Below are 143,761 nucleotides of genomic sequence, written 5' to 3'. Positions count from 1 at the left end.
GCGTGCGTATGTCAGAAGTGTCGGCAGTGTCCGCCGGCGCCGGTCCAGTGTCCACCGTTGTCTGAAAACTGCACTTTTCTGACCTCTGACCTCACTGGACGGTCCGCCACACTTTTCTTTACACCTCTCGGGCTTATCCGAGAGTCTGGCGTTGTAGGGGAGGTGTCCCCGCACGCGTGCGTATGTCAGAAGTGTCGGCAGTGTCCGCCGGCGCCGGTCCAGTGTCCACCGTTGTCTGAAAACTGCACTTTTCTGACCTCTGACCTCACTGGACGGTCCGCCACACTTTTTTTTACATCTCTCGGGCTTATCCGAGAGTGTGGCGTTGTAGGGGAGGTGTCCCCGCACGCGTGCGTATGTCAGAAGTGTCGGCAGTGTCCGCCGGCGCCGGTCCAGTGTCCACCGTTGTCTGAAAACTGCACTTTTCTGACCTCTGACCTCACTGGACGGTCCGCCACACTTTTTTTTACATCTCTCGGGCTTATCCGAGAGTGTGGCGTTGTAGGGGAGGTGTCCCCGCACGCGTGCGTATGTCAGAAGTGTCGGCAGTGTCCGCCGGCGCCGGTCCAGTGTCCACCGTTGTCTGAAAACTGCACTTTTCTGACCTCTGACCTCACTGGACGGTCCGCCACATTTTTTTTTACATCTCTCGGGCTTATCCGAGAGTGTGGCGTTGTAGGGGAGGTGTCCCCGCACGCGTGCGTATGTCAGAAGTGTCGGCAGTGTCCGCCGGCGCCGGTCCAGTGTCCACCGTTGTCTGAAAACTGCACTTTTCTGACCTCTGACCTCACTGGACGGTCCGCCACACTTTTCTTTACACCTCTCGGGCTTATCCGAGAGTCTGGCGTTGTAGGGGAGGTGTTCCCGCACGCGTGCGTATGTCAGAAGTGTCGGCAGTGTCCGCCGGCGCCGGTCCAGTGTCCACCGTTGTCTGAAAACTGCACTTTTCTGACCTCTGACCTCACTGGACGGTCCGCCACACTTTTTTTTTACATCTCTCGGGCTGATCCGAGAGTGTGGCGTTGTAGGGGAGGTGTCCCCGCACGCGTGCGTATGTCAGAAGTGTCGGCAGTGTCCGCCGGCGCCGGTCCAGTGTCCACCGTTGTCTGAAAACTGCACTTTTCTGACCTCTGACCTCACTGGACGGTCCGCCACACTTTTCTTTACACCTCTCGGGCTTATCCGAGAGTGTGGCGTTGTAGGGGAGGTGTCCCCGCACGCGTGCGTATGTCAGAAGTGTCGGCAGTGTCCGCCGGCGCCGGTCCAGTGTCCACCGTTGTCTGAAAACTGCACTTTTCTGACCTCTGACCTCACTGGACGGTCCGCCACACTTTTCTTTACACCTCTCGGGCTTATCCGAGAGTGTGGCGTTGTAGGGGAGGTGTCCCCGCACGCGTGCGTATGTCAGAAGTGTCGGCAGTGTCCACCGGTGCCTGTCCAGTGTCCACTGTTGTCTGAAAACGGCACTTTTCTGACCTCTGACCTCACTGGACGGTCCGCCACACTTTTTTTTACATCTCTCGGGCTTATCCGAGAGTGTGGCGTTGTAGGGGAGGTGTCCCCGCACGCGTGCGTATGTCAGAAGTGTCGGCAGTGTCCGCCGGCGCCGGTCCAGTGTCCACCGTTGTCTGAAAACTGCACTTTTCTGACCTCTGACCTCACTGGACGGTCCGCCACATTTTTTTTTACATCTCTCGGGCTTATCCGAGAGTGTGGCGTTGTAGGGGAGGTGTCCCCGCACGCGTGCGTATGTCAGAAGTGTCGGCAGTGTCCGCCGGCGCCGGTCCAGTGTCCACCGTTGTCTGAAAACTGCACTTTTCTGACCTCTGACCTCACTGGACGGTCCGCCACACTTTTCTTTACACCTCTCGGGCTTATCCGAGAGTCTGGCGTTGTAGGGGAGGTGTTCCCGCACGCGTGCGTATGTCAGAAGTGTCGGCAGTGTCCGCCGGCGCCGGTCCAGTGTCCACCGTTGTCTGAAAACTGCACTTTTCTGACCTCTGACCTCACTGGACGGTCCGCCACACTTTTTTTTTACATCTCTCGGGCTGATCCGAGAGTGTGGCGTTGTAGGGGAGGTGTCCCCGCACGCGTGCGTATGTCAGAAGTGTCGGCAGTGTCCGCCGGCGCCGGTCCAGTGTCCACCGTTGTCTGAAAACTGCACTTTTCTGACCTCTGACCTCACTGGACGGTCCGCCACACTTTTCTTTACACCTCTCGGGCTTATCCGAGAGTGTGGCGTTGTAGGGGAGGTGTCCCCGCACGCGTGCGTATGTCAGAAGTGTCGGCAGTGTCCGCCGGCGCCGGTCCAGTGTCCACCGTTGTCTGAAAACTGCACTTTTCTGACCTCTGACCTCACTGGACGGTCCGCCACACTTTTCTTTACACCTCTCGGGCTTATCCGAGAGTGTGGCGTTGTAGGGGAGGTGTCCCCGCACGCGTGCGTATGTCAGAAGTGTCGGCAGTGTCCACCGGTGCCTGTCCAGTGTCCACTGTTGTCTGAAAACTGCACTTTTCTGACCTCTGACCTCACTGGACGGTCCGCCACACTTTTCTTTACACCTCTCGGGCTTATCCGAGAGTGTGGCGTTGTAGGGGAGGTGTCCCCGCACGCGTGCGTATGTCAGAAGTGTCGGCAGTGTCCGCCGGCGCCGGTCCAGTGTCCACCGTTGTCTGAAAACTGCACTTTTCTGACCTCTGACCTCACTGGATGGTCCGCCACACTTTTTTTTACATCTCTCGGGCTTATCCGAGAGTGTGGCGTTGTAGGGGAGGTGTCCCCGCACGCGTGCGTATGTCAGAAGTGTCGGCAGTGTCCGCCGGCGCCGGTCCAGTGTCCACCGTTGTCTGAAAACTGCACTTTTCTGACCTCTGACCTCACTGGACGGTCCGCCACACTTTTTTTTACATCTCTCGGGCTTATCCGAGAGTGTGGCGTTGTAGGGGAGGTGTCCCCGCACGCGTGCGTATGTCAGAAGTGTCGGCAGTGTCCGCCGGCGCCGGTCCAGTGTCCACCGTTGTCTGAAAACTGCACTTTTCTGACCTCTGACCTCACTGGACGGTCCGCCACACTTTGTTTTACATCTCTCGGGCTTATCCGAGAGTGTGGCGTTGTAGGGGAGGTGTCCCCGCACGCGTGCGTATGTCAGAAGTGTCGGCAGTGTCCGCCGGCGCCGGTCCAGTGTCCACCGTTGTCTGAAAACTGCACTTTTCTGACCTCTGACCTCACTGGACGGTCCGCCACACTTTGTTTTACATCTCTCGGGCTTATCCGAGAGTGTGGCATTGTAGGGGAGGTGTCCCCGCACGCGTGCGTATGTCAGAAGTGTCGGCAGTGTCCGCCGGCGCCGGTCCAGTGTCCACCGTTGTCTGAAAACTGCACTTTTCTGACCTCTGACCTCACTGGACGGTCCGCCACACTTTTTTTTACATCTCTCGGGCTTATCCGAGAGTGTGGCGTTGTAGGGGAGGTGTCCCCGCACGCGTGCGTATGTCAGAAGTGTCGGCAGTGTCCGCCGGCGCCGGTCCAGTGTCCACCGTTGTCTGAAAACTGCACTTTTCTGACCTCTGACCTCACTGGACGGTCCGCCACACTTTTCTTTACACCTCTCGGGCTTATCCGAGAGTGTGGCGTTGTAGGGGAGGTGTCCCCGCACGCGTGCGTATGTCAGAAGTGTCGGCAGTGTCCACCGGTGCCTGTCCAGTGTCCACTGTTGTCTGAAAACTGCACTTTTCTGACCTCTGACCTCACTGGACGGTCCGCCACACTTTTCTTTACACCTCTCGGGCTTATCCGAGAGTGTGGCGTTGTAGGGGAGGTGTCCCCGCACGCGTGCGTATGTCAGAAGTGTCGGCAGTGTCCGCCGGCGCCGGTCCAGTGTCCACCGTTGTCTGAAAACTGCACTTTTCTGACCTCTGACCTCACTGGATGGTCCGCCACACTTTTTTTTACATCTCTCGGGCTTATCCGAGAGTGTGGCGTTGTAGGGGAGGTGTCCCCGCACGCGTGCGTATGTCAGAAGTGTCGGCAGTGTCCGCCGGCGCCGGTCCAGTGTCCACCGTTGTCTGAAAACTGCACTTTTCTGACCTCTGACCTCACTGGACGGTCCGCCACACTTTTTTTTACATCTCTCGGGCTTATCCGAGAGTGTGGCGTTGTAGGGGAGGTGTCCCCGCACGCGTGCGTATGTCAGAAGTGTCGGCAGTGTCCGCCGGCGCCGGTCCAGTGTCCACCGTTGTCTGAAAACTGCACTTTTCTGACCTCTGACCTCACTGGACGGTCCGCCACACTTTGTTTTACATCTCTCGGGCTTATCCGAGAGTGTGGCGTTGTAGGGGAGGTGTCCCCGCACGCGTGCGTATGTCAGAAGTGTCGGCAGTGTCCGCCGGCGCCGGTCCAGTGTCCACCGTTGTCTGAAAACTGCACTTTTCTGACCTCTGACCTCACTGGACGGTCCGCCACACTTTGTTTTACATCTCTCGGGCTTATCCGAGAGTGTGGCATTGTAGGGGAGGTGTCCCCGCACGCGTGCGTATGTCAGAAGTGTCGGCAGTGTCCGCCGGCGCCGGTCCAGTGTCCACCGTTGTCTGAAAACTGCACTTTTCTGACCTCTGACCTCACTGGACGGTCCGCCACACTTTTTTTTACATCTCTCGGGCTTATCCGAGAGTGTGGCGTTGTAGGGGAGGTGTCCCCGCACGCGTGCGTATGTCAGAAGTGTCGGCAGTGTCCGCCGGCGCCGGTCCAGTGTCCACCGTTGTCTGAAAACGGCACTTTTCTGACCTCTGACCTCACTGGACGGTCCGCCACACTTTTCTTTACACCTCTCCGGCTTATCCGAGAGTGTGGCGTTGTAGGGGAGGTGTCCCCGCACGCGTGCGTATGTCAGAAGTGTCGGCAGTGTCCGCCGGCGCCGGTCCAGTGTCCACCGTTGTCTGAAAACTGCACTTTTCTGACCTCTAACCTCACTGGACGGTCCGCCACACTTTTTTTTACATCTCTCAGGCTTATCCGAGAGTGTGGCGTTGTAGGGGAGGTGTCCCCGCACGCGTGCGTATGTCAGAAGTGTCGGCAGTGTCCGCCGGCGCCGGTCCAGTGTCCACCGTTGTCTGAAAACGGCACTTTTCTGACCTCTGACCTCACTGGACGGTCCGCCACACTTTTTTTTACACCTCTCGGGCTTATCCGAGAGTCTGGCGTTGTAGGGGAGGTGTACCCGCACGCGTGCGTATGTCAGAAGTGTCGGCAGTGTCCACCGGCGCCGGTCCAGTGTCCACCGTTGTCTGAAAACTGCACTTTTCTGACCTCTGACCTCACTGGACGGTCCGCCACACTTTGTTTTACATCTCTCGGGCTTATCCGAGAGTGTGGCGTTGTAGGGGAGGTGTCCCCGAACGCGTGCGTATGTCAGAAGTGTCGGCAGTGTCCGCCGGCGCCGGTCCAGTGTCCACCGTTGTCTGAAAACTGCACTTTTCTGACCTCTGACCTCACTGGACGGTCCGCCACACTTTTCTTTACACCTCTCGGGCTTATCCGAGAGTCTGGCGTTGTAGGGGAGGTGTCCCCGCACGCGTGCGTATGTCAGAAGTGTCGGCAGTGTCCGCCGGCGCCGGTCCAGTGTCCACCGTTGTCTGAAAACGGCACTTTTCTGACCTCTGACCTCACTGGACGGTCCGCCACACTTTTCTTTACACCTCTCCGGCTTATCCGAGAGTGTGGCGTTGTAGGGGAGGTGTCCCCGCACGCGTGCGTATGTCAGAAGTGTCGGCAGTGTCCGCCGGCGCCGGTCCAGTGTCCACCGTTGTCTGAAAACTGCACTTTTCTGACCTCTAACCTCACTGGACGGTCCGCCACACTTTTTTTTACATCTCTCAGGCTTATCCGAGAGTTAGGCGTTGTAGGGGAGGTGTCCCCGCACGCGTGCGTATGTCAGAAGTGTCGGCAGTGTCCGCCGGCGCCGGTCCAGTGTCCACCGTTGTCTGAAAACGGCACTTTTCTGACCTCTGACCTCACTGGACGGTCCGCCACACTTTTTTTTACACCTCTCGGGCTTATCCGAGAGTCTGGCGTTGTAGGGGAGGTGTACCCGCACGCGTGCGTATGTCAGAAGTGTCGGCAGTGTCCACCGGCGCCGGTCCAGTGTCCACCGTTGTCTGAAAACTGCACTTTTCTGACCTCTGACCTCACTGGACGGTCCGCCACACTTTGTTTTACATCTCTCGGGCTTATCCGAGAGTGTGGCGTTGTAGGGGAGGTGTCCCCGAACGCGTGCGTATGTCAGAAGTGTCGGCAGTGTCCGCCGGCGCCGGTCCAGTGTCCACCGTTGTCTGAAAACTGCACTTTTCTGACCTCTGACCTCACTGGACGGTCCGCCACACTTTTCTTTACACCTCTCGGGCTTATCCGAGAGTCTGGCGTTGTAGGGGAGGTGTCCCCGCACGCGTGCGTATGTCAGAAGTGTCGGCAGTGTCCGCCGGCGCCGGTCCAGTGTCCACCGTTGTCTGAAAACTGCACTTTTCTGACCTCTGACCTCACTGGACGGTCCGCCACACTTTTCTTTACACCTCTCGGGCTTATCCGAGAGTGTGGCGTTGTAGGGGAGGTGTCCCCGCACGCGTGCGTATGTCAGAAGTGTCGGCAGTGTCCGCCGGCGCCGGTCCAGTGTCCACCGTTGTCTGAAAACGGCACTTTTCTGACCTCTGACCTCACTGGACGGTCCGCCACACTTTTCTTTACACCTCTCGGGCTTATCCGAGAGTCTGGCGTTGTAGGGGAGGTGTCCCCGCACGCGTGCGTATGTCAGAAGTGTCGGCAGTGTCCGCCGGCGCCGGTCCAGTGTCCACCGTTGTCTGAAAACTGCACTTTTCTGACCTCTGACCTCACTGGACGGTCCGCCACACTTTTCTTTACACCTCTCGGGCTTATCCGAGAGTCTGGCGTTGTAGGGGAGGTGTCCCCGCACGCGTGCGTATGTCAGAAGTGTCGGCAGTGTCCGCCGGCACCGGTCCAGTGTCCACCGTTGTCTGAAAACTGCACTTTTCTGACCTCTGACCTCACTGGACGGTCCGCCACACTTTTTTTTACATCTCTCGGGCTTATCCGAGAGTGTGGCGTTGTAGGGGAGGTGTCCCCGCACGCGTGCGTATGTCAGAAGTGTCGGCAGTGTCCGCCGGCGCCGGTCCAGTGTCCACCGTTGTCTGAAAACTGCACTTTTCTGACCTCTGACCTCACTGGACGGTCCGCCACAATTTTTTTTACATCTCTCGGGCTTATCCGAGAGTGTGGCGTTGTAGGGGAGGTGTCCCCGCACGCGTGCGTATGTCAGAAGTGTCGGCAGTGTCCGCCGGCGCCGGTCCAGTGTCCACCGTTGTCTGAAAACTGCACTTTTCTGACCTCTGACCTCACTGGACGGTCCGCCACACTTTTCTTTACACCTCTCGGGCTTATCCGAGAGTCTGGCGTTGTAGGGGAGGTGTCCCCGCACGCGTGCGTATGTCAGAAGTGTCGGCAGTGTCCACCGGTGCCTGTCCAGTGTCCACTGTTGTCTGAAAACTGCACTTTTCTGACCTCTGACCTCACTGGACGGTCCGCCACACTTTTTTTTACATCTCTCGGGCTTATCCGAGAGTGTGGCGTTGTAGGGGAGGTTTCCCCGCACACGTGCGTATGTCAGAAGTGTCGGCAGTGTCCGCCGGCGCCGGTCCAGTGTCCACCGTTGTCTGAAAACTGCACTTTTCTGACCTCTGACCTCACTGGACGGTCCGCCACACTTTTCTTTACACCTCTCGGGCTTATCCGAGAGTCTGGCGTTGTAGGGGAGGTGTCCCCGCACGCGTGCGTATGTCAGAAGTGTCGGCAGTGTCCGCCGGCGCCGGTCCAGTGTCCACCGTTGTCTGCAAACTGCACTTTTCTGACCTCTGACCTCACTGGACGGTCCGCCACACTTTTCTTTACACCTCTCGGGCTTATCCGAGAGTGTGGCGTTGTAGGGGAGGTGTCCCCGCACGCGTGCGTATGTCAGAAGTGTCGGCAGTGTCCACCGGTGCCTGTCCAGTGTCCACTGTTGTCTGAAAACTGCACTTTTCTGACCTCTGACCTCACTGGACGGTCCGCCACACTTTTTTTTACATCTCTCGGGCTTATCCGAGAGTGTGGCGTTGTAGGGGAGGTGTCCAGTGTCCACCGTTGTCTGAAAACTGCACTTTTCTGACCTCTGACCTCACTGGACGGTCCGCCATACTTTTTTTTACATCTCTCGGGCTTATCCGAGAGTGTGGCGTTGTAGGGGAGGTGTCCCCGCACGTGTCCTCCGCACGCGTGCGTACGTCAGAAGTGTCGGCAGTGTCCGCCGGCGCCGGTCCAGTGTCCACCGTTGTCTGAAAACTGCACTTTTCTGACCTCTGACCTCACTGGACGGTCCGCCACACTTTTCTTTACACCTCTCGGGCTTATCCGAGAGTCTGGCGTTGTAGGGGAGGTGTCCCCGCACGCGTGCGTAAGTCAGAAGTGTCGGCAGTGTCCGCCGGCGCCGGTCCAGTGTCCACCGTTGTCTGAAAACTGCACTTTTCTGACCTCTGACCTCACTGGACGGTCCGCCACACTTTTCTTTACACCTCTCGGGCTTATCCGAGAGTCTGGCGTTGTAGGGGAGGTGTCCCCGCACGCGTGCGTATGTCAGAAGTGTCGGCAGTGTCCGCCGGCGCCGGTCCAGTGTCCACCGTTGTCTGAAAACTGCACTTTTCTGACCTCTGTCCTCACTGGACGGTCCGCCACACTTTTCTTTACACCTCTCGGGCTTATCCGAGAGTGTGGCGTTGTAGGGGAGGTGTCCCCGCACGCATGCGTATGTCAGAAGTGTCGGCAGTGTCCACCGGTGCCTGTCCAGTGTCCACTGTTGTCTGAAAACGGCACTTTTCTGACCTCTGACCTCACTGGACGGTCCGCCACACTTTTTTTTACACCTCTCGGGCTTATCCGAGAGTGTGGCGTTGTAGGGGAGGTGTCCCCGCACGCGTGCGTATGTCAGAAGTGTCGGCAGTGTCCGCCGGCGCCGGTCCAGTGTCCACCGTTGTCTGAAAACTGCACTTTTCTGACCTCTGACCTCACTGGACGGTCCGCCACACTTTTCTTTACACCTCTCGGGCTTATCCGAGAGTCTGGCGTTGTAGGGGAGGTGTCCCCGCACGCGTGCGTATGTCAGAAGTGTCGGCAGTGTCCGCCGGCGCCGGTCCAGTGTCCACCGTTGTCTGAAAACTGCACTTTTCTGACCTCTGACCTCACTGGACGGTCCGCCACACTTTTCTTTACATCTCTCGGGCTTATCCGAGAGTGTGGCGTTGTAGGGGAGGTGTCCCCGCACGCGTGCGTATGTCAGAAGTGTCGGCAGTGTCCGCCGGCGCCGGTCCAGTGTCCACCGTTGTCTGAAAACTGCACTTTTCTGACCTCTGACCTCACTGGACGGTCCGCCACACTTTTCTTTACACCTCTCGGGCTTATCCGAGAGTGTGGCGTTGTAGGGGAGGTGTCCCCGCACGCGTGCGTATGTCAGAAGTGTCGGCAGTGTCCACCGGTGCCTGTCCAGTGTCCACTGTTGTCTGAAAACGGCACTTTTCTGACCTCTGACCTCACTGGACGGTCCGCCACACTTTTTTTTACACCTCTCGGGCTTATCCGAGAGTGTGGCGTTGTAGGGGAGGTGTCCCCGCACGCGTGCGTATGTCAGAAGTGCCGGCAGTGTCCGCCGGCGCCGGTCCAGTGTCCACCGTTGTCTGAAAACTGCACTTTTCTGACCTCTGACCTCACTGGACGGTCCGCCACACTTTTTTTTACATCTCTCGGGCTTATCCGAGAGTGTGGCGTTGTAGGGGAGGTGTCCCCGCACGCGTGCGTATGTCAGAAGTGTCGGCAGTGTCCGCCGGCGCCGGTCCAGTGTCCACCGTTGTCTGAAAACTGCACTTTTCTGACCTCTGACCTCACTGGACGGTCCGCCACACTTTTTTTTACATCTCTCGGGCTTATCCGAGAGTGTGGCGTTGTAGGGGAGGTGTCCCCGCACGCGTGCGTATGTCAGAAGTGTCGGCAGTGTCCGCCGGCGCCGGTCCAGTGTCCACCGTTGTCTGAAAACTGCACTTTTCTGACCTCTGACCTCACTGGACGGTCCGCCACACTTTTCTTTACACCTCTCGGGCTTATCCGAGAGTCTGGCGTTGTAGGGGAGGTGTTCCCGCACGAGTGCGTATGTCAGAAGTGTCGGCAGTGTCCGCCGGCGCCGGTCCAGTGTCCACCGTTGTCTGAAAACTGCACTTTTCTGACCTCTGACCTCACTGGACGGTCCGCCACACTTTTTTTTACATCTCTCGGGCTTATCCGAGAGTGTGGCGTTGTAGGGGAGGTGTCCCCGCACGCGTGCGTATGTCAGAAGTGTCGGCAGTGTCCGCCGGCGCCGGTCCAGTGTCCACCGTTGTCTGAAAACTGCACTTTTCTGACCTCTGACCTCACTGGACGGTCCGCCACACTTTTCTTTACACCTCTCGGGCTTATCCGAGAGTCTGGCGTTGTAGGGGAGGTGTCCCCGCACGCGTGCGTATGTCAGAAGTGTCGGCAGTGTCCGCCGGCGCCGGTCCAGTGTCCACCGTTGTCTGAAAACTGCACTTTTCTGACCTCTGACCTCACTGGACGGTCCGCCACACTTTTTTTTACATCTCTCGGGCTTATCCGAGAGTGTGGCGTTGTAGGGGAGGTGTCCCCGCACGCGTGCGTATGTCAGAAGTGTCGGCAGTGTCCGCCGGCGCCGGTCCAGTGTCCACCGTTGTCTGAAAACTGCACTTTTCTGACCTCTGACCTCACTGGACGGTCCGCCACACTTTTTTTTACATCTCTCGGGCTTATCCGAGAGTGTGGCGTTGTAGGGGAGGTGTCCCCGCACGCGTGCGTATGTCAGAAGTGTCGGCAGTGTCCGCCGGCGCCGGTCCAGTGTCCACCGTTGTCTGAAAACTGCACTTTTCTGACCTCTGACCTCACTGGACGGTCCGCCACATTTTTTTTTACATCTCTCGGGCTTATCCGAGAGTGTGGCGTTGTAGGGGAGGTGTCCCCGCACGCGTGCGTATGTCAGAAGTGTCGGCAGTGTCCGCCGGCGCCGGTCCAGTGTCCACCGTTGTCTGAAAACTGCACTTTTCTGACCTCTGACCTCACTGGACGGTCCGCCACACTTTTCTTTACACCTCTCGGGCTTATCCGAGAGTCTGGCGTTGTAGGGGAGGTGTTCCCGCACGCGTGCGTATGTCAGAAGTGTCGGCAGTGTCCGCCGGCGCCGGTCCAGTGTCCACCGTTGTCTGAAAACTGCACTTTTCTGACCTCTGACCTCACTGGACGGTCCGCCACACTTTTTTTTTACATCTCTCGGGCTGATCCGAGAGTGTGGCGTTGTAGGGGAGGTGTCCCCGCACGCGTGCGTATGTCAGAAGTGTCGGCAGTGTCCGCCGGCGCCGGTCCAGTGTCCACCGTTGTCTGAAAACTGCACTTTTCTGACCTCTGACCTCACTGGACGGTCCGCCACACTTTTCTTTACACCTCTCGGGCTTATCCGAGAGTGTGGCGTTGTAGGGGAGGTGTCCCCGCACGCGTGCGTATGTCAGAAGTGTCGGCAGTGTCCGCCGGCGCCGGTCCAGTGTCCACCGTTGTCTGAAAACTGCACTTTTCTGACCTCTGACCTCACTGGACGGTCCGCCACACTTTTCTTTACACCTCTCGGGCTTATCCGAGAGTGTGGCGTTGTAGGGGAGGTGTCCCCGCACGCGTGCGTATGTCAGAAGTGTCGGCAGTGTCCACCGGTGCCTGTCCAGTGTCCACTGTTGTCTGAAAACGGCACTTTTCTGACCTCTGACCTCACTGGACGGTCCGCCACACTTTTTTTTACATCTCTCGGGCTTATCCGAGAGTGTGGCGTTGTAGGGGAGGTGTCCCCGCACGCGTGCGTATGTCAGAAGTGTCGGCAGTGTCCGCCGGCGCCGGTCCAGTGTCCACCGTTGTCTGAAAACTGCACTTTTCTGACCTCTGACCTCACTGGACGGTCCGCCACACTTTTTTTTACATCTCTCGGGCTTATCCGAGAGTGTGGCGTTGTAGGGGAGGTGTCCCCGCACGCGTGCGTATGTCAGAAGTGTCGGCAGTGTCCGCCGGCGCCGGTCCAGTGTCCACCGTTGTCTGAAAACTGCACTTTTCTGACCTCTGACCTCACTGGACGGTCCGCCACACTTTTCTTTACACCTCTCGGGCTTATCCGAGAGTCTGGCGTTGTAGGGGAGGTGTTCCCGCACGCGTGCGTATGTCAGAAGTGTCGGCAGTGTCCGCCGGCGCCGGTCCAGTGTCCACCGTTGTCTGAAAACTGCACTTTTCTGACCTCTGACCTCACTGGACGGTCCGCCACACTTTTTTTTACATCTCTCGGGCTTATCCGAGAGTGTGGCGTTGTAGGGGAGGTGTCCCCGCACGCGTGCGTATGTCAGAAGTGTCGGCAGTGTCCGCCGGCGCCGGTCCAGTGTCCACCGTTGTCTGAAAACTGCACTTTTCTGACCTCTGACCTCACTGGACGGTCCGCCACACTTTTCTTTACACCTCTCGGGCTTATCCGAGAGTCTGGCGTTGTAGGGGAGGTGTCCCCGCACGCGTGCGTATGTCAGAAGTGTCGGCAGTGTCCGCCGGCGCCGGTCCAGTGTCCACCGTTGTCTGAAAACTGCACTTTTCTGACCTCTGACCTCACTGGATGGTCCGCCACACTTTTTTTTACATCTCTCGGGCTTATCCGAGAGTGTGGCGTTGTAGGGGAGGTGTCCCCGCACGCGTGCGTATGTCAGAAGTGTCGGCAGTGTCCGCCGGCGCCGGTCCAGTGTCCACCGTTGTCTGAAAACTGCACTTTTCTGACCTCTGACCTCACTGGACGGTCCGCCACACTTTTTTTTACATCTCTCGGGCTTATCCGAGAGTGTGGCGTTGTAGGGGAGGTGTCCCCGCACGCGTGCGTATGTCAGAAGTGTCGGCAGTGTCCGCCGGCGCCGGTCCAGTGTCCACCGTTGTCTGAAAACTGCACTTTTCTGACCTCTGACCTCACTGGACGGTCCGCCACACTTTTTTTTACATCTCTCGGGCTTATCCGAGAGTGTGGCGTTGTAGGGGAGGTGTCCCCGCACGCGTGCGTATGTCAGAAGTGTCGGCAGTGTCCGCCGGCGCCGGTCCAGTGTCCACCGTTGTCTGAAAACTGCACTTTTCTGACCTCTGACCTCACTGGACGGTCCGCCAAACTTTTCTTTACACCTCTCGGGCTTATCCGAGAGTCTGGCGTTGTAGGGGAGGTGTTCCCGCACGCGTGCGTATGTCAGAAGTGTCGGCAGTGTCCGCCGGCGCCGGTCCAGTGTCCACCGTTGTCTGAAAACTGCACTTTTCTGACCTCTGACCTCACTGGACGGTCCGCCACACTTTTTTTTTACATCTCTCGGGCTTATCCGAGAGTGTGGCGTTGTAGGGGAGGTGTCCCCGCACGCGTGCGTATGTCAGAAGTGTCGGCAGTGTCCGCCGGCGCCGGTCCAGTGTCCACCGTTGTCTGAAAACTGCACTTTTCTGACCTCTGACCTCACTGGACGGTCCGCCACACTTTTCTTTACACCTCTCGGGCTTATCCGAGAGTCTGGCGTTGTAGGGGAGGTGTCCCCGCACGCGTGCGTATGTCAGAAGTGTCGGCAGTGTCCGCCGGCGCCGGTCCAGTGTCCACCGTTGTCTGAAAACTGCACTTTTCTGACCTCTGACCTCACTGGACGGTCCGCCACACTTTTTTTTACATCTCTCGGGCTTATCCGAGAGTCTGGCGTTGTAGGGGAGGTGTCCCCGCACGCGTGCGTATGTCAGAAGTGTCGGCAGTGTCCGCCGGCGCCGGTCCAGTGTCCACCGTTGTCTGAAAACTGCACTTTTCTGACCTCTGACCTCACTGGACGGTCCGCCACACTTTTTTTTACATCTCTCGGGCTTATCCGAGAGTGTGGCGTTGTAGGGGAGGTGTCCCCGCACGCGTGCGTATGTCAAAAGTGTCGGCAGTGTCCGCCGGCGCCGGTCAAGTGTCCACCGTTGTCTGAAAACTGCACTTTTCTGACCTCTGACCTCACTGGACGGTCCGCCACACTTTTCTTTACACCTCTCGGGCTTATCCGAGAGTGTGGCGTTGTAGGGGAGGTGTCCCCGCACGCGTGCGTATGTCAGAAGTGTCGGCAGTGTCCGCCGGCGCCGGTCCAGTGTCCACCGTTGTCTGAAAACTGCACTTTTCTGACCTCTGACCTCACTGGACGGTCCGCCACACTTTTTTTTACATCTCTCGGGCTTATCCGAGAGTGTGGCGTTGTAGGGGAGGTGTCCCCGCACGCGTGCGTATGTCAGAAGTGTCGGCAGTGTCCGCCGGCGCCGGTCCAGTGTCCACCGTTGTCTGAAAACTGCACTTTTCTGACCTCTGACCTCACTGGACGGTCCGCCACACTTTTTTTTACATCTCTCGGGCTTATCCGAGAGTGTGGCGTTGTAGGGGAGGTGTCCCCGCACGCGTGCGTATGTCAGAAGTGTCGGCAGTGTCCGCCGGCGCCGGTCCAGTGTCCACCGTTGTCTGAAAACTGCACTTTTCTGACCTCTGACCTCACTGGACGGTCCGCCAAACTTTTCTTTACACCTCTCGGGCTTATCCGAGAGTCTGGCGTTGTAGGGGAGGTGTTCCCGCACGCGTGCGTATGTCAGAAGTGTCGGCAGTGTCCGCCGGCGCCGGTCCAGTGTCCACCGTTGTCTGAAAACTGCACTTTTCTGACCTCTGACCTCACTGGACGGTCCGCCACACTTTTTTTTTACATCTCTCGGGCTTATCCGAGAGTGTGGCGTTGTAGGGGAGGTGTCCCCGCACGCGTGCGTATGTCAGAAGTGTCGGCAGTGTCCGCCGGCGCCGGTCCAGTGTCCACCGTTGTCTGAAAACTGCACTTTTCTGACCTCTGACCTCACTGGACGGTCCGCCACACTTTTCTTTACACCTCTCGGGCTTATCCGAGAGTCTGGCGTTGTAGGGGAGGTGTCCCCGCACGCGTGCGTATGTCAGAAGTGTCGGCAGTGTCCGCCGGCGCCGGTCCAGTGTCCACCGTTGTCTGAAAACTGCACTTTTCTGACCTCTGACCTCACTGGACGGTCCGCCACACTTTTTTTTACATCTCTCGGGCTTATCCGAGAGTCTGGCGTTGTAGGGGAGGTGTCCCCGCACGCGTGCGTATGTCAGAAGTGTCGGCAGTGTCCGCCGGCGCCGGTCCAGTGTCCACCGTTGTCTGAAAACTGCACTTTTCTGACCTCTGACCTCACTGGACGGTCCGCCACACTTTTTTTTACATCTCTCGGGCTTATCCGAGAGTGTGGCGTTGTAGGGGAGGTGTCCCCGCACGCGTGCGTATGTCAAAAGTGTCGGCAGTGTCCGCCGGCGCCGGTCAAGTGTCCACCGTTGTCTGAAAACTGCACTTTTCTGACCTCTGACCTCACTGGACGGTCCGCCACACTTTTCTTTACACCTCTCGGGCTTATCCGAGAGTCTGGCGTTGTAGGGGAGGTGTCCCCGCACGCGTGCGTATGTGAGAAGTGTCGGCAGTGTCCGCCGGCGCCTGTCCAGTGTTCACTGTTGTCTGAAAACGGCACTTTTCTGACCTCTGACCTCACTGGACGGTCCGCCACACTTTTTTTTACACCTCTCGGGCTTATCCGAGAGTGTGGCGTTGTAGGGGAGGTGTCCCCGCACGCGTGCGTATGTCAGAAGTGTCGGCAGTGTCCACCGGTGCCTGTCCAGTGTCCACTGTTGTCTGAAAACTGCACTTTTCTGACCTCTGACCTCACTGGACGGTCCGCCACACTTTTTTTTACATCTCTCGGGCTAATCCGAGAGTGTGGCGTTGTAGGGGAGGTGTCCCCGCACGCGTGCGTATGTCAGAAGTGTCGGCAGTGTCCGCCGGGGCCGGTCCAGTGTCCACCGTTGTCTGAAAACTGCACTTTTCTGACCTCTGACCTCACTGGACGGTCCGCCACACTTTTCTTTACACCTCTCGGGCTTATCCGAGAGTCTGGCGTTGTAGGGGAGGTGTCCCCGCACGCGTGCGTATGTCAGAAGTGTCGGCAGTGTCCGCCGGCACCGGTCCAGTGTCCACCGTTGTCTGAAAACTGCACTTTTCTGACCTCTGACCTCACTGGACGGTCCGCCACACTTTTTTTTACATCTCTCGGGCTTATCCGAGAGTGTGGCGTTGTAGGGGAGGTGTCCCCGCACGCGTGCGTATGTCAGAAGTGTCGGCAGTGTCCGCCGGCGCCGGTCCAGTGTCCACCGTTGTCTGAAAACTGCACTTTTCTGACCTCTGACCTCACTGGACGGTCCGCCACAATTTTTTTTACATCTCTCGGGCTTATCCGAGAGTGTGGCGTTGTAGGGGAGGTGTCCCCGCACGCGTGCGTATGTCAGAAGTGTCGGCAGTGTCCGCCGGCGCCGGTCCAGTGTCCACCGTTGTCTGAAAACTGCACTTTTCTGACCTCTGACCTCACTGGACGGTCCGCCACACTTTTCTTTACACCTCTCGGGCTTATCCGAGAGTCTGGCGTTGTAGGGGAGGTGTCCCCGCACGCGTGCGTATGTCAGAAGTGTCGGCAGTGTCCACCGGTGCCTGTCCAGTGTCCACTGTTGTCTGAAAACTGCACTTTTCTGACCTCTGACCTCACTGGACGGTCCGCCACACTTTTTTTTACATCTCTCGGGCTTATCCGAGAGTGTGGCGTTGTAGGGGAGGTTTCCCCGCACACGTGCGTATGTCAGAAGTGTCGGCAGTGTCCGCCGGCGCCGGTCCAGTGTCCACCGTTGTCTGAAAACTGCACTTTTCTGACCTCTGACCTCACTGGACGGTCCGCCACACTTTTCTTTACACCTCTCGGGCTTATCCGAGAGTCTGGCGTTGTAGGGGAGGTGTCCCCGCACGCGTGCGTATGTCAGAAGTGTCGGCAGTGTCCGCCGGCGCCGGTCCAGTGTCCACCGTTGTCTGCAAACTGCACTTTTCTGACCTCTGACCTCACTGGACGGTCCGCCACACTTTTCTTTACACCTCTCGGGCTTATCCGAGAGTGTGGCGTTGTAGGGGAGGTGTCCCCGCACGCGTGCGTATGTCAGAAGTGTCGGCAGTGTCCACCGGTGCCTGTCCAGTGTCCACTGTTGTCTGAAAACTGCACTTTTCTGACCTCTGACCTCACTGGACGGTCCGCCACACTTTTTTTTACATCTCTCGGGCTTATCCGAGAGTGTGGCGTTGTAGGGGAGGTGTCCAGTGTCCACCGTTGTCTGAAAACTGCACTTTTCTGACCTCTGACCTCACTGGACGGTCCGCCATACTTTTTTTTACATCTCTCGGGCTTATCCGAGAGTGTGGCGTTGTAGGGGAGGTGTCCCCGCACGTGTCCTCCGCACGCGTGCGTACGTCAGAAGTGTCGGCAGTGTCCGCCGGCGCCGGTCCAGTGTCCACCGTTGTCTGAAAACTGCACTTTTCTGACCTCTGACCTCACTGGACGGTCCGCCACACTTTTCTTTACACCTCTCGGGCTTATCCGAGAGTCTGGCGTTGTAGGGGAGGTGTCCCCGCACGCGTGCGTAAGTCAGAAGTGTCGGCAGTGTCCGCCGGCGCCGGTCCAGTGTCCACCGTTGTCTGAAAACTGCACTTTTCTGACCTCTGACCTCACTGGACGGTCCGCCACACTTTTCTTTACACCTCTCGGGCTTATCCGAGAGTCTGGCGTTGTAGGGGAGGTGTCCCCGCACGCGTGCGTATGTCAGAAGTGTCGGCAGTGTCCGCCGGCGCCGGTCCAGTGTCCACCGTTGTCTGAAAACTGCACTTTTCTGACCTCTGTCCTCACTGGACGGTCCGCCACACTTTTCTTTACACCTCTCGGGCTTATCCGAGAGTGTGGCGTTGTAGGGGAGGTGTCCCCGCACGCATGCGTATGTCAGAAGTGTCGGCAGTGTCCACCGGTGCCTGTCCAGTGTCCACTGTTGTCTGAAAACGGCACTTTTCTGACCTCTGACCTCACTGGACGGTCCGCCACACTTTTTTTTACACCTCTCGGGCTTATCCGAGAGTGTGGCGTTGTAGGGGAGGTGTCCCCGCACGCGTGCGTATGTCAGAAGTGTCGGCAGTGTCCGCCGGCGCCGGTCCAGTGTCCACCGTTGTCTGAAAACTGCACTTTTCTGACCTCTATACTCACTGGACGGTCCGCCACACTTTTCTTTACACCTCTCGGGCTTATCCGAGAGTCTGGCGTTGTAGGGGAGGTGTCCCCGCACGCGTGCGTATGTCAGAAGTGTCGGCAGTGTCCGCCGGCGCCGGTCCAGTGTCCACCGTTGTCTGAAAACTGCACTTTTCTGACCTCTGACCTCACTGGACGGTCCGCCACACTTTTCTTTACATCTCTCGGGCTTATCCGAGAGTGTGGCGTTGTAGGGGAGGTGTCCCCGCACGCGTGCGTATGTCAGAAGTGTCGGCAGTGTCCGCCGGCGCCGGTCCATTGTCCACCGTTGTCTGAAAACTGCACTTTTCTGACCTCTGACCTCACTGGACGGTCCGCCACACTTTTCTTTACACCTCTCGGGCTTATCCGAGAGTGTGGCGTTGTAGGGGAGGTGTCCCCGCACGCGTGCGTATGTCAGAAGTGTCGGCAGTGTCCACCGGTGCCTGTCCAGTGTCCACTGTTGTCTGAAAACGGCACTTTTCTGACCTCTGACCTCACTGGACGGTCCGCCACACTTTTTTTTACACCTCTCGGGCTTATCCGAGAGTGTGGCGTTGTAGGGGAGGTGTCCCCGCACGCGTGCGTATGTCAGAAGTGCCGGCAGTGTCCGCCGGCGCCGGTCCAGTGTCCACCGTTGTCTGAAAACTGCACTTTTCTGACCACTGACCTCACTGGACGGTCCGCCACACTTTTTTTTACATCTCTCGGGCTTATCCGAGAGTGTGGCGTTGTAGGGGAGGTGTCCCCGCACGCGTGCGTATGTCAGAAGTGTCGGCAGTGTCCGCCGGCGCCGGTCCAGTGTCCACCGTTGTCTGAAAACTGCACTTTTCTGACCTCTGACCTCACTGGACGGTCCGCCACACTTTTTTTTACATCTCTCGGGCTTATCCGAGAGTGTGGCGTTGTAGGGGAGGTGTCCCCGCACGCGTGCGTATGTCAGAAGTGTCGGCAGTGTCCGCCGGCGCCGGTCCAGTGTCCACCGTTGTCTGAAAACTGCACTTTTCTGACCTCTGACCTCACTGGACGGTCCGCCACACTTTTCTTTACACCTCTCGGGCTTATCCGAGAGTCTGGCGTTGTAGGGGAGGTGTTCCCGCACGAGTGCGTATGTCAGAAGTGTCGGCAGTGTCCGCCGGCGCCGGTCCAGTGTCCACCGTTGTCTGAAAACTGCACTTTTCTGACCTCTGACCTCACTGGACGGTCCGCCACACTTTTTTTTACATCTCTCGGGCTTATCCGAGAGTGTGGCGTTGTAGGGGAGGTGTCCCCGCACGCGTGCGTATGTCAGAAGTGTCGGCAGTGTCCGCCGGCGCCGGTCCAGTGTCCACCGTTGTCTGAAAACTGCACTTTTCTGACCTCTGACCTCACTGGACGGTCCGCCACACTTTTCTTTACACCTCTCGGGCTTATCCGAGAGTCTGGCGTTGTAGGGGAGGTGTCCCCGCACGCGTGCGTATGTCAGAAGTGTCGGCAGTGTCCGCCGGCGCCGGTCCAGTGTCCACCGTTGTCTGAAAACTGCACTTTTCTGACCTCTGACCTCACTGGACGGTCCGCCACACTTTTTTTTACATCTCTCGGGCTTATCCGAGAGTGTGGCGTTGTAGGGGAGGTGTCCCCGCACGCGTGCGTATGTCAGAAGTGTCGGCAGTGTCCGCCGGCGCCGGTCCAGTGTCCACCGTTGTCTGAAAACTGCACTTTTCTGACCTCTGACCTCACTGGACGGTCCGCCACACTTTTTTTTACATCTCTCGGGCTTATCCGAGAGTGTGGCGTTGTAGGGGAGGTGTCCCCGCACGCGTGCGTATGTCAGAAGTGTCGGCAGTGTCCGCCGGCGCCGGTCCAGTGTCCACCGTTGTCTGAAAACTGCACTTTTCTGACCTCTGACCTCACTGGACGGTCCGCCACATTTTTTTTTACATCTCTCGGGCTTATCCGAGAGTGTGGCGTTGTAGGGGAGGTGTCCCCGCACGCGTGCGTATGTCAGAAGTGTCGGCAGTGTCCGCCGGCGCCGGTCCAGTGTCCACCGTTGTCTGAAAACTGCACTTTTCTGACCTCTGACCTCACTGGACGGTCCGCCACACTTTTCTTTACACCTCTCGGGCTTATCCGAGAGTCTGGCGTTGTAGGGGAGGTGTTCCCGCACGCGTGCGTATGTCAGAAGTGTCGGCAGTGTCCGCCGGCGCCGGTCCAGTGTCCACCGTTGTCTGAAAACTGCACTTTTCTGACCTCTGACCTCACTGGACGGTCTGCCACACTTTTTTTTTACATCTCTCGGGCTGATCCGAGAGTGTGGCGTTGTAGGGGAGGTGTCCCCGCACGCGTGCGTATGTCAGAAGTGTCGGCAGTGTCCGCCGGCGCCGGTCCAGTGTCCACCGTTGTCTGAAAACTGCACTTTTCTGACCTCTGACCTCACTGGACGGTCCGCCACACTTTTCTTTACACCTCTCGGGCTTATCCGAGAGTGTGGCGTTGTAGGGGAGGTGTCCCCGCACGCGTGCGTATGTCAGAAGTGTCGGCAGTGTCCGCCGGCGCCGGTCCAGTGTCCACCGTTGTCTGAAAACTGCACTTTTCTGACCTCTGACCTCACTGGACGGTCCGCCACACTTTTCTTTACACCTCTCGGGCTTATCCGAGAGTGTGGCGTTGTAGGGGAGGTGTCCCCGCACGCGTGCGTATGTCAGAAGTGTCGGCAGTGTCCACCGGTGCCTGTCCAGTGTCCACTGTTGTCTGAAAACGGCACTTTTCTGACCTCTGACCTCACTGGACGGTCCGCCACACTTTTTTTTACATCTCTCGGGCTTATCCGAGAGTGTGGCGTTGTAGGGGAGGTGTCCCCGCACGCGTGCGTATGTCAGAAGTGTCGGCAGTGTCCGCCGGCGCCGGTCCAGTGTCCACCGTTGTCTGAAAACTGCACTTTTCTGACCTCTGACCTCACTGGACGGTCCGCCACACTTTTTTTTACATCTCTCGGGCTTATCCGAGAGTGTGGCGTTGTAGGGGAGGTGTCCCCGCACGCGTGCGTATGTCAGAAGTGTCGGCAGTGTCCGCCGGCGCCGGTCCAGTGTCCACCGTTGTCTGAAAACTGCACTTTTCTGACCTCTGACCTCACTGGACGGTCCGCCACACTTTTCTTTACACCTCTCGGGCTTATCCGAGAGTCTGGCGTTGTAGGGGAGGTGTTCCCGCACGCGTGCGTATGTCAGAAGTGTCGGCAGTGTCCGCCGGCGCCGGTCCAGTGTCCACCGTTGTCTGAAAACTGCACTTTTCTGACCTCTGACCTCACTGGACGGTCCGCCACACTTTTTTTTACATCTCTCGGGCTTATCCGAGAGTGTGGCGTTGTAGGGGAGGTGTCCCCACACGCGTGCGTATGTCAGAAGTGTCGGCAGTGTCCGCCGGCGCCGGTCCAGTGTCCACCGTTGTCTGAAAACTGCACTTTTCTGACCTCTGACCTCACTGGACGGTCCGCCACACTTTTCTTTACACCTCTCGGGCTTATCCGAGAGTCTGGCGTTGTAGGGGAGGTGTCCCCGCACGCGTGCGTATGTCAGAAGTGTCGGCAGTGTCCGCCGGCGCCGGTCCAGTGTCCACCGTTGTCTGAAAACTGCACTTTTCTGACCTCTGACCTCACTGGATGGTCCGCCACACTTTTTTTTACATCTCTCGGGCTTATCCGAGAGTGTGGCGTTGTAGGGGAGGTGTCCCCGCACGTGTGCGTATGTCAGAAGTGTCGGCAGTGTCCGCCGGCGCCGGTCCAGTGTCCACCGTTGTCTGAAAACTGCACTTTTCTGACCTCTGACCTCACTGGACGGTCCGCCACACTTTTTTTTACATCTCTCGGGCTTATCCGAGAGTGTGGCGTTGTAGGGGAGGTGTCCCCGCACACGTGCGTATGTCAGAAGTGTCGGCAGTGTCCGCCGGCGCCGGTCCAGTGTCCACCGTTGTCTGAAAACTGCACTTTTCTGACCTCTGACCTCACTGGACGGTCCGCCACACTTTTTTTTACATCTCTCGGGCTTATCCGAGAGTGTGGCGTTGTAGGGGAGGTGTCCCCGCACGCGTGCGTATGTCAGAAGTGTCGGCAGTGTCCGCCGGCGCCGGTCCAGTGTCCACCGTTGTCTGAAAACTGCACTTTTCTGACCTCTGACCTCACTGGACGGTCCGCCAAACTTTTCTTTACACCTCTCGGGCTTATCCGAGAGTCTGGCGTTGTAGGGGAGGTGTTCCCGCACGCGTGCGTATGTCAGAAGTGTCGGCAGTGTCCGCCGGCGCCGGTCCAGTGTCCACCGTTGTCTGAAAACTGCACTTTTCTGACCTCTGACCTCACTGGACGGTCCGCCACACTTTTTTTTTACATCTCTCGGGCTTATCCGAGAGTGTGGCGTTGTAGGGGAGGTGTCCCCGCACGCGTGCGTATGTCAGAAGTGTCGGCAGTGTCCGCCGGCGCCGGTCCAGTGTCCACCGTTGTCTGAAAACTGCACTTTTCTGACCTCTGACCTCACTGGACGGTCCGCCACACTTTTCTTTACACCTCTCGGGCTTATCCGAGAGTCTGGCGTTGTAGGGGAGGTGTCCCCGCACGCGTGCGTATGTCAGAAGTGTCGGCAGTGTCCGCCGGTGCCGGTCCAGTGTCCACCGTTGTCTGAAAACTGCACTTTTCTGACCTCTGACCTCACTGGACGGTCCGCCACACTTTTTTTTACATCTCTCGGGCTTATCCGAGAGTGTGGCGTTGTAGGGGAGGTGTCCCCGCACGCGTGCGTATGTCAGAAGTGTCGGCAGTGTCCGCCGGCGCCGGTCCAGTGTCCACCGTTGTCTGAAAACTGCACTTTTCTGACCTCTGACCTCACTGGACGGTCCGCCACACTTTTTTTTACATCTCTCGGGCTTATCCGAGAGTGTGGCGTTGTAGGGGAGGTGTCCCCGCACGCGTGCGTATGTCAGAAGTGTCGGCAGTGTCCGCCGGCGCCGGTCCAGTGTCCACCGCTGTCTGAAAACTGCACTTTTCTGACCTCTGACCTCACTGGACGGTCCGCCACATTTTTTTTTACATCTCTCGGGCTTATCCGAGAGTGTGGCGTTGTAGGGGAGGTGTCCCCGCACGCGTGCGTATGTCAGAAGTGTCGGCAGTGTCCGCCGGCGCCGGTCCAGTGTCCACCGTTGTCTGAAAACTGCACTTTTCTGACCTCTGACCTCACTGGACGGTCCGCCACACTTTTCTTTACACCTCTCGGGCTTATCCGAGAGTCTGGCGTTGTAGGGGAGGTGTTCCCGCACGCGTGCGTATGTCAGAAGTGTCGGCAGTGTCCGCCGGCGCCGGTCCAGTGTCCACCGTTGTCTGAAAACTGCACTTTTCTGACCTCTGACCTCACTGGACGGTCCGCCACACTTTTTTTTTACATCTCTCGGGCTGATCCGAGAGTGTGGCGTTGTAGGGGAGGTGTCCCCGCACGCGTGCGTATGTCAGAAGTGTCGGCAGTGTCCGCCGGCGCCGGTCCAGTGTCCACCGTTGTCTGAAAACTGCACTTTTCTGACCTCTGACCTCACTGGACGGTCCGCCACACTTTTCTTTACACCTCTCGGGCTTATCCGAGAGTGTGGCGTTGTAGGGGAGGTGTCCCCGCACGCGTGCGTATGTCAGAAGTGTCGGCAGTGTCCGCCGGCGCCGGTCCAGTGTCCACCGTTGTCTGAAAACTGCACTTTTCTGACCTCTGACCTCACTGGACGGTCCGCCACACTTTTCTTTACACCTCTCGGGCTTATCCGAGAGTGTGGCGTTGTAGGGGAGGTGTCCCCGCACGCGTGCGTATGTCAGAAGTGTCGGCAGTGTCCACCGGTGCCTGTCCAGTGTCCACTGTTGTCTGAAAACGGCACTTTTCTGACCTCTGACCTCACTGGACGGTCCGCCACACTTTTTTTTACATCTCTCGGGCTTATCCGAGAGTGTGGCGTTGTAGGGGAGGTGTCCCCGCACGCGTGCGTATGTCAGAAGTGTCGGCAGTGTCCGCCGGCGCCGGTCCAGTGTCCACCGTTGTCTGAAAACTGCACTTTTCTGACCTCTGACCTCACTGGACGGTCCGCCACACTTTTTTTTACATCTCTCGGGCTTATCCGAGAGTGTGGCGTTGTAGGGGAGGTGTCCCCGCACGCGTGCGTATGTCAGAAGTGTCGGCAGTGTCCGCCGGCGCCGGTCCAGTGTCCACCGTTGTCTGAAAACTGCACTTTTCTGACCTCTGACCTCACTGGACGGTCCGCCACACTTTTCTTTACACCTCTCGGGCTTATCCGAGAGTCTGGCGTTGTAGGGGAGGTGTTCCCGCACGCGTGCGTATGTCAGAAGTGTCGGCAGTGTCCGCCGGCGCCGGTCCAGTGTCCACCGTTGTCTGAAAACTGCACTTTTCTGACCTCTGACCTCACTGGACGGTCCGCCACACTTTTTTTTACATCTCTCGGGCTTATCCGAGAGTGTGGCGTTGTAGGGGAGGTGTCCCCGCACGCGTGCGTATGTCAGAAGTGTCGGCAGTGTCCGCCGGCGCCGGTCCAGTGTCCACCGTTGTCTGAAAACTGCACTTTTCTGACCTCTGACCTCACTGGACGGTCCGCCACACTTTTCTTTACACCTCTCGGGCTTATCCGAGAGTCTGGCGTTGTAGGGGAGGTGTCCCCGCACGCGTGCGTATGTCAGAAGTGTCGGCAGTGTCCGCCGGCGCCGGTCCAGTGTCCACCGTTGTCTGAAAACTGCACTTTTCTGACCTCTGACCTCACTGGACGGTCCGCCACACTTTTTTTTACATCTCTCGGGCTTATCCGAGAGTGTGGCGTTGTAGGGGAGGTGTCCCCGCACGCGTGCGTATGTCAGAAGTGTCGGCAGTGTCCGCCGGCGCCGGTCCAGTGTCCACCGTTGTCTGAAAACTGCACTTTTCTGACCTCTGACCTCACTGGACGGTCCGCCACACTTTTTTTTACATCTCTCGGGCTTATCCGAGAGTGTGGCGTTGTAGGGGAGGTGTCCCCGCACGCGTGCGTATGTCAGAAGTGTCGGCAGTGTCCGCCGGCGCCGGTCCAGTGTCCACCGTTGTCTGAAAACTGCACTTTTCTGACCTCTGACCTCACTGGACGGTCCGCCACACTTTTTTTTACATCTCTCGGGCTTATTCGAGAGTGTGGCGTTGTAGGGGAGGTGTCCCCGCACGCGTGCGTATGTCAGAAGTGTCGGCAGTGTCCGCCGGCGCCGGTCCAGTGTCCACCGTTGTCTGAAAACTGCACTTTTCTGACCTCTGACCTCACTGGACGGTCCGCCACACTTTTCTTTACACCTCTCGGGCTTATCCGAGAGTCTGGCGTTGTAGGGGAGGTGTTCCCGCACGCGTGCGTATGTCAGAAGTGTCGGCAGTGTCCGCCGGCGCCGGTCCAGTGTCCACCGTTGTCTGAAAACTGCACTTTTCTGACCTCTGACCTCACTGGACGGTCCGCCACACTTTTTTTTTACATCTCTCGGGCTTATCCGAGAGTGTGGCGTTGTAGGGGAGGTGTCCCCGCACGCGTGCGTATGTCAGAAGTGTCGGCAGTGTCCGCCGGCGCCGGTCCAGTGTCCACCGTTGTCTGAAAACTGCACTTTTCTGACCTCTGATCTCACTGGACGGTCCGCCACACTTTTCTTTACACCTCTCGGGCTTATCCGAGAGTCTGGCGTTGTAGGGGAGGTGTCCCCGCACGCGTGCGTATGTCAGAAGTGTCGGCAGTGTCCGCCGGCGCCGGTCCAGTGTCCACCGTTGTCTGAAAACTGCACTTTTCTGACCTCTGACCTCACTGGACGGTCCGCCACACTTTTTTTTACATCTCTCGGGCTTATCCGAGAGTGTGGCGTTGTAGGGGAGGTGTCCCCGCACGCGTGCGTATGTCAGAAGTGTCGGCAGTGTCCGCCGGCGCCGGTCCAGTGTCCACCGTTGTCTGAAAACTGCACTTTTCTGACCTCTGACCTCACTGGACGGTCCGCCACACTTTTCTTTACACCTCTCGGGCTTATCCGAGAGTGTGGCGTTGTAGGGGAGGTGTCCCCGCACGCGTGCGTATGTCAGAAGTGTCGGCAGTGTCCACCGGTGCCTGTCCAGTGTCCACTGTTGTCTGAAAACGGCACTTTTCTGACCTCTGACCTCACTGGACGGTCCGCCACACTTTTTTTTACACCTCTCGGGCTTATCCGAGAGTGTGGCGTTGTAGGGGAGGTGTCCCCGCACGCGTGCGTATGTCAGAAGTGTCGGCAGTGTCCGCCGGCGCCGGTCCAGTGTCCACCGTTGTCTGAAAACTGCACTTTTCTGACCTCTGACCTCACTGGACGGTCCGCCACACTTTTTTTTACATCTCTCGGGCTTATCCGAGAGTGTGGCGTTGTAGGGGAGGTGTCCCCGCACGCGTGCGTATGTCAGAAGTGTCGGCAGTGTCCGCCGGCGCCGGTCCAGTGTCCACCGTTGTCTGAAAACTGCACTTTTCTGACCTCTGACCTCACTGGACGGTCCGCCACACTTTTCTTTACACCTCTCGGGCTTATCCGAGAGTCTGGCGTTGTAGGGGAGGTGTTCCCGCACGCGTGCGTATGTCAGAAGTGTCGGCAGTGTCCGCCGGCGCCGGTCCAGTGTCCACCGTTGTCTGAAAACTGCACTTTTCTGACCTCTGACCTCACTGGACGGTCCGCCACACTTTTTTTTACATCTCTCGGGCTTATCCGAGAGTGTGGCGTTGTAGGGGAGGTGTCCCCGCACGCGTGCGTATGTCAGAAGTGTCGGCAGTGTCCGCCGGCGCCGGTCCAGTGTCCACCGTTGTCTGAAAACTGCACTTTTCTGACCTCTGACCTCACTGGACGGTCCGCCACACTTTTCTTTACACCTCTCGGGCTTATCCGAGAGTCTGGCGTTGTAGGGGAGGTGTCCCCGCACGCGTGCGTATGTCAGAAGTGTCGGCAGTGTCCGCCGGCGCCGGTCCAGTGTCCACCGTTGTCTGAAAACTGCACTTTTCTGACCTCTGACCTCACTGGACGGTCCGCCACACTTTTTTTTACATCTCTCGGGCTTATCCGAGAGTGTGGCGTTGTAGGGGAGGTGTCCCCGCACGCGTGCGTATGTCAGAAGTGTCGGCAGTGTCCGCCGGCGCCGGTCCAGTGTCCACCGTTGTCTGAAAACTGCACTTTTCTGACCTCTGACCTCACTGGACGGTCCGCCACACTTTTCTTTACACCTCTCGGGCTTATCCGAGAGTCTGGCGTTGTAGGGGAGGTGTCCCCGCACGCGTGCGTATGTCAGAAGTGTCGGCAGTGTCCGCCGGCGCCGGTCCAGTGTCCACCGTTGTCTGAAAACTGCACTTTTCTGACCTCTGACCTCACTGGACGGTCCGCCACACTTTTCTTTACACCTCTCGGGCTTATCCGAGAGTCTGGCGTTGTAGGGGAGGTGTCCCCGCACGCGTGCGTATGTCAGAAGTGTCGGCAGTGTCCGCCGGCACCGGTCCAGTGTCCACCGTTGTCTGAAAACTGCACTTTTCTGACCTCTGACCTCACTGGACGGTCCGCCACACTTTTTTTTACATCTCTCGGGCTTATCCGAGAGTGTGGCGTTGTAGGGGAGGTGTCCCCGCACGCGTGCGTATGTCAGAAGTGTCGGCAGTGTCCGCCGGCGCCGGTCCAGTGTCCACCGTTGTCTGAAAACTGCACTTTTCTGACCTCTGACCTCACTGGACGGTCCGCCACAATTTTTTTTACATCTCTCGGGCTTATCCGAGAGTGTGGCGTTGTAGGGGAGGTGTCCCCGCACGCGTGCGTATGTCAGAAGTGTCGGCAGTGTCCGCCGGCGCCGGTCCAGTGTCCACCGTTGTCTGAAAACTGCACTTTTCTGACCTCTGACCTCACTGGACGGTCCGCCACACTTTTCTTTACACCTCTCGGGCTTATCCGAGAGTCTGGCGTTGTAGGGGAGGTGTCCCCGCACGCGTGCGTATGTCAGAAGTGTCGGCAGTGTCCACCGGTGCCTGTCCAGTGTCCACTGTTGTCTGAAAACTGCACTTTTCTGACCTCTGACCTCACTGGACGGTCCGCCACACTTTTTTTTACATCTCTCGGGCTTATCCGAGAGTGTGGCGTTGTAGGGGAGGTTTCCCCGCACACGTGCGTATGTCAGAAGTGTCGGCAGTGTCCGCCGGCGCCGGTCCAGTGTCCACCGTTGTCTGAAAACTGCACTTTTCTGACCTCTGACCTCACTGGACGGTCCGCCACACTTTTCTTTACACCTCTCGGGCTTATCCGAGAGTCTGGCGTTGTAGGGGAGGTGTCCCCGCACGCGTGCGTATGTCAGAAGTGTCGGCAGTGTCCGCCGGCGCCGGTCCAGTGTCCACCGTTGTCTGCAAACTGCACTTTTCTGACCTCTGACCTCACTGGACGGTCCGCCACACTTTTCTTTACACCTCTCGGGCTTATCCGAGAGTGTGGCGTTGTAGGGGAGGTGTCCCCGCACGCGTGCGTATGTCAGAAGTGTCGGCAGTGTCCACCGGTGCCTGTCCAGTGTCCACTGTTGTCTGAAAACTGCACTTTTCTGACCTCTGACCTCACTGGACGGTCCGCCACACTTTTTTTTACATCTCTCGGGCTTATCCGAGAGTGTGGCGTTGTAGGGGAGGTGTCCAGTGTCCACCGTTGTCTGAAAACTGCACTTTTCTGACCTCTGACCTCACTGGACGGTCCGCCATACTTTTTTTTACATCTCTCGGGCTTATCCGAGAGTGTGGCGTTGTAGGGGAGGTGTCCCCGCACGTGTCCTCCGCACGCGTGCGTACGTCAGAAGTGTCGGCAGTGTCCGCCGGCGCCGGTCCAGTGTCCACCGTTGTCTGAAAACTGCACTTTTCTGACCTCTGACCTCACTGGACGGTCCGCCACACTTTTCTTTACACCTCTCGGGCTTATCCGAGAGTCTGGCGTTGTAGGGGAGGTGTCCCCGCACGCGTGCGTAAGTCAGAAGTGTCGGCAGTGTCCGCCGGCGCCGGTCCAGTGTCCACCGTTGTCTGAAAACTGCACTTTTCTGACCTCTGACCTCACTGGACGGTCCGCCACACTTTTCTTTACACCTCTCGGGCTTATCCGAGAGTCTGGCGTTGTAGGGGAGGTGTCCCCGCACGCGTGCGTATGTCAGAAGTGTCGGCAGTGTCCGCCGGCGCCGGTCCAGTGTCCACCGTTGTCTGAAAACTGCACTTTTCTGACCTCTGTCCTCACTGGACGGTCCGCCACACTTTTCTTTACACCTCTCGGGCTTATCCGAGAGTGTGGCGTTGTAGGGGAGGTGTCCCCGCACGCATGCGTATGTCAGAAGTGTCGGCAGTGTCCACCGGTGCCTGTCCAGTGTCCACTGTTGTCTGAAAACGGCACTTTTCTGACCTCTGACCTCACTGGACGGTCCGCCACACTTTTTTTTACACCTCTCGGGCTTATCCGAGAGTGTGGCGTTGTAGGGGAGGTGTCCCCGCACGCGTGCGTATGTCAGAAGTGTCGGCAGTGTCCGCCGGCGCCGGTCCAGTGTCCACCGTTGTCTGAAAACTGCACTTTTCTGACCTCTGACCTCACTGGACGGTCCGCCACACTTTTCTTTACACCTCTCGGGCTTATCCGAGAGTCTGGCGTTGTAGGGGAGGTGTCCCCGCACGCGTGCGTATGTCAGAAGTGTCGGCAGTGTCCGCCGGCGCCGGTCCAGTGTCCACCGTTGTCTGAAAACTGCACTTTTCTGACCTCTGACCTCACTGGACGGTCCGCCACACTTTTCTTTACATCTCTCGGGCTTATCCGAGAGTGTGGCGTTGTAGGGGAGGTGTCCCCGCACGCGTGCGTATGTCAGAAGTGTCGGCAGTGTCCGCCGGCGCCGGTCCAGTGTCCACCGTTGTCTGAAAACTGCACTTTTCTGACCTCTGACCTCACTGGACGGTCCGCCACACTTTTCTTTACACCTCTCGGGCTTATCCGAGAGTGTGGCGTTGTAGGGGAGGTGTCCCCGCACGCGTGCGTATGTCAGAAGTGTCGGCAGTGTCCACCGGTGCCTGTCCAGTGTCCACTGTTGTCTGAAAACGGCACTTTTCTGACCTCTGACCTCACTGGACGGTCCGCCACACTTTTTTTTACACCTCTCGGGCTTATCCGAGAGTGTGGCGTTGTAGGGGAGGTGTCCCCGCACGCGTGCGTATGTCAGAAGTGCCGGCAGTGTCCGCCGGCGCCGGTCCAGTGTCCACCGTTGTCTGAAAACTGCACTTTTCTGACCTCTGACCTCACTGGACGGTCCGCCACACTTTTTTTTACATCTCTCGGGCTTATCCGAGAGTGTGGCGTTGTAGGGGAGGTGTCCCCGCACGCGTGCGTATGTCAGAAGTGTCGGCAGTGTCCGCCGGCGCCGGTCCAGTGTCCACCGTTGTCTGAAAACTGCACTTTTCTGACCTCTGACCTCACTGGACGGTCCGCCACACTTTTTTTTACATCTCTCGGGCTTATCCGAGAGTGTGGCGTTGTAGGGGAGGTGTCCCCGCACGCGTGCGTATGTCAGAAGTGTCGGCAGTGTCCGCCGGCGCCGGTCCAGTGTCCACCGTTGTCTGAAAACTGCACTTTTCTGACCTCTGACCTCACTGGACGGTCCGCCACACTTTTCTTTACACCTCTCGGGCTTATCCGAGAGTCTGGCGTTGTAGGGGAGGTGTTCCCGCACGAGTGCGTATGTCAGAAGTGTCGGCAGTGTCCGCCGGCGCCGGTCCAGTGTCCACCGTTGTCTGAAAACTGCACTTTTCTGACCTCTGACCTCACTGGACGGTCCGCCACACTTTTTTTTACATCTCTCGGGCTTATCCGAGAGTGTGGCGTTGTAGGGGAGGTGTCCCCGCACGCGTGCGTATGTCAGAAGTGTCGGCAGTGTCCGCCGGCGCCGGTCCAGTGTCCACCGTTGTCTGAAAACTGCACTTTTCTGACCTCTGACCTCACTGGACGGTCCGCCACACTTTTCTTTACACCTCTCGGGCTTATCCGAGAGTCTGGCGTTGTAGGGGAGGTGTCCCCGCACGCGTGCGTATGTCAGAAGTGTCGGCAGTGTCCGCCGGCGCCGGTCCAGTGTCCACCGTTGTCTGAAAACTGCACTTTTCTGACCTCTGACCTCACTGGACGGTCCGCCACACTTTTTTTTACATCTCTCGGGCTTATCCGAGAGTGTGGCGTTGTAGGGGAGGTGTCCCCGCACGCGTGCGTATGTCAGAAGTGTCGGCAGTGTCCGCCGGCGCCGGTCCAGTGTCCACCGTTGTCTGAAAACTGCACTTTTCTGACCTCTGACCTCACTGGACGGTCCGCCACACTTTTTTTTACATCTCTCGGGCTTATCCGAGAGTGTGGCGTTGTAGGGGAGGTGTCCCCGCACGCGTGCGTATGTCAGAAGTGTCGGCAGTGTCCGCCGGCGCCGGTCCAGTGTCCACCGTTGTCTGAAAACTGCACTTTTCTGACCTCTGACCTCACTGGACGGTCCGCCACATTTTTTTTTACATCTCTCGGGCTTATCCGAGAGTGTGGCGTTGTAGGGGAGGTGTCCCCGCACGCGTGCGTATGTCAGAAGTGTCGGCAGTGTCCGCCGGCGCCGGTCCAGTGTCCACCGTTGTCTGAAAACTGCACTTTTCTGACCTCTGACCTCACTGGACGGTCCGCCACACTTTTCTTTACACCTCTCGGGCTTATCCGAGAGTCTGGCGTTGTAGGGGAGGTGTTCCCGCACGCGTGCGTATGTCAGAAGTGTCGGCAGTGTCCGCCGGCGCCGGTCCAGTGTCCACCGTTGTCTGAAAACTGCACTTTTCTGACCTCTGACCTCACTGGACGGTCCGCCACACTTTTTTTTTACATCTCTCGGGCTGATCCGAGAGTGTGGCGTTGTAGGGGAGGTGTCCCCGCACGCGTGCGTATGTCAGAAGTGTCGGCAGTGTCCGCCGGCGCCGGTCCAGTGTCCACCGTTGTCTGAAAACTGCACTTTTCTGACCTCTGACCTCACTGGACGGTCCGCCACACTTTTCTTTACACCTCTCGGGCTTATCCGAGAGTGTGGCGTTGTAGGGGAGGTGTCCCCGCACGCGTGCGTATGTCAGAAGTGTCGGCAGTGTCCGCCGGCGCCGGTCCAGTGTCCACCGTTGTCTGAAAACTGCACTTTTCTGACCTCTGACCTCACTGGACGGTCCGCCACACTTTTCTTTACACCTCTCGGGCTTATCCGAGAGTGTGGCGTTGTAGGGGAGGTGTCCCCGCACGCGTGCGTATGTCAGAAGTGTCGGCAGTGTCCACCGGTGCCTGTCCAGTGTCCACTGTTGTCTGAAAACGGCACTTTTCTGACCTCTGACCTCACTGGACGGTCCGCCACACTTTTTTTTACATCTCTCGGGCTTATCCGAGAGTGTGGCGTTGTAGGGGAGGTGTCCCCGCACGCGTGCGTATGTCAGAAGTGTCGGCAGTGTCCGCCGGCGCCGGTCCAGTGTCCACCGTTGTCTGAAAACTGCACTTTTCTGACCTCTGACCTCACTGGACGGTCCGCCACACTTTTTTTTACATCTCTCGGGCTTATCCGAGAGTGTGGCGTTGTAGGGGAGGTGTCCCCGCACGCGTGCGTATGTCAGAAGTGTCGGCAGTGTCCGCCGGCGCCGGTCCAGTGTCCACCGTTGTCTGAAAACTGCACTTTTCTGACCTCTGACCTCACTGGACGGTCCGCCACACTTTTCTTTACACCTCTCGGGCTTATCCGAGAGTCTGGCGTTGTAGGGGAGGTGTCCCCGCACGCGTGCGTATGTCAGAAGTGTCGGCAGTGTCCGCCGGCGCCGGTCCAGTGTCCACCGTTGTCTGAAAACTGCACTTTTCTGACCTCTGACCTCACTGGATGGTCCGCCACACTTTTTTTTACATCTCTCGGGCTTATCCGAGAGTGTGGCGTTGTAGGGGAGGTGTCCCCGCACGCGTGCGTATGTCAGAAGTGTCGGCAGTGTCCGCCGGCGCCGGTCCAGTGTCCACCGTTGTCTGAAAACTGCACTTTTCTGACCTCTGACCTCACTGGACGGTCCGCCACACTTTTTTTTACATCTCTCGGGCTTATCCGAGAGTGTGGCGTTGTAGGGGAGGTGTCCCCGCACGCGTGCGTATGTCAGAAGTGTCGGCAGTGTCCGCCGGCGCCGGTCCAGTGTCCACCGTTGTCTGAAAACTGCACTTTTCTGACCTCTGACCTCACTGGACGGTCCGCCACACTTTTTTTTACATCTCTCGGGCTTATCCGAGAGTGTGGCGTTGTAGGGGAGGTGTCCCCGCACGCGTGCGTATGTCAGAAGTGTCGGCAGTGTCCGCCGGCGCCGGTCCAGTGTCCACCGTTGTCTGAAAACTGCACTTTTCTGACCTCTGACCTCACTGGACGGTCCGCCAAACTTTTCTTTACACCTCTCGGGCTTATCCGAGAGTCTGGCGTTGTAGGGGAGGTGTTCCCGCACGCGTGCGTATGTCAGAAGTGTCGGCAGTGTCCGCCGGCGCCGGTCCAGTGTCCACCGTTGTCTGAAAACTGCACTTTTCTGACCTCTGACCTCACTGGACGGTCCGCCACACTTTTTTTTTACATCTCTCGGGCTTATCCGAGAGTGTGGCGTTGTAGGGGAGGTGTCCCCGCACGCGTGCGTATGTCAGAAGTGTCGGCAGTGTCCGCCGGCGCCGGTCCAGTGTCCACCGTTGTCTGAAAACTGCACTTTTCTGACCTCTGACCTCACTGGACGGTCCGCCACACTTTTCTTTACACCTCTCGGGCTTATCCGAGAGTCTGGCGTTGTAGGGGAGGTGTCCCCGCACGCGTGCGTATGTCAGAAGTGTCGGCAGTGTCCGCCGGCGCCGGTCCAGTGTCCACCGTTGTCTGAAAACTGCACTTTTCTGACCTCTGACCTCACTGGACGGTCCGCCACACTTTTTTTTACATCTCTCGGGCTTATCCGAGAGTCTGGCGTTGTAGGGGAGGTGTCCCCGCACGCGTGCGTATGTCAGAAGTGTCGGCAGTGTCCGCCGGCGCCGGTCCAGTGTCCACCGTTGTCTGAAAACTGCACTTTTCTGACCTCTGACCTCACTGGACGGTCCGCCACACTTTTTTTTACATCTCTCGGGCTTATCCGAGAGTGTGGCGTTGTAGGGGAGGTGTCCCCGCACGCGTGCGTATGTCAAAAGTGTCGGCAGTGTCCGCCGGCGCCGGTCAAGTGTCCACCGTTGTCTGAAAACTGCACTTTTCTGACCTCTGACCTCACTGGACGGTCCGCCACACTTTTCTTTACACCTCTCGGGCTTATCCGAGAGTGTGGCGTTGTAGGGGAGGTGTCCCCGCACGCGTGCGTATGTCAGAAGTGTCGGCAGTGTCCGCCGGCGCCGGTCCAGTGTCCACCGTTGTCTGAAAACTGCACTTTTCTGACCTCTGACCTCACTGGACGGTCCGCCACACTTTTTTTTACATCTCTCGGGCTTATCCGAGAGTGTGGCGTTGTAGGGGAGGTGTCCCCGCACGCGTGCGTATGTCAGAAGTGTCGGCAGTGTCCGCCGGCGCCGGTCCAGTGTCCACCGTTGTCTGAAAACTGCACTTTTCTGACCTCTGACCTCACTGGACGGTCCGCCACACTTTTTTTTACATCTCTCGGGCTTATCCGAGAGTGTGGCGTTGTAGGGGAGGTGTCCCCGCACGTGTGCGTATGTCAGAAGTGTCGGCAGTGTCCGCCGGCGCCGGTCCAGTGTCCACCGTTGTCTGAAAACTGCACTTTTCTGACCTCTGACCTCACTGGACGGTCCGCCAAACTTTTCTTTACACCTCTCGGGCTTATCCGAGAGTCTGGCGTTGTAGGGGAGGTGTTCCCGCACGCGTGCGTATGTCAGAAGTGTCGGCAGTGTCCGCCGGCGCCGGTCCAGTGTCCACCGTTGTCTGAAAACTGCACTTTTCTGACCTCTGACCTCACTGGACGGTCCGCCACACTTTTTTTTTACATCTCTCGGGCTTATCCGAGAGTGTGGCGTTGTAGGGGAGGTGTCCCCGCACGCGTGCGTATGTCAGAAGTGTCGGCAGTGTCCGCCGGCGCCGGTCCAGTGTCCACCGTTGTCTGAAAACTGCACTTTTCTGACCTCTGACCTCACTGGACGGTCCGCCACACTTTTCTTTACACCTCTCGGGCTTATCCGAGAGTCTGGCGTTGTAGGGGAGGTGTCCCCGCACGCGTGCGTATGTCAGAAGTGTCGGCAGTGTCCGCCGGCGCCGGTCCAGTGTCCACCGTTGTCTGAAAACTGCACTTTTCTGACCTCTGACCTCACTGGACGGTCCGCCACACTTTTTTTTACATCTCTCGGGCTTATCCGAGAGTCTGGCGTTGTAGGGGAGGTGTCCCCGCACGCGTGCGTATGTCAGAAGTGTCGGCAGTGTCCGCCGGCGCCGGTCCAGTGTCCACCGTTGTCTGAAAACTGCACTTTTCTGACCTCTGACCTCACTGGACGGTCCGCCACACTTTTTTTTACATCTCTCGGGCTTATCCGAGAGTGTGGCGTTGTAGGGGAGGTGTCCCCGCACGCGTGCGTATGTCAAAAGTGTCGGCAGTGTCCGCCGGCGCCGGTCAAGTGTCCACCGTTGTCTGAAAACTGCACTTTTCTGACCTCTGACCTCACTGGACGGTCCGCCACACTTTTCTTTACACCTCTCGGGCTTATCCGAGAGTCTGGCGTTGTAGGGGAGGTGTCCCCGCACGCGTGCGTATGTGAGAAGTGTCGGCAGTGTCCGCCGGCGCCTGTCCAGTGTTCACTGTTGTCTGAAAACGGCACTTTTCTGACCTCTGACCTCACTGGACGGTCCGCCACACTTTTTTTTACACCTCTCGGGCTTATCCGAGAGTGTGGCGTTGTAGGGGAGGTGTCCCCGCACGCGTGCGTATGTCAGAAGTGTCGGCAGTGTCCACCGGTGCCTGTCCAGTGTCCACTGTTGTCTGAAAACTGCACTTTTCTGACCTCTGACCTCACTGGACGGTCCGCCACACTTTTTTTTACATCTCTCGGGCTAATCCGAGAGTGTGGCGTTGTAGGGGAGGTGTCCCCGCACGCGTGCGTATGTCAGAAGTGTCGGCAGTGTCCGCCGGGGCCGGTCCAGTGTCCACCGTTGTCTGAAAACTGCACTTTTCTGACCTCTGACCTCACTGGACGGTCCGCCACACTTTTCTTTACACCTCTCGGGCTTATCCGAGAGTCTGGCGTTGTAGGGGAGGTGTCCCCGCACGCGTGCGTATGTCAGAAGTGTCGGCAGTGTCCGCCGGCACCGGTCCAGTGTCCACCGTTGTCTGAAAACTGCACTTTTCTGACCTCTGACCTCACTGGACGGTCCGCCACACTTTTTTTTACATCTCTCGGGCTTATCCGAGAGTGTGGCGTTGTAGGGGAGGTGTCCCCGCACGCGTGCGTATGTCAGAAGTGTCGGCAGTGTCCGCCGGCGCCGGTCCAGTGTCCACCGTTGTCTGAAAACTGCACTTTTCTGACCTCTGACCTCACTGGACGGTCCGCCACAATTTTTTTTACATCTCTCGGGCTTATCCGAGAGTGTGGCGTTGTAGGGGAGGTGTCCCCGCACGCGTGCGTATGTCAGAAGTGTCGGCAGTGTCCGCCGGCGCCGGTCCAGTGTCCACCGTTGTCTGAAAACTGCACTTTTCTGACCTCTGACCTCACTGGACGGTCCGCCACACTTTTCTTTACACCTCTCGGGCTTATCCGAGAGTCTGGCGTTGTAGGGGAGGTGTCCCCGCACGCGTGCGTATGTCAGAAGTGTCGGCAGTGTCCACCGGTGCCTGTCCAGTGTCCACTGTTGTCTGAAAACTGCACTTTTCTGACCTCTGACCTCACTGGACGGTCCGCCACACTTTTTTTTACATCTCTCGGGCTTATCCGAGAGTGTGGCGTTGTAGGGGAGGTTTCCCCGCACACGTGCGTATGTCAGAAGTGTCGGCAGTGTCCGCCGGCGCCGGTCCAGTGTCCACCGTTGTCTGAAAACTGCACTTTTCTGACCTCTGACCTCACTGGACGGTCCGCCACACTTTTCTTTACACCTCTCGGGCTTATCCGAGAGTCTGGCGTTGTAGGGGAGGTGTCCCCGCACGCGTGCGTATGTCAGAAGTGTCGGCAGTGTCCGCCGGCGCCGGTCCAGTGTCCACCGTTGTCTGCAAACTGCACTTTTCTGACCTCTGACCTCACTGGACGGTCCGCCACACTTTTCTTTACACCTCTCGGGCTTATCCGAGAGTGTGGCGTTGTAGGGGAGGTGTCCCCGCACGCGTGCGTATGTCAGAAGTGTCGGCAGTGTCCACCGGTGCCTGTCCAGTGTCCACTGTTGTCTGAAAACTGCACTTTTCTGACCTCTGACCTCACTGGACGGTCCGCCACACTTTTTTTTACATCTCTCGGGCTTATCCGAGAGTGTGGCGTTGTAGGGGAGGTGTCCAGTGTCCACCGTTGTCTGAAAACTGCACTTTTCTGACCTCTGACCTCACTGGACGGTCCGCCATACTTTTTTTTACATCTCTCGGGCTTATCCGAGAGTGTGGCGTTGTAGGGGAGGTGTCCCCGCACGTGTCCTCCGCACGCGTGCGTACGTCAGAAGTGTCGGCAGTGTCCGCCGGCGCCGGTCCAGTGTCCACCGTTGTCTGAAAACTGCACTTTTCTGACCTCTGACCTCACTGGACGGTCCGCCACACTTTTCTTTACACCTCTCGGGCTTATCCGAGAGTCTGGCGTTGTAGGGGAGGTGTCCCCGCACGCGTGCGTAAGTCAGAAGTGTCGGCAGTGTCCGCCGGCGCCGGTCCAGTGTCCACCGTTGTCTGAAAACTGCACTTTTCTGACCTCTGACCTCACTGGACGGTCCGCCACACTTTTCTTTACACCTCTCGGGCTTATCCGAGAGTCTGGCGTTGTAGGGGAGGTGTCCCCGCACGCGTGCGTATGTCAGAAGTGTCGGCAGTGTCCGCCGGCGCCGGTCCAGTGTCCACCGTTGTCTGAAAACTGCACTTTTCTGACCTCTGTCCTCACTGGACGGTCCGCCACACTTTTCTTTACACCTCTCGGGCTTATCCGAGAGTGTGGCGTTGTAGGGGAGGTGTCCCCGCACGCATGCGTATGTCAGAAGTGTCGGCAGTGTCCACCGGTGCCTGTCCAGTGTCCACTGTTGTCTGAAAACGGCACTTTTCTGACCTCTGACCTCACTGGACGGTCCGCCACACTTTTTTTTACACCTCTCGGGCTTATCCGAGAGTGTGGCGTTGTAGGGGAGGTGTCCCCGCACGCGTGCGTATGTCAGAAGTGTCGGCAGTGTCCGCCGGCGCCGGTCCAGTGTCCACCGTTGTCTGAAAACTGCACTTTTCTGACCTCTATACTCACTGGACGGTCCGCCACACTTTTCTTTACACCTCTCGGGCTTATCCGAGAGTCTGGCGTTGTAGGGGAGGTGTCCCCGCACGCGTGCGTATGTCAGAAGTGTCGGCAGTGTCCGCCGGCGCCGGTCCAGTGTCCACCGTTGTCTGAAAACTGCACTTTTCTGACCTCTGACCTCACTGGACGGTCCGCCACACTTTTCTTTACATCTCTCGGGCTTATCCGAGAGTGTGGCGTTGTAGGGGAGGTGTCCCCGCACGCGTGCGTATGTCAGAAGTGTCGGCAGTGTCCGCCGGCGCCGGTCCAGTGTCCACCGTTGTCTGAAAACTGCACTTTTCTGACCTCTGACCTCACTGGACGGTCCGCCACACTTTTCTTTACACCTCTCGGGCTTATCCGAGAGTGTGGCGTTGTAGGGGAGGTGTCCCCGCACGCGTGCGTATGTCAGAAGTGTCGGCAGTGTCCACCGGTGCCTGTCCAGTGTCCACTGTTGTCTGAAAACGGCACTTTTCTGACCTCTGACCTCACTGGACGGTCCGCCACACTTTTTTTTACACCTCTCGGGCTTATCCGAGAGTGTGGCGTTGTAGGGGAGGTGTCCCCGCACGCGTGCGTATGTCAGAAGTGCCGGCAGTGTCCGCCGGCGCCGGTCCAGTGTCCACCGTTGTCTGAAAACTGCACTTTTCTGACCACTGACCTCACTGGACGGTCCGCCACACTTTTTTTTACATCTCTCGGGCTTATCCGAGAGTGTGGCGTTGTAGGGGAGGTGTCCCCGCACGCGTGCGTATGTCAGAAGTGTCGGCAGTGTCCGCCGGCGCCGGTCCAGTGTCCACCGTTGTCTGAAAACTGCACTTTTCTGACCTCTGACCTCACTGGACGGTCCGCCACACTTTTTTTTACATCTCTCGGGCTTATCCGAGAGTGTGGCGTTGTAGGGGAGGTGTCCCCGCACGCGTGCGTATGTCAGAAGTGTCGGCAGTGTCCGCCGGCGCCGGTCCAGTGTCCACCGTTGTCTGAAAACTGCACTTTTCTGACCTCTGACCTCACTGGACGGTCCGCCACACTTTTTTTTTACATCTCTCGGGCTGATCCGAGAGTGTGGCGTTGTAGGGGAGGTGTCCCCGCACGCGTGCGTATGTCAGAAGTGTCGGCAGTGTCCGCCGGCGCCGGTCCAGTGTCCACCGTTGTCTGAAAACTGCACTTTTCTGACCTCTGACCTCACTGGACGGTCCGCCACACTTTTCTTTACACCTCTCGGGCTTATCCGAGAGTGTGGCGTTGTAGGGGAGGTGTCCCCGCACGCGTGCGTATGTCAGAAGTGTCGGCAGTGTCCGCCGGCGCCGGTCCAGTGTCCACCGTTGTCTGAAAACTGCACTTTTCTGACCTCTGACCTCACTGGACGGTCCGCCACACTTTTCTTTACACCTCTCGGGCTTATCCGAGAGTGTGGCGTTGTAGGGGAGGTGTCCCCGCACGCGTGCGTATGTCAGAAGTGTCGGCAGTGTCCACCGGTGCCTGTCCAGTGTCCACTGTTGTCTGAAAACGGCACTTTTCTGACCTCTGACCTCACTGGACGGTCCGCCACACTTTTTTTTACATCTCTCGGGCTTATCCGAGAGTGTGGCGTTGTAGGGGAGGTGTCCCCGCACGCGTGCGTATGTCAGAAGTGTCGGCAGTGTCCGCCGGCGCCGGTCCAGTGTCCACCGTTGTCTGAAAACTGCACTTTTCTGACCTCTGACCTCACTGGACGGTCCGCCACACTTTTTTTTACATCTCTCGGGCTTATCCGAGAGTGTGGCGTTGTAGGGGAGGTGTCCCCGCACGCGTGCGTATGTCAGAAGTGTCGGCAGTGTCCGCCGGCGCCGGTCCAGTGTCCACCGTTGTCTGAAAACTGCACTTTTCTGACCTCTGACCTCACTGGACGGTCCGCCACACTTTTCTTTACACCTCTCGGGCTTATCCGAGAGTCTGGCGTTGTAGGGGAGGTGTTCCCGCACGCGTGCGTATGTCAGAAGTGTCGGCAGTGTCCGCCGGCGCCGGTCCAGTGTCCACCGTTGTCTGAAAACTGCACTTTTCTGACCTCTGACCTCACTGGACGGTCCGCCACACTTTTTTTTACATCTCTCGGGCTTATCCGAGAGTGTGGCGTTGTAGGGGAGGTGTCCCCGCACGCGTGCGTATGTCAGAAGTGTCGGCAGTGTCCGCCGGCGCCGGTCCAGTGTCCACCGTTGTCTGAAAACTGCACTTTTCTGACCTCTGACCTCACTGGACGGTCCGCCACACTTTTCTTTACACCTCTCGGGCTTATCCGAGAGTCTGGCGTTGTAGGGGAGGTGTCCCCGCACGCGTGCGTATGTCAGAAGTGTCGGCAGTGTCCGCCGGCGCCGGTCCAGTGTCCACCGTTGTCTGAAAACTGCACTTTTCTGACCTCTGACCTCACTGGATGGTCCGCCACACTTTTTTTTACATCTCTCGGGCTTATCCGAGAGTGTGGCGTTGTAGGGGAGGTGTCCCCGCACGTGTGCGTATGTCAGAAGTGTCGGCAGTGTCCGCCGGCGCCGGTCCAGTGTCCACCGTTGTCTGAAAACTGCACTTTTCTGACCTCTGACCTCACTGGACGGTCCGCCACACTTTTTTTTACATCTCTCGGGCTTATCCGAGAGTGTGGCGTTGTAGGGGAGGTGTCCCCGCACACGTGCGTATGTCAGAAGTGTCGGCAGTGTCCGCCGGCGCCGGTCCAGTGTCCACCGTTGTCTGAAAACTGCACTTTTCTGACCTCTGACCTCACTGGACGGTCCGCCACACTTTTTTTTACATCTCTCGGGCTTATCCGAGAGTGTGGCGTTGTAGGGGAGGTGTCCCCGCACGCGTGCGTATGTCAGAAGTGTCGGCAGTGTCCGCCGGCGCCGGTCCAGTGTCCACCGTTGTCTGAAAACTGCACTTTTCTGACCTCTGACCTCACTGGACGGTCCGCCAAACTTTTCTTTACACCTCTCGGGCTTATCCGAGAGTCTGGCGTTGTAGGGGAGGTGTTCCCGCACGCGTGCGTATGTCAGAAGTGTCGGCAGTGTCCGCCGGCGCCGGTCCAGTGTCCACCGTTGTCTGAAAACTGCACTTTTCTGACCTCTGACCTCACTGGACGGTCCGCCACACTTTTTTTTTACATCTCTCGGGCTTATCCGAGAGTGTGGCGTTGTAGGGGAGGTGTCCCCGCACGCGTGCGTATGTCAGAAGTGTCGGCAGTGTCCGCCGGCGCCGGTCCAGTGTCCACCGTTGTCTGAAAACTGCACTTTCCTGACCTCTGACCTCACTGGACGGTCCGCCACACTTTTCTTTACACCTCTCGGGCTTATCCGAGAGTCTGGCGTTGTAGGGGAGGTGTCCCCGCACGCGTGCGTATGTCAGAAGTGTCGGCAGTGTCCGCCGGTGCCGGTCCAGTGTCCACCGTTGTCTGAAAACTGCACTTTTCTGACCTCTGACCTCACTGGACGGTCCGCCACACTTTTTTTTACATCTCTCGGGCTTATCCGAGAGTGTGGCGTTGTAGGGGAGGTGTCCCCGCACGCGTGCGTATGTCAGAAGTGTCGGCAGTGTCCGCCGGCGCCGGTCCAGTGTCCACCGTTGTCTGAAAACTGCACTTTTCTGACCTCTGACCTCACTGGACGGTCCGCCACACTTTTTTTTACATCTCTCGGGCTTATCCGAGAGTGTGGCGTTGTAGGGGAGGTGTCCCCGCACGCGTGCGTATGTCAGAAGTGTCGGCAGTGTCCGCCGGCGCCGGTCCAGTGTCCACCGCTGTCTGAAAACTGCACTTTTCTGACCTCTGACCTCACTGGACGGTCCGCCACATTTTTTTTTACATCTCTCGGGCTTATCCGAGAGTGTGGCGTTGTAGGGGAGGTGTCCCCGCACGCGTGCGTATGTCAGAAGTGTCGGCAGTGTCCGCCGGCGCCGGTCCAGTGTCCACCGTTGTCTGAAAACTGCACTTTTCTGACCTCTGACCTCACTGGACGGTCCGCCACACTTTTCTTTACACCTCTCGGGCTTATCCGAGAGTCTGGCGTTGTAGGGGAGGTGTTCCCGCACGCGTGCGTATGTCAGAAGTGTCGGCAGTGTCCGCCGGCGCCGGTCCAGTGTCCACCGTTGTCTGAAAACTGCACTTTTCTGACCTCTGACCTCACTGGACGGTCCGCCACACTTTTTTTTTACATCTCTCGGGCTGATCCGAGAGTGTGGCGTTGTAGGGGAGGTGTCCCCGCACGCGTGCGTATGTCAGAAGTGTCGGCAGTGTCCGCCGGCGCCGGTCCAGTGTCCACCGTTGTCTGAAAACTGCACTTTTCTGACCTCTGACCTCACTGGACGGTCCGCCACACTTTTCTTTACACCTCTCGGGCTTATCCGAGAGTGTGGCGTTGTAGGGGAGGTGTCCCCGCACGCGTGCGTATGTCAGAAGTGTCGGCAGTGTCCGCCGGCGCCGGTCCAGTGTCCACCGTTGTCTGAAAACTGCACTTTTCTGACCTCTGACCTCACTGGACGGTCCGCCACACTTTTCTTTACACCTCTCGGGCTTATCCGAGAGTGTGGCGTTGTAGGGGAGGTGTCCCCGCACGCGTGCGTATGTCAGAAGTGTCGGCAGTGTCCACCGGTGCCTGTCCAGTGTCCACTGTTGTCTGAAAACGGCACTTTTCTGACCTCTGACCTCACTGGACGGTCCGCCACACTTTTTTTTACATCTCTCGGGCTTATCCGAGAGTGTGGCGTTGTAGGGGAGGTGTCCCCGCACGCGTGCGTATGTCAGAAGTGTCGGCAGTGTCCGCCGGCGCCGGTCCAGTGTCCACCGTTGTCTGAAAACTGCACTTTTCTGACCTCTGACCTCACTGGACGGTCCGCCACACTTTTTTTTACATCTCTCGGGCTTATCCGAGAGTGTGGCGTTGTAGGGGAGGTGTCCCCGCACGCGTGCGTATGTCAGAAGTGTCGGCAGTGTCCGCCGGCGCCGGTCCAGTGTCCACCGTTGTCTGAAAACTGCACTTTTCTGACCTCTGACCTCACTGGACGGTCCGCCACACTTTTCTTTACACCTCTCGGGCTTATCCGAGAGTCTGGCGTTGTAGGGGAGGTGTTCCCGCACGCGTGCGTATGTCAGAAGTGTCGGCAGTGTCCGCCGGCGCCGGTCCAGTGTCCACCGTTGTCTGAAAACTGCACTTTTCTGACCTCTGACCTCACTGGACGGTCCGCCACACTTTTTTTTACATCTCTCGGGCTTATCCGAGAGTGTGGCGTTGTAGGGGAGGTGTCCCCGCACGCGTGCGTATGTCAGAAGTGTCGGCAGTGTCCGCCGGCGCCGGTCCAGTGTCCACCGTTGTCTGAAAACTGCACTTTTCTGACCTCTGACCTCACTGGACGGTCCGCCACACTTTTCTTTACACCTCTCGGGCTTATCCGAGAGTCTGGCGTTGTAGGGGAGGTGTCCCCGCACGCGTGCGTATGTCAGAAGTGTCGGCAGTGTCCGCCGGCGCCGGTCCAGTGTCCACCGTTGTCTGAAAACTGCACTTTTCTGACCTCTGACCTCACTGGACGGTCCGCCACACTTTTTTTTACATCTCTCGGGCTTATCCGAGAGTGTGGCGTTGTAGGGGAGGTGTCCCCGCACGCGTGCGTATGTCAGAAGTGTCGGCAGTGTCCGCCGGCGCCGGTCCAGTGTCCACCGTTGTCTGAAAACTGCACTTTTCTGACCTCTGACCTCACTGGACGGTCCGCCACACTTTTTTTTACATCTCTCGGGCTTATCCGAGAGTGTGGCGTTGTAGGGGAGGTGTCCCCGCACGCGTGCGTATGTCAGAAGTGTCGGCAGTGTCCGCCGGCGCCGGTCCAGTGTCCACCGTTGTCTGAAAACTGCACTTTTCTGACCTCTGACCTCACTGGACGGTCCGCCACACTTTTTTTTACATCTCTCGGGCTTATTCGAGAGTGTGGCGTTGTAGGGGAGGTGTCCCCGCACGCGTGCGTATGTCAGAAGTGTCGGCAGTGTCCGCCGGCGCCGGTCCAGTGTCCACCGTTGTCTGAAAACTGCACTTTTCTGACCTCTGACCTCACTGGACGGTCCGCCACACTTTTCTTTACACCTCTCGGGCTTATCCGAGAGTCTGGCGTTGTAGGGGAGGTGTTCCCGCACGCGTGCGTATGTCAGAAGTGTCGGCAGTGTCCGCCGGCGCCGGTCCAGTGTCCACCGTTGTCTGAAAACTGCACTTTTCTGACCTCTGACCTCACTGGACGGTCCGCCACACTTTTTTTTTACATCTCTCGGGCTTATCCGAGAGTGTGGCGTTGTAGGGGAGGTGTCCCCGCACGCGTGCGTATGTCAGAAGTGTCGGCAGTGTCCGCCGGCGCCGGTCCAGTGTCCACCGTTGTCTGAAAACTGCACTTTTCTGACCTCTGATCTCACTGGACGGTCCGCCACACTTTTCTTTACACCTCTCGGGCTTATCCGAGAGTCTGGCGTTGTAGGGGAGGTGTCCCCGCACGCGTGCGTATGTCAGAAGTGTCGGCAGTGTCCGCCGGCGCCGGTCCAGTGTCCACCGTTGTCTGAAAACTGCACTTTTCTGACCTCTGACCTCACTGGACGGTCCGCCACACTTTTTTTTACATCTCTCGGGCTTATCCGAGAGTGTGGCGTTGTAGGGGAGGTGTCCCCGCACGCGTGCGTATGTCAGAAGTGTCGGCAGTGTCCGCCGGCGCCGGTCCAGTGTCCACCGTTGTCTGAAAACTGCACTTTTCTGACCTCTGACCTCACTGGACGGTCCGCCACACTTTTCTTTACACCTCTCGGGCTTATCCGAGAGTGTGGCGTTGTAGGGGAGGTGTCCCCGCACGCGTGCGTATGTCAGAAGTGTCGGCAGTGTCCACCGGTGCCTGTCCAGTGTCCACTGTTGTCTGAAAACGGCACTTTTCTGACCTCTGACCTCACTGGACGGTCCGCCACACTTTTTTTTACACCTCTCGGGCTTATCCGAGAGTGTGGCGTTGTAGGGGAGGTGTCCCCGCACGCGTGCGTATGTCAGAAGTGTCGGCAGTGTCCGCCGGCGCCGGTCCAGTGTCCACCGTTGTCTGAAAACTGCACTTTTCTGACCTCTGACCTCACTGGACGGTCCGCCACACTTTTTTTTACATCTCTCGGGCTTATCCGAGAGTGTGGCGTTGTAGGGGAGGTGTCCCCGCACGCGTGCGTATGTCAGAAGTGTCGGCAGTGTCCGCCGGCGCCGGTCCAGTGTCCACCGTTGTCTGAAAACTGCACTTTTCTGACCTCTGACCTCACTGGACGGTCCGCCACACTTTTCTTTACACCTCTCGGGCTTATCCGAGAGTCTGGCGTTGTAGGGGAGGTGTTCCCGCACGCGTGCGTATGTCAGAAGTGTCGGCAGTGTCCGCCGGCGCCGGTCCAGTGTCCACCGTTGTCTGAAAACTGCACTTTTCTGACCTCTGACCTCACTGGACGGTCCGCCACACTTTTTTTTACATCTCTCGGGCTTATCCGAGAGTGTGGCGTTGTAGGGGAGGTGTCCCCGCACGCGTGCGTATGTCAGAAGTGTCGGCAGTGTCCGCCGGCGCCGGTCCAGTGTCCACCGTTGTCTGAAAACTGCACTTTTCTGACCTCTGACCTCACTGGACGGTCCGCCACACTTTTCTTTACACCTCTCGGGCTTATCCGAGAGTCTGGCGTTGTAGGGGAGGTGTCCCCGCACGCGTGCGTATGTCAGAAGTGTCGGCAGTGTCCGCCGGCGCCGGTCCAGTGTCCACCGTTGTCTGAAAACTGCACTTTTCTGACCTCTGACCTCACTGGACGGTCCGCCACACTTTTTTTTACATCTCTCGGGCTTATCCGAGAGTGTGGCGTTGTAGGGGAGGTGTCCCCGCACGCGTGCGTATGTCAGAAGTGTCGGCAGTGTCCGCCGGCGCCGGTCCAGTGTCCACCGTTGTCTGAAAACTGCACTTTTCTGACCTCTGACCTCACTGGACGGTCCGCCACACTTTTCTTTACACCTCTCGGGCTTATCCGAGAGTCTGGCGTTGTAGGGGAGGTGTCCCCGCACGCGTGCGTATGTCAGAAGTGTCGGCAGTGTCCGCCGGCGCCGGTCCAGTGTCCACCGTTGTCTGAAAACTGCACTTTTCTGACCTCTGACCTCACTGGACGGTCCGCCACACTTTTTTTTACATCTCTCGGGCTTATCCGAGAGTGTGGCGTTGTAGGGGAGGTGTCCCCGCACGCGTGCGTATGTCAGAAGTGTCGGCAGTGTCCGCCGGCGCCGGTCCAGTGTCCACCGTTGTCTGAAAACTGCACTTTTCTGACCTCTGACCTCACTGGACGGTCCGCCACACTTTTTTTTACATCTCTCGGGCTTATCCGAGAGTGTGGCGTTGTAGGGGAGGTGTCCCCGCACGCGTGCGTATGTCAGAAGTGTCGGCAGTGTCCGCCGGCGCCGGTCCAGTGTCCACCGTTGTCTGAAAACTGCACTTTTCTGACCTCTGACCTCACTGGACGGTCCGCCACACTTTTCTTTACACCTCTCGGGCTTATCCGAGAGTCTGGCGTTGTAGGGGAGGTGTTCCCGCACGCGTGCGTATGTCAGAAGTGTCGGCAGTGTCCGCCGGCGCCGGTCCAGTGTCCACCGTTGTCTGAAAACTGCACTTTTCTGACCTCTGACCTCACTGGACGGTCCGCCACACTTTTTTTTTACATCTCTCGGGCTTATCCGAGAGTGTGGCGTTGTAGGGGAGGTGTCCCCGCACGCGTGCGTATGTCAGAAGTGTCGGCAGTGTCCGCCGGCGCCGGTCCAGTGTCCACCGTTGTCTGAAAACTGCACTTTTCTGACCTCTGACCTCACTGGACGGTCCGCCACACTTTTCTTTACACCTCTCGGGCTTATCCGAGAGTCTGGCGTTGTAGGGGAGGTGTCCCCGCACGCGTGCGTATGTCAGAAGTGTCGGCAGTGTCCGCCGGCGCCGGTCCAGTGTCCACCGTTGTCTGAAAACTGCACTTTTCTGACCTCTGACCTCACTGGACGGTCCGCCACACTTTTTTTTACATCTCTCGGGCTTATCCGAGAGTGTGGCGTTGTAGGGGAGGTGTCCCCGCACGCGTGCGTATGTCAGAAGTGTCGGCAGTGTCCGCCGGCGCCGGTCCAGTGTCCACCGTTGTCTGAAAACTGCACTTTTCTGACCTCTGACCTCACTGGACGGTCCGCCACACTTTTCTTTACACCTCTCGGGCTTATCCGAGAGTGTGGCGTGTTAGGGGAGGTGTCCCCGCACGCGTGCGTATGTCAGAAGTGTCGGCAGTGTCCACCGGTGCCTGTCCAGTGTCCACTGTTGTCTGAAAACGGCACTTTTCTGACCTCTGACCTCACTGGACGGTCCGCCACACTTTTTTTTACACCTCTCGGGCTTATCCGAGAGTGTGGCGTTGTAGGGGAGGTGTCCCCGCACGCGTGCGTATGTCAGAAGTGTCGGCAGTGTCCGCCGGCGCCGGTCCAGTGTCCACCGTTGTCTGAAAACTGCACTTTTCTGACCTCTGACCTCACTGGACGGTCCGCCACACTTTTTTTTACATCTCTCGGGCTTATCCGAGAGTGTGGCGTTGTAGGGGAGGTGTCCCCGCACGCGTGCGTATGTCAGAAGTGTCGGCAGTGTCCGCCGGCGCCGGTCCAGTGTCCACCGTTGTCTGAAAACTGCACTTTTCTGACCTCTGACCTCACTGGACGGTCCGCCACACTTTTCTTTACACCTCTCGGGCTTATCCGAGAGTCTGGCGTTGTAGGGGAGGTGTCCCCGCACGCGTGCGTATGTCAGAAGTGTCGGCAGTGTCCGCCGGCGCCGGTCCAGTGTCCACCGTTGTCTGAAAACTGCACTTTTCTGACCTCTGACCTCACTGGACGGTCCGCCACACTTTTTTTTACATCTCTCGGGCTTATCCGAGAGTGTGGCGTTGTAGGGGAGGTGTCCCCGCACGCGTGCGTATGTCAGAAGTGTCGGCAGTGTCCGCCGGCGCCGGTCCAGTGTCCACCGTTGTCTGAAAACTGCACTTTTCTGACCTCTGACCTCACTGGACGGTCCGCCACACTTTTTTTTACATCTCTCGGGCTTATCCGAGAGTGTGGCGTTGTAGGGGAGGTGTCCCCGCACGCGTGCGTATGTCAGAAGTGTCGGCAGTGTCCGCCGGCGCCGGTCCAGTGTCCACTGTTGTCTGAAAACTGCACTTTTCTGACCTCTGACCTCACTGGACGGTCCGCCACACTTTTCTTTACACCTCTCGGGCTTATCCGAGAGTGTGGCGTTGTAGGGGAGGTGTCCCCGCACGCGTGCGTATGTCAGAAGTGTCGGCAGTGTCCGCCGGCGCCGGTCCAGTGTCCACCGTTGTCTGAAAACTGCACTTTTCTGACCTCTGACCTCACTGGACGGTCCGCCACACTTTTCTTTACACCTCTCGGGCTTATCCGAGAGTCTGGCGTTGTAGGGGAGGTGTCCCCGCACGCGTGCGTATGTCAGAAGTGTCGGCAGTGTCCGCCGGCGCCGGTCCAGTGTCCACCGTTGTCTGAAAACTGCACTTTTCTGACCTCTGACCTCACTGGACGGTCCGCCACACTTTTTTTTACATCTCTCGGGCTTATCCGAGAGTGTGGCGTTGTAGGGGAGGTGTCCCCGCACGCGTGCGTATGTCAGAAGTGTCGGCAGTGTCCGCCGGCGCCGGTCCAGTGTCCACCGTTGTCTGAAAACTGCACTTTTCTGACCTCTGACCTCACTGGACGGTCCGCCACACTTTTTTTTACATCTCTCGGGCTTATCCGAGAGTGTGGCGTTGTAGGGGAGGTGTCCCCGCACGCGTGCGTATGTCAGAAGTGTCGGCAGTGTCCGCCGGCGCCGGTCCAGTGTCCACCGTTGTCTGAAAACTGCACTTTTCTGACCTCTGACCTCACTGGACGGTCCGCCACACTTTTCTTTACACCTCTCGGGCTTATCCGAGAGTCTGGCGTTGTAGGGGAGGTGTTCCCGCACGCGTGCGTATGTCAGAAGTGTCGGCAGTGTCCGCCGGCGCCGGTCCAGTGTCCACCGTTGTCTGAAAACTGCACTTTTCTGACCTCTGACCTCACTGGACGGTCCGCCACACTTTTTTTTTACATCTCTCGGGCTTATCCGAGAGTGTGGCGTTGTAGGGGAGGTGTCCCCGCACGCGTGCGTATGTCAGAAGTGTCGGCAGTGTCCGCCGGCGCCGGTCCAGTGTCCACCGTTGTCTGAAAACGGCACTTTTCTGACCTCTGACCTCACTGGACGGTCCGCCACACTTTTTTTTACATCTCTCGGGCTTATCCGAGAGTGTGGCGTTGTAGGGGAGGTGTCCCCGCACGCGTGCGTATGTCAGAAGTGTCGGCAGTGTCCGCCGGCGCCGGTCCAGTGTCCACCGTTGTCTGAAAACTGCACTTTTCTGACCTCTGACCTCACTGGACGGTCCGCCACACTTTTTTTTACATCTCTCGGGCTTATCCGAGAGTGTGGCGTTGTAGGGGAGGTGTCCCCGCACGCGTGCGTATGTCAGAAGTGTCGGCAGTGTCCGCCGGCGCCGGTCCAGTGTCCACCGTTGTCTGAAAACTGCACTTTTCTGACCTCTGACCTCACTGGACGGTCCGCCACACTTTTTTTTACATCTCTCGGGCTTATCCGAGAGTGTGGCGTTGTAGGGGAGGTGTCCCCGCACGCGTGCGTATGTCAGAAGTGTCGGCAGTGTCCGCCGGCGCCGGTCCAGTGTCCACCGTTGTCTGAAAACTGCACTTTTCTGACCTCTGACCTCACTGGACGGTCCGCCACACTTTTCTTTACACCTCTCGGGCTTATCCGAGAGTCTGGCGTTGTAGGGGAGGTGTTCCCGCACGCGTGCGTATGTCAGAAGTGTCGGCAGTGTCCGCCGGCGCCGGTCCAGTGTCCACCGTTGTCTGAAAACTGCACTTTTCTGACCTCTGACCTCACTGGACGGTCCGCCACACTTTTTTTTTACATCTCTCGGGCTTATCCGAGAGTGTGGCGTTGTAGGGGAGGTGTCCCCGCACGCGTGCGTATGTCAGAAGTGTCGGCAGTGTCCGCCGGCGCCGGTCCAGTGTCCACCGTTGTCTGAAAACTGCACTTTTCTGACCTCTGACCTCACTGGACGGTCCGCCACACTTTTCTTTACACCTCTCGGGCTTATCCGAGAGTCTGGCGTTGTAGGGGAGGTGTCCCCGCACGCGTGCGTATGTCAGAAGTGTCGGCAGTGTCCGCCGGCGCCGGTCCAGTGTCCACCGTTGTCTGAAAACTGCACTTTTCTGACCTCTGACCTCACTGGACGGTCCGCCACACTTTTTTTTACATCTCTCGGGCTTATCCGAGAGTGTGGCGTTGTAGGGGAGGTGTCCCCGCACGCGTGCGTATGTCAGAAGTGTCGGCAGTGTCCGCCGGCGCCGGTCCAGTGTCCACCGTTGTCTGAAAACTGCACTTTTCTGACCTCTGACCTCACTGGACGGTCCGCCACACTTTTCTTTACACCTCTCGGGCTTATCCGAGAGTGTGGCGTGTTAGGGGAGGTGTCCCCGCACGCGTGCGTATGTCAGAAGTGTCGGCAGTGTCCACCGGTGCCTGTCCAGTGTCCACTGTTGTCTGAAAACGGCACTTTTCTGACCTCTGACCTCACTGGACGGTCCGCCACACTTTTTTTTACACCTCTCGGGCTTATCCGAGAGTGTGGCGTTGTAGGGGAGGTGTCCCCGCACGCGTGCGTATGTCAGAAGTGTCGGCAGTGTCCGCCGGCGCCGGTCCAGTGTCCACCGTTGTCTGAAAACTGCACTTTTCTGACCTCTGACCTCACTGGACGGTCCGCCACACTTTTTTTTACATCTCTCGGGCTTATCCGAGAGTGTGGCGTTGTAGGGGAGGTGTCCCCGCACGCGTGCGTATGTCAGAAGTGTCGGCAGTGTCCGCCGGCGCCGGTCCAGTGTCCACCGTTGTCTGAAAACTGCACTTTTCTGACCTCTGACCTCACTGGACGGTCCGCCACACTTTTCTTTACACCTCTCGGGCTTATCCGAGAGTCTGGCGTTGTAGGGGAGGTGTCCCCGCACGCGTGCGTATGTCAGAAGTGTCGGCAGTGTCCGCCGGCGCCGGTCCAGTGTCCACCGTTGTCTGAAAACTGCACTTTTCTGACCTCTGACCTCACTGGACGGTCCGCCACACTTTTTTTTACATCTCTCGGGCTTATCCGAGAGTGTGGCGTTGTAGGGGAGGTGTCCCCGCACGCGTGCGTATGTCAGAAGTGTCGGCAGTGTCCGCCGGCGCCGGTCCAGTGTCCACCGTTGTCTGAAAACTGCACTTTTCTGACCTCTGACCTCACTGGACGGTCCGCCACACTTTTTTTTACATCTCTCGGGCTTATCCGAGAGTGTGGCGTTGTAGGGGAGGTGTCCCCGCACGCGTGCGTATGTCAGAAGTGTCGGCAGTGTCCGCCGGCGCCGGTCCAGTGTCCACCGTTGTCTGAAAACTGCACTTTTCTGACCTCTGACCTCACTGGACGGTCCGCCACACTTTTCTTTACACCTCTCGGGCTTATCCGAGAGTGTGGCGTTGTAGGGGAGGTGTCCCCGCACGCGTGCGTATGTCAGAAGTGTCGGCAGTGTCCACCGGTGCCTGTCCAGTGTCCACTGTTGTCTGAAAACGGCACTTTTCTGACCTCTGACCTCACTGGACGGTCCGCCACACTTTTTTTTACATCTCTCGGGGTTATCCGAGAGTGTGGCGTTGTAGGGGAGGTGTCCCCGCACGCGTGCGTATGTCAGAAGTGTCGGCAGTGTCCGCCGGCGCCGGTCCAGTGTCCACCGTTGTCTGAAAACTGCACTTTTCTGACCTCTGACCTCACTGGACGGTCCGCCACACTTTTTTTTACATCTCTCGGGCTTATCCGAGAGTGTGGCGTTGTAGGGGAGGTGTCCCCGCACGCGTGCGTATGTCAGAAGTGTCGGCAGTGTCCGCCGGCGCCGGTCCAGTGTCCACCGTTGTCTGAAAACTGCACTTTTCTGACCTCTGACCTCACTGGACGGTCCGCCACACTTTTTTTTACATCTCTCGGGCTTATCCGAGAGTGTGGCGTTGTAGGGGAGGTGTCCCCGCACGCGTGCGTATGTCAGAAGTGTCGGCAGTGTCCGCCGGCGCCGGTCCAGTGTCCACCGTTGTCTGAAAACTGCACTTTTCTGACCTCTGACCTCACTGGACGGTCCGCCACACTTTTCTTTACACCTCTCGGGCTTATCCGAGAGTCTGGCGTTGTAGGGGAGGTGTTCCCGCACGCGTGCGTATGTCAGAAGTGTCGGCAGTGTCCGCCGGCGCCGGTCCAGTGTCCACCGTTGTCTGAAAACTGCACTTTTCTGACCTCTGACCTCACTGGACGGTCCGCCACACTTTTTTTTTACATCTCTCGGGCTTATCCGAGAGTGTGGCGTTGTAGGGGAGGTGTCCCCGCACGCGTGCGTATGTCAGAAGTGTCGGCAGTGTCCGCCGGCGCCGGTCCAGTGTCCACCGTTGTCTGAAAACTGCACTTTTCTGACCTCTGACCTCACTGGACGGTCCGCCACACTTTTCTTTACACCTCTCGGGCTTATCCGAGAGTCTGGCGTTGTAGGGGAGGTGTCCCCGCACGCGTGCGTATGTCAGAAGTGTCGGCAGTGTCCGCCGGCGCCGGTCCAGTGTCCACCGTTGTCTGAAAACTGCACTTTTCTGACCTCTGACCTCACTGGACGGTCCGCCACACTTTTTTTTACATCTCTCGGGCTTATCCGAGAGTGTGGCGTTGTAGGGGAGGTGTCCCCGCACGCGTGCGTATGTCAGAAGTGTCGGCAGTGTCCGCCGGCGCCGGTCCAGTGTCCACCGTTGTCTGAAAACTGCACTTTTCTGACCTCTGACCTCACTGGACGGTCCGCCACACTTTTCTTTACACCTCTCGGGCTTATCCGAGAGTGTGGCGTGTTAGGGGAGGTGTCCCCGCACGCGTGCGTATGTCAGAAGTGTCGGCAGTGTCCACCGGTGCCTGTCCAGTGTCCACTGTTGTCTGAAAACGGCACTTTTCTGACCTCTGACCTCACTGGACGGTCCGCCACACTTTTTTTTACACCTCTCGGGCTTATCCGAGAGTGTGGCGTTGTAGGGGAGGTGTCCCCGCACGCGTGCGTATGTCAGAAGTGTCGGCAGTGTCCGCCGGCGCCGGTCCAGTGTCCACCGTTGTCTGAAAACTGCACTTTTCTGACCTCTGACCTCACTGGACGGTCCGCCACACTTTTTTTTACATCTCTCGGGCTTATCCGAGAGTGTGGCGTTGTAGGGGAGGTGTCCCCGCACGCGTGCGTATGTCAGAAGTGTCGGCAGTGTCCGCCGGCGCCGGTCCAGTGTCCACCGTTGTCTGAAAACTGCACTTTTCTGACCTCTGACCTCACTGGACGGTCCGCCACACTTTTCTTTACACCTCTCGGGCTTATCCGAGAGTCTGGCGTTGTAGGGGAGGTGTCCCCGCACGCGTGCGTATGTCAGAAGTGTCGGCAGTGTCCGCCGGCGCCGGTCCAGTGTCCACCGTTGTCTGAAAACTGCACTTTTCTGACCTCTGACCTCACTGGACGGTCCGCCACACTTTTTTTTACATCTCTCGGGCTTATCCGAGAGTGTGGCGTTGTAGGGGAGGTGTCCCCGCACGCGTGCGTATGTCAGAAGTGTCGGCAGTGTCCACCGGTGCCTGTCCAGTGTCCACTGTTGTCTGAAAACGGCACTTTTCTGACCTCTGACCTCACTGGACGGTCCGCCACACTTTTTTTTACACCTCTCGGGCTTATCCGAGAGTGTGGCGTTGTAGGGGAGGTGTCCCCGCACGCGTGCGTATGTCAGAAGTGTCGGCAGTGTCCGCCGGCGCCGGTCCAGTGTCCACCGTTGTCTGAAAACTGCACTTTTCTGACCTCTGACCTCACTGGACGGTCCGCCACACTTTTTTTTACATCTCTCGGGCTTATCCGAGAGTGTGGCGTTGTAGGGGAGGTGTCCCCGCACGTGTGCGTATGTCAGAAGTGTCGGCAGTGTCCGCCGGCGCCGGTCCAGTGTCCACCGTTGTCTGAAAACTGCACTTTTCTGACCTCTGACCTCACTGGACGGTCCGCCACACTTTTTTTTACATCTCTCGGGCTTATCCGAGAGTGTGGCGTTGTAGGGGAGGTGTCCCCGCACGCGTGCGTATGTCAGAAGTGTTGGCAGTGTCCGCCGGCGCCGGTCCAGTGTCCACCGTTGTCTGAAAACTGCACTTTTCTGACCTCTGACCTCACTGGACGGTCCGCCACACTTTTTTTTACATCTCTCGGGCTTATCCGAGAGTGTGGCGTTGTAGGGGAGGTGTCCCCGCACGCGTGCGTATGTCAGAAGTGTCGGCAGTGTCCGCCGGCGCCGGTCCAGTGTCCACCGTTGTCTGAAAACTGCACTTTTCTGACCTCTGACCTCACTGGACGGTCCGCCACACTTTTTTTTACATCTCTCGGGTTTATCCGAGAGTGTGGCGTTGTAGGGGAGGTGTCCCCGCACGCGTGCGTATGTCAGAAGTGTCGGCAGTGTCCGCCGGCGCCGGTCCAGTGTCCACCGTTGTCTGAAAACTGCACTTTTCTGACCTCTGACCTCACTGGACGGTCCGCCACACTTTTTTTTACATCTCTCGGGCTTATCCGAGAGTGTGGCGTTGTAGGGGAGGTGTCCCCGCACGCGTGCGTATGTCAGAAGTGTCGGCAGTGTCCGCCGGCGCCAGTCCAGTGTCCACCGTTGTCTGAAAACTGCACTTTTCTGACCTCTGACCTCACTGGACGGTCCGCCACACTTTTCTTTACACCTCTCGGGCTTATCCGAGAGTCTGGCGTTGTAGGGGAGGTGTTCCCGCACGCGTGCGTATGTCAGAAGTGTCGGCAGTGTCCGCCGGCGCCGGTCCAGTGTCCACCGTTGTCTGAAAACTGCACTTTTCTGACCTCTGACCTCACTGGACGGTCCGCCACACTTTTTTTTACATCTCTCGGGCTTATCCGAGAGTGTGGCGTTGTAGGGGAGGTGTCCCCGCACGCGTGCGTATGTCAGAAGTGTCGGCAGTGTCCGCCGGCGCCGGTCCAGTGTCCACCGTTGTCTGAAAACTGCACTTTTCTGACCTCTGACCTCACTGGACGGTCCGCCACACTTTTTTTTACATCTCTCGGGCTTATCCGAGAGTGTGGCGTTGTAGGGGAGGTGTCCCCGCACGCGTGCGTATGTCAGAAGTGTCGGCAGTGTCCGCCGGCGCCGGTCCAGTGTCCACCGTTGTCTGAAAACTGCACTTTTCTGACCTCTGACCTCACTGGACGGTCCGCCACACTTTTTTTTACATCTCTCGGGCTTATCCGAGAGTGTGGCGTTGTAGGGGAGGTGTCCCCGCACGCGTGCGTATGTCAGAAGTGTCGGCAGTGTCCGCCGGCGCCGGTCCAGTGTCCACCGTTGTCTGAAAACTGCACTTTTCTGACCTCTGACCTCACTGGACGGTCCGCCACACTTTTCTTTACACCTCTCGGGCTTATCCGAGAGTCTGGCGTTGTAGGGGAGGTGTCCCCGCACGCGTGCGTATGTCAGAAGTGTCGGCAGTGTCCGCCGGCGCCGGTCCAGTGTCCACCGTTGTCTGAAAACTGCACTTTTCTGACCTCTGACCTCACTGGACGGTCCGCCACACTTTTTTTTACATCTCTCGGGCTTATCCGAGAGTGTGGCGTTGTAGGGGAGGTGTCCCCGCACGCGTGCGTATGTCAGAAGTGTCGGCAGTGTCCGCCGGCGCCGGTCCAGTGTCCACCGTTGTCTGAAAACTGCACTTTTCTGACCTCTGACCTCACTGGACGGTCCGCCACACTTTTCTTTACACCTCTCGGGCTTATCCGAGAGTGTGGCGTTGTAGGGGAGGTGTCCCCGCACGCGTGCGTATGTCAGAAGTGTCGGCAGTGTCCACCGGTGCCTGTCCAATGTCCACTGTTGTCTGAAAACGGCACTTTTCTGACCTCTGACCTCACTGGACGGTCCGCCACACTTTTTTTTACACCTCTCGGGCTTATCCGAGAGTGTGGCGTTGTAGGGGAGGTGTCCCCGCACGCGTGCGTATGTCAGAAGTGTCGGCAGTGTCCGCCGGCGCCGGTCCAGTGTCCACCGTTGTCTGAAAACTGCACTTTTCTGACCTCTGACCTCACTGGACGGTCCGCCACACTTTTTTTTACATCTCTCGGGCTTATCCGAGAGTGTGGCGTTGTAGGGGAGGTGTCCCCGCACGCGTGCGTATGTCAGAAGTGTCGGCAGTGTCCGCCGGCGCCGGTCCAGTGTCCACCGTTGTCTGAAAACTGCACTTTTCTGACCTCTGACCTCACTGGACGGTCCGCCACACTTTTCTTTACACCTCTCGGGCTTATCCGAGAGTCTGGCGTTGTAGGGGAGGTGTCCCCGCACGCGTGCGTATGTCAGAAGTGTCGGCAGTGTCCGCCGGCGCCGGTCCAGTGTCCACCGTTGTCTGAAAACTGCACTTTTCTGACCTCTGACCTCACTGGACGGTCCGCCACACTTTTTTTTACATCTCTCGGGCTTATCCGAGAGTGTGGCGTTGTAGGGGAGGTGTCCACGCACGCGTGCGTATGTCAGAAGTGTCGGCAGTGTCCGCCGGCGCCGGTCCAGTGTCCACCGTTGTCTGAAAACTGCACTTTTCTGACCTCTGACCTCACTGGACGGTCCGCCACACTTTTTTTTACATCTCTCGGGCTTATCCGAGAGTGTGGCGTTGTAGGGGAGGTGTCCCCGCACGCGTGCGTATGTCAGAAGTGTCGGCAGTGTCCGCCGGCGCCGGTCCAGTGTCCACCGTTGTCTGAAAACTGCACTTTTCTGACCTCTGACCTCACTGGACGGTCCGCCACACTTTTTTTTACATCTCTCGGGCTTATCCGAGAGTGTGGCGTTGTAGGGGAGGTGTCCCCGCACGCGTGCGTATGTCAGAAGTGTCGGCAGTGTCCGCCGGCGCCGGTCCAGTGTCCACCGTTGTCTGAAAACTGCACTTTTCTGACCTCTGACCTCACTGGACGGTCCGCCACACTTTTCTTTACACCTCTCGGGCTTATCCGAGAGTCTGGCGTTGTAGGGGAGGTGTTCCCGCACGCGTGCGTATGTCAGAAGTGTCGGCAGTGTCCGCCGGCGCCGGTCCAGTGTCCACCGTTGTCTGAAAACTGCACTTTTCTGACCTCTGACCTCACTGGACGGTCCGCCACACTTTTTTTTACATCTCTCGGGCTTATCCGAGAGTGTGGCGTTGTAGGGGAGGTGTCCCCGCACGCGTGCGTATGTCAGAAGTGTCGGCAGTGTCCGCCGGCGCCGGTCCAGTGTCCACCGTTGTCTGAAAACTGCACTTTTCTGACCTCTGACCTCACTGGACGGTCCGCCACACTTTTTTTTACATCTCTCGGGCTTATCCGAGAGTGTGGCGTTGTAGGGGAGGTGTCCCCGCACGCGTGCGTATGTCAGAAGTGTCGGCAGTGTCCGCCGGCGCCGGTCCAGTGTCCACCGTTGTCTGAAAACTGCACTTTTCTGACCTCTGACCTCACTGGACGGTCCGCCACACTTTTTTTTACATCTCTCGGGCTTATCCGAGAGTGTGGCGTTGTAGGGGAGGTGTCCCCGCACGCGTGCGTATGTCAGAAGTGTCGGCAGTGTCCGCCGGCGCCGGTCCAGTGTCCACCGTTGTCTGAAAACTGCACTTTTCTGACCTCTGACCTCACTGGACGGTCCGCCACACTTTTTTTTACATCTCTCGGGCTTATCCGAGAGTGTGGCGTTGTAGGGGAGGTGTCCCCGCACGCGTGCGTATGTCAGAAGTGTCGGCAGTGTCCGCCGGCGCCGGTCCAGTGTCCACCGTTGTCTGAAAACTGCACTTTTCTGACCTCTGACCTCACTGGACGGTCCGCCACACTTTTCTTTACACCTCTCGGGCTTATCCGAGAGTGTAGCGTTGTAGGGGAGGTGTCCCCGCACGCGTGCGTATGTCAGAAGTGTCGGCAGTGTCCGCCGGCGCCGGTCCAGTGTCCACCGTTGTCTGAAAACTGCACTTTTCTGACCTCTGACCTCACTGGACGGTCCGCCACACTTTTCTATACACCTCTCGGGCTTATCCGAGAGTCTGGCGTTGTAGGGGAGGTGTCCCCGCACGCGTGCGTATGTCAGAAGTGTCGGCAGTGTCCGCCGGCGCCGGTCCAGTGTCCACCGTTGTCTGAAAACTGCACTTTTCTGACCTCTGACCTCACTGGACGGTCCGCCACACTTTTTTTTACATCTCTCGGGCTTATCCGAGAGTGTGGCGTTGTAGGGGAGGTGTCCCCGCACGCGTGCGTATGTCAGAAGTGTCGGCAGTGTCCGCCGGCGCCGGTCCAGTGTCCACCGTTGTCTGAAAACTGCACTTTTCTGACCTCTGACCTCACTGGACGGTCCGCCACACTTTTCTTTACACCTCTCGGGCTTATCCGAGAGTCTGTCGTTGTAGGGGAGGTGTCCCCGCATGCGTGCGTATGTCAGAAGTGTCGGCAGTGTCCGCCGGCGCCGGTCCAGTGTCCACCGTTGTCTGAAAACTGCACTTTTCTGACCTCTGACCTCACTGGACGGTCCGCCACACTTTTTTTTACATCTCTCGGGCTTATCCGAGAGTGTGGCGTTGTAGGGGAGGTGTCCCCGCACGCGTGCGTATGTCAGAAGTGTCGGCAGTGTCCGCCGGCGCCGGTCCAGTGTCCACCGTTGTCTGAAAACTGCACTTTTCTGACCTCTGACCTCACTGGACGGTCCGCCACACTTTTCTTTACACCTCTCGGGCTTATCCGAGAGTGTGGCGTTGTAGGGGAGGTGTCCCCGCACGCGTGCGTATGTCAGAAGTGTCGGCAGTGTCCGCCGGCGCCGGTCCAGTGTCCACCGTTGTCTGAAAACTGCACTTTTCTGACCTCTGACCTCACTGGACGGTCCGCCACACTTTTCTATACACCTCTCGGGCTTATCCGAGAGTCTGGCGTTGTAGGGGAGGTGTCCCCGCACGCGTGCGTATGTCAGAAGTGTCGGCAGTGTCCGCCGGCGCCGGTCCAGTGTCCACCGTTGTCTGAAAACTGCACTTTTCTGACCTCTGACCTCACTGGACGGTCCGCCACACTTTTTTTTACATCTCTCGGGCTTATCCGAGAGTGTGGCGTTGTAGGGGAGGTGTCCCCGCACGCGTGCGTATGTCAAAAGTGTCGGCAGTGTCCGCCGGCGCCGGTCCAGTGTCCACCGTTGTCTGAAAACTGCACTTTTCTGACCTCTGACCTCACTGGACGGTCCGCCACACTTTTCTTTACACCTCTCGGGCTTATCCGAGAGTCTGGCGTTGTAGGGGAGGTGTCCCCGCACGCGTGCGTATGTCAGAAGTGTCGGCAGTGTCCGCCGGCGCCGGTCCAGTGTCCACCGTTGTCTGAAAACTGCACTTTTCTGACCTCTGACCTCACTGGACGGTCCGCCACACTTTTTTTTACATCTCTCGGGCTTATCCGAGAGTGTGGCGTTGTAGGGGAGGTGTCCCCGCACGCGTGCGTATGTCAGAAGTGTCGGCAGTGTCCGCCGGCGCCGGTCCAGTGTCCACCGTTGTCTGAAAACTGCACTTTTCTGACCTCTGACCTCACTGGACGGTCCGCCACACTTTTTTTTACATCTCTCGGGCTTATCCGAGAGTGTGGCGTTGTAGGGGAGGTGTCCCCGCACGCGTGCGTATGTCAGAAGTGTCGGCAGTGTCCGCCGGCGCCGGTCCAGTGTCCACCGTTGTCTGAAAACTGCACTTTTCTGACCTCTGACCTCACTGGACGGTCCGCCACACTTTTTTTTACATCTCTCGGGCTTATCCGAGAGTGTGGCGTTGTAGGGGAGGTGTCCCCGCACGCGTGCGTATGTCAGAAGTGTCGGCAGTGTCCGCCGGCGCCGGTCCAGTGTCCACCGTTGTCTGAAAACTGCACTTTTCTGACCTCTGACCTCACTGGACGGTCCGCCACACTTTTCTTTACACCTCTCGGGCTTATCCGAGAGTCTGGCGTTGTAGGGGAGGTGTTCCCGCACGCGTGCGTATGTCAGAAGTGTCGGCAGTGTCCGCCGGCGCCGGTCCAGTGTCCACCGTTGTCTGAAAACTGCACTTTTCTGACCTCTGACCTCACTGGACGGTCCGCCACACTTTTCTATACACCTCTCGGGCTTATCCGAGAGTCTGGCGTTGTAGGGGAGGTGTCCCCGCACGCGTGCGTATGTCAGAAGTGTCGGCAGTGTCCGCCGGCGCCGGTCCAGTGTCCACCGTTGTCTGAAAACTGCACTTTTCTGACCTCTGACCTCACTGGACGGTCCGCCACACTTTTTTTTACATCTCTCGGGCTTATCCGAGAGTGTGGCGTTGTAGGGGAGGTGTCCCCGCACGCGTGCGTATGTCAGAAGTGTCGGCAGTGTCCGCCGGCGCCGGTCCAGTGTCCACCGTTGTCTGAAAACTGCACTTTTCTGACCTCTGACCTCACTGGACGGTCCGCCACACTTTTTTTTACATCTCTCGGGCTTATCCGAGGGTGTGGCGTTGTAGGGGAGGTGTCCCCGCACGCGTGCGTATGTCAGAAGTGTCGGCAGTGTCCGCCGGCGCCGGTCCAGTGTCCACCGTTGTCTGAAAACTGCACTTTTCTGACCTCTGACCTCACTGGACGGTCCGCCACACTTTTTTTTACATCTCTCGGGCTTATCCGAGAGTGTGGCGTTGTAGGGGAGGTGTCCCCGCACGCGTGCGTATGTCAGAAGTGTCGGCAGTGTCCGCCGGCGCCGGTCCAGTGTCCACCGTTGTCTGAAAACTGCACTTTTCTGACCTCTGACCTCACTGGACGGTCCGCCACACTTTTTTTTACATCTCTCGGGCTTATCCGAGAGTGTGGCGTTGTAGGGGAGGTGTCCCCGCACGCGTGCGTATGTCAGAAGTGTCGGCAGTGTCCGCCGGCGCCGGTCCAGTGTCCACCGTTGTCTGAAAACTGCACTTTTCTGACCTCTGACCTCACTGGACGGTCCGCCACACTTTTCTTTACACCTCTCGGGCTTATCCGAGAGTCTGGCGTTGTAGGGGAGGTGTTCCCGCACGCGTGCGTATGTCAGAAGTGTCGGCAGTGTCCGCCGGCGCCGGTCCAGTGTCCACCGTTGTCTGAAAACTGCACTTTTCTGACCTCTGACCTCACTGGACGGTCCGCCACACTTTTCTATACACCTCTCGGGCTTATCCGAGAGTCTGGCGTTGTAGGGGAGGTGTCCCCGCACGCGTGCGTATGTCAGAAGTGTCGGCAGTGTCCGCCGGCGCCGGTCCAGTGTCCACCGTTGTCTGAAAACTGCACTTTTCTGACCTCTGACCTCACTGGACGGTCCGCCACACTTTTTTTTACATCTCTCGGGCTTATCCGAGAGTGTGGCGTTGTAGGGGAGGTGTCCCCGCACGCGTGCGTATGTCAGAAGTGTCGGCAGTGTCCGCCGGCGCCGGTCCAGTGTCCACCGTTGTCTGAAAACTGCACTTTTCTGACCTCTGACCTCACTGGACGGTCCGCCACACTTTTTTTTACATCTCTCGGGCTTATCCGAGAGTGTGGCGTTGTAGGGGAGGTGTCCCCGCACGCGTGCGTATGTCAGAAGTGTCGGCAGTGTCCGCCGGCGCCGGTCCAGTGTCCACCGTTGTCTGAAAACTGCACTTTTCTGACCTCTGACCTCACTGGACGGTCCGCCACACTTTTTTTTACATCTCTCGGGCTTATCCGAGAGTGTGGCGTTGTAGGGGAGGTGTCCCCGCACGCGTGCGTATGTCAGAAGTGTCGGCAGTGTCCGCCGGCGCCGGTCCAGTGTCCACCGTTGTCTGAAAACTGCACTTTTCTGACCTCTGACCTCACTGGACGGTCCGCCACACTTTTCTTTACACCTCTCGGGCTTATCCGAGAGTCTGGCGTTGTAGGGGAGGTGTTCCCGCACGCGTGCGTATGTCAGAAGTGTCGGCAGTGTCCGCCGGCGCCGGTCCAGTGTCCACCGTTGTCTGAAAACTGCACTTTTCTGACCTCTGACCTCACTGGACGGTCCGCCACACTTTTTTTTACATCTCTCGGGCTTATCCGAGAGTGTGGCGTTGTAGGGGAGGTGTCCCCGCACGCGTGCGTATGTCAGAAGTGTCGGCAGTGTCCGCCGGCGCCGGTCCAGTGTCCACCGTTGTCTGAAAACTGCACTTTTCTGACCTCTGACCTCACTGGACGGTCCGCCACACTTTTCTTTACACCTCTCGGGCTTATCCGAGAGTCTGGCGTTGTAGGGGAGGTGTTCCCGCACGCGTGCGTATGTCAGAAGTGTCGGCAGTGTCCGCCGGCGCCGGTCCAGTGTCCACCGTTGTCTGAAAACTGCACTTTTCTGACCTCTGACCTCACTGGACGGTCCGCCACACGTTTCTATACACCTCTCGGGCTTATCCGAGAGTCTGGCGTTGTAGGGGAGGTGTCCCCGCACGCGTGCGTATGTCAGAAGTGTCGGCAGTGTCCGCCGGCGCCGGTCCAGTGTCCACCGTTGTCTGAAAACTGCACTTTTCTGACCTCTGACCTCACTGGACGGTCCGCCACACTTTTTTTTACATCTCTCGGGCTTATCCGAGAGTGTGGCGTTGTAGGGGAGGTGTCCCCGCACGCGTGCGTATGTCAGAAGTGTCGGCAGTGTCCGCCGGCGCCGGTCCAGTGTCCACCGTTGTCTGAAAACTGCACTTTTCTGACCTCTGACCTCACTGGACGGTCCGCCACACTTTTTTTTACATCTCTCGGGCTTATCCGAGAGTGTGGCGTTGTAGGGGAGGTGTCCCCGCACGCGTGCGTATGTCAGAAGTGTCGGCAGTGTCCGCCGGCGCCGGTCCAGTGTCCACCGTTGTCTGAAAACTGCACTTTTCTGACCTCTGACCTCACTGGACGGTCCGCCACACTTTTTTTTACATCTCTCGGGCTTATCCGAGAGTGTGGCGTTGTAGGGGAGGTGTCCCCGCACGCGTGCGTATGTCAGAAGTGTCGGCAGTGTCCGCCGGCGCCGGTCCAGTGTCCACCGTTGTCTGAAAACTGCACTTTTCTGACCTCTGACCTCACTGGACGGTCCGCCACACTTTTCTTTACACCTCTCGGGCTTATCCGAGAGTCTGGCGTTGTAGGGGAGGTGTTCCCGCACGCGTGCGTATGTCAGAAGTGTCGGCAGTGTCCGCCGGCGCCGGTCCAGTGTCCACCGTTGTCTGAAAACTGCACTTTTCTGACCTCTGACCTCACTGGACGGTCCGCCACACTTTTTTTTACATCTCTCGGGCTTATCCGAGAGTGTGGCGTTGTAGGGGAGGTGTCCCCGCACGCGTGCGTATGTCAGAAGTGTCGGCAGTGTCCGCCGGCGCCGGTCCAGTGTCCACCGTTGTCTGAAAACTGCACTTTTCTGACCTCTGACCTCACTGGACGGTCCGCCACACTTTTTTTTACATCTCTCGGGCTTATCCGAGAGTGTGGCGTTGTAGGGGAGGTGTCCCCGCACGCGTGCGTATGTCAGAAGTGTCGGCAGTGTCCGCCGGCGCCGGTCCAGTGTCCACCGTTGTCTGAAAACTGCACTTTTCTGACCTCTGACCTCACTGGACGGTCCGCCACACTTTTTTTTACATCTCTCGGGCTTATCCGAGAGTGTGGCGTTGTAGGGGAGGTGTCCCCGCACGCGTGCGTATGTCAGAAGTGTCGGCAGTGTCCGCCGGCGCCGGTCCAGTGTCCACCGTTGTCTGAAAACTGCACTTTTCTGACCTCTGACCTCACTGGACGGTCCGCCACACTTTTTTTTACACCTCTCGGGCTTATCCGAGAGTCTGGCGTTGTAGGGGAGGTGTCCCCGCACGCGTGCGTATGTCAGAAGTGTCGGCAGTGTCCGCCGGCGCCGGTCCAGTGTCCACCGTTGTCTGAAAACTGCACTTTTCTGACCTCTGACCTCACTGGACGGTCCGCCACACTTTTCTTTACACCTCTCGGGCTTATCCGAGAGTCTGGCGTTGTAGGGGAGGTGTCCGCGCACGCGTGCGTATGTCAGAAGTGTCGGCAGTGTCCGCCGGCGCCGGTCCAGTGTCCACCGTTGTCTGAAAACTGCACTTTTCTGACCTCTGACCTCACTGGACGGTCCGCCACACTTTTCTTTACACCTCTCGGGCTTATCCGAGAGTGTGGCGTTGTAGGGGAGGTGTCCCCGCACGCGTGCGTATGTCAGAAGTGTCGGCAGTGTCCACCGGTGCCTGTCCAGTGTCCACTGTTGTCTGAAAACTGCACTTTTCTGACCTCTGACCTCACTGGACGGTCCGCCACACTTTTTTTTACACCTCTCGGGCTTATCCGAGAGTGTGGCGTTGTAGGGGAGGTGTCCCCGCACGCGTGCGTATGTCAGAAGTGTCGGCAGTGTCCGCCGGCGCCGGTCCAGTGTCCACCGTTGTCTGAAAACTGCACTTTTCTGACCTCTGACCTCACTGGACGGTCCGCCACACTTTTTTTTACATCTCTCGGGCTTATCCGAGAGTGTGGCGTTGTAGGGGAGGTGTCCCCGCACGCGTGCGTATGTCAGAAGTGTCGGCAGTGTCCGCCGGCGCCGGTCCAGTGTCCACCGTTGTCTGAAAACTGCACTTTTCTGACCTCTGACCTCACTGGACGGTCCGCCACACTTTTTTTTACATCTCTCGGGCTTATCCGAGAGTGTGGCGTTGTAGGGGAGGTGTCCCCGCACGCGTGCGTATGTCAGAAGTGTCGGCAGTGTCCGCCGGCGCCGGTCCAGTGTCCACCGTTGTCTGAAAACTGCACTTTTCTGACCTCTGACCTCACTGGACGGTCCGCCACACTTTTCTTTACACCTCTCGGGCTTATCCGAGAGTCTGGCGTTGTAGGGGAGGTGTCCCCGCACGCGTGCGTATGTCAGAAGTGTCGGCAGTGTCCGCCGGCGCCGGTCCAGTGTCCACCGTTGTCTGAAAACTGCACTTTTCTGACCTCTGACCTCACTGGACGGTCCGCCACACTTTTTTTTACATCTCTCGGGCTTATCCGAGAGTGTGGCGTTGTAGGGGAGGTGTCCCCGCACGCGTGCGTATGTCAGAAGTGTCGGCAGTGTCCGCCGGCGCCGGTCCAGTGTCCACCGTTGTCTGAAAACTGCACTTTTCTGACCTCTGACCTCACTGGACGGTCCGCCACACTTTTTTTTACATCTCTCGGGCTTATCCGAGAGTGTGGCGTTGTAGGGGAGGTGTCCCCGCACGCGTGCGTATGTCAGAAGTGTCGGCAGTGTCCGCCGGCGCCGGTCCAGTGTCCACCGTTGTCTGAAAACTGCACTTTTCTGACCTCTGACCTCACTGGACGGTCCGCCACACTTTTCTTTACACCTCTCGGGCTTATCCGAGAGTCTGGCGTTGTAGGGGAGGTGTCCCCGCACGCGTGCGTATGTCAGAAGTGTCGGCAGTGTCCGCCGGCGCCGGTCCAGTGTCCACCGTTGTCTGAAAACTGCACTTTTCTGACCTCTGACCTCACTGGACGGTCCGCCACACTTTTCTTTACACCTCTCGGGCTTATCCGAAAGTGTGGCGTTGTAGGGGAGGTGTCCCCGCATGCGTGCGTATGTCAGAAGTGTCGGCAGTGTCCGCCGGCGCCGGTCTGCTGGGCTATGGCTTCTCCCCCCCCCGGGTTCCCGTCTCACTCTCATCCTCTCTACTGTGCAGTTTGCCACATGTATAGTTACAACTCCGACGACTTTATTGGATGTACGGATGTATGTAACAAGTGCAGTGTGTTTGCAGCGCAGCAGGAGAGGCTCTGTCTGCTGGAGGAAACCATAGCTAGCGGTGCTCACTTTAGCCTAGCCTCTGCTCCCGTGCAACAGGGAACAGGGGGACGTTACCAGCCACGGTCACCGACCGTGACTGATCATAGTCCCCACACGCACCCTACGACCCAAGACGGCTGGGTGACTGCTCCTGGTCGTAAGCGTAGTAATAAACAAAAGCACATGGGACACCAACCACTTCACGTTTCAAACAGATTTTCCCCACTCCGCTGCTACACCCGTTGAGTTTAGCAATGAGACGTCAGCTCCACTCTGTGACACGCCACCTCCGCGTGTCACTGAGAATACAACTCTGGTTATTGGTAGTTCTATAATGAGAAACGTGAAGTTAGTGACACCAGGGACCATAGTCAAATGCATCCCCGGGGCCAGAGCGGGCGACATCGAATCAGATAAAAAAATGCTGGCTAAAAGTAAACATAAACGTTATGATACAATTGTAATTCACTGCGGTGGCAATGACACACGACTTAAGAGATCAGAGATCACAAAGATAAATGTTGAGTCAGTATGCACATACGCAAAGACAATGTCGGACTCCGTAGTTTTCTCTGGTCCCCTGCCAAATATGATTGGTGATGAGATGTACAGCCGTATGTCTTCATTCAACCGCTGGTTATCAAGGTGGTGTCCAGATAATAACGTGGGCTTTATAAATCATTGGCAAACTTTCGAGGGGAAAACTGGTCTGATGGGGAGAGACTGCATACATCCAACTTGGGATGGTGCGGCGCTCATCTCTAGAAATATAGACGAGTTTATCAATAAACTATGACCACCCAGAGTTGGGACCAGGAAGCAGAGTTGCAGTCCTACACGCTTCTCTGTGCTTCCACCAGAGCAGCCACCTACCCTACAAATCAGAACAATTGAAACTACTCGACCCCCTAGGCATATGAAACCAAGGGTTCGAGGAGCTGTGCATAAAAACTTGGCACACATCACAATTAATGCAGTAGTGCCACAAAACAAAATTATTAAATGTGGACTTAAATGTGGACTCTGAACATTAGATCTCTACGCTATAAAGGTGTATTGGTAAATGAAATCATATCAGACAACCATCTTGATCTACTTTGTCTTACCGAAACATGGCTGGGTGAGCAAGAATACGTCTGTCTAAATACAGCCACCCCACCAAGTCACACAATTGCTCATATTCCTCGAGACACCGGCCAGATTGGAGGTGGAGTTGCAGCCATATTCAACTCAAGCTTAATAGTCAGCCCCAGCCTCAGGCTGACTTACACAACGTTTGAAAGTCTGGTTCTCACTCTTTCACACCCAAGCTGGAAATCATAACAGCCCTTATTATTTGTTACAGTGTACCGCCCTCCTGGGGCCTACACCGAATTCCTATCTGAATTCTCAGAGTTTCTATCACGTCTAGTCCTAGACTCTGATAGAATCATTTTGGCTGCCGACATGAATATCCATGTGGTTGTAGTAACCGATAGCCTCAGTAAAGTGTTTATTACATTAATTGAGTCAATCGGTTTCTCTCAGTGCGTAGATAAACCTACTCACAAGTTCAACCATACCCTCGACCTTGTTTTGGTCTATGGTATTGAAATTGAACATCTCATAGTCTTCCCATATAATGAGAACCTTTCCGACCACTATTTAATAACTTTTGATTTTACATGAATTGATTACTCACCATTGGACAAAAATGTCTTTGGTAGAAATCTATCCGATAGTGCTGTGGGCAAATTTAAGGAAGCAATACCTTCAGCCATCAACTCAGTATATTCCAACACAATTGAAGATCTCTATACTTATAGCCCCTCTCAGGTCGATCACCTTGTTGATAGTGTCACAGGCTCCCTTCAGGCAATGCTTGACTCTGTTGCTCCTTTAAGAAAGAAGGTAATAAAGCAACAGAGGCTAGCCCCATGGTATAACTCTGGAACTAAAAATCTCAAGCAAACGTCACGTAAGCTTGAAAGGATATGGCGTTCAACCAAACAGAAAGAATCCTGTATAGCCTGGCAAAACAGCCTTAAAATATATAGGAAGGCTCTCTGCAATGCCAGAGCCACCTATTATTCATCCTTAATAGAGGAAAACAAAAACAACCATAGGTTCCTTTTTGACACTCTAGCCAAATTGACAAAAAGTCATGACTCTACTGATCCACGTATTCCTATATCCCTTAGCAGCAATGATTTCATGAATTTTTTCAATGGTAAAATCAATACAATCAGAGATAGTATTGATAACCTACTACTCTCAGCCCCTACTGGACCACCCTCCGATGTAATATCCTCAGAAGTGGCTGTACGACATAGTGTATATTTGGACAGTTTCTCTCCGGTCGAGCTCTCCGAATTTACTTTAATGATCACATCTTCCAAACCAACGACCTGTCTCTTGGATCCAGTCCCAACTAAATTACTTAAAGAGGTCCTGACCCCGGTTGGTGCATCCCTACTCGATATGATCAATATGTCTCTGGTAACGGGCTACGTACCACAGTCCTTTAAGGTAGCTGTCATCAAACCTCTCCTCAAGAAGCCTACTCTCGACTCAGGCATTTTGGCTAACTATAGACCTATATCGAACCTTCCATTTCTCTCTAAAATCCTTGAGAAAGCAGTCGCCAAGCAGTTATGTGACTTTTTACATAACAACAAGCTATTTGAAGCTTTTCAGTCAGGATTCAGAGCACACCATAGCACTGAGACGGCATTGGTGAAGGTCACAAATGACCTCCTGTTTGCGTCAGATAACAACCTTCTCTCTGTACTGGTTTTGTTGGACCTCAGTGCTGCATTTGATACTATCGATCACCATATTTTGTTGCAGAGACTAGAGCATTTGGTTGGCATTAAGGGTGCTGCATTGAACTGGTTTGAGTCCTATCTGTCTGACAGATTTCAGTTTGTAAGCGTTAACGATACACCTTCAGTACGTGAAAAGGTTAAATACGGAGTCCCACAAGGCTCTGTACTTGGACCAATACTATTTACTCTATATATGCTTCCTTTAGGCAAGATAATTAGGAAACACTCTATACATTTCCACTGTTATGCAGATGATACACAATTATATATATCGATGAAGCCAGATGAAACGGATCAACTGGCTAAACTTCAAGCATGTCTTATAGACATCAAGAGTTGGATGACCCGTAATTACCTACTCCTCAACTCGGACAAAACTGAAGTTATTGTACTTGGCCCTAAGCACCTCAGAGATAAATTAGCCGATGATAATTTTACCCTAGATGGTATTACCTTGACCTCCAAGGCCACTGTAAAGAATCTGGGAGTCACATTTGACCAAGATATGTCCTTTCAGTCCCACATAAAACTAATTTCAAGAAATGCCTTTTTTCACCTGCGTAATATTGCAAAAGTTAGGCACATTCTGTCCCAAAATGATGCAGAAAAACTTGTTCACGCATTTGTTACTTCTAGGCTGGACTATTGCAACGCTTTATTAGCAGGCTGCCCAAGTAAGTCCCTAAATAGCCTGCAGCTAGTCCAGAATGCCGCTGCGCGCATACTGACAGGAACCAGAAGAAGAGATCATATCACTCCTTCATTGGCCTCTTTGCACTGGCTCCCGGTTAAATACAGAATAGAGTTAAAAGTTCTCCTCCTCACATACAAGGCTCTCAATGGACAGGCACCAGTATATCTCAAAGAACTCATCGAGCCCTATAAACCAGCCAGAACACCATTGCGTCCACAGTATGAAAAAATGCTTAGGCCTACGGCTCCAGGAAACCCCCAAAAAGCTAGAACAGGAGGCAGAGCATTTAAGTTTCAGGCACCTCAGCTGTGGAACCTTCTCCCAGTCTCAGTCCGTGAAGCAGACACACTCTGTATATTTAAGACTAGATTAAAAACCTTTCTCTATGATAAAGCCTATAGCCTAAGTGTATAGACTCAGTCACCCTATAGTCATCCTCTCTCCCCTCTCCCTCCCCACCTCCCCCCCTTTCTCCTCTCTCCTCTCGTCCTCTCTATTCTCGTCCTCCCTTTTGGTTGTGTGGGTTTGTGTCCCATTGGTACAATTGTAATTAACCCTGTACGGATTCACGCTCTAGTAAGGCCTGCCACTAATTCTACGCCCGGGGACCTGCTCCCCGGAGTTTCTTTTGTCTCCCACGTCGCAGTCCCATGGACTGTCACTACGGACCCCCAGCTGCGGCTCAAGACTGTGACTGCGGACCGGGCCTCTCCATGGAGCACGACCGTGGATTTCTACTACACTACACTATACCACTATACTGTATATGATCTTAACATTCTTATATTATACCATTATATACTGCATACACATTATTGCTGTACTATATTATATCATCATATACTATCTTACACTATTATATTTGCTACTATTGTTATTGTTACTACTTGTACTGTATCTCTTTCTGTCTCTCCTCTGTCTCTCCCTCTCTTCTTTCCCCCGACACGGTCGAGGCAGAAGGCCGCCACCCTAGAGCCTAGGGTCTGCCTGACGTTTCTTCCAGTTAAGAGGGAGTTTTTCGTTGCCACTGTCGCAAAATTGCTTGCTCAGGGTGGGATTGTCGGGTCTCTTCTCTACATGTAAAGTGTCTTGAGACAACTTGTTGTGATTTGACACTTTAATAAAATTGAATTGAATTGAATTGAATTGGAGGGTTCCAGTTTTACATTCACTTGCTCCATCCAGCCCCTCTCAGGTCGATCACCTTGTTGATAGTGTCACAGGCTCCCTTCAGGCAATGCTTGACTCTGTTGCTCCTTTAAGAAAGAAGGTAATAAAGCAACAGAGGCTAGCCCCATGGTATAACTCTGGAACTAAAAATCTCAAGCAAACGTCACGTAAGCTTGAAAGGATATGGCGTTCAACCAAACAGAAAGAATCCTGTATAGCCTGGCAAAACAGCCTTAAAATATATAGGAAGGCTCTCTGCAATGCCAGAGCCACCTATTATTCATCCTTAATAGAGGAAAACAAAAACAACCATAGGTTCCTTTTTGACACTCTAGCCAAATTGACAAAAAGTCATGACTCTACTGATCCACGTATTCCTATATCCCTTAGCAGCAATGATTTCATGAATTTTTTCAATGGTAAAATCAATACAATCAGAGATAGTATTGATAACCTACTACTCTCAGCCCCTACTGGACCACCCTCCGATGTAATATCCTCAGAAGTGGCTGTACGACATAGTGTATATTTGGACAGTTTCTCTCCGGTCGAGCTCTCCGAATTTACTTTAATGATCACATCTTCCAAACCAACGACCTGTCTCTTGGATCCAGTCCCAACTAAATTACTTAAAGAGGTCCTGACCCCGGTTGGTGCATCCCTACTCGATATGATCAATATGTCTCTGGTAACGGGCTACGTACCACAGTCCTTTAAGGTAGCTGTCATCAAACCTCTCCTCAAGAAGCCTACTCTCGACTCAGGCATTTTGGCTAACTATAGACCTATATCGAACCTTCCATTTCTCTCTAAAATCCTTCTCTACATGTAAAGTGTCTTGAGACAACTTGTTGTGATTTGACACTTTAATAAAATTGAATTGAATTGAATTGGAGGGTTCCAGTTTTACATTCACTTGCTCCATCCAGCCACAGTACCCAGGAGGTTCCTTCCACCTTACCTTCACTGGATCCAACACAACACACAACTACACCCGGCCAGCTGTCAATCACTCTGCTGACTTTCTGTTTCCTGCAGCAGACCACACCCACCAAGGAAACAGCTGTATTTATCACATCAATGTTGTTATAAATCACACCAAAGTGTTTACTTTGGCTTCTTGTCTGAGAGCAAGCGCCACTCTCTCACTGTCACAGGTAACATGAATGCAATTAACATTTTATTGAGAGATGTTCCTTACATGATGTTTGGTGATGTTCTTATTCCAACGTATTTCTCTCACAGCATTCCATCTGACAGATGACATCATCAGAGTTACTACCACATTGCTGCTGCTGCTGCTGCTGTTGATTCTGATATCCAGAATCCTCTATCGTCTCTGGAAGGTAATGTAAACATCTTATTCAATACAAGATTGGAATGTACATGAGAGAGATACACTTTTTGTTTTTATTTAAAGGAGTAGTTCACCCAAAAATGACTTATTTTCTATCAATTGCACACCCCATGAAGTCTTGAATTCATGGATTTGTTTTAGTTTTTGACGCATTCCTGAGCCAATCATTTGATGACCGGGTGTATTTCCGGTAGGAGACACAAAGAGTCTACTTTGTGTCTCCTACCGGATACATTAGCATCTTTCCGTCGGTCATCAAATTATTGGCTTAGGAATGTGACAAAAACAAAAATAAATCCATGAATTCAAGGCTTCATGGGGTGTGCAATTGATAGAAAATAAGTCCTTTTTTGGGTGAACTACTCCTTTAAGAGAGCCAGAAGTGATCCAGTAAGTACATTTTGGATGCTGCTGTTTCTCCAGGCCACCAGAGGACAGAATGCAGGAGTGCAGAATATTGCAAGGGTTTATTATAATGTAGGACGGGAGAACATTGAGATGGTTTACTATAACATTGTTGGTTCCGATGCTCAAGTGAAGAGTCAGAATACCACCAGTATGAAGAGGTGGATCTACAAGCAGATGTTGAAGCGGCTGGACAGAGTGAAGAGGCAGAATACCATCAGTACGAAGAAGTGGATCTATAACTATGAGACATGACTGACATGAATGAATTATATTGTCAATTAATTAATGTATTTTTTATCTGGGAATGTAGCATTAGTCGTATGTGTTTTATAAGTTTTATTTAGTTATGATCAGTAAAGCATGATGTACATAGTAGATTTTTTGTTTTCAATAATAGCAATTAAGCAATTGTTGTAAAGATGTTTGGACATACTAACTTTTTATCTGACAGCAGTGTTAAACAGTTGCATTTGTAAAAACATTATTTGTAATCACCTTGAGAAATAAAAACTAAACTCCTTGTGTATCTCTTCAGTGTGTTGTCTGTAGTAGAGGAAAGCTCTCATCGGTTTTCATGAACACAAACAAATCCAACAGGTTGTAAAAGATTTCATAAGAGCAGCAGGAGACAAAGCATTTCAGCTGATGAAAGCCGGTAACTGAGAAAGTAATTGTACTCCTCTACTCTACTTACATTGTATTCAGTTATCTGATCTTTGACCTGCTGGCTATTATAGCTTTTCTGTGTTGGAGAAATGTGATAGTTTAACCACTTAAAGTAAACGTGTACTTCGTCATCTCTCTTCCGACATCTTGACCACATCTCTTTGCCATAAATATACATTCTACAAGTTGACAATGTGTTGCTATGTGCTGCGTTCTACCTATATCGGCTATTTTCATTGAATGTTCACCTATTCCACAACGCCCTGAATAATGACGCTATAGGGTTCATGTGGTTAACATACAGTATGAGAAGCAAGTGAAATCACGAGTGTTTGAGAATGTCATTATTATGTCAGTATATATCAAATAGTATCACGTAGACTAGAGTCTTTAACACAAAAACTGCTGTCATAGCTTCAGGTCTAGGTGTTACATGACATTTTAACAGAGCACACTGAGGCCAGGGGGAAACCCCAGAGGAAGCCTGTCCCCCACCAACCAACCAAGCACAGGCTGTGCGTAGATCAGCAGTTTCTGAGATGCCCACACCAGCCCATTTGGCACCAACAACCAATTTAAATCACCTGTCTACCCCATTCTGATGCTTGGTTTGCAGTGGTGTAAAGTAACTAAGTACATGTACTCAAGTACCGTACTTAAGTACAATTTTGAGTATTTCCAATTTTCAGTACTTTTACTTCTACTCTACATCTCAGAGGCAAATATTGTACTTTTACCTCACTACAATTATTTGAAAACTTTAGTAACTAGTTACTTTGTAGATTTTGATTTATCATTACAAAACATACATTACCCACTTCAGCCCTATATACATTTCGGCCATTTGAAAATAGCCGATCTACAAGCTCACAATGCGTGCATTGTGAGCTTATAGATCTGCTATTTTCAAAATAATGTATACATTTGAAAACTTGTGAAATGGGACTTTCTGCATAATGTACTTTTGTACTTTTACTCAAGTACATTTTAAATTCCGGACTTTTACTTGTAACAGAGTATTTTTATAAAGCAGTATTGATACTTTAACTTAAGTAAAACATTTGAGTACTTTTTCCACCGCTGTTGGTTTGAACTGCAGCAGATCATCAGAATCAGAATCAGAATCAGTTTTATTGTCACATCACAGGTTTACAAGGTAAAAAAGTGGGTGAAATTCATTTTAGTGCAGCTTAAAAAAACAACACCACAGCAGCCATACATACGGCGCTAAACGATCCCTCATATCAAGAATTGGGTGGGGGGGGGGGGGGGCGGGTGGGATGGAATGGAATGGAAGGCCCCCAGAGGGGGGCAGTGCGTGGGAGGAGCGAAAAAAAAAAGGAGCCCAGTCATCTTGACTATGTCTACATGCCTAAATGCATAAGTTGCTGCCACTTAGACGCTTTGAAAAGCAGAACATCTTAACCACATAGTCCCTATATTCTGGGGTGAAAATAGCCTATCTGCAAGCTCATAATGCATCACGTTGCGACACGTGGTGAGCTTGGTGATCTGCTATTTTCACCAAAGCTGTTAAGTTTAGAGAGAAAAAAGGAGGGGGCCTTGCATAGACCCCTCGGGGACTCCGGTCAACAATGTATAGGTTTTAGATCAGATCCATACATAGTATCTGAGTCTAGAGTCAAAAGATAGTATTCACACCTTGGCAGGGAATTTCGTTACCTGACGCTGCCACATCCAAGAAACATTTGAAAACATTTGTTTTCACAGCTTATACTCAATACCGCCCCCATCTGGCAGAGTCAGGTTAGGAATTTCAATCAGCTATTTTAAATCATTTGAAAACACTGTCATATAATAGACACTGATCCAGCTATCAGCACATGTTTAACTTCACCATTTGTTTATTGTCTGCAAGAGTCCAACAGACTACTACATAATGTAGGTCTGATAATGATGTACCATGCATGTTCAACTCATGTATACTTTACATTACTTAAAGGGATAGTTCACCCCCAAAATTACTTTTTTTCTATCGATTAGTCACCCCATGGAGACCCCAGCGGTTCCGGTAGGAGACACAAAGGAGACTCTTTGTGTCTCCTACCGGAACCACTGTCTACCGGTCCACTGGTCATCAAATTATTGGCTTAGGAATGCGACAAAAAACAAAAAATATCCATGAATTCAAGTCTCCATTGGGTGACTAATTTTTTTTTTACATTTAGGAAAATAATTGCCAGAGGTACCCAGACTGTTTAGGTTAGGGTCAGCTCTAATCCTTCCTGTATCCGATCTATATGCTCAAAAGCCCAGGCCTCCAACAGAAAGAACCACTATTCGTAAACCATGAAACAGAATACAAATAGAAGCCCAATGGCAGTGCATTTTACACAAACATCTGATAATGTTTCTTCTCTCAGATGCTTGGATATTGAACTGGTCAAACGTCACCGTTGTGGGGGTGATATAAACCTATTGTTACACAAAAGATAAGCGCTTTGGATCTACATACATGTATTTCTGATTGCTCTGGTGTTGACATATCCTCAGCTTGTGGGATATATAAAATGTTTGTCCCTCCATTGCTGTGATATTAATCAGTGCCATGTAATATGACAACATTTTTAGACTAGTAAAGGTAGGCTACCTCTAAATAAATACATTTCTCCCCTGAGCAAGCAAGCAGGCAGGCTCTATTGGATCAGTGGTAAAAAAAAAAAAAAAAAAAAAAAAAGTAGTTGAGCAAGAGACCAGGGTTCAAGAGAGATTTGGGGCATTATGCCAATGTGAGGCATTCATGCTACTTTGTGTGTATGGGAGACTGAAAGCTTCCATTTTGTGGACAACACTGACATCATGTGACTGCTTCCTTTATTGCACGAGCTCCTAATCATCAACCACAGCTACAGTAGCTGTTGTTGCTGGACCATACTCATTCTTCTTTCCTACTTTCTGTATAAAATGTATGTGTGTATATAAATATATATATATATATATATATATATATATATATATATATATATATATATATATATATATATATATATATATATATATATATATATATATATGTGTGTGTGTGTGTGTGTGTGTGTGTGTGTGTGTGTGTGTGTGTGTGTGTGTGTGTAGACCTAGTTCTTGTATTGTTCATGCAAAACTGACAGTAATACAGTGCAGAGATGCAAAGTGTCATTTATGCCTCATTCCTAAACCAATAATTTGATGACCAGGGCAGGTAGACACTGCCGGTCACCAAAATATCGGCTGAGGAATGAGACAAAAAAATATCCATGAATTCAAGTCTCCATGGGGTCTTTGAGTAGCCTACATTTTGATACCAATACTTTACTACTACAGTGTACTTTTACTCAAGTACATTTTGACCACCGGACTTTTACTTGTAACAGAGTATTTCTACATTGCAGTATTGATACTTTTACTTTACTTAAAGGTAGGGTAAGTGATTTGCAATTATTCAAATAATTGCAAAATGGGTCTATGTTCTGATAGTGCTCGTTACTATAGAGTGTCCTGTCCATATAAGGAGTCTCCATGTCTCTCCAGCTCTTTATAAAACAGAAAATGCATTTTCGTTTCAGTTTCAGTTTCATTTCCAATTTTATCTAATCAGGATAGAGAACTCAATCAGGATATAGATTAAACAAGTGAAATTGGAAGTGACGACACTAAGAAATGAGCAGGCAAAATTTGAACAGGAACACTATAAAAATGAAGCTTAAAAATTGGTACTTTCTCCTGATTGGCTGAGATTTTGACACCTACCAGAAAATGTATTTTCTGTTTATTAAAGAGCTGGAGAGACGGGGAGACTCCTGTTACTGAACAAACACTCTATAGCAATGATTACTATCAGAATATAGTGCTTTAACCTTTTAACAAAATACTTTTTGTTTTAACCCAAAAATATCACTTACCCTACCTTTGAGTACTTTTTCCACCACATGGTCATATTCATATGCCTACCTGTATTGAGCATTTGAATGATGTAGATCCCATGGGCCGCAGGGACGGTCGCTGTGATTGGCTAGTTTTAGTTGTAAACCCTATGCTTAGCAGAGTGGACTGGATTCCATCAATTCAACTCTTTTTATAAGATCACATTTAAGACAACTAGTAACTAAACTTATTGTCTAAACTGTTGTTTACACAAAATTGTACTCATGACAAGCGATGTCATATCAATTCTGATAATAATATCGTCTCTCTGACGACCAGCCAACCAATCAAAACGAGACTGTACCTCCGGACAATGGGATCTAGTAGTATCTCCTCTTAAATAGTGTTGCCATCTCGGCTTATTATAAGCGACTTTGGGCTTATTTTTTCTGTAAAGTTGCTTGTAAATATTGGTAGTTGCGTTTTTTGTGCTTGTTTCTAAAGTGTAGTTGTTTATTTGTGCTCGTTTTTTAAGTGAAGTTGTTTATTTGGGCTTGTTTCAAAAGTATAGTTGCTTATTTGGGCTTTTGTCTAAAGTATTATTGCTTATTTGGGCTTGTTTCACAATGTTATAATTATTTTAACCAGTGTTTCTCAAATATTTTCATGTCATGGACCCCCAAATTAATATGTATTTGTCCCCTAACCCCCAATCTGAAAATGTTTTCTCAGGGTGCTACCAGAAAATAGCAGACCTACAAGCTCACAACGCGCGGTTGCCGTTGTGACCTTGTAGATCTGCTATTTTCAATGTATACACTAAAGTAACTAAAGTACACTCAAGTAGCCTACTGTTTTTAAGTACACTGTTGAGGTATTTTTTACTTTACTGGAGTATTTCCAATTTTCAATACGTTTACTTCTACTCCACTACATCTCAGAGGCAAATATTACACTTTACTCCACTACAATTATTTGAAAACTTTAGTTACTAGTTACTTTGTAGATTTTGATTACAAAACTCATTACCCACTTCAGCCCATACTTTGGCTATATTTGAAAATAGCCGATCTACAAGCTCACAACGCGTCGTGATGCAACACGTTGTGAGCTTGTAGATCTGCTATTTTCAAAAGATGTTTATACATTTTGAAACGGGACATTCTGCGTAAAGAGTACTTTGTACTTTTGGTACTTTAAGTACATTTTTGATGCCAATACTTTTGTACTTTTACTCAAGTACATTTTGAATACCAGACTTGTACTTGTAACATAGTATTTCTGCATTGCAGTATTGATACTTTTACTTAAGTAAGTAATGTGTGAGTGACTTCTTCCACCACTGCTTCTTTTGGGCTTGTTTTCACAGACCTGGTTGCTTGTTTCTCTCGCAAAACCTGTCAACCCAGCCATTCAGTCGTACAGTGAGTCGCAGCCCAGAACCATGGTAGAACAGTGAAGCTGCTGTTGCCTGGTGGTCAGATATGGGATTGCAACACCTCCGCATTTAAAACGCTACTGCGCATGCTTTTCTCGTCTGAAACGCTAGTACGCATGCTCTATTGGCTCCGACATTGAAGCCATTACAGGAAGTAGAGGTACTTCTTGGTTCTACATGCGCTTGTGAGCAAATTTCATTGAAATGAATTGGTGTGGGCGGCGCCGTTTGCCCTCTAGATAATAGATATATTATAACTCTATGGTCGCAGCTACACACTAGTAGAAGTTGGCAGCAGCAGCAGAAGGAGGACAGGATGATGATCCCTTCATCAGCTGCTCTGATCAAAGCTTTATTCCTCCTGGCTTCATCCTTACAGTTGTGTACATGTGAGAGCTACGTGTTGGACGATAAGGGCGGATTGGGACGAGTGTTGGACGGGATCGGAGGTCTGAGCGGCGGAGGGGTGAGGAACTGAGAATGATTATGTCCTCGTTATAAACACACTTCCTGGTTACACTTTGTGTTAGCCCCTGAGACATGACGGTCATATCATGACAGTCATGGCGCAACGTGTTCCTGTTTTTTGAATGTTCTCCATTTACAACCCGTGCATCTACATAAACGTTCAGATTTCAAATGTAAAGTGATTACCTCACGGCCGTGGATGTACCAAGTTAAAACGTTGGGGTCTAAGTACCCGTATCGTCCGTATTGTTCAATAAAACGCATTTTAATCCGATCGGTGGCCATTTTCTCAACATTTCCTTCATATGCTTTCAACTACGCGACCCTCTCGGTTGGGAGGTGTATTGCACTCCGATACATTATAACTCTATAAAAAAATGGCTGCCGATTGGATTAAAATGCTTTTTATTGAACACTACAGAAGATACGGGTACTTAGACCCGGGACTTGTCACATCCGTGGCCGTGGGGTAAGCACTTTATATTGGAAATCTGAACGTTTATGTAGATGTACCGGTTGTAAATGGTGACAATTCAAAAACCAGGAACAAGTTGCGCCATGACGCTTGTGACAGACGAGCGTCATGGGCTACACTTTGAGTGTGTGTTTACTGTTTACATACAAAAATGTAAACCCTCCTTTTTTTAGATTGTTTTATTATGTAGGCTACTGTAGCACTTTTGTTTGTTTCACATGTTAAAGTGCAATATAAATAAGATTTATTATTATTATTATTATTATTATTATTATTATTATTATTATTTTAAATTATTATTATTATACCAGTGGTTATCCAACTTTTTAATTCCAAGGACGCAGTTCCAGACCTGCATGGAAACAATAATAGCGACCTGTAAGGGTCCATTTCAAACCCTCAAAGAGGCCCCCCTTAGGGTCCCTGGACCCCACTTTGAGAACCACTGATCTATACAGTACCACTCAGTGGTGGAAGAAGTACAAGTACTCAAATGTTTTACTTAAGCAGAAGTATCAATACTGCAATGTAGAAATACTCTGCTACAAGTAAGTCTGTATTGAATTAAAATTAATTTTACTTGAGTAAAAGTACCTCAGGGGCGGCCATAGCTGAGTGGTTAGTGAGCCTGCCTAGGGAGCCAGAGGCCCTGGTTGCCCCAGGTACGATTCCAGGCCAGGCCAGCATATGTGTCGATGAAATGAAATTTGTCCCTGAGCAAGACTCTTAACCCCTAATTTCTCACAGGCCCTAATTGGAAACAAGACCGCAAGGACTTTCATGAACGTCCTGTTAAAAGGAATTATCCTTTACCTGGTATCCTATAATGTACAGATTGTTATTTTGGTATTGTTTAGTAGTCTATTATTTAGTTTAGACTGATGGTTCTTGGTTTACCTGGGATATTGTTTTTGGTTTTTTTTGTACATAGTGGTATTTTTTCTCTGTATTTTTATGTTGATTTTTGAACTGTTTGGTTGCTACTATATATGTCTATGAAATTAATTCAAGGACCCCAACAGAAACAAGTCCGCAAGGACTTTTTTGGTCGGACCTTTTAGACAAAAGTATTATAAATGTAACTGTGTTGTTTTACATTCTTTTGCCTAATAAAAATGTCAATCAATCAATCAATCAATCAATCCTAGTTTCTTGAGGTACATTGTTCTCTCGTCTGTTAAATGCCTATATTGTAACTTGTAAGGGTGTGTACATTATTACCACAAGATGTGTTCATTTGTCCCTGTCTGTCATCCATATAGGCGACGTCTCGTCTGCTTGTCAACTATGCCGAACCATACCGCAGCCAGATATTAGATTACCTCTTCAAGGTACAGTATGATGATCAGCCTTTTATGATCCATGTGAATATTCATGCATCACAATATTTTAGTTTTTTTTACTTATGTTTTTTCCCCCCTTTTTTTTCTTCTTTGACTCATATCTCATATCTACAGCCAAACTTCGGGGCTGCTTTGCACATACTCAAGGTGGAAATCGGAGGAGATGCTCAAACTACTGGTGAGATAAAGTGAACTTGTAGAAATACAGTATGTTTTGCAGCTGCAGGTATGTGGGTTATGAGGCCACTGTGCATGCCATAAACTAAGGGATCTAGTCAAATGATACTGCACTGACTGAGGTCACCGCACTCTGAAATAGGGCTAGGCAATAAAATAGATATTGTGATAGTGTTGTCTTTTCCTGGTTTTATAAACTGCAAACAGTAAAGTGACACATTTTCTGAACTTACCTGGCTGTTCTAGCCTTTACCCACTTAATTATTACATACTAGGCATTGCAGATTATCATTCCTAAAAAAATCTCATTGTAAATATTTTGTCAAAGCACCAATAGTAATACCCACAATGTTGTCACAATAGCTATATTGAGTTATTTGGTCAAAAAATATTGTGATATTGATTTTTGTTCCGATCGCCCAGCCCCACTCTTAAGCTTATTAAGTGTGCATCTGGAATGATAATATGTTGGTCCAGTGACTGCATATTGGAGTTTAGGTGGTGAGGTCTATGCACCAGCTACCAAAACCATGCCTTAACCAACCAATTTTACATCCAGTTAGCATTAACAGTCAGCATTACTAAGGAAGCTCATGTCGAAATTACAGTTACAGTATTTTGGCCATAATCTACTTGTATTATCTTGTTGTTTATGTATTGCTGTTGTTAGCACAGTCTTGTGGGACATGCCACACCAACATTTCACTGCTTGTACCTGTGAGTGACCCCTGTTGATTCTTCTTGTATTGTATTCAAGGATAAGATCGACCTGATTGATATTTAGTGTGTGTGTGTGTGTGTGTGTGTGTGTGTGTGTGTGTGTGTGTGTGTGTGTGTGTGTGTGTGTGTGTGTGTGTGTGTGTGTGTGTGTGTGTGTGTGTGTGTGTGTGTGTGTGTGTGTGTGTGTGTGTGTGTGTGTGTGTGTGTGTGTGTGTGTGTGTGTGTGTGTGTGTGTGTGTGTGTGTGTGTGTAATACTCCATGACTAAATTAGTATTGATCTTACTTTATTCTAGTATCTCACTGTTTCACCAGACACACAGTAAGTGATGATATATTTATCAATATATGCTATCTAAGCAGTGAGCACACTTGGTTAAAGTAATGGACTTTTATCATTGTTTCTTCAGATGGAACAGAGCCATCTCACATGCACTATGAGAATGATGAGAACTTCTTCCGGGGATACGAGTGGTGGCTTATGAAAGAAGCTAAGAAGAGGAATCCAAACATCACACTAATAGGTTGGCAAAAAAAAAGTTGTTACCTATGTTCAACTTACCCAATGTAATCCTTTGCTATATACTATAGAGTGTTTGTTCAGTAACAGGGGACTCCCAGTATCTCCAGCTCTTTCGTAAACAGAAAGGTGGGACATTATTTCATCCAATCAGGAGAGAGAAACACTTGTCACCTTCAATTTTATAGTGTTCCAACTCCAAATTTGTCTGCTCCCAATTTCACTTGTCTATCCTCTGTATCATGTATGAGTTCTCTATACTATATTCTATTAACTATTCTATACTCTATTATAAGTGGTCGCAAGTCTGGTAGTTTGTTAGCCATTGTTTGAGTTGGCCTTTGAAGGTTGTGAGGGTAGGGGCTTTCTCTTACTGTGACTGGGAGGCAGTTCCAGCTTAGGCTGCCTTTAACACATTCACTGCCAGGGGCTTTCTAATGCTGGCAGGTAGCTTTCTGCCAGCATTTTTAAGCATTCTGACTAATTGTTCAAGAACCACAGAATATTTATCTCCAGTATGATCGATCCCCTGAATTATGTTAATGGGGTGTGTGCGTTCAGGTTTGCCGTGGGCCTTCCCTGGTTGGGTAGGTCATGGGACGAACTGGCCTTACGACTTCCCCGACATCACTGCCTCCTATGTGGTGTCCTGGATCATTGGAGCCAAGCAGTACCATGATCTGGATATTGACTATATTGGGGTGTGTATTTCTGGATATCATATGTACGCACTCTCATTATTGTGGACATTAAAAACGTGTCCCCCTGACTAAAACACCCTTTCATCAAATCTAGATTTGGAACGAGCGGAACTTTGACAGCAAGTACATAAAGGTAAACATATCACCCTGTAATATATATTTATCCCTATAGATGTAATCATAATATTTCACCGTACAGCATAGAATAGCTTGGTGTTTTTTTAACAGAAAAAAATACAAATCAAAACAGCCACCAACATTTGGTTCTATTCCACATGAAAGAACAACTCCCGTTAGCTGCGTTCGCTTGAGGGCATGTCATTTGTCACTAAGGTGCTGCGGGACACGTTGGACAAAGTGGGCCTAACAGAGATTGGCATCATCGCGGCGGACGGCGATTGGAGCATCTCCAACGCCATGACCGTTGACCCCTACCTCAACGATGCCGTTGAGGTGGTTGGGTAAGTAAAAAAATGGGAATTCGGCATGCTCAGAGGCGGTCACAAGGCGTCACACCGAAATCCGAACTTTGAATCTTACAAGCCAATATCACTCACTTTGATAATCACTTAACGTCATTGTGAGTCCTGCCTACTCATTTCTAGATCTTGTGATGCTCTGAATCTAAAGGGTTTTGTCATGCGGTTATCGTGACTCGTGGGTGCGTCATTTGAGTCGTTTAGCAGATCGGGCAATAAGGAAGCTATACTCATCTTTTGTGGATCAAGACATAGCTGAATGTTTGTGGCTGTTTTTGTAATACTTTTTTATAATACATCATAACCTGCAACTGTGCATGCTTTTTTATATCATGATGGTGTGCATGCCACAGTTGTTTTTTGTCATCGCATGGTATTGTGATTACAGTACAGATACACGATTTTTACTCATCAGTAGCTAATATCTTATTAGGGATGGGACGATATGAAAATTACACGTCACAATTATTGTGGGAAAAAGATTAACGATATTATTGTGATAATCAAAATATGCTTAAAACTTAAAATGCCACTTTTGTTAACCACTTGAACCCCCAGCATCCCTATTCTGGGGGGAACGTTCACCAAAAATAGCTGATCTACAAGCTCACACCGCGTTGTGAGAGTTTTGCTGAATTGATTTGTGTAGAGTGAAATAAGAGCGTACCAAATGCGAACTTTACAGGTCTGTTTTATCAGGTATAGAGGGTTTAAGTGGTACTACATTTGCAGCTCAACAAAAGCTAATTCATCCTAGTGTATGAGGGAGGGCAATTTCACGGCGATAAATGTAAATATATGCGATACGATTACTCTGAGCGGTTTTCTATCACGATAATAACGATTATCGTCCCATCCCTACCTAAAGTCAAAGCTATCACTTCTCCCTTCTCAACCATTGTCTCTCCTCTGTATCTTGCCTCTCACTGTGGCTTTGTATGCTAGCTGCTGCGGTACACTCTGGATAAGGGTGGCTTGGAGAGGGTCAGAATCATAGCCAGTGATAACCTGTGGGAGCCCATTTCCCTGTATTTGCTGCTAGACCAGGAGCTCAGCACAGCTGTAGACGTGATAGGGTAGGATCCCTTTCTGTGCCTGTGAATGGACCTATATGCACCCAATTGTCTCGTTTGTCTCTCCGTCCATCTTAACTTTGGGCACTAATGTCGCCGAACTTTGAGCATCTCGGCATCTCTAACCTGATGTGTCGCTGCCTGTTAGATATTGTATTTTGATGTTCGATTATGTGCAAATGCTAAAACTCTGTTAGCCTACTCCTTTTTTGATTTGAGCGCACAGTCTATATCTGCAAACTGTTGTGCTAGCTTGTGTAATATACTGTTGGAATAACTTGCAATAACACTATTTATCTTTGGGTGTGTCGCCTCATTGTAAATATTCTGTGTTTTTGTTCAAAAAGAGATATTCTGTAAATAAGTGAGTACATAAATAAATCACCATTAAATAAATGGTCAAAGTAGCTATGTTAACACTCTTGTTTTAAATTGTAATATTTGTAAAAGTTAGAATATAATAAGCTATATTATCTTTAGATGTTGAGTTGTGTGTGCGTGTGTCTGTGTGTGTGCGTGTGTGTGCTTGTGTTTCCCCTGCCAGGGCCCACTACCCAGGCACCACCACGGTGATGGCGGCCCTGAAGACCCAGAAGAAGCTGTGGTCGTCAGAGGACTACAGCACCTTCAACGACGAGGTGGGTGGAGGCTGCTGGGCGCGCATCCTCAACCAGAACTACGTCAATGGACTCATGACTGCGTAAGTGCACCAGGTACATACACTGTAAAACACTGTATTGTTGATGTCGGGCAGAAACCTCATCTCCATATTCTAGCTTTAGTTTTTTTCCGTAAATTAACGCCCTACTTGATCATACTTCAGTGTCACACAAAACGACGATCTTTGCTGCATGTCTCTCCCCATCTCTCTCTCCCTGTTTCCTGTCCCTCTCCACTGTACACTGTGATTAAAGGCAGAAAAGCCCCAAAAATATCTTTAAAAAAGAAAAAGAAAAAAAAGTAGCAGATCGTAACAAGCTCTGCTATTTTTTGCTATTTTTGAATTTGAATCCTGAAAAGTAACAGTTTTGGACTTATGAGGTTTCCACCCAACAGAGACGATATACGGTATAGCAACAACTAAAATGACACAGAGGCGTTCCCTGCTTAAAAGGTGTAACAACGTATAGGTATAATAGGTGTAAAAATAGCCGATAGGTCTAATAATAGCTGATCTACAAGTTCACAGTTGTGACAGTTTTTTCACTACTTTTATGTGACACTCTTTTATGATGAAGTATGTCATGAATTTACAAAAAGAAAACGTGAACAAGTTGAAATATGGAGATAGAAGGTTTCTGCCCGACAGCAAGGATACACTTAGTTGACCAGAGTACGCAGGGCTCCATACTAGGCCCCCACTTTTTTTTTACCTCTACACTAAATATCTTCACGGAATTAGTTGATCTACAAGCTCACGCTGTTGTGACGCGCTGGGAGCCTGTAGAGCGACTCTTTTTGGCTAGGGTTTGTGTGGCTAAGGGCCGTCCACACCAAGCACTGTAACTATAATTATAACTATAGAGCGTCGCAGTTCCCGCCCACTTCCTGTTTTTTTTGGTGCCGGAAGAAAAAACTCAATGCATTTTTCCATTGACATTTCCAAAAATATTTATATCTATTAATTTAAGCCTCGAATCAAGCCATCACGAGATGACATGAATCATGACAATAAAACGTTTTTTTCTGTGATTCTTTTAAATTTTATATTTAATTATATGATATACTATATTTAATAAATACCCTTTGTTTTGCCGTTTTCAACAAAAGAAAATCACAGAATCAAACGTTTATGGTCATGATTCATGTCATGTCATGATGGCTTGATTCGAGGCTTAAATTAATAGATATAAATATTTTTGGAAATGTCAATGGAAAAATGCATTGAGTTTTTTCTTCCGGCACCAAAAAAAACAGGAAGTGGGCGGGAACTGCGACGCTCTATAAAGTTCACCACTCTTGTTGTTATAGTTGTGGTGTGGACGTCCACTTGGGTCAGAAGGATTCTTAAAACAATATATTTATAGTTTGTGTGGACTGCCCTTTACTCTGTGTCCTAGCCACAATCCCTTTTTATTGGACAAGTTGTAAACAAGTATTCAAAATGCACATATAATACAATAGTAGACAGATCTTATTTTGGTCGGCAGATATCACACGGAAACTGCACTCACACACATAAACAGGCAAGCATTCAGCGTGCCTAGTGCCTTTCATTATAGCCCGCTGTAAAGTTGTGTTACAATGCAATCATCAAAGCCTATATGCAATGAAAATGGGAAGGTGAGGTAACTCTTACATAACAATTTGAAAACGACAGCAAGAACAATGGTTCTTAGGTTTTTCTTGTGACACTTCTGTAACGATATTTCTTACACCTCTTATCCAAAATAAGCAAGGTTGGAAGCTTCTTTCTCACGGAAAGTGACATTTTGTATTGAAGGAGCTGTAAGTAATATTTGTTTGTAAATAAATAAATAGCTCTATATTCCCATAGTAATCATTGCTTTTAGAGTATTTGTTCAGTAACAGGGGTCTCCCTGTCTCTCCAGCTGTTTAGTGAAGAGAATACTTGGTTTCTCTCAGATTGAATGAAATTGGTGACTCACCTGAGAATGCATTTTCTGTTTACTAAAGAACTGGAGAGATAGGGAGAGACCCATGTTACTGAATAAACACTCTATAGCAACGATTACTATCAGAGCTTTTCGAATCCACCGTGGTGCATCCAGCTTTGTCGAGCGTCTATTGGGCCATGTTCGGGGGAGGGAAGCCGGGCGGGAAGGGAGTGTGGAGCGGGAGGAGTAGGACGCAGGCTCTACGTCCTCCCGGTGGGGGCTCCTCACTGGCAGTCAATTGTGACAACACACAAATGTGTGTGGGGACGAATGAATTGGCATACGGTAATGACTAAATTGGGGCGAAAAAAGGGTAAAAAGCTAAATAATAATAAACGGCTTTAACTTTTTAACCAGAAATATTTTGATTTTACCAAAAATATCCCTTAAAGCACCTGTAATGATTACATTAAATTAACAGATTTAATATGCAGATAAAACCCCTGTCAGAAACTGCATCTCACTGACAATTGTGCTGTTGTTGTGGTTCCAGAACTATATCATGGAACCTGGTTGCCAGCTACTACGAGGACCTGCCGTTTGGCAGAGATGGGCTGATGACGGCAGAGGAGCCGTGGAGTGGCAGCTATGTGGTGGAATCTCCCATCTGGATTACAGGTCTTGACAGCCATGTTATTCCTGTGAATCTTGATAGGGGGGTGCTACAGTTAACCCATTGAGACCTGGAACGCATCTGTGTCACTTTTTGATTTGAGCTAAAAAGCATTGTTTTACACTTTGGCTATTCAAAAATAGCAGATATACAAGCTCATAGCGCGGCACCGAGTGCCGCGCTACGAGCTTGTATATCTGCTAATTTTGGAAAATGTGTGCAAATCTTTGAATATATATTGTTTTAAAGCAAATTTTTTTAACTCAAATCTTTGCTTCTGGGGGATCCCTGGAACAACATATTTTGAGATGGGGGTCGGTGGCCAAATAAATATAATTTTGGGGGTCCTTGACATGAAAAAGTTTGAGCACCACTGATATAGATACATGGGTTTTTTCAGAATACTGTTGGGATTTAGAAGACATTCGTAGAATCGGCCTCACTTAATTGAATTAATCAATTTAATTGATAATCGATACACACACAATTTCTGATATCACGACTCACGCATTATATATATATATATATATATATATATATATATATATATATATATATATATATATATATATATACCCCTAAACGTAATGACAGAATTATTGCTAAGAAATGAATGAATAATAGAGTTGCACATTGCAAATACACGTCACGTTGCGATCTACTATTTTCCCCCCAGAATAGGGACGCTAGGATTCATAATGGTTAACACGTAATATCAGTTGAAAGAATGCGGTGTGTCAAATGTTTGTACTATATTTTCTACCTCCAGCCCACACTACCCAGTTCACCCAGCCAGGATGGACCTACCTGCAGACAGTGGGACATCTAGCGCACGGTGGAAGTTATGTGGCTCTGACCGACGGCAAAGGAAACCTCACTGTTGTTATTGAAACCATGGAAAGTTGTATTTTTTCTCAATTAAAGCTGCACTATGTAACTTTCATGTTCTGCCCTGGATTTGAACCCGGTATCTTGCGCAAGTGATGACATTTGTATCACTGAGCTAATAGAGCCTGCTTGCTCTGGGGATTAATATAATTTTTTAAAACTAAAAAGTTGTCTTTGGCAGTCTGGGCCTTTGAAAAAAAAAGTCGTAAATGTCGTGAAAGCATGTGCAGTGTCATGTTTGTTTACCTCGTTAACAAATGACATGACCTGCCTGGTGAAACATGTTCGACAACTCCTACGAACGTTTAGTGTGGTGAAGTAAGTACAGTATGTAAAACATTTTTGTATGGCACTTCTCACAGAGAGAACTCACAAAGTGCTTTACATACAACAGAAATAAAGACACAGCACAAAGCATTCAAATGACTAAAAACTACAAACACACTAAAATAAACAACAACTACAAATCTAAGACATTCCACAAATGCTTGTTTAAACAGTAGTGTTTTGTTCTTAAGCACTTAATGGGGCTCTTAAGCCCTATTTAAAATAATGTGAAATTAGAAGATCTACAAGCTCACAACGCATCATAGTTACGCTTGTAGAGCTGCTATCTTAACTATTTCTGGAAAAGTTTTGGAAAGTGTATATTTTGATACAGCATGCTTTGATATTAAAAAGAAAATGCACTTTTTAAAAGCACCTACTCCAATACTTTAACTGGAAGCAAATTTGACTGAGCAACTTTCATTTGTAGTTGAGTAATGTTTCACCAGGAGTATGTATACTTTGACTCTGTACTGGGGTAGATTACTTTGGTCCACCAGTGCTGTGTGTAGAGCCTCACTTTGAAGCATATTGATGTCCAGGACCCTTCACTGACCTGCTACAACGATATTATGTGCCCAGCAGGACCCTAAGGTCAGCTGACCAGGGTCTTTTGGTCATTCCTCGGACCAGGTTGGGCGGCAATAGTTGAATGGTTAGTGAGCCCGCCTGGGAAGCCTGAGGTTTGAAGTGTCCCTGAGCAAGATACTTAACCCCTAACTGCTCCTCTTCTACAGGTCTTGAGAGCTGCAGCCTCTATGGACATTTTTAAGAACCACTTAAAAACGCTACTGTTTAAACAAGCATTTGTGGAATGTCTTAGATTTTGTTGTTGTTGTTTTTAATCATTTGAATGCTTCGTGCTGTGTCTCGCACGCACACACGCACGCACGCACGCACACACACACACACACACACACACACACACACACACACACACACACACACACACACACACACACACACACACACACACACACACACACACACACACACACACACACACACACACACACACACACACACACACTCTGGCACACACAGCCTGGTACCAGGCAGAATCTTTAAATACACACTCCAAGGATTATGAGAACATGGTAGACAAGAATACAATCAAGTATTTAGTAAAAAGACAAATCTGAACAGTTTTGTCTCTGTTTTTTTGTCAAGATATGCTTGAATCTTAATAATAGCAATTTTACTGAAGTCATTTTGTCCACATTGTATGAAAATATGTTAATTTGTCTCTCTATGTTTTATACTTCCTAAGATTAGCTATTTGCATTTTTTTTCCATTTTGGGGTTTGGGTAGGATATGTGTAAGATGGGGTTAAAAATGAACCCCATGGGTCATTATTTCAGCCTGTTATCTGGCAGAATCTTAAAATACACACTTCAAGGATTAAGAAAAAATCCACCCTATGCGCGTGGACCCCACTTTCCATCTAGAATATTTGTGATCTGCTATGCTCAGTATTTTGGAAACGTTCTAGCACTTTTTTAAAGAATAAGATCAGGCTTAAGCGATTAAACCAGGGAACTGTATTGCTAGTCACATTGGTTTGATGTGCAATAACCATAGCATAGTTCTAGTATTCATATGTACTTTAAGTTGTGTGTTATTACATTGCCCACATTTATTGACACTACCCAGAACAGTCCTTGGTCTTTTCAAGCAATTTATCTTCTGTATCCGTATTTCAGTTAATTTCATTATTTCGTGTACACAGTCAAATCCCCAGTGTTAATTAATCCGTTTGTAACTCAGAGAGTTTACAATGGTTACATTTGTACACTGACATGCTTGCTGTGTAGCGTACTGTATATACAAATGTCTCCTCATTGAAAGAATAATAATTTAAATGTGTTACCCAAGAAAACCAATTTGTGTTCCAATGTCAAGATATTGCACAAACACACAGGGTTCATAATGCTTTCTTGTTTTTTTCATTCCCTCTTAACAGACTCATGATCATTCAGTTTGCGTAAGACCTCCGCTCCTGCCCTTCAATGTCACGTCCCAGAATGCAACATTCCAGCTGAAGGGCTCCTTTGTAGGTATCTCTCTGATCTCCCTCAGACTGTGGGAAGTTGTTGATTGACGCGCGCCGTTTTATGCCAGCGTTCTTCTTTTTGCTTGCAGGCATCCATCAAGGAGCTCCAAGTGTGGCAGTCGAGGTTCGACTTCAAGACAAAGAAGCCCACCTTCTTCAAGAAGCTCCCCCCACTGAAGGTAAAGGTCACCGTAAATGCTTACAAGAAATGCTTATGAGAATGCAAGCTGCTTTGAACTTCGTCTGTGAGACTGCGTTTAAAGGCACCCTAAAGCACTGGTTCTCAACCCTTATGGGTCTGAAACTTGTGTACAAATGGAACCAAATGGACTCATACGGATCCATTTGGTCCCACTTGTACACTCTCTGGGTTACACAAGAACTGAGAATGGGGCTCCAGTATGGCTCAGTTCAGTGATTCTCAACCTTTATCGTTTCAAGGGCCCCCAGTTTGATAGGCATTAGGCCACAGAAACTCATTTTGATAACATTTTGTTTTATCTCCGGGACCACAATCTACACTATAAAATCCTCAGTATTTTATTTAACTCTGGGAGTTCCAATAAGTTCCAATAAGAGTCCATTTGGTTCCATTTGTAGACTAGGAGATACAGACCCATAAGAGTCCATTTGGTTCCATTTGTACACTCGGAGTTACAGACCCATAAGAGTCCATTTGGTTCCATTTGTACACTCGGAGTTACAGACCCATAAGAGGGTCCATTTGGAATCCTGTTGGTCCGCGGAGCCGATGTTGAGAACCAGTGATCTAAAGCAAAACACCTGACGAAAAGCCTTGTGACACCTCCCTCTGTTGTCTGAGAACGAGCTCTGCGTAGTGCCTGTCCTCTGCTATAGTTCACACCAAGTATGCAAACGTTTTACCGATGTTCCTACTGTGAATGTTTGCTTGTCCTCTTTCTGTTCATGGTGGCTGTGGCAGCTTCTGGACGGCTTGTTCACCATGAGTCTGGATGTGGACGAAGTTTACACTTTCACCACCATCACGACAGGCCAGAAAGGGAGTTACCCTGACCCGCCTCCCTCCGCACGCTTCCCCAACGTCTATAAGGATGATTTTAACGTTGGTAAGGACTTCACTTTGAAGAAAACACAAGCAATACATATTTTGATATCATCACTATCGGGCAGAAACAAAAATCTCTGTTTGATTCATGAATGAATGCCTGATTTTATACTTCCTTGTATGACAATGTTGCGCAGAAGTAGCGAAAATAGCAACGCGGCGCATCCGTGCTGTGAGCTTGTAGCTCTGCTATTTTCCCTACTTATGAAAAATGTTGAAACATTTCACCTTTATGATATCCAAAATAGGGACATCAGGTTAAAAGAGGTTAAGTCTGTGGGTTTTATAAATATTTAACCAATGAAAAGTTTTAACGAGAGCTTGTGACTAGACTACTGTAAGTAACTACATTGGATCCATTGGGACACAGATTATTTATTTTTCCTTTACCTGAAAAGTTATGTTTTTGGACATGCAAGGTTTCCGCCTGATAGCGATAATATGCTATATCTTGAGCAATGACGTAAGAATCTACTAAAGAACTTTGGCATTAGGCACATAGTACAGTTACGAGTTTATTGTATCACAGATGGTATGTATGCTCAAAAGGTGACATGAATGGGCCTCTAAATCTACCAAATCTCCCTCTTTCTCCAATTCCCCAATATGTCAACCCTCTGTAGCCAATCCGGCTTTCTCAGAGGCCCCGGACTTTGCCGACCAGACGGGTGTGTTCGAGTACTACATGAACCTGACGGACCCTGGGCCGCACGTCTTCACCCTGCGCCAGGTGCTCACCGAGAGGCCTGTTACCTGGGCAACAGACGCCGATCAGACCATCAGCGTCATAGGAGACTTCAAGTGGTGAGACGATCACGGTGTCCCGGCACTGCGGGATTCTGGGAAGACAGATCTGTTGGGAATGGGATCAGTTTTTATATATTGTCGCTGTCGGGCAGAAACCAGCTATCTCCATTTTTCAACTTTTTTATTTTGTTTATAAATCAGCGCTATTGAAAACCCTTTACGTCTGTGTGTGTGTTTTACAAATATTGAACCCATGAAAAGTATTAAAAAGCGCTTCTGACTAAACCTCCTAACCTAATAATAGTTTTTTCCATCATTGTTTAGAATGACAAAGTCAGATGGAAAAAAAAACTCTCCACATTAATGGTCAAAAACCTCCTAACTCCACTTGAGCTGTATCTGGGTAAAGTGATGATAATATAAGGACACATTCAAGTATCTGACAATGTACATTATAAAGTCACCATACCAACTTTGATGAGGCAGTATATCGTGTTGTTCTGAAAACATGTTTTTTTTTCTTTTTTTCCCCTGAAAAGTTTATATTTTGGACATAGCTGGTTTCTGCCTCACAGCAGATATACATAATATGTATTTTATTCAACCAGTCTGACCACTGCAGGTAGATGACTGAAGTGACTAAAAGAGATGCCTGATGTATAGGGCCGCAACTATTGATTCTTTTCCTAATGATTATTCTATCAATAACTTTTCAGATTAATCAAATAATCTTGAAGCGGGTCTTTTAAATATGTTTGGAATGTTTACATCATCATGTTACTATATTATATGAACTAATTGATTAACCACTTAAGTATTATTTTACAGTTGTCGCACAATGGCATCATGCAAAAATAGTCAAGAGCCGATCTCCAGTACAAGATCACAACGCTTTTTTCACTATTTTTGCCCATAACTGACTTGCTCAAAATAGGGATCGATTATTAATTGAATTTTAGTTTGATTAACTGTTGCAGCCCTACTGCTGTGTAATAGAATTGTCAAGCAAGTTTTGTTTCCATGGTATTTAATTCAGCTGAATTCTGGAAAAGCCAGTTCACACAACACACAAACCAAACTGTCTCAATGGTACTGTTCTGTGACGTTTCAAAGCATGCTATTGCTTTAAAATTTGAACTGTCATTTGCTATCCTATAATCCTATTATTATTTATCTCTGCCAGACCGGAAGGCCCCTGTCTGTCTGCCTGTCTGTCTGTCTGTCTGTCTGTCTGTCTGTCTGTCTGTCTGTCTGTCTGTCTGTCTGTCTGTCTGTCTGTCTGTCTGTGCGCAGCTGATCTCAGAAACCGCTGCACTGATCAGTGTCAAACCTTTCGTGCACCCTGCCAGTAGGCCAAGGAAGACACTCCACCCCAAAGTTTTAAAATCAGCCTGGCTCTATACCAGGTTGCTTTACGTTTTGGCCCAAACTCTTGACCTTAGGTCTTACAATAAAAAAAACATTTAAAAATCCCCTGAATTTGTTGGATTATGACGCATCTCTCCATATAGGCCACATGCATTTCCACTTACTGTAATTAGATTTTCTGCCATTTAGCATTTTCTTCAAAACACACCTTTTTGCTACTATTTCACTACACATTATCTCTGGAGTCATGTGATAAACATATCATTCAGATTTTTCATATTCTACTCTGATTGCCATCCACAATTTGCGGGAGGGCCCTATGAATGCATCGTCCGATCGATCCAAATTTGAATCACACATTGAGGGGCCTCTAAACAACGCAGAGCCAAAAGCAATTTCAATTAAACCCATAGGGCGCTGCGCACCACAAATGCTACACTGTGTGTTGCAGTAACATGTTTTCTTTCACCAGATTAGGTACACATGATCTCCAGAGTCATGCGACAATGAGTGTCTAAGGGGGTTTCGATATTCCTTAAGGTTTGCCTGTATTTGGCTTCCAAAATTTGTGGGAAAATTACATATCATGAATGCAGCATTCAAAGAACCCCACATTGGAATCGCATGTTGAGGTGCCTCTGGCTTGGGTCACTTTCATCTAGAAAATGAAGACACAAAACTGAGTCCAGGAACTTGCGTTGCATCTTTTTTCTGATGCCCTCCAACCACCTGCTAAACCATGTATCCATATCTAATGGGGGGGGGGGGGGGCACTGTTTGTCTCTGCAGAAAGATTAGAAACATCTAGGCTGAGCTTGACTCCGCCCATTATGGTTGATTTAATGGAGAGTCCTTCTGACCCTCTTCTCGGGTCCTAGATCCAGGTCATTCACTTTTCTCAGTGGAAGAGGGTGTGATATGATTTGGTAATGAGTAGATGTCAGGGCACACATCCCACTTGCCTTGGTCCTTAGCTTCCCAGTAACCGCCTTTGTAAATGTGCATGGACTCTCCAGATATGGGATCATCAGTCTTCTCAAACCACGCTGCGTTGTACTTCCTCTCATTCTTCCGGCAGGCGATGCGTTGCTTCTCCTCCAGCCTCTGCTTCTCGGTGTTGGCACTTTCCCAGTGACCGGCCTCCATCAGCCTCTGGTCGGGCCGCCTCCGGCTGTCCGTCGGCGCCACGCCCTCCTCGGACTCGTTGAGCGTCAGCGCCAGCGAGGAGAAGTGGTACATGTTCGCCGCTCCCTCGGGCAGAGGAATCATCTTCCACAGTTCTTTGGCTTTGAGCGTCTTGTAGACGGTTCTCGGTTTGCCTTCAGTGTTGTTCTCTCCTTCACTCTTTTGCACCACCCTGGAAAACTCCATCTTCTCACCCCAGCTTCCTGACAACACATAATGGACCATACCGTCCTTATCCGTTACTACACCTGTCACCTTTCTGTTAATGTCTCTGGAGAAGTAACTGTATGGAGCAAATTTGAGGTGGCAACGGTCCCCTGTCCTGTGGTTCACCAACTCTGTCTCTCCTGACTGGTAGATCCACAGTCGTCCCACAATGATATTATGTACTGTGGTGGTGACTTTCTTCCAAGAATAGTGATTTTTGCTCCTCTCAAAAAAGCATTGGATGGGCCCCAAGGGCATGACGGACAAATACTTTCCTCTAAACTTGCTGGCGATGGTGATGGTCTGTCTGAGGGTCCAGCCTCTCTCGGAGGTGGCGTGGTGGGCAGCGGCAGGGGGGTGGTGACTCACCTGTTCACAGACCGAGCGGTAACCACACTCTCGGAGCCGGTCCAGCTCAAAGGTCTCTCCCAGCAGGGGGTTGAAGGGCTTGCCCGTGCGGTACACGGTGGTGGAGTACGAGGACACGGTGAAGGCGGCCACGTAGCACATCTGCTCCAGGGAGTCCTGACACTTGGCGGCCTTGTCCAGCAGCTCGTGGTACTCCAGGTCCTCGGACAGACGCTGCAGCATGGAGAGGGGCTCGTTGAACTGCACAGGCATGGGGATCTTGGAGAGGTCCTTGTTCATGCAGTTCTTCATGATGCTCCAGACGGAGTAGTTGAGGGAGTAGTGGGGTTTGTCCGGGATACACGTCCGCCGCTGTCTCACGGGCTCTACCTCCAGGGGCCACAGGGACTCCTGGTTGGTGGACAAAGACTGGTCGTCCATTACAAGCTCGCTGCTTGTCCCACTGACATTATCGCCAGACCTCCCGTGGTATTTGGGGTCAGCAGGGACGGTGATGATTACTGGGTCCTCCATGGCATCAAAGAACTCATTCTCGTCATCCTCATCACTGCCCTCCCCTGAACTGCCAGAACCCTTGCTGTCCACGACAGGGTCACTGAGTGAAGGGGCCGATACTGTAGCTCCTCTGACGGCTCTCTCTAAGTGGTTATGCTGCTTGGCTAGCTGCTCCAGAGTGTCTTCTAGTCTCACCCTCTGGTCTCTCTCTGCTTGCAGGGCCTTCTGCCAGTGCCCACTGTGGCTCTGGGCCAAGGACAGGAAGTCCCGACACGCGTTGATCATGACGTTGGAGGTGATTCTGAACAGCGTGGCTCTCTCCGTCACCTGTCTGAGCTTGTCTCCCGTGTCCGTTCCCTCGCTAATGTCCTCCAGCTCCGACAATGCCTTTTGCAGGACAGAGCCGTGTTTGGCAATGAGGTCGTTGCAGGTGCTGAGGTCCTCCACCTTACTGGCCAGCATGCGTAGTGTCCACGGAAGCTCAGAGTTAGGACTGCCTCTGCCGTCTCCTGCGGTATGGGGTTGCGTGGGACAATCGTCACCCGAGTCATCGGACTCGGCCTGCATGTGGACAGCTTTGAACTTGGCCAGCTCTAGGGCTGTGATCCAGCGCTGGCGCTCCACCTCCGAGCTGGCCTTCAGGTGGTAGGTCTCCGCACCGGTATTGGAAATGGCAAAGTTGCAGGAGTCTTCCACCGCAATGTTGGCCCTGGTCAGAATGATGGCCCCCCGGCACGTGTGACCCATCTCCGCCTGGGTCCTGTAATAAGACAGGAGGCCGTTGATCAAAACAAACCATCGTCGCTGGTAGCCTCTCACGTAGTTGGTCCATTTGAAAAGCCAACCCTTGTATGTGTCTGCAGGGATGGGAGTGGGCGGCATGGACATGGCCAGAGTAGGGTTAGGGCTTAAAGACACACAGCTACTTCTCTAATGTTATTTGACACACAATTCTTCAATAAATAAACCTCTGGTAATTAATCATGTGTTATCTTAGAGCATAACATGTTAAGCAGTCACAGACCACAAACGGGTGTCGTGTCAAACTAACGTGCCAGCGAGCTCCTGTACCCTTTATCTGAGTAAACGGAGGTCAGACTATGATGTGAGTCATCGATGATGTCAGTACTATGACGTCAGTTACCTCTGCTTATGCGGGCACGCACGCACGCACGCACGCAACAGATTCCTGGTTTCATATGTAGATCGGACGAGCAGAAAACACGGGACGAAGTGCCACCCTATTAACACATTGACTGCGAGAATTAAACCATTGTTTTCATCCCCATGCCAGCGTTTTTACCTTATATTGACGATCTTTGGAGAGCCACGGGAGCCGGGATGTGTACACAGATGTAAACAAAGGGTGTCTGGGGGGTGGGGGAGGGTCTCTTTTGTAACCGCAATAGCCATTTTGTTGCTATCGGCCGTGGAATAACTCAACTTGAACTTTATATAATAGATTATCCATTCTATATTGAGCACCTGGCCTTAATTCATGTTAAATCTGATAAACATTAAATCTGACCTTAAGTGCATTGCATTGTGTTTAATTGTCGTGTTGAATAACATGTTTAAAGATTGAGCATTGTTTAAACTCAAGTTTGCAGCCGTGTGCATGTTGTAAACCCAGTCTTGCAGGGTGCTTCCAAGATGTACATGAGTAGACTGCACCAGGTATATAATCTTACATGGTTTATTTTTACATTCTCTGCACTTTGTATCTAAGCCAGACTTTGTCCATGTTCACCTTGTGTTTCAGGCAGAACCTGACTGTCTCATGTGATGTTTTCATGGAAACTATCAAGACTGGCGGCGTGTTCATTGCTGCCAGGGTGGACAAAGGGGGCCAGTCCATCCGCAGCGCCAGGGGAGTTTTCTTCTGGGTTTTCGCAGATGGCACCTACAAAGTCACCAATGACATTGGTTAGTAACGGTGGTGTAAAGTAACTAAGTACACTTTTGAGGATGTTTTTACTTTACTGGAGTATATCCCTTTTTCAGTACTTTTACTTCTACTCCACTACATCTCAGAGGCAAATATTGTACTTTTACTCCACTACAATTATTTGACAGCTTTAGTTACTAGTTACTTTGCAGATTTTGATTGCTGGACTTTCACTTGTAACAGAGTATTTCTACACTACAGTAATTGATACTTTTATTTAAGTAAAAGATGCTTTTTCCACCACTGGTTAGTAATGCTGTATACATTTTGGTTCATCAGACTTTGCACAAAGAAAGTCCAAGCCTCGCATTCATTCCAGACTGAACGGTGATGTTCTGCATCACGGGGTGCATCCTTTGATCAACACTCACACTTTTGATGAATGATTAACACTGTGCTCCTCTCTTCCCTCATCAGCGGGTCAGACTGTGCTTGCTGAGGGCCTGTCTGGCACCAGAGCATATGGTTGGCACACGTTAACACTCACAGTCAAAGTAAGTTCATAAACCACTCATGGCCAGTTCCTGTTTTTTTTTGTTTTGTTTTGCGTTTTGTTGTTGGAATTAAAATTGAGTTTTATTTACAGTACATTCCACCACTTTTCCAATTAACCCATTCAATCCGGGAACACATCGGTGTCTTTTTAGATTTCTTTGGCTATTCAAAAATAGCAGATCTACAAGCTCATAGTGTGGCACCAAGTGCCGCGCTATGAGCTTGTTGTTCTGCGATTAAAAAAAAAAAATCATGAAAATGTGTGCAAATCTTTAAATATATATATATTTTTAAGCAAACATTTGTAAAATATTTTTGTTCCAGGGACCCCCCAGAAGCCAAGATTTGAGTTACAAATGTTCGCTTTAAAAATATATATATTCAAAGATTTGCACAAATTTTCACAATTTTTTAAAAGTAGCAGATCTACAAGCTCATAGGTGTCGCGCTATGAGCTTGTAGATCTGCTATTTTTGAATAGCCAAAGAAATCTAAAATGACAGAGATGCGTGTGCATGGGTTAAATGTTTCAGTGTCATGCTTTTTTGTAAATTAAGTGGCGTTCTCTGCACTTTGTACTTATCCCCACATTGTTTTTTTATGGCTGCAGCTAACAATTATTTCCATTTGTTGATTAATCTGATTATTTTCTTGAGTAATGGATTATTTGTCTTGCCTATAAATTGCCAGTCTCAAATATAATGTGTCCACAACCCATATACATATATGGTACAGTTTACTGTCATAGAGGAGTAAACAAACCAGAACATATTTACATCTTAACTCATTGAGTGCCATTGATGTGTTTCACGTGTTTTACCGCAATGGCGCAACGTGCTAATGACGTGTTTGACGTGTTTTTGAAAAAAAAAAAAAAATGTTCAGAACCCAAGATATCATTATATGAAGATTTGCAGCTCCATCCACTCCATGTTTAACTTATAACTGAAAAAGGCTGTATCTCGCTTCCTAAGCACTTTTTTTTACTTTTTTACTAAAATCTCTGGCACTGGGACAACATAGCCAGAAATAATTCTGGCACTCGGTGAGTTAAGAAGCTAGCCTGGTTCCAGACCATAGACCCCGCCCACTCTCTGAGTGAGCTCCTCTTGGTCTGGTGTCATAATGTAAGCCTATGGCTTTTCACGGTCGAAGAAAAACCTGTCAAATCAGAGTCGGAGGTGGGGGTGGTATAACGACAAGCCAATCAGCGAATATCTTCTAAAACAAGCTGTGCGATGACGTCAGATGTAGGCGGATCCGTGGATCTCTTGTGATTGGTTTAGGGCAATTTGAATCCCCTCCCCCTGGTAATCGCGGACATTGCAGCCAATTTCAGACTGAAGCTCCACGCAGCTTCAGGCTGATAATCAGGCTATTAAGAAGCTGGAATCGGAGAATTGTTACTTTTATTTCATTTGTATTACTCAAACTGATTAATTGATTATCAAAATAGATGTAATAGTTAACAACTAAATCGATACATTTCTGCAACTATACATTGGTATGTATGTGTATATATATGTATGTATGTTTTTATAATTATTGTATATATCCACTCATCAAGACATTTCCATGTTCATTGAACATTGAACATGCCTTTCAGCTTTGTGTAGAGTACGTTGGGAATCTACATTCAAACTGGCATCTCTATTTTGGGAATGTAGACGACAATTTCAAAAAAGTGCTCAAAAATGACAGATCACATCATCAGATCTACAAGCTGACAACTCATCACATCGTAACGCGTTGACCTTTTTAGATGAGTCATTTTCACTGTCCGTCGTACAACAAAGTATATAGGGCTTAACTGCTTAAACCCTATATACTTAGTCCTGTCTTATATCCCCAGCACTCTGTACCAGAGCCTTATATTACAGAGTTCCGCCACTGAGGGGGCAGAAACGGCGTCGGTCACGTGGTTCATGTAAACTGGAAATAGTAACAAACACCCATAGCATTCTGTAAACATCCGGTTTAGGGCTTTGTCACCATAGACATATAAAGGTAGACGCCTCCTTCGGCTATGAAGCGTTCGTATCTCGGGCGCGCTTCCTTGTTCCGCAGGGCTAGCCTTCCACTTCTTTCCGCTTCAGCAGGGCAAACTGGAAACTTCCGTGTGCGTCACAGAAGGGGGCGTTCGGTAGGCCAATCAGAGGCAGGTGGGGCGGGTCTTTTCTTAAGAGGAAACCGTGCAGAAACTAGTCAGTTAGACGCGCTGTGATTGGCCAGTAGTCAACGCGATGTGATTGGCCAAACAGCCCTGCGGAAGAGCCTTGTATTGAGATACCAGTCGCTCCAATGAACTGCAGAGGCCAATGAGGTATCTAGGTTTCTATATCTATGTTTGTCACTATTCGCCAATAGAAGGCTATGTAGAAGACCTGGCCCGAAGAAGTGGACGGAGGGGACGTAACTCTCCTTGAATGGCTCTGCTCTATACTATATTTTTTCACTCAACACCATATCTCTTGCCGAAAATAGCTGATCTACAAGATCACAACGTGTGACAACGTGACACGTGAGCTTGTAGATCAGCTATTCTGAACGGTCGCCCCAGAATAGGGACGCTAGGGTTAATGTGGTTAAATGTCACAATTAAATGTACATTCTTCCTTCCTTCCTTCCTTGCATCCTTCCTTCCAGGGCCAGTATGCCTCAGGCTTGCTGAATGGTTACCCCCTGTGGAAGAATGCTGTGGTAGTGTCACCCAACCACGGCTGGGCAGCCATAGGAACACACTCGTTTGAACTGGCCCAGTTCGACAACTTTGCGGTGGAAGCGGAAACCAATTGACAGCATGATTGTATTGTCGTGAATATGCCTTGATGAATTAATTTATTCACACGATTAATTCCTCCTTTACACCCTTTTAATGTGATGAAAACAACCTGAGGTGGATTTTATTATTGTTTTACTACAGTGGGGGAATTGTGATTTGTTAATATGGGTTTATAAAAACAACACTGGAGGGATTATGCCAAAAATATATATTTTCCTCTTGGTAATGTAATGAAGGACTTGGATGATTGTTTTTAATAGTTTTTGTTTTGTTTTGAATAAAGTGATTTTCTTAATTTGTGTTTTAATTTATTTGATGGTTATGCTATGGACGCCTGAGGGTTCAGTTGAGTCTAGATCCCATAGCTCATAAGGATGTTTTTATTGACACGGGTGTTGATTTACCATTGTAGCATACCTGCCAACAATCATTAACAATTTAGATTAGCCGTGCAGTTTAGTTAAACTAAAAAAACTGTTTTTTTTTACTATTTACAAGTGATTCTGAATCAGAATCAGAAGACTTTATTGCCATGACATGTAAACATGTTAGGAATTTGGTTTGGTACAGTGGAGCGCAGTTTACAACAGGACTGGTGCAATACAGGACAAAACAGTGCAAACCATCATCATAGTGCAAAAAAAATAAGTAATAAATATAAGAAGTGCCAAAAGTTCGATTGTTCAGGTAGGACAGTCCATATAGCTCTCTGAGGTCAGGTCAGGGGGGGGGGGGACACCAGCAGCATTCAGTAGCCGGATGGCCGTGGGGAAAAAGCTGTGTGAATGTCGGGCCTTCACAGTCTTTAGTGACCGCAACCTCCTGCCTGAGGCTAGCGGGGCAAAGAGACCGTGGCCTGGGTGTACATGTAACTAAAACTACAGTTTAGTTAAACTAAACTAACGACATGTACAGTAACTAAAACCGCTGCCGGTCATCAAATTATTGGCTTAGGAATGCGCCAAAAACTAAAAAATAGCCATGAATTGAAGTCTCCATGGGGTGACTAATCTAGAAAAAAAATCATTTTGGGGGTGAACTATGCCTTTAATACTGGAGTATTCCCAATTTCAAATAGGCCTACTTTTACTTCCACTATATCTTACAGGCAAATATTGTACTTTTACTCCATTACAATTTGAAAACTTAAATACTATTTATAGAGTTAGATTATTATCCATGCATTAACCACTTGAGTCCTATTTTATATCTGGCTCTTTGAAAATAGCCCGATCTACAAGTTTGCATTGTGAGCTTGTAGATCTGTTATTTTCAAAAGATTTTTATACATGTTGAAAACATGTGAAATGGGACATTCTACGTAATGAGTAGTTTTACTTTTGGTACTTTAAGTACATTTTGATGCCTACACGTATCCGTATGTACTTTTACTCAAGTAAATGTTGAATACAGGACGTTTACTTACAGACAGAGTATTTCTAGTATAGCCTATTGCGGTATTGATACTTGTACTTAAGTAAATACATTGAGTTTTTTTTACACCACTGGATAAGCTGTGTCATGTCTCCAAGGCAACCAACTACCTCCCCTCTGGGCTATGTGATCTCTATGTGATCTCCAATTGGTCCATTCACACCATAGAGAGCAGGTGGTCAGTTGCATAGCAACGGGGAGACGCTAACATGGACAGAGTGAATCACCGTGCGAAACGAGTTTTTATCAACAATTTAGATTCGTATGCATCCAAATGCATTGCCAAGGTAAGCATAAGTTGGAGTAAATAAATACAAAGTTTAATAAGGTTTCTGTCAGCGATCATTGTACAGTTGCTCTTGCATTGCCTGTTTGTCAGGAAAGTTTATCAAGCCTAGCCTCTGGTCCATAGCATTAGGTATTTTTACTTTCTTCAGTATTTACAAATGTCAATACTTTTACTTCTACTCCACTACATCTCAGAGGAAAATGTTGTCCGTTAACTCCACTACAATTATATGAAAACTTTAGTTAGTTACTTTGTAGATTTTGATTATTATTACAAAACACAACCACTACAGCCCTATAGATTTTCAGGTCGGGGTGGGGATACCAATATCAGGAGAGAGAACTCATACAGGGTACAGGATAAACAAGTGATGACACACACGCACGCACAAGGAACTGGCACACTATATAACATTGGAGCTGATAAATTGGAATTCTCCTGATTGCCTGAAATTGGTGACCCACCTGAAAATGTATTTTGTGTTTATTAAAAAGCTGGAGAGACAGGGAGACCCCTGTTACTGAATAAAACACTCTTGCTGATTGTGTTTGCTTAAATTCTGCATGTATGCTTGGTTTCTCTCATATAAGATTTCATATCTCAATGAGTCTACATGGTTAAAAAAAAAATAGCAATGATTACCATCAAAATATTGAGTTTTAACTTTTTAACCAAAAACCTTTTGTTTTAACCAAAACACATCACTTACACTACCTTGAATTCCCTTTTGAGCAGTTCCTGTCGTCCTGTGTGGTTGGGGCGTCTCTGGTAGCGGACGGGGAGGGGGACATCGGGGAACAGGACGAACCCACCAGGCCGGGACACGACAGCTTTCACATTGTGGGGACCGTTTCTAACCCATCTACAGAGAAACACACACATGTTCTGGAGGAGTATTTTGTAAGTCTGTGATTCTCAACTATTTTAATGTCAAGGACCTCCAGTTTGATATCGTTACTGTCCGGCAGGAACCAGCTAACTCCATATTTCCGCTTTTGCATTTTCTTTCCATAAATCAGTGCTATTGAACACCCTTTACGTCTGTGTGTTGGTAAAACAAAATATTGAACCAATGAAAAGTATTAAAAAGTGCTTCTGACAAAAGCAGCTAACTCCATTGGATCCTCAAACTTTCTGCTAAACCGGTTAACTCAAGCAAAGGGGGGTGGAGTTAGCTGGTTTTGGTGACTCCAAGCTCCACCCCCTTTTGACCTCCAACCTCATTGTGAGCTTGGAGGTCCATTCAGCTGTTCTTATCAATGATGAACAAAACCTCCTAACTCCATCCAGTTTTTTTCATTTCCTGAAAAATGAACATTTTGGAGTTAGCTGGTTCCTGCCGGACAGCAGAGATATGCATATTAGACCATAGATCTCCATTTGATGTTTTGTTTAGTTTTGTTTTCATCTCTGGGACCCCACGCTACACTGTAAAATGCAATGTTTTTTTTAAGTCTGTGTGTGTGTGTGTGTGTGTGTGTGTGTGTGTGTGTGTGTGTGTGCGTGTGCGTGCGTGCGTGCGTGCGTGCGTGCGTGCGTGCATTCCAGCAACCGAAAAGGCCTGAGCTTCTCCAGCAACTGATGAATTGCAACGTCATCATCTACAACGTTACCCAGCATGCCGAGCAGGTGGAAGAAGCCTCCTGGGCCGTCTCAGGTACAGGCAGCGACGGAGCATCAAATGCCTTGCCCGAGGGTTTGGCTGTGCAGACAATACTTAGGGCCATAGGGGGGGACTCCGCTTTGGCTGAGGGGTAGACAGGCTGTTCCATGTTTCATCATGTTTTGAATTACATCATTATCCCTAAACTTCTTTGCCATCTTTTACTATTTTTAAAAACATTTTCAAATAGTTCAACTAGCCGATCTACAGCGACACGTTGTGAGCTTGTAGATTGGCTATTTGAACTATTTGAAAATGTTTTTAAAAATAGTAAAAAATGGCAAAGAAGTTTGGAGATAATAGGTCAGGCAGGCGAAAATAGGACCCAATATCTGTTTCCCATGGCAGCGATTCTAATTTTGTTTTTAAATTCCCAGTTTGGTAAGCATTATAGGACACGAACCACCACAACGCAGAGAGTGTACGAATCCATTTGGTTCGAGTGTACGGGTCCACGAGTGTTCGAGTGTACGGGTCCATTTGGTTCCATTTGAGTTATAGACCCATAAGGATCCATTTGGTTCCTAACTGTCATTCATCATTAACTGGGGACCCCTCTGGATCCCCGGACCCCACTGGCCTATTAGTTATGAAAAGTGAGTACTTTGATTCAATGTTGTGTAAAATATGTTATCCGAAATGATCCCAGGGCAATCAATCAATATGATCAATTAACTGCCAGTCAGCCTTGCTGTAACAGCATAACATAAGCTATTGAATTCATAATCGCAGTAAGTATGGAAGTTACTGTCACGGTGTGTCAGGAGAGAGCCCAAATGCAGAACCACGCAGGCAGGCCGATCAAATCCAAATAATGATTTAGTAAACACATGACACAGAACTCATTATGCAGTGACGCAGGCAACAAAACAGGGCATACGCAGACAGGAACATACTGTAACATATTAAACTGGCAAGGGGAAACTAAATTGAGAGGGTATATATTTATGTAGACAAATACCAAATAGACAGAGGTGAACAAAACTTCAATCAACACACGATAGGCTGGAACTGAACAGGAGAACTACATTTGCAAATGACAAGACAGGTAGTGGCAACCAAGGAAGACAGGAAACACAGGGACATCGCTAGAAAAAAACCTAAGTACAACACAAAAAAATAAAACAATCAAAAATCACTACAAAAAAAGGAGACAGATCCTGACAGTTACTGGTTCACGGTTCTCCTGAAGTACTCAGATATTTTACGTAAGTAAAAGTAGCAATACCACAATATAAACTCTGTTACAAGCAAAAGGCCTGTGTTCAAAATGTTTACTTGAGTAAAAGTACAAAAGTATTGGCATCAATATATACTTAAAGTACCAAAAGTAAAAGTACTAAAATATTTGAAAATAGCCGATCTACAAGCTCACAACGCGTCGCGATGCGACGCGTTGTGAGCTAGTAGATCTGCTATTTTCAAATAGCCTACAGTGTAGGTATAAAATAGGGCTAAAGTGGTTAAAGTATGTTTTATAATATAATAATTTATATCTGCAAAGTAACTAAAGTTTTCAAATAATTGTAGTGGAGTAAAAGTACAATATTTGCCTCTGAGATGTACTGGAGTAGAAGTAAAAGTATCGAAAATTGGAAATACTCCAGTAAAGCCTCAAAATTGTACTTAAGTACAGTACTTGAGTACCTGTACTTAGTTACTTTCCACCACTGCTGATGTGTGATGTGTTGTTGTGTTTCCAGCCCTCCATCAGGACATGAGCAGGTTCGGTGGTCCAAAGATGTTCATCCTCATATCCACCGTGATGACATGGGCCCTCAGCAAGCCTGTGGACCCTGTGAGTGCATTATGTACACCTCTGAGCCAACAGTACACCAGTGGTGGAGAAAGGATTACTGATGTTTTACTAAACGCAGATCTTGAAGCGTCACAAAGAGATTTGGTGTAGAAGGAAACGAGAGCAGACCAAGTACAGAGCCAACTGTTTCACTAGAGGGGTTAAGGGGTTAAGTAAAGGTAGCAATACCACATGGAAAATACCCAGTTACAAGTAAAAGTCATCTATTCAAAATGTTACTTGAGTAATTAAAATCATCAGAATGAGCTTGTGGATCAAATATGGCGTTGAAGTGGTAAAATAGATTTTGATGCTATATTAACACATTTTGCCCCCGGAACCCCCTCAAGGAGCCCACTTAGAGAAACTGTACTATGGCACGTGTGTTGTGTAACAGGAGGACGTAGAGATTCCATTCACCGACGAGGACTACCGGAGGAGAAGAGCACATCCCAACTTCAAAAGGCACATTGACCTCGAGAAGCTGGTGGTGAAAATGGGGAAAACGGTCAGTTTCGGTTCCCTGCTCATATTTTGACCATACTTTGAAGCCTTCGTGTATAATCAATCAACAACTGTCTCACTCTGCTGCACGTGTTTGTTTATTTATTTATTGGATTATACAGTATATATATACTTTTTTTTTTCCAGAAAAGGACGATGTTCTCAACATATGTTGTGGCATCAGGACTTCATTATGGAATGGGAGAACAAATCTTCCACTTCTTTTTCAAGGTCTTTACCTGTCTGTCTGTCTGTCCATCTGTCAGTACGTTTATTTATGAATACATTATATTTCATGTTAATTCATTTTTATCTTACTTTTTGTTTCCAGACGTCATGGCTGGGGCAGGCTCCAGTAATACCTGTCTTTGGTGAAGGAACCAATATTGTACCCACCATTCACATCAGCGATCTGGCAAGGTGAGTCCAAGCAGTGGTGGAAAGTAACTAAGTACATTTACGCAAGTACTGTACTTAAGTAAAATGTTGAGGTATTTTACTTCCAATTTTCAATACTTTTACTTCTACTCCACTACATCTCAAAGGCAAATATTGTACTTTACTCCACTACAATTATATGAAAACTTTACTAGTTACTTTGTAGATTTTGATTATTATTACAAAACCCATTAACCACTTCAGCATATTCCGGCCATTTGAAAATAGCAGATCTACAAGCTCACAATGCGTCGCATTGTGAGCTTGTAGATCGGCTATTTTCAAAAGATTTTTTGAAGTTTTGAACTTGTGAAATGGGACATTCTGCACAATGAGTCGGCTACTTTCTACTTTTGGTACTTTAAGTACATTTTGATGCCAATACTTTTGTACTTTTAAGTTTAGTAAATTTGGAATTCCGGACTTTTACTTGTAACAAGTGATTGCCGTATTGATACTTTTACTTAAGTATGAAATGTGAGTACTTTTTCCACCACTGAGTGCAAGTCACTGTGTATTCCTCCAAAAACTAAAAAGTACGGTAGCATACGCCTATACAGTAGGCACATTTACATTCAGGGACTTTCATAGATGTCTGCTATGTAGACTTTTTTCTCTTGAGCAAAATGGAATAGCCCGTTTATAAGGCTTAATGAAGCATCAGGGCACATTATGGTTTTCTCTGCCGGTCTGGAAAGTATGAAAAATGGTTGTACTCATTTCCAGACCATGAAACTCAGTGGAAGTCAAAGGCATGTTAGTTCTAGCAAAGTGGGCAAAGCAATCGAATATCTGTCTAGATAATATTGATCTGAAGTATATACTACAGACTAAGAGAGGAGTAATTGGAAGGATTTGAACCCTGTACTGTACGTACCTCTCACATCTAAAGTGAGAAACATTCTATAGCAGTGTTTCGCAAGATTTGTGAAGAGAAATGTGGTGTCTCCCCGGGACCCAAACGTATACATTTGTCATGAATGAACCCCTTTTTAATACGGAAAATAGCCGACCTATAAGCTGACAATGCGTTTCGATGTGACACGTTGTGAGCTTATAGATCTGCTGAAGATCACTATTTCTTAAAGTAAGTAATTTAAGATTTTTTGAAAATAAATCTGAAAATGTTTGATTTTATTTGTTAATTTTAAATCTTTTCAAATAATCATTTTAAAAGATTGTAGGGGGAAAAATTTGGTCTATAGACGTACAGATAATGTTCTTGCTTAATGGGGCAACTCTAGTGATACAGTAGGTGCCCTAGCCAGTTGAATAAAGCTCGTTCTGGATAAATGCGGTTAGTTGTGGCAGTTAGTTGTGGTAATTGTGAGTAGTCAAGGCGATGGACTTGAATATATATTGTGGTATGTCTGTGCAGGTTAAATGCCTGTCAACTATTTACACTTTCCTTCATTGTTGCACACCCAGTGAGCAAGATTTTGAATGAGTTCTTTAGGAGGTGCAGTGTCCAGTGTAAAGTCGATCGGATGAGCAGTTCTCCAGAACAAGCCAGTTCCAAACAAGCACACTGCACGTTCCGAATGACAGACACACCACAAACGGGCACTGCTATATTAATGGCAATCACTGTTCCCGATAGTTAGGATAGCTAATGCAAAGGACAAATTCCACATTACTGTATGTGCAAAGTGTACTGTGGCAAAACAGTACAGTACATCGTTGCTGTCGGGCAGAAACCTCTTATCTCCATATTTAACACTTTTTGTGTTTTTTCGTAAATCAACCCTACTTGATCATACTACAGCGTCACACACTACAGCTGTTTTTGAATTTAAATCCTGAAAAGTAACAGTTTTGGACATGAGGTTTCCACCCAACAAAGACATCCAGACAACTACAATATAGCATCCTGATAACCTACTATATGACTGAGGCTTGTCTGGTGAAACCGCACACTTGTCAGTATGAATCCACCCATCTTTTTCCATAATAATATTCTCATTTATTTGGTCCCAAAGTGTGATTCAGAATGTGATTGACCATAAACCCAACACCTACTACCTGCTTGCAGTGGATGATTCCAAGAACACCATGGAGGACATTGTTAAGGTGTGTTTGGTGTTTACATTACATACAATAAATCAGGGGTCTTCAACGTTTTTCAGGCCAAGGACCCCTTAGCTGATAGAGAAATGAAGCAGGGACCCCTACTACATAATGGATACAATTGGCTAATGTTCCCCATCACACATAGATTTGGCGGACCCCCTGTAGTTACTCTGACGACCCCCTAGGGGTCCCGGACCCCCTATTGAAGACCCCTGCTATAAATCATTGCATTACTATAATTCACAATACAAATCCTTCTCTATACGGTTAGCTGAATACACTGACAATATTATGACAAATATTGCAGTTGTGTTGTTAATTATAATGCTATTATGCCTCTAATGCCTTTTCAACTTCAAGTTTACAGGTATAAAAGTATAAAATATATATGTTGTGCTGTTATGAGTTAGCTCACTGCATTTACAGTAGGTTTTTGATATAGTTTTAATTTAGCTTTATTTTTTCAGGTATCAAGATATGTTTACAGTATTCATGATATGAATGATAATTGACCAGTGTGTAAATTATCATTCATAACACTAATTTATCAATATTAGTGGGTATAGAGGCCGTCTGGTAATCAGAAGGTCACCGGTTTACTTCCCGGCCCGCCCAACGTCTACATGTCGAATTTACCGGGCAAGACACCTAAGCCCTATAACAGCTCCCTCCTGACCGCTCATCATGACCATCTGAGCATCCTTCAGCTGGCTGAAGCTGAAACTGAATTTCCTCCACGGAACTAACAAAGGTCCCCCCCCCCCCCACTCGCTCCATCTCATTCAGACCGTCGCCTCGGTGCTTGGACCAGGAAAGATCCAGAAACTGCCGTCCGAGGAGGCCTCTCTCATCCGAGACTTGACTGTATGTTCCTCATTCCAATGTTCAACGCCATGAGTGCTTAATTTAACTCTGAGCGCATGCAAATGTAACCAAATGGACCCGTACAGGGTCCATTTTGGTACATCTGCATGCTCTCAGAGTTACAAATAGATACATTAAAGGGATAGTTCACCAATTGTTTTTTTCTTTCTATCTATTATTGAATCTTGAATTCATGGATATTTTTTTGTTTTTGCCACATTCCTAAGCCAATAATTTGATGACCAGCGGACCGGTAGGCAGCGGTTCCGGTAGAAGACACAAAGGAGACTCTTTGTGTCTCCTGCAGGAACCGCTGCCGGTCATCAAATTACTGGCTTAGGAATGCGACCAAAACTAAAAAATATCCATGAATTCAAGTCTCCATGGGGTGACTAATAGATAGAAAAAAGGTCATTTTGGGGGTGAACTATCCCTTTAACACATGATTTTACTGTGCAGTCAGTAGCTCAAGACCTCCTCCTTCCATGGAAGTCTCAGGCCGAGGATTAACAGCTGTTCCTTTCTCCCTCACAGCAAATGGAGATGGACTCCATGCTGGTGAGCCTCCGCATGGAGGCCGTCTACGTGAAAGAACAGTTCAACATCCGGTGGGTGTGTGAGGCGGGCCTGGTGGAGAACATTGACACGGTGGTGGACGAGTACAAGCAGACCAGGGGACTGTTGGTATGACGCACCCAAACCACACGTCTGCTGTAGTAGTCCTCTCACATCTTAAAGGGGAAAACCACTCATTTTCAACATTGAACTATGTCTTTAATACACCTTAGAGCTGTTGTATGGAAATAAGAAAAAAGTCCCAACCCCTTCTATGTTGCCTAGAACTGGATAATTGATTGAGGTCATGTGATCAGTGACATACGCAGGGTGTACTTTGGCTCCGCCCCCTCAGCCAAAAGTACATATCAAGTAGATATTTCATATTATTTCATATTAAAGACGTCTATGGGAATTCAGAATGGGGGGGGGTGCCCAGGTAGGATGCGTAAATTATGTCAGACTTCGGCGTTCTATAATAATAATAATAATGACCCCAAACATGTTTGAAAGTCCCTTTGATAGCATATAATTACTTCTATATTATTATATAAGAGTATATACAGTAGGAGACTGTGACTCTATCGCTTAAAGTGATGTTGTATGCTGCTGGCAGAGCCTTGGGCTGTTTAGGTACAGATAATAATGATTATCAGTGGCTCATGCTTGGTGTTATAAACAGATAATACATTTTAACTATGTTCTTAATGTGTCATAGGCATAGGCTTCATAGAAAGTGTCATCATACAGTACATTAGTGCAGTGATTCCCATACTTTAGTTCGAGACCCAAAAGACAAATGTGATGTCTCCAAGGGACCCAAACTAGTGAAAATAGCAGATCTACAAGCTCACAACGCATCCGTGTTGTGAGCTTGTAGTTCGTCTATTTTCTCTACTTCTTATTGTATTCATGAAATTCTTTTCAAAAATGTTGCTTTTCTTTTTGGTGGAGATTTTAGAAAATCTTTTGAAATAATAATTAAAAACAAAAATGTACAGTAGGAAACAAAAATAATTAAGGGATTTTTACTTTTACTAGATTAAAAAGAAAAACGGTCCGATGTTATGTTTAGGATTAGTGCACATAGACGTACATACTGTACTAGTCACTGAAGTTATCCCCATGCCATCTTAAACTCTCCAACATAAGGGTGCAAAGAGTCACCATGCTGAGAGTAAAGCGTGCAGACACAAATCACAGTACACATGCATAAGTTACTTTTTGAATGTCTATAAATGAACCCCCCAACCACCCACCCACACACACACACACACACACACACACACACACACACACACACACACACACACACACACACACACACACACACACACACACACACACACACACAGACAGACCATGTAATCCATTATTGAGTGTTGTCGACCATGCTTACCTTCCAGCCCATCCGCCTGTGCATCCTGGGTCCACCAGCGGTGGGGAAAAGCACGGTGGCTCAGAACATCTGTCAACACTACAAACTGCACCATGTGAGGCTACAGGACACCATCGCAGAGACCGTCGCACACCTGGTCAGTCACGTCCTGCACGCACAACATGCACGTACACATAGTGTACACATACAATTTACAATTTTTAGGCATTTTGCAGACACTTTTATCCAGGCAGACTTATAAAGCCAGATCAGAGTAAGCAGAGCATGAACTCTAGTCAATAAACTGGTAAGTAGACACAGTAGAGCCGTGGTTCTCAACCTGTGGGTCGGGACCCCCAGGGGGGTCGCCACATGATTTTGGGGAGGGTCCCCAGTTCAAATATGATTCTTTTTGGGGGTTGCAGCCTGAAAAGGTTGAGAACTACCGCAGTAGAGTGTAAAGACAAAAATGTAGTGCCTCAAAGAAACTATACGATACCAGGTAAACATCAAATCTAGCATCTCTCTAAACAAGCTGCTACATCTACATGGTAAATGAGATTCTTGACATTATGTTTTCAAGACAAAAACTAAAATGTGAAAAAGTTACCAACTGCTGTTTCTGCATAGAACAAAACTGCATCTGTCGAAAAAGTTTACAAGAAGGGAGAAACTATAGGAACTATCAGGAAGAGGAAGCAAACTCAAAAAACCTAAATACCACATATAGTGCATGACCGTGTAGTGATGACTCAAGTCTTATTACACCCAGGAAGCTACAGTGAAAAGTGCAGACCCAGAGGAAGACAATGAGGACTCCATAGCAGCAGCTCAGGAGCTCCTGGACGCGCTGAAGGACAGTATGGAACAGAATGGAGGTACAGCAAGCAGCTCATGTCATGTGTTCTTTCCAAAATTGTCCAAACCATTACATTTTTGTTGTTGTTTAAAATAGCAGATCTACAAGCTCACATTGCAACACGTTGTAAGCTTGTAGATCTGCAATTCTTTTCTCTGCTATTGTACATGCATGAATCAGGCTTAAATAATTAAATCTTCTTTCCTATACTGTACATTGTTGTGCATGTGTCAGGGCGTTTGGAGGAGCAGTATGTGATCAGGGTGATGAGAGACAAACTGAGGTCGTCGGCCTGTAAGAACCAGGGCTTTGTTCTGGACGCCTTCCCCAAGACCTACGAGCAGGCCAAGGAGCTCTTCTGTGGTGAGGCATCCATCCGGTCCTCTACAGTTCAATCCAAAGAGGAATGTTTGTTGGTTAACGCCACAGCCATTTCTCCTATTAATTAGTATTTTATGTTTGCTTTTTTAGTACATTGTTGTTTTTGTTTTGGTTTATTTTTTTCAATGGAAAGAAAGTCCACCTCCACTAACAATTGATTCCTAAATGGTTTGACCCCAGCCCTGGGGTCAAACATAACACAATGCACAAATAACATGCACACAACATAAATTATTATATTTAAAAAAATATATACAGTATCTGATTCAAATGCATTGCAGTTCGGTGCCATCTTGCAGCACTGGCATTGCTTTATTGCCACCTCATTATATCAAACATAAGGTTTTCTTCTCTCCTTAGCTGATGAGGACGAACCAGAAGATGTGAAGTCCAAGGTCCCTCCTCACAACAAGAACATCATTCCTGGTGTGTCTGTCCTACCTCATGACATACCCTACTCAGGAGGATAACCCTCACACCAGATGGAAAAAATATAAATATAAATATTTGATGCAAAATTCAGGGCTGTGTAATACGAAGAGAATCAGCTTTGGTTCAATACTACCGTACTAAGGAAACCATTAGCTCCTAGTATGTTGGTGTGTTCTTCAAGATAAGCAGGCATGACAAGGGTTTCAAGTTTATACAACAAGTGGTATTCCCATAACTACTAGCAAACCTTGATCCACTTCCATCCCAGCAGAGCATTGTAGCTCAACAGTTGGGCAGCTGGGTTTTTTCTAGACTGTGTCAGGCACTCGTGAAAAGGACTCAGACGCAGACACAAAAAAAGAGCAGGCAAACATCAAAACTGTGTTGGTCAAAACTGTGTTGGTCAAAATCCAAAAAGTCAGTCAGCGAAAGGCAGAGGGCTTGGCAAAAATCTCTGTCTTCTAAAACAGTGGTTCTCAACCTGTGGGTTGGGTCGGGTCGCCACATGATTGTGTGTGTGTGTGTGTGTGGGGGGGGGGGGGTCCCAGATGACTTTGAAAAAAAAAGAAGAAAAAAAAGTACCTAAAACAACTAAAAAAGACCAGAAAGAGTAAGAGTTGCGAGGCATTGTGAGCTTGTAGATCAGCTATTTTCACAATATTTATCTGTGGAACAGAGTAAAACTAAATGTATTGCCTCAACTCCTACAATTCCAAGTGCTTGTCTGGGTGGGGGGTCCCCAGTTCAAATATGATTCTTTTTGGGGTCACAGCCTGAAAAAAGAATCGACACACCCACACACAGACCTAGGTCAGACCATAGACATAGAAAAATAGTATACCTCTCATTGGCCGGTGCAGTTCATTGGTGGGACCTGTCTCCACGGCCGGCATATTGGGAAGGGGGAGCCGAGCCTTCTAATGCATTTGCGTCCATTGAAGCAGGCGGTCTCTCAATCATCATAACTCCCTGCATTTTCAATCGATTCGATTCGATATGTAAACTCACATTTCATATCACACACACCATACAATAAGAACTCCTGTAACTTATAAAAATCGTTTTTTTTCCCCTTCTTTTTTTAAACCAATACCTATATTTTCAACAGTTGTTGCTGGGTTTCTTCTAGACTGTGTGTTCTACCTCGACGCGTCGGACAGCTTCCTGAAGGAGAGGGTTGTGAACCTGCCAGAGAGCCTGGTCCAGCAGCACACCTCTTACAGCCAGGAGCTCTTCCTGAGGCGTCTGAGTCGCTACAGAGAGAACAACGTGGAGGACGAGACCGTGCTCAACTACTTTGAGGAGCTGGACGTCCCACTGCAACACATGGGTAACAGCCAGGGGCGGGACTGGTTCACCACTGTGCAACAGTTAATGAAAATAATCTGTTTAAATTGATTATCGGGACACATCGGCTGCATAACTGGTAAAAAAAAGTAGAATAATGACCGATATATCGACCAAACCTCTTCATCGTACCTCCTCTCCTCTAGAGATCGCCAGCGGCGATGACCCCGCCTACACGCTGGTGACCCGGAAGATCGTCCAGGCCGTGGGGCCGCCCAGGAACTACGGGCGCAGCAGCCAGGAGGCCGAGGAGGAGGAGAGGAGGGCGGCGGACCGAAGGCTCCAGCAGCAGGCCCGGGGACGTGCCGAGACGGAGCGCCTGGAGGCCGAGGAGGCAGAGCAGAGGGCCGCCCGCTGGGAGGACTGGGTAGGTGCATAGACACATAAAGGTAGACGGTTCCTCCGATTCTGGGGCGTCTGTATCGCGGCCGCCATATTAGAGGGGGCACGCTTCCTGACTACTGGCCAATCACAGCGCGTCTTTTCCGAGAATCTAGTTGTATAACAAATACAACAGGATCTTTTTATGCAACTAGATTCTGACAAGTCCCGGAAAAAAAGCGCTGTGATTGGCCAGGTTCAAAACGCGTCGCACTGTGGCGAGTTTTGATCTTGTAGATCGGCAATTTTTGCTACTTTTGTGACATAGAATGGCGAAGTACGGCATTAATTTACGAAAAAATACGGAGATAAGACAGCAATGTGGCCCTCTGGAGTGAAGTGGGGAAATATAGTGGCCCTCTCCATCATCAACGTTGCCCACCCCTGTTTTAGGCTAGTGATGGGTCGTTCATGATCGATTAGTTCAAAAGAACTAGTTCATTGCCGTGAACGTGAACGAAATCGCTCGGGCAATGTTTTTTTTCCCACCAGTATTGTAGGCTACTGTAATTAGTTACTTTGTGTGACATTCAGTAGCAATGTTTTGAGCCTATAAGTGGTGTGTATGTGTGTGTATGTGTATGTGTATGTGTATGTGTGCGCGTGCGTGTGCGTGTGCGTGTGCGCATGTGCGTGCGTGCGTGCGTGCTTTATACGCACCTCCTCCTGTCCAGTCGTATAAAGTAACTAAGTACATTTACTCAAGTACTGTACTTAAGTACAATGTTGAGGTACTTTTACTTTACTGGAGTATTTTCAATTTTCAATTATTTTACTTCTACTCCACTAGAGGCAAATATTGTACATTTACTCCACTACAATTATTTAAAAACTTTAGTTACTAGTTACTTTGCAGATATCATTATAATACATTATAAGACATTATAAGACATTATAAGCTCACAACGCGACGCGTTGTGAGCTTATAGATCTGCTATTTTCAAACAGTTTAGTACTTTTACTTTTGGTATACAAGTCAATTTCGAATTCCGGACTTTACTTGTAACAGAGTACTTCTACATTGCAGTATTGATACTTTTACTTATAAGTAAAAACATTAGAGTACTTTTTCCACCCCTGCTCCTGTCAGAGTAAGCAGCTGGAGGAGGTGACGAGGCAGGAGGACGGGCTCCTGGAGGCCCAGTCACTGCCCATGAGGAGCTACCTGATGGAGAACGTCGTTCCCACCCTCACACGAGGCCTTATCGAGTGCTGCGCCGTGCGGCCGCCGGACCCCGTGGAATATCTGGTAACAACTTAACCCCCCCTCCCACCCCTGTTCTTTTAACCACTGTTTTGGGTGTGCGTTTTTTACCTCCAATTTCTCCCCAATGTAGTCGTCAGTGGTGGAAGAAGTACTCGGATATTTTACTTATAAGTAAAAGTAGCGATACCACAATATAAAAATGCTCTGTTGCAAGTAAAAGGCCTGTGTTCAAAATGTTGCTTGAGCAAAAGTACAAAAGTATTGGCATCAAGATATACTTGGCATCAAGATATACCAAAAGTAAAAGTACTAAAATGTTTGAAAATAGCAGATCTACAAGCTCACAACGTGTCGCGTTGTAAGCTTGTAGATAAGCTTGTAGATCGGCTATTTTCAAATATCCTATGTATAAAATAAGGCTAAAGTGGTTAATGTATGTTTTATAATATAATAATTTATATCCTCAAAGTAACTAGTAACTAAAGTTTTCAAATAATTGTAGTGGAGTAAAAGTATATTATTTGCCTCTGAGATGTAGTGGAGTAGAAGTAAAAGTATTGGAAATTGGAAATCCTCCAGTAAAGTAAGAAAGACCTCAAAACTGTACTTAAGTACAGTACTTGAGTAAATGTACTTAGTTACTTTACACCACTGGTCGTTATGCCAATTGATTCCTCCCCACACACATGTGTGTGTTGTCACTGCTGTTGTATCCTACTGACTAACCTGCCAGAGAGGAGCCCCCACCGGGAGGACGTAGGGCCTTCGTCCTACTCCTCCCGCTCAACACTCCCTGCTGACAGGCTCCGCCCCCAGTCCGTAGGAATGACAAATATCACAAATATCACCCTCCCCAACACGGGCCAATTGTGTTCGTATAGACACTCGACAAAGCCGGATGCACCGCGTTGGATTCGAACCCACAACCTCTGCAGTGGTGGACAGACACTTTACTGCTCTTTTAACCACTTGAACCCCATTCTTATTCTGGGATGAACATTCGGTGAAAACAGACGATCTACAAGCTCACAACGTGTGGTGTTGTGACACGTTGTGAGCGTGTAGACCGGCTATTTACCGCGAACATATTTAATAAAACAGCAGAGGGCCTGGTATTCCCTTGGGAATCTGGTCTATTAAGTATGTAGTTAATGCAATGACTTTCAATTGCCCAAGGCAAATGGGCCAGTCAAAATCTCAAGGCGCACCTGTATTCATAGCGAAAATAGCAGATCTACAATATAATGCCATATTTTGAGCATGCCTAAAATGACATGCCCAAATTAAGGACTCCGGGTTGAAAGTGATGACAATTATTTATGTACTTTAGTGCAGGGTGTAGAATGTGCCTCTGTCTTAGGAAATCTATGCTTTCATTTATATAGAAGTTCATATAGAAGTAAAAATTTCAAAATGAAATGAATTTTTTTTTAAAAAATCAGTGCCTTTGTTACGGCTACAGGGTTGATCATCAACAGGTTTTTGAGTGACAGTGAGAGCGTTTGTCTGATAGTCTGTTTGTTTTTTTGTTGTTTGTTCTCCTTTCAGGCAGAGTACCTGTTCAGGAACAACCCGCTGAACGACTGAGATTACAGCAGACATCCACCATCCCTCAGGATCCCTGACTCCTTTTCAGACCACTTTACAGGTCGGACTAGATTATTTTCCAGCTGAGCTCATTGTTACCTAAACTAAGCTAAAAGCACCTAACAGCAAAACCAAGATTGTTCATTTGGTATGATCGAAGACAGTGATTCTTAACCGTTTTAATTTCAATGATCTCAGGCTTGATATGCATTAGGCCACGGAACCCCATTATCTCTGGGACCCCAATCTGCTCTGTACAATCCTGTAACAAATGGAACCAAATGGTTCCTCTCAGAGTTACAGGCCCATCAGAGTTACAGAGTCCATTGGGTTCCGTTTGTACACTCAATTTGGTTCCTAACTATCGATTATTTAGCTGGGGACCACCTCAACTACCGCATTTTATGATGATAAATAGCCACACACGTCTAGTTTAAGAGAACTTATATTTTTTATGAATAAAACATGAATTTAACCAGTCTGTATGGTAGAGTAGTTAATTGTTAATGCATTACATCTAGTACATCTGCAGTGGTTGGAGAGGTGGTCTCCTTACCCTTCCATTGAGACATTTAACACCCTGGTGTCGGGTAGGACACTTACTGGTTGCTAAGCAGTACTGCCTGAAGCTCATATACTGTATGAGAAGTATATCTACCCATGGCCAAGCTGGGGTTCTATCTTGAAGGGTTAGCGATAGAAATAATCCTAAACGTACAGATTGCAGCTTTAAAAGGTCTCATGAAGACAGACTGGGGTCTCATTTCTTCTGTTCTTACTTTCAAGAAACAGCAGCTAATGATAAGAATGACTGAATTGTTCAACGACCAAATGATGGGGATGTTTTTCCTTGAATAGAATCTGTGTCTTGAAAAACTATAAAAAATGTCTTTGTTCGCTCTTTCTTTATACTACGGTTGACATGCGACAAATACAGTAATTTAAAAAAGAATGATTGATTTGCATTATTTTCATTTGAAAACACTTTATTACACACATTTTCTATCCTTCTACCCTCAGACACTAGAGACGTGAAAACCTTATGGAGTCTTTAAGATGTGCCACTGTATTTCAGCCGCCTCAGCCCCTCAATTCACGTTGGGACTTTGATTAGACGTGATTTGTAAGCGGCCCATTTCTCGCGCCCCCTGTTGCATTTCCTCGGCTTTGTTTGTGCACTCGTGCGCCCGGCCGTTACTTAAAAGCGCCCCGAATAACAGGATGAAAGTGCATGTGAAGCCAAAAAGCTAATTAGGAAGTTAATTTGCGTAATGAACTTGGGGTGCGCTTAGTGAACTCCAAAGTAGACACACTCGGGTCATAATTGCTTTGATTTGGCTCGCGATTTCCGTGAAGGATAAATGTTACCAATGGTGCCTAATTTGCGACTCTCACCCTCTTTCTCTCTCTCTCTCTCTCTCCATTTCTTTGGTCCTTCGCCTCTCTCTCCCTCCCTTTCTCTCTCTCCTCTCTCTCTCTCTCTCTCTCTCCTCTCTCTCTCTCTCTCTCTCTCTCTCTCTCTCTCTCTCTCTCTCTCTCTCTCTCTCTCTCTCTCTCTCTCTCTCTCTCTCTCTCTCTCTTGCCACTCGCGAGTCCAGAGTGTGCATAATTGGTTGCGGAACACCAAACATGCTTGTTTACACCTTCAGCTGAAGACAAAACGAGGAGGATTTAGATTCATAGGCAAACAAGAAACAGACGTTTCAAGAAACAGACGTTTGTGTCCTCTATTGCTTTCATGCCACCACAGAATAGTGAGTGAGTGAGTGAGTGAGTGGGTCGGTCGGAGTGTGTTAAAATGTAACATAGTTAAATGTCCCATTGCTACAACATCCCCATGTGCAGTGCTGGAAAAAGTACTCAAATGTTTTACTTAAGTAAAAGTATCAATACTGCAATGTAGAAGTACTCTGTTACAAGTAAAAGTCCGGAATTCAAAATTTACTTGAGTGAGAGTTCAAAAGTATTGGTATAAAAATGTACTTAAAGTACCAAAAGTAAAAGTACTAAAATGTTTGAAAATAGCCGCTCTACAAGCTGACAACGCGTCGCATAGATCAGCTATTTTCCAAATAGCTTAGGTATAAAATAGGGCTGAAGTGGTTAATGCATGTTTTATAAAGTAATATTTTTTTACAAAGTAATTAGTAACTAAAGTTTTCAAATAATTGTAGTGGAGTAAAAGTGCAATATTTGTTTGTATATCTCACAGAGAGAAAAAACTAAAATGGCTAATAATTATACTATATGTGGTGCAACAGTTGAAGTGGCCTAGATTGTTTCTAGGTCAGTGGCATATTCGTGGCTAAATGAATTAACTTAACAACATTATAACAATATTATACCCTGAATACTACCCTCTAACTTGTCCAGCTGCCCTTCATAGTCCAATGCAGTGGTTCTCAAACCCCAATGTGCTATGCATTAGTCCCCCCATTTCATACCATGTGTATCTCTTACACCCCAATCTACACTTAGACATCCTCAGGGTTATATTGTACTTTTACTCCACTACAATTATTTGAAAACTTCAGTTACTAGTTACTTTGCAGATAAAAATGATTACATTATAAAACATACATTAACCACTTCAGCCCTATTTTATACATACTGTAGGCTATTTGAACATACAACTATCTACAAGCTCACAACACGTCGCATTGCGACGTGTTGTGAGCTTGTAGATCTGCTATTTTCAAACATACTTTTACTTTTGATACTTTTAAGTATATTTTGATGAACACTTTTGCACTTTCACTCAAGTAACATTTTGAACACAGGCCTTTTACTTGCAACAGAGTATCTTGATATTGTGGTATTGCTACTTTTGTTAAATATGTGAGTACTTCTTCCACCACTGGACCTCTTCGTGACGCAATTGGATGTTGAGTTACTTCTGTGGCCACCAGGGGGGGGCAACTCAATCACTGTGTAGAATCCTCCAGTCCCATCACTTCACGTTCCCAGGCTATAATGTGAGGTGGAGCCACATCTACATACATATAGGAGGCATGTAGGTCAACAACAAGACATGGAGGACATTATGAAACTATGTCAGCGTTTCTCAACTGGCTGCCTGGGCTGGGGAAATGAGGTGTTGGGGTATGAATGTACTGTTATAGTCCGTGAGTTCAGCATGGCTTCAGGTATAATGCATATCATTATTTGCAGTGGTGTAAAGTAACTAAGTACATTTACTCAAGTAATGTACTTGAGTACAATTTTGAGGTATTTGTACTTTACTTGAGTATTTCCAATTTTCAGTACTTTTACTTCTACGCCACTACATCTCAGAGACAAATATTATGCTTTTATTCCATTACAATTATTTGAAAACTTTAGTTACTAGTTACTTTGCAGATATAAATTATTATATTATAAAGCATACGTTAGCCACTTTAGCCCTATTTTATACGTAGGCTATTTGAAAATAGCCGATCTACAAGCTCGTGACGCGTTGTGAACTTGTAGATCGGCTGTTTTCAAACATTTCAGTACTTTTACTTCTGGTACTTTTACTTCTGGTGCACACACTAGACTTTTACTTAGTACTTCTATATTGCAGTATTGATACCTTTACTTAAGTAAAACATTTTTTCACCACTGTCATTATTTGAACAGATATTTTTGCCTCCTGGTGATCAGGTGACAACAGGGAGTGCAAACAGTCAAACTGGTTTAGGCTGCCTGGAGGCTCAAACAGAATACATGACATTATTGTCACATCACAGGGTTTAAATTACAGGTGTAAAGAAGAGGGTGATTTTCTTTCTTTTTTCTTTACTTTTTTGTAGCTTTCAGGAAAGGGATTACTTTTAGAGATAGAGGAAGAGCAAAGATAAAAGTGCAGGATAGAAACGGGTCAAATAGTCAAAAGATACATACATAATAGTAGCAGGTATGTAAATGAGGTTAGAAAAAGTAGCATCAGTTGTAGACGTGTGCATAAGGTGCTATAAGGTGAGGTTAAGAATAGCAGCAGGGGCAAAGAAACAACAACTCACATGCAGTTGAGATACAGCAGCCCACATAAAGGGAGTAATCCGCAACATAATCCACATGAATAATGTTCCTTGTGAACGTGAGAAGGACTTGGGTTTGAATCCGACTCCCGTCTTGTCTCATATTTCATTACATATCTTCATAAGGCACTTACATAAACAGTACGCTTACTCCAAACCGACGCCGTTTGACAAAGTAGTAATAGAAAAAATAATTCTGGTAAATGATATGAATCTCAGTGACCTTTTTATTAATGCGAAGCCAAAATGATCTCTGAAGGCGATGTAAAATGTTTAAGGGCCTCGGATGGCAATGGTCTTTATCTTAGGACTGCAGAACAGCTTCAGGCGGAGCCATAACTAAGTCCTAGGATCTTTGCCGAAACACGTAACCGTTGATGTTTTTCAAGTAAGTGCCAAATAAACGAGTGGAAATGTGAGTATTTTGTCCTCTTTGACCGGAGGTTTGATGTCGTTCATATTTTGGATAATGTATACTGGATTTTGGGTTTAGCCCGCCACTAAATCCCACTGCTGAAGAGAAACCTCTGATTTTCATCCATATCTAATGCCGTCATATGACGGTGTTGCATGCCAGACATGCCAGATCTACAAGCTCACAACGTGTTGCAATATGGCGCGTTGTCGTGAGCTTGTAACGAAGCATAGAATCAGGCCTTAGGCAGTGGTGGAAAAAGTACTCAAATGTTTTACTTAAGTAAAAGTATCAATACTGCAATGTAGAAGTAAGTAAAAGTCTGGAATAAAAAATTGACTTGAGTAAAAGTACAAAAGTATTGGGATTAAATTTACTTAAAGTACCAACATGTTTGAAAATAGCAGATTGTGAGCTTATAGATCGGCTATTTTCAAATAGCGTAGGTATAAAATAGGCTAAAGTGGTTAATGTATGTTTTATAATGTAATCATTTATATTATCAAAGTAACTTGTAACTAAAGTTTTCAAATAATTGTAGTGGAGTAAAAGTATAATATTTGCCTCTGAGATGTAGTGGAGTAGAAGTAAAAGTATAGACAATTGGAAATACTCCAGTAAAGTAAAAAATACCTCAGAATTGTACTTAAGTACAGTACTTGAGTACATGTACTTAGTTACTTTACACCACAGACTTTAGGATGCATGCTTTACATTAGGTGCCTGACAGTATACTAACAGACTACTGTAGTATCATTATTGTGGCAGTAGGTGGCAGTCTTTCCTCAGCTATTTAACCGATGTGAGCTCATCTCCGCCCCTCACCTAAAAGATGACAATTGGTGGGATTTGCAAGCATTTCCATCATGCCTTTGATCATTGTGTGAATTAGTGGGGTAGGTATGGTGGTATAAGCCTTGCAGCGCGTTAGCTTGCGGTAAGCCAGGTATATAGGCTTAACGGGTGTCACCGCCACCGTGCCCGGACATCGCTGGGAGCCTCCAGGTGCGTCGCGGCGGTATCCAGTTTCACTGATGCTGGTCACTGTTCTGCAAAGCCCCCTTAAGCCACGGAGAGATGGGCTACACATGTACTGTACAGACCACACACACGCACACGCACACGCACACACAACACACGCACGTGCATGCGCACACATGCACGCACACACACGCACGCACGCACGCACGCACGCACGCACGCACGCACGCACGCACGCACACACACACACACACACACACACACACACACACAGACACACACACACACAGACACACACACAGACAGACAGATAGAATGTCACACTTAGGCTACACACAAGCACATAGGTGGGCACAGACACTTTCACAGACAGAAGGAAGGACGGGGATATAGACATTGGTGTGTGTGTGTGTGTGTGTGTGTGTGTGTGGTGAGTGTGTGTGTGTGTGTGTGTGTGACGTGTGTGACGTGTGTGTCCGTGTGCGTGTGCGTGTGTGTGTGTGTGTGCGTGTGTGTGTGTGTGTGTGTGTGTGTGTGTGTGTGAGTGTGTGTGTGTGTGTGTGTGTGCGTGTGTGTGTGAGACGCGAGAGTGTGTGTGTGTGTGTGTGTGTGTGTGTGATGTGAGTGTGTGTGTGCCCACACATATTGAGCCGCTGGCTTTAATTCGACCTGGAAATGTGCCCCCCCACACCAGCACCAGCTCCACCAACCCCTCCCCAAAAGAAACAACACACACACACAAAAAGAAAAACCCACCTCAGACCGGTCTGAGTGCTCAGAGAAAAGAAAATGTGTTTTGTTGCTTAGGAACAGTTTGCCTTCCGTCTCAGCAGGGGGGCCTCCTTGTGAATATCATTATGCCCCCCCCCCCCCACCACCACCACACACACCCTCAATTGGGGAGGACGACACATTTTTCTTTTCTGCCAATATTTATCGTCGGCTTCACTCGGCTCTCGGGAGGCCCACAAAATCGTTTTCATTTATTAAAGGGGTTGGGGTGGTGGCGTTGGTGGTGTGTGTGTGTGTGTGTGTGTGTGTGTGTGTGTGTGTGTGTGTGTGTGTGTGTGTGTGTGTGTGTGTGTGTGTGTGTGTGTGTGTGTGTGTGTGTGTGTGTGTGTGTGTGTGTGTGTGGGTGGGTGGGTGGGGGGTGGGGGGTGCTAGTCAGACTGCGGTGCCAGACATCTCACCTCCTTCGATGTAAATTTGTCAGGATGGCTGGCCGTCGGCACCGTGTGGCAGGTATCAAGGTTAGACGACCATATTTTCAATACAAAAATAAAGAAAAGTCCACCCTTGATAATCACTTAATCTCTTAACCCATTAAGACCTGAAGCCGATTCTAAAAACCTATTCTATGTCAGTGGTTCTCAATCTTTTTCATGTCAAGAACCCCCAACATTATATGTATTTGGTCGCGGATCCCCCTTCTCAGAATATGTTGTTCCAGGGACCCCCTGCAGAAGTAAAGATTTGAGTTAAAAATGTTCGCTTTAAAAAATATAGATGTTCAGATTGCACACATTTTCACGATTTTTCATAAATAGCAGATCTACAAGCTCGTAGCGCGGCACTCGTGCCACGCTACGAGCTTGTGTATCTGCTATTTTTAAATAGCCACAGTATGAAATAATAGTTTAAGTGGGTACACAGATGCGTTACCGGTTTGAATCGGTCAAATCACAAACGCTTCTGGGCTTGTAGATTTATGTCGATTTTTGCTGCTTTTGACAGGTTATTTTGACATTTTGTTTCTATTTTTCGACTTAATTTTCACCTGGAGCTTTCATCAGGATGGGGACGTTCATTTTAGCACTTTGCACACCGAGTGACTGCACGTTTCAACAGAGCAGAACACGATACACGTATTTCAATTGTGGTGAAAATCGGTACAATTTGGTATAGTGAATGTCGAAGATAGGGACATTGTAGTGTTTTGAAGATATTTGACTCGGGACACCCAGTTTGAATCCGGGACAATCCCCAGCCAAACCGGCACGTCTGATTAGACGGCTGCATCGTTTGTTTGTTGTTGTTTTCTCCTCTCTCTCTATTTTTTTTACCCTTTTATTGATGAGCGAAGAGAGAGAGCGAAATAGAGAGGAAATTAAAACGTGTCCTGCTACAAAGTGAACAACGGTGCTCTCGCGCGGTCTTTTTCTTCTTTTTAGGTTTAAATGTCACATGTTTGAGAGCTTGCCCCCCCCCCCCCCCTAAAAAAAAGCACACCCATGCTCAAATACCAAAAAACTGTGAAGAATCATAATCAAACAGCAGAATTCAAACAAGGGCTTCCGGTATCATCGCCTTTCCACTTTTATTTCTCTGTCCCCTGAACGCACAAATTCCCCCCTCCTCACACGCACACGCACACACAGACACACACACACAGACGACTTCTAATTAACGCTCGGTTGCATACCTTTATGTATTTTTTTTTCTCCCCCCTCCGCGCGCGTGTGAAAAGTGGCACCTCCTCGCGCGCCGCGCCGCTACGCTACGAGGCTAGGGTAGAATGCACAGGCCTGCACTAAGTGTCTCTGCACCAGACACTCTCCTTTGACAAAAGCCAAGAAAGCGCTGGCGCTCATTAGTGGAGAAGAGAGGAGCAGACGGCCCGCAGTGAGCACTATACTTTCTCTACTCTCTCTCTCTCTCTCTCTCTCTCTCTCTCTCTCTCTCTCTCTCTCTCTCTCTCTCTCTCTCTCTCTCCCCCTCTCGCTCTCTCTCTCTCAAGTTTTCCCTGCCTCTCGGAATGGCACAGGCCCCATTCATTACTGTGGGGAAATAGGGAGTGATCAGGAGACGTTGGAGGGAGGCAGGGAGGGAGGGGGGGTATGGGACACGTTCTCGGGGGCTCTTGTGCCTGTGCCAGCTTTTTTGGTCGGGGGGGGGGGGGGGGGGGGTGGTGTGGTGGTAGTGGGAGAGGAGGCGAGAGGGGGAGAGGGGGGGGGGCAGACGACAGGAGTGGAAGTGCAGGGGGAAAGGGGTGGGGTGTAAGGCGAGAGTTAGGCGTGCGTGTGTGTGTGTGTGTGTGTGTGTGTGTGTGTGTGTGTGCGCGTGTGTGTGTGTGTGTGTGTGTGTGTGTGTGTGTGTGCGCGTGTGTGTGTGTGTGTGTGTGGTGGAGGGGTGGTGGGAGGGTGGGAGGGTGGGGGGTACCAGAGAGCGCCCAGAGGACGCTGCGAGGGGCGGAACGGCCCCCGCCGCGGCCCGGGCCTCAGGACGAATCGATGGAGGGATTGTGTTGACAAGGGGGAAAGAAAAGGCGAGGAGGGAGGGATGGAGAGAGACTATGGAGGAGAGGAGAGGCAGCCACACGTTCAGCGGGGAGGCTGGGAGCAGGGGCCGGAAATTCATCAAACCGGCGGAACACCTCCAAGATCCGCGCAACAGCATGGGCCTGTGTGTGTGCATGTGTGTGTGTGTGTGTGTGTGTGTGTGTGTGTGTGTGTGTGTGTGTGTGTGTGTGTGTGTGTGTGTGTGTGTGTGTGTGTGTGCGTGTGTGTGTGCTTGTGTGTGTGTGTGTGTGTGTGTGTGTGTGCTTGTGTGTGTGTGTGTGTGTGTGTGTGTGTGTGTGTGTGTGTGTGTGTGTTTATGCGCATACACATACATTTTTGGTTGCCTGCTAGACGAGCATGTTTGCTTTGCGCCCGCTCTTCCTCTATACTCCACCCCCTCCCCAGTCCCCACCAATCCCCTTCCTTTCCCTAAAAGTCAGGGATATTTCTTCCTGATGGATGGGTGCGTTGAGCGAGGCTTCATCCGAGCATTTGTTCATTAGCAAAAAGTACACAAACCGTCCTGCCTAATTGCTCAGCCCGTAATGTCAGACGCTGGGATGAGTGATAGCCGCCCGCGTTGACCCGTTCTCCTTTTTACGACGGGCGTGGAATTCCCACTGTTTTACACTTTTAAGAGCCAAAATAAAACAAAAATATTTCAAATAGAAGCGGTGTCAGCAACCGACATGTGCGCGACAAGATCCCGTCTCTTTCATGGTGGAAGTTGGCAAGATTCACAGTTTTGCTAAATCATGTTTTACTTAGGAAAAAAACGAATGTCCTCTCCTTTTGTCGTTTTTCAAATGGCACGGTCCGCCTCATTAGTGGAAACGATGGACAGAAAACAGCTGTGCACATCCCTTCCTTTTTAATTGACGAGGGCCTCCAGGGGTTTAGTTTTTTTTTTCCAAACTGTGATTTGATAATGCGTTGTACCGCGGCTGAAATCTATCAAATAATTCTGTGCATTTCATGTCAGGGACACAGAATATCATACTATGTACGAGTATGCAGTAAAATCCTCAGTGTTCATTTAACACTATGAGTGTTTTGTAACACTCATAGTGTTACGTCAAGCTATACATTTATAAACATGCAGAGTTACAATGGGTAAATTAACACATTACAATTTCTGTATTCCTTTTTGTTGCAACAAAACAGACGTAGCTCCTCAGACGTAGCTTTATTCAACAACTACTGTAGCACTATTGAGCTCAACTGTATATTATTTTGTCGTCTCGATCATTTTAATTCCACCTCTTGCATTGTAATAACCTTTTTGAAAAGACTGGAGTTCACTGTTTCAAAGACTTCTCTGTAGGCCTGGCAGTATCTCTGATTTCACCAGTGTCGTTTATTATTCGGAGAGAAAACAAGTACCGGTAAGTTAACCCATTAAATCCGGAGACGCATCTCTGTCATTTTAGATTTCTCTTGGCTATTAAAAAGTAGCTGATATACAAGTTCATAGCGCGGCACTCTATGAGCTTGTAGATCTGCTATTTTATTAACGACGATTTTTCTTTAAATGACACAGACGCGTTCCTGGTCTTAATGGATTAAATAACGTTCCGAATTATTCGGAGCCAATAATGGTTCATCCCCCAAAAAAACTAACTCAGGTTGATTGTTCAAAAAGTTTCGCTAATGACCCTAATAATACCTTGACCCTGAACTTTGCGTGTGGGTGTGTGCATGCGCGTGTGTGCGTGCATGTGTGTGTGTGTGTGTGTGTGTTCCCGTGCATCTTTGCCATCAGCCTGTCCAAACTATGATGAAGTAGGCTGAGTTCTCCTGCTCGCCATGGACCGGGCCCTACTCCCACTGCCCATGCAGCTGCTTCCCCTGTGCTGCTGCCATCAGGCCTGGATGTGCTTCCAGGGTCGACTGCATGGGCTGGGCTGAGAGGGGAAGCAGGGCCAGGCTGGATGGCATGGGATATGGGATGGGTTGGGATGGGATGGGGGCATTTGTGGTGGAAGAAGTACTAAAATGTTTTACTTAAGTAAAAGTATCAATACTGCTGTTATGTCTTGTCAATGTCATGTCTTATTTAAAAAAAAAAAATACAAATTAATATATATATTTTAAAAAAAAGTATCAATACTGCAATGTAGAAGTACTCTGTTACAAGTAAAAGTCCGGAATTCAAAATTTACTCGAGTAAAAGTACAAACGTATTGGTGTCAAGATATACTTGAAGTACCAAAAGTAGAATGCAGAATGTTCCATTTCACAAGTTTTCAAATGTATGACATTTATCAAATAAATGTGAAAATAGCAGATCTTCAAGCTCACAATCGCGACACATTGCATCGCGACGCATCGTGACACATTGCAAATAGCAGATCTTCAAGCTCACAATGTGTCGCATCGCGACACAGTGTGAGCTTGTAGATCTGCTGTTTTCAAATGGTATGAATGTATATAGGGCTGAAGTGGTTAATGCCTGTTTTTTTTAAATATTCTAAATCTACAAAGTAACTAGTAACTAAAGTTGTCCAATAATTGCAGATATTTGCCTTTTGAGATGTAGTGGAGTAGAAGTAAAAGTACAGAAAATTGGAAACACTCCAGTAAAGTAAAAAAAAAAGACATTTTACTTAAATGCTTCTGCTTTTCTTTTTTGCTTTATTGTTAAAGTTGTGACATTGTAATGTGATTCAAATGTTTGTTATCAGGGCGTCCTTGAAAAAGAGAGCTTGCTCTCAATGGGTTTCCCTGAATAAATAAAGGAAAAAGAAAGAAAGAAAGAAAGAAAGTACAGTACTTTCCACCACTGGATGGGGAACAGTGGAGGAAGAAGTACTCTACTTAATGTTTTAAGTAAAAGTAACAGTAGAAGTGCTCCTGTTAAAAGTAAAAGGCCTGCATTCCAAATTGTACTTGAGTCAAAGCAGTCAAAGCATCAACATATACTTAAAGAAGACACAGAAATGACCCATCATACAGAATGCCCATTGCATCTGGCAGAAACCTCTTATCTCCATGTTTAAACTTGTTGTGTTTTTCCGTATTTTAACGCCATACTTGATCATACTACAGCGTCACACAAAAGCATCAAAAGTAGCAGATCTACAAGCTCGAAACGCGGCGCGGAGCGACGCGTTTCAAGCTTGTGGATCTGCTGCTTTTGATGCTTTTGAATTTGAATCCTGAAAATGCACAGTTTTGGACATGAGGTTTCCACCCTGCAGAGACGATATACTGTATGTCGTTATCGGACTATAATCATTGATTATTAACCATTTAAGCCCTATTTAATACTTCGAAAATAGCCAATAGCCAATACAATAATAATTTGATTAATTATTAATGACCTAAATCTGCAAAGTAACTAAAGCAGTAAAACTATTGTAGTGGCGTAAAATAAGTACTTAAATATTTCACTCTGAGACGTACAGTGGTGGAGTAGAATTATCAGGTATCGAGAAACGGAAATACTCAAGTAAAGTAAAAAACAAACAAATGTTCTTATAAGCACAGTGTACTTGAGTAAATGCACTCTAGCTACTTTCCACGGCTGTTGGCTGGAAGCAGGGCCCTGGGCCCCTTTGGCTGGAGCCCGGGGCCCGCTTGGCTGGAGGAGAGGAGCGATTGGGAGGCGGCCATGCCCACATGGGCCATGATGGAGGAGACAGGGGGAAGCCCGGGGAGGGGCAGGAGGAGGAGAAAGAAGTACTCAGATATTTTACTTAAGTAAAAGTAGCCATACCGCATGTATAAAAATACTCTGTTAGAAGTAAAAGGCCTGTGTTCAAAAGGTTACTTGAGTAAAAGTACAAAATAATTGAAATCAAAATAAAGTAAAAGTACAAAAATGTTTGAAAATAGCAGATCTACAAGCTCACAACGCGTCGTGATGCGACACGTTGTGAGCTTGTAGATCTGCTATTTTCAAATAGCCATATATGTAAATAGGGCTGAAGTGGTTAATGTATGTTTTATAATATAATAATTCATATCTTTCAATTCAAAGTACCTCAAAATTGTACTTAAGTACAGCACTTGAGTAAATGTACTTAGTTACTTTACACCGCTGGGTGCAGGGATGGAGATGGAGAAAGATGGAGTTGAAAATGATCAGGTGAATCACAAGCGTCGGGGGTGTTGAGGTGGGGGTGCTGGAGCCACCGCGAAGACGAAGCCACATGCTGTTCTGTCAGGTTGCCTCCAGCGGGCCCCTGTGCACCTTGTGCCCCCCACACACACACGCACACACGCACGCACACACGCACGCACGCACGCACGCACGCACGCACGCACGCACGCACACACACAAAGTGGTGGAAAAAGTACTCAAATGTTTTACTTCAGTAAAAGTGTCAATACTGCAATGCAGAAGTGCTCTGTTACAAGTATAAGTCCGGAATTCAAAATGTACTTGAGTAAAAGTACAAAAGACCTGGTATCAAAATGTACTTAAAATACCAAAAGTAAAAGTACTAAAATGTTTGAAAATAGCCTAGGTATGAAATAGGGCTGAAGTGGTGATAATTTATATCTGCCAAGTAACTAGTAACTAAAGTTTTCAAATAATTGTAGTGGAGTAAAAGTACAATATTTGCCTCTGAGATGTAGTGGAGTAGAAGTAAAAGTACTGACAATTTGAAATACCCCAGTAAAGTAAAAGTACCTCAAAATTGTACAGTACTACGAGTAAATGTACTTAGTTACTTTACACCACTGACACACACACACACACACACACACACACACACACACACACACACACACACACACACACACACACACACACACACACACACACACACACACACACACACACACACACACACGAACACGACGACACTCCGCTGCCCCAAGCCAGGGAGTGGGTGGGTGGTGTGGTGAGTTGGGGGGGGTGATAGGTGTGGGTGCATCCGGTGTGAATCCCAGATCGCACCCACCCGAGGGAGGGCAGCTAGTCTCCTGCTAAATGCACTCGTCTGATCTCATCTGTCCATCACTTCTCCAAGATCTGTCGACAGCTAATGGCGCTCAGCGGAGGAAGCGGAGGAGAGGCTGTAAATAAGGGAATAGATCAGTGTTCCTCAAAGGTTGTTTTTTTTTGTGCCAAGGACCCTCCCAAATTGATATGTATTAGGACGTGAAAATGTTTTGTGCCAGAGACCCCTGGAAGAGAAGATGTGTGTAAACAAATGTATAGATTTTTCAGAAATTTGCTAAAGCGAAGATGGAGTCCCACCTGGAGTCCAAATGGACCCTTATGGGTCTGTAACTCTAGGAGTGTTAAAATGGAACAATACAAAAAAATGCTTGCCTATCTTTGCCAAATGTTCGCCAACTATGATGTGCCCAGAACAAGGATTGTCATAACCTGACTTCGCCAGAAGGGGGGTGCGGTATTGACTTCACAATACAGCCTCCATCTGGACTCGCTTAGACAGTAGAGCTGCCCGCACCGCTGCGTGTTCGAACCAATCAGCGGCCACTAGGGGCGGGATCATACAATCACCTGCCAAGTAGCTTGAAAATAAAAAGGGACCGCCCCTTCATCGACTGTGCTACCGAGGTCCCAGATGGAAGTAGCCTGTGAAACAAATGTGACGCAAGCTTCTTCCATCTGGCAGAGTTTAGGATTGTCACACTTCCGAGAGTTAAAAATAACGTTAAAGGTTTCATGACATTCATTTATTTTATAAAAAAAGTGCTGGGATTGGCCCCTGGACTTTGATGTCCATTAATCCCGCCCCCTCTCATTTTACTACTTTTACTTTTGGTACTTTAAATACATGTTTTACTTTTACTCAAGTACATTTTTTATTCCTGACTTTTACTTGTAACAGAGTATCTCTACAGTATATTGCAGTATTGATATTTGCTACTCTTACTTAAGTAAAATATCTGAGTACTTTTTCCACCACATGGGGAGAAATCAATTGGTACAACGAGGAGAAAAAGGTGTAAAACACCATTTTAAAAAATAAATAAAAGTAAGTGCACAAGTTATCGCTGACAGTCTCCTCCTGGCAGTCAAAAAAATATTAACAGCAATCTCGGTCTAAGAATTTTAAATCAATTAGCACTTTATAATTTTTCAGTGTTTCCACTGAACTCATGTGTATCTATTGGATGAGCGTTTGATAAAAGGTGCTACATTATGTCTAAACATTGATTTAATTACTGTCAAACAAGGCGGTGAATAAACAACCACAGACGTCAACATCGAAGGAAAACATTTTATTGCTTTTGAGAATCGTTAATCCATTCATTCCGAGAACGCATTTCTGTCATTTTAGATTTCTTTGGCTATAAAAAAATAGCAGATCTACAAGCTCATAGCGCGGCACCGAGTGCCGCGCTACGAGCTTGTAGATCTACTATTTTTGAAAAATCGTGAAAATGTGTGCAAATCTTTGAAATTGCTTCTTTGTAACTCAAATCTTTGCTTCTGGGAGTCCCTGGAACAAAATATTTTCAGATGGGGGTCCGCGGTCAAATACATCATTTTGGGGGTCCTTGATAGCAACATACGTTTAAAAAAAAAAGTTAGGATTTGGAAGACATTTGTAAAATCACCAGAAGCAAATATTTGAGTTAAATTGTTTTTCAAATATTTGCAAAAAAGAAATCACAATTTAAAAAAAATAGCAGATATACAAGCTCATATGAGCTTGTATATCTGCTATTTTTGAATAGCCCAAAGAAATCTTAAAGTGACACACAGATGCGTTCCCGGTCTTAGTGGGTTAATAGAGAACAATAAACAGGAATGGCTAAAGGAGCAATATGTGGGAGAGACAAACATTGTCTATTCCATCATTTTAGTTTAGTTTATTTGACGCGGACTTCACAATAAAATTGGAACTGTAACACAGCATTATGCACAAGCACCCGGATGGTTTGTATTATAGCGTTAACAACGTTTAACCCCAGCATCCGCATTCTGGGGACAAAATCTTCTAGCAGAAAATAGCAGATTTACAAGCTCAGATCGGCTATTTTCAGCGAAGATATTATTTAACCCGTCAAGAGCGGGAACGCTTCTGTGTAATTTTTAAGATTTCTTTGGCTATTCAAAAAATTGCAGATCTACAAGCTCATAGCGCGGCACTCGCCGCGCTATGAGCTTGTCGATCTGCTATTTTTGAAAAATCGTGAAAATGTGTGCAAATCATATTTTTTTAAAGCGAACATTTTTAACTCAAATCTTTGCTTCTGGGGGTCCCTGGAACAAAATATTTTGAGATGGGGTCCGCGGCTAAATACATATCATTTTGGGGGTCCTTAACATGAAAAAACTTTGAGAACCACTGATTATAGCAACATAAGTTTTTTCAAAAAACTGTTAGGATTTAGGAGACATTTGTAGAATCCCCCAGAAGCAAAGATTTGAGTTACAAACGTTTGATTAAAAATATGTATATTATTCAAAGATTTGCACACATTTTCAGGATTTTTCTAAAAATAGCAGATCTACAAGCTCATATGAGCTTGTAGATCTGCTATTTTTGAATAGCCGAAAGAAATCAAAAGATTACACAGACACATTCCCGGTCTTAATAGGGTTAATGTAGAGCGAAAAAACAGCAAAGACACTAGTACAAAGCCCTGAGGGACCCCGCTCAACACCACACCCGTCCACAGGAGAAGAGTTCAAAATCGCATTGGTTTGGGTTTGATTCCCTCTCGCCCTGCAAACTTATAGACACAGCCACAGTGCAATTGTGTGTGAGGAAAGAGGAACACCAGAAGAAGACATCTGTCCTTTTGAATGTTGTGTGCCACCCCCCAGAGAAGAAGAGCAAAGAAAAGCACAACTTAGAAAGGATGTGTCACTGCCACTTTGTAATGTGTTTTGCAAGCAGCAACAAACACGCTCTAGCAACAGTACACTCTCTGCGTGTGCGTGTGCGTGTGCGTGTGCGTGTGTGTGCGTGTGCGTGTGTGCGCGTGTGTGTGTGCACGCACAGTGGTGTAAAGTAACTAAGTACACTTACTCAAGTACTGTCCTTAAGTACAATTTTGAGGTACGTTTACTTTACTGGAGCTTTTCCATTTGTCTATACTTTTACTTCTACTCCGCTACATCTCAGAGGCCAATATTGTACTTTTACTCCACTACAATTATTTGAAAACTTTAAGTTACTAGTTACTTTGCAGATATAAATGATTACATTATAAAACATACATTAACCACTTTAGCCATATTTTATACCTAGGCTATTTGAAACATGTTGCACGTTGTGAGCTTGTAGATCTGCTATTTTCAAACATTTTAGTACTTTTACTTTTGGTACTTTAAGTGCATTTTGATACCAATACTTTTGTACTTTTTTTTTTGTGTGTGTGTGTGTGTGTGTGTGTGTGTGTGTGTGTGTGTGTGTGTGTGTGTGTGTGTGTGTGTGTGTGTGTGTGTGTACTGTATCTTATGGTTATACATGAGCTTTACGATGCGGTGTAGAAGAGCAGGCGTGACGCTGGCTGGTGTGTGTGTGTGTGTGTGTGTGTGTGTGTGTGTGTGTGTGTGTGTGTGTGTGTGTGTGTGTGTGTGTGTGTGTGAATGGTTTACATTCACCTACAGTATGTACCCGCATTGGTGTTGAGCTCAATTGTGTTCCATGTTGTGGAGCGTATACGCCTCTCCTCTCTGTGCACCGCGCTCTGTTGATTAATGCAGATCATCGCTGTCGGGCGGAAAAGCTTGTATCTCCACATTTCAACTTTTTTCTCTTTTTTTAAGTTAACCCATTAAGACCTGAGGCCGATTCTACAGGATGTCCTCTAAATCCTTTTTTCATGTTACTATAATATGGGTGCATGGTTCTCAAACGTTTTCACGTCAAAGGACCCCCAAAATGATATGTATTTGGCCCGTGGGTCCCCATCTCAGACCCCCCCCCCCCAGAAGCAAAGATTTGAGTTACAAATGTTCGCTTTAAAGAATGTATATTATAGATTTGCACAAAAAATATCGAGATTTTTCACACAAAAAAGCAGATCTATGAGCTTGTAGATCTGCTATTTTTGAATAGCCAAAGAAATCTAAAATGACACGGATACGTTCCCGGTCTTAATGGATTAATACTTCCGTCATGCTGCAGTTTCACACAAAAGTAGCAAAAATAGCCGATCTACAAGCTCACAATGCGTCACGATGTGAGCTTATAGGTCGGCTATTTTTGCAATTTTAGATTTTTTTTTGTAGGTGATTTATTTTAGTGAAAGTGGTTAAAGGTAGGGTAAGTGATTTGCAATTATTCAAATAATTGCAAAATGGGTTTATGTTCTGATAGTGCTCGTTACTATAGAGTGTCCTGTCCATATAAGTACCGTAGTCTCCATGTCTCTCCAGCTCTTTATAAAACAGAAAATGCATTTTCGTTTCAGTTTCAGTTTCGTTTCCAATTTTATCCAATCAGGATAGAGAACTCAATCAGGATATAGATTAAACAAGTGAAATTGGAAGTGATGACACTAAGAAATGAGCAGGCAAAATTAGAACTGGAACACTATAAAAATAAAGCTTAAAAATGGGTACTTTCTCCTGATTGGCTGAGATTTTGACACCTACCAGAAAATGTATTTTCTGTTTATTAAAGAGCTGGAGAGACAGGGAGACTCCTGTTACTGAACAAACACTCTATAGCAATGATTCTTATCAGAATATAGTGCTTTAACCTTTTAACAAAATACTTTTTGTTTTAACCCAAAAAATATCACTTACCCTACCTTTAAGTGTGTCTGTGGGGTTTCTGTGAATATTGAACCGATTAAAAAGTATTAACAAAAGCTAGTGACTAAATAATAACGACACTGGACCCATTGGAACACATCAGGCTCTTTTAACCATTTCCTGAAATGTAATTGTTTTGAACATACAAGCTTTCCAACCCCGACTGCGACAAGATGGAACTTATAGCTGAGTTCACGGCTGCTATCTCTGTCAGAGTAATGACGCTAAGCTACATCACCGCGCGCGAGCACACACACACACACACACACACACACACACACACACACACACACACACACACACACACACACACACACACACACACACACACACACACACACACACACACACACACACAAACACACACACACGTGCACAAACGACACAAAAGAGCGTCCCAGAACACATCAGTGTGAACATTACGCGATGATGGAACACAAGCGAACAGGGATTTGCGACGAGGGGGCGCGTATGCGAACACAAAGCACCCACCCACACACACACACACACACACACACACACACATGCACACGCACATGCACACGTACACGCACACACATTCAAACACACACCGGACAACAAATGGACCCTTTTACGGGTCTTACAAGTTACATTGACACAGAGAACAGTGCAGATTGGGGTCCGAACAATTTGCACGTTACAGACCCATGCATAAGGGTCCATTTAGATTTTGGACCCAGGGCGGGGGTCTGTGTCTCCTGGTTCCATCTGGGGGGGGGGTTGGGGGAGACGCGGAGGAGGCAGTTCTCTTCATTTCTCGATGATCCACGTTTGAAGTGGGCCTGCAAAATTGCTTTATGGAAAGTGTGTGAGAGAAGCCTCGGCGGGGACATTAGGCGCAGAAACAGCGGGGGGGAGGGGGAAGGGGGGGGGGCCGGGCGTTTCATTAGGGAGCAGCTCCAGCTACCGGAGGTTTATTACCCCCGGATTTGGAGTTTTATGGTTATCATTATTTGCGATGGAATTATTATTCGCATATATCTGCTAGTCAGCTAGTTTGGGGGGGAGGGGCAGGCTGGATGATATGGGGGGGCACTACTGGGACGCCGCGCGATGGGGTCTGCGTGTTCGCCGTGTCCTGTTTTTGCTGCCCCGCGTGCTTTTCCGTGTCTGTGTGCGTGCGTGTATGTGTGTAGGTGTTTGGGGGGCCTGTGTGTATATGCACAATCCACGAAAGGATGGCTTATTTTCTGTGTGTGCGTCTGTGTGTAAGTGAGTGAGAGTGAATGCAGCTCGTACAAGGCTAGCCCATCATCCGCTATAGCTTGCACTATTGTCATGACGTCGGGTCATCAGAGGCGACAGGTGTTGCCGAGGGGCGGGACTCCGGTTCATCTTTAGTGGCGGCTGTTGCCGAGGGGCGGGGCTTCGGCTCATCCGCTGCGGCAGGTGTTACCGAGGGGCGGGACTCCGGTTCATCTTCAGTGGCGGTTGTTACCGAGGGGCGGGACTCCGGTTCATCTGTCACGGTTGGTGATGCCAGGGGGCTGAACTCCGGTTCATCTGCCGCGGCTGGTGTTGCTGGGGGGCGGGACTCCGCAGTGGATTCCGTGGCGATGGCGGCGCGCCCGGCGTTGGCCAAGCACGACTCGGCGATCTCAGCCCTGAGTCTCACCTGGGTCGCCATCAGAAACTCCTCCTATAGGTGAGGGACACAAGAGAGGACGGGGTCAAATAACAGCCTGGCTTCCCTGTGGATCTCACACACACACACACACACACACACACACACACACACACACACACACACACACACACACACACAGACCCTCTTCTAGACCAGTGGTTCTCAAACTTTTTAATATCAAGGACCCCCAGAGTTTGGTATGCATTAGGCCACGGACCCCCATAACTCTAACAGTGTACAAATGGAACCAAATGGACCCGTTACAAACCTTTTAAGTGTCCATTTGGTTAACTATCAATAGTTCCCCCTGGAACCCCCTTAAGGACCCCTGGGGGTCCTCGGACTCCACGTCGAGATGAGCGCTCCTCAGCTTCGAATGCACTCAAGTCAAGTAAAATACCCCAAATATAGTTTTAAAATTGAGCTATCAAAGCGCTCATTAAACGACACATTCACACTTATAAGATACTGCCTGCTATCAGGCAGTTTGTGCCCTGCATTCAAATGGGGCTTTAGCTAGGAGGCCAGTACACTGTGTGAGTTACCTGTGGCACTGCTGGACCAGCGAAGGGATTAGTGCCATACACTACTTAAAGGTTGTATGATATTTATTTATTACAAAATGGTTTCTTTGTTTGTTTTATGACCTCATTTACACCCAGAAAAAAACAGTGAACATTCAGTGGATTTTCTGTGGTCTGGGGTTTTCTGAATTATTAGGCTAAATAAAGTGCTGGGATTGGCCCCTGGACTTTGACGTCATAGTCCATTAATCCCACCCCCTCTCCTCCCCGCCCCTCCCCTCCCCTATCCTTCTCCCCCTGGGGGGAGAGGCAATGATTGACAGGCAAAATCCCTCAACAGTGACACCTGCAGGCAAATAGTTCTTTTTTTCAGCTGAAAAGGCCTTAGAACACAGAGAGAGAAAAACCTGCCATGGCTCACTGGAGTGGATTTTTCAGTTAAAACATTTTAATACACGTTTGAAGGACCATGATAAATACTTCTAATGTGTTGTAAATCTGAATGTCATGAAACCTTTAAAGCCTTTTTATCAGACACGCCCCCTTCCTATACAAACCCATTATAACTTCAAACTCCATTTTTAACATGTTAGATTCATCAAAAACACCCGTCCTTGGTTCTGGTGACTCATCCTGCCCCCCTTATACGTGAGGGGGCCATGTTTTTTCGATTACTTTTTTCATTTATTTAATAATTATTTTTCATTGTATTTTTTATTTTTTATTTCCCCCCAAAAATATTAAAAATAAATGAAAAAAGTAATTGAAAAAACAGGTCTCCTCACATATTAGAAGGACAACATCAGTCACCAGAACCAAGGACGGGTGTTTACAATGAATCTAACGTGGTTCAAATGGAGTTTGAAGTTACAATGGGTTTGTATAGGAAGGGGGCGGGTCTGATAAAATGAATATCAAATATCTAAATACTGAATCAAGCAACTTAAAAACTGTCCCGGGTGCTCCCAAAAGCCTGAGTAGACGATAAAATGACCCAAAGTTTTTTTGAAAGTGAAATACAAGAATACCAGTGAATCAATGAAAAGTGTGTATATTTCAGATCTTGATGAAACACAGCAGAGAGAGAGAATGAAAGCTGAGGGAGAAAGTGTTGATCTCAGGTAGTGAAAGAAAGCATGAGAGAGAGAGAGAGAGAGAGAGAGAGAGAGAGAGAGAGAGAGAGAGAGAGAGAGAGAGAGAGAGAGAGAGTCGAGAGAGAGACGAGAGCCAGAGTAAAGACAGAGCGAGTCAAAGACAGAGAGAGCCCTGCTGACTCCCAGGCGGTAAGCCCTGTCTCCAGCAGGGGCCCTTGCTACGCGCGCCAGCTAGCTCGGTGTTGGCTGGCGGTCAGCATTAGCGATGCGCTTTCCCGCCTCATAAATTATCGCCGTGACGACGGGGCCCTCCGGCCGCGGGCCCGGCGTGACGCTGTCAGGCGGAGCGCACCGGAGACGGACCCCCGCGCGGGCCCCCGCGTCCCCCCTCCCAACGGGACGGGGCCCCTACCTTGCCTGCCTCGCCCCCGAAAGATGAAGGAAGGAAGACAAAAAACCCCAACGGCAGTAACTTCCAGCGCGTGGACCGCCAAGTTTCTCCGCGTCGCCGTACGCACGGGGCAGACAACGGCGTATAGGTGCATGTGCACCGTATACGCTCTTAAATTGCGGAGCGCCCTGGTCACTGTGCCACAGTGGTACATATATCATTTATATCGTTGCTGTCGGGCAGAAACCTCTTATCTCCATGTTTTAACTTGTTGCGTTTTTTCATAAGTGAACGCCCTACTTGATCATACTATAGCGTCACACAAAAGTATCCAAAAAAATAGCCGATCTACAAGCTCGAAACGCGGTGCGAACGAACCTGTTGATCTGCCATTTTTGGCTATTTTTGAATTTGGATCCTGAAAAGTAACAGTTTTGGATGAGGTTTCCACCCGACAGAGGCGATAAGCACCATGCATGCACGGCACACACACATACAGGTACAGATCGACCTGCAGCACTTGAGGGTTTGAATCCCTCTCATGAGTTTGTGTCATATTTCATCACCGAAATTGCTTGGTCTGTGACATTTAAGTACCAACACAGGACACTTTCTTACCTCTCTTGAGGCACTTTTATTCGGCCTCATATTTCTACGTAGTAACTGATTACTCTCAAACATTGGCCGCAAAATACAGTCAAATATCACTTTATGTATTGTGTACTTGAAACTATTGTGTTTTGCTTGTGCTTGAGTTTACAGAAGGTCCTTGAATTGATATAGGCTACCTCAGGGGTCTTCAACCTTTTCAGGCCAAGGACCCCCTAGCTGAGAGAGAGATGAAGCAGGGACCCCCTCTATATTGTGTAAAATTCAGTTTCAGATTAATCTTTTTTTGTTTACTTGGTACTGCTCTGTTTTCCCTCTACACCTATACCTCTTTGCCAAAAATAGCCCAACGCCTCGCAGCGCGAGGCGTTGTGAGCTTGTAGATCTGCTATTTTTGGCTAAAGTTCTCCTCAGAAAAGGGATGCTAGGGTTCAAAGTGGTTAAGGTAAAAAAAAAATCATATCACACAAAGATTTGGCGGACCCCCTGTAGTAACTCTGGGGACCCCCTAGGGGTCCCGGACCCCCTGTTGAAGACCCCTGGGCTACCTGAATCTCTGAATATATTCCTAAAATTGCTGCACTTTATGGTAAATCTTGCACTGATCTGTTGGTCTGGTATTACCACCTTGATAAAAAAAACAACTACATTATGTTGCTTACTAATGTACTAAACTAAAATATAAATAGCTTCTCAGGTCAAAAATATTGATATGCGATTAAACATGCGATTAATTTCGATGAATTAATTACAAAGTCTCTAATTAATTAGATCAAATGTTTTAATCGAGTCCCAGCCCTAATACATACATATTTGATATCTGCTTTTATATGATACTGATGATATGGTTGTTTTGCTAATTTGACATTTTCCTTTGCTCATGATTTATCTACCGGTATGTTGTAACTGCATTTCGTGGGAACTTGTGGGGAAAACAATTGTGACCCACTCTTTCATACCTAGTACACTTCAAGTTGAAACAGTCAGAAATATTAAGAGGAAGGAAAAAAAAGAAAGCCTATCCATTAATGCTTCAATGAAGCAGGAATACCTTAAAGCATTCCTCTTTTAAAAGTGCGTTTTGCATTGTATGTCAGTATCATTACCAGCCTTAAGCAAAACTCCCAACTTTCTTTGCTAGACAGCAGCTGCAACAAGAAGCCTCTCTAGTACTCCTTTTCTCCCTCCTCCCTCCCTCTTTCTCTCTTTCACTCCACCTCTTTCTCGCTTCCCTCCCCCCTCCCCCCTCCCTCCCCCCTCTCTCTCTCTCTCTCTCTCCCCCTCCCTCCCTTCCTCCCTCCCTCCCTCCCTCTCTCCTCGGCGGTGGCAGTCTGCAGCAGTGCAGTTAATAAAGAGATTGATTATCGGCCTGTCAGGAAGTGACAGTTGGACAGGGCTGCTCTGCGTGAGTGACAGAGGGCACGCTCGCCACACAGCAGCAGCCCAGCCAGCCAGCACACACACACACACACACACACACACACACACACACACACACACACGCACGCTTGCGCACGCTCGCGCACACACACACACACACACACACACACACACACACACACACACACACACACACACACACACACACACACACACACACACACACACACACACACACACACACACACACACACAACCACACACCACCGGAT

The 143,761-nt window shown here is 49.5% G+C and overlaps 3 protein-coding genes across 4 annotated transcripts; 2 read left to right on the top strand and 1 right to left on the bottom strand.

The window, feature by feature from the left end:
• Positions 1 to 79,379: 79,379 nt before the first annotated feature.
• On the top strand, positions 79,380 to 102,552 carry galcb (galactosylceramidase b). 2 transcript variants are annotated; one of them, XM_080414698.1, is made up of 17 exons: positions 79,380 to 79,586; positions 81,326 to 81,394; positions 81,521 to 81,584; positions 82,712 to 82,825; positions 83,383 to 83,522; positions 83,617 to 83,655; positions 84,947 to 85,077; positions 85,619 to 85,774; positions 88,186 to 88,310; positions 89,075 to 89,202; positions 91,485 to 91,574; positions 91,664 to 91,753; positions 92,518 to 92,662; positions 93,285 to 93,465; positions 98,795 to 98,958; positions 99,398 to 99,474; positions 102,122 to 102,552. In XM_080414698.1, exons 1-17 carry the CDS (start codon positions 79,437 to 79,439, stop codon positions 102,269 to 102,271), a joined length of 2,013 nt encoding a protein of 670 aa, XP_080270824.1. In that variant the 5' UTR covers positions 79,380 to 79,436; the 3' UTR covers positions 102,272 to 102,552. The 2 variants fall into 2 exon arrangements, with proteins under 2 accessions (XP_080270824.1, XP_080270825.1); XM_080414699.1 differs by lacking the exon at positions 84,947 to 85,077 and adding an exon at positions 83,856 to 83,983.
• Positions 95,662 to 97,920, bottom strand: LOC308074124 (oxysterol-binding protein 1-like; the record flags this gene model as incomplete). Its single annotated transcript, XM_080413456.1, has 1 exon — positions 95,662 to 97,920. The coding sequence occupies one exon, from the start codon at positions 97,918 to 97,920 to the stop codon at positions 95,662 to 95,664; it is 2,259 nt and encodes a 752-aa protein (XP_080269582.1).
• A 1,348-nt stretch (positions 102,553 to 103,900) lies between the features above and the next one.
• Positions 103,901 to 119,444, top strand: ak7b (adenylate kinase 7b; the record flags this gene model as incomplete). Its single annotated transcript, XM_080414318.1, has 18 exons — positions 103,901 to 103,978; positions 104,716 to 104,880; positions 105,529 to 105,637; positions 107,347 to 107,441; positions 107,839 to 107,949; positions 108,093 to 108,176; positions 108,277 to 108,365; positions 110,363 to 110,453; positions 111,240 to 111,317; positions 111,852 to 112,001; positions 113,279 to 113,407; positions 114,023 to 114,128; positions 114,344 to 114,472; positions 114,851 to 114,916; positions 116,052 to 116,252; positions 116,416 to 116,636; positions 117,741 to 117,899; positions 119,406 to 119,444. 18 exons carry the CDS (start codon positions 103,901 to 103,903, stop codon positions 119,442 to 119,444), a joined length of 2,100 nt encoding a protein of 699 aa, XP_080270444.1.
• Positions 119,445 to 143,761: the final 24,317 nt, after the last annotated feature.

Source organism: Gymnoscopelus braueri (genome assembly GCF_963280865.1).
Source record: "Gymnoscopelus braueri genome assembly, chromosome: 19".
Classification (NCBI taxonomy): domain Eukaryota; kingdom Metazoa; phylum Chordata; class Actinopteri; order Myctophiformes; family Myctophidae; genus Gymnoscopelus; species Gymnoscopelus braueri.
The sequence above is the reverse complement of the archived record's forward strand: the minus strand, read 5'-3'. Positions and strand labels throughout refer to the sequence as shown.

Bases quoted from the DNA above. Each gene is read 5' to 3' on its own strand.
- galcb (XM_080414698.1), top strand. From the start codon at position 79,437: ATGATGATCCCTTCATCAGCTGCTCTGATCAAAGCTTTATTCCTCCTG. The intron at 85,078-85,618 runs GTAGGATCCCTT...TTCCCCTGCCAG, and splicing joins ACAGCTGTAGACGTGATAGG to GGCCCACTACCCAGGCACCA. The intron at 92,663-93,284 runs GTAAGGACTTCA...AACCCTCTGTAG, and splicing joins TAAGGATGATTTTAACGTTG to CCAATCCGGCTTTCTCAGAG.